Source organism: Cnephaeus nilssonii (genome assembly GCF_951640355.1).
Source record: "Cnephaeus nilssonii genome assembly, chromosome: 12".
Lineage (NCBI taxonomy): Eukaryota > Metazoa > Chordata > Mammalia > Chiroptera > Vespertilionidae > Cnephaeus > Cnephaeus nilssonii.
In genome coordinates, this window is record NC_137083.1 from 80968509 (window position 1) to 81089340 (window position 120832).

Below are 120832 nucleotides of genomic sequence, written 5' to 3' on the forward strand. Positions count from 1 at the left end.
CACCCGGATCCAGGGGCCCGCAGCCTCACCCGGACCCGGGACCCAGGCTCACCCGGATCCAGGGGCCCGCGGCCCCACCCGGACCCGGGGTCAGGCCCACCCGGATCCAGGGGCCCACGGCCTCACCCGGACCCGGGACCCAGGCTCACCCGGATCCAGGGGCCCGCGGCCTCACCCGGACCCGGGGCCCAGGCTCACCCGGATCCAGGGGCCCGCGGCCTCACCCGGACCCGGGGCCCAGGCTCACCCGGATCCAGGGGCCCGCGGCCTCACCCGGACCCGGGGCCCAGGCTCACCCGGATCCAGGGGCCCGCGGCCCCACCTGGACCCGGGGCCAGGCCCACCCGGATCCAGGGGCCCACGGCCTCACCCGGACCCGGGACCCAGGCTCACCCGGATCCAGGGGCCCGCAGCCTCACCCGGACCCGGGACCCAGGCTCACCCGGATCCAGGGGCCCGCGGCCCCACCCGGACCCGGGGCCAGGCCCACCCGGATCCAGCAGCCTCACCCGGACCCGGGACCCAGGCTCACCCGGATCCAGGGGCCCGCGGCCTCACCCGGACCCGGGGCCAGGCTCACCCGGATCCAGGGGCCCGCGGCCTCACCCAGACCCGGGGCCAGGCTCACCCGGATCCAGGGGCCCACGGCCTCACCCGGACCCGGGACCCAGGCTCACCCGGATCCAGGGGCCCACGGCCTCACCCGGACCCGGGGCCAGCCTCACCCGGACCCGGGGCCCAGGCTCACCCGGAGCCAGGGGCCCACGGCCTCACCCGGACCCGGGACCCAGGCTCACCCGGATCCAGGGGCCCACGGCCTCACCCGGACCCGGGGCCAGCCTCATCCGGACCCGGGGCCCAGGCTCACCCGGAGCCAGGGGCCCGCGGCCTCACCCGGACCCGGGGCCCAGGCTCACCCGGATCCAGGGGCCCGCGGCCTCACCCGGACCCGGGGCCCAGGCTCACCCGGACCCGGGGCCCAGGCTCACCCGGATCTAGGGGCCTGCGGCCTCACCCGGACCCGGGGCCCAGGCTCACCCGGATCCAGGGGCCCGCGGCCTCACCCGGACCCGGGGCCCAGGCTCACCCGGACCCGGGGCCCAGGCTCACCCGGATCCATGGGCGCATGGCCTCGCCCGGACCCAGGGGCACGTGGCCTCACCCGGACCCGGGGCCCAGCCTCACCCTGACCCAGTTCCCAGCCTCACCCGGACCCAGGGGCACGCGGCTTCACCCGGATCCGGGACCCAGCGGAGTTTCGTCTTCTTGATCCCAATTCCTGTTGGTCAATTCCCTCTCAGCAATTCCTTCGGCCATTTTCTCAGAGTTCCAGGGCAGCCACCGCAGAACTCGTTGGGTGGCGGGCTCGGCAAAGCTCCGGTGTGCCCGGTGCGCGGCGGCGGGCTGGTCCGGGGTGGCTGCGTCGGCCCTTGGGTCTGCAGCGGTGGCCGGTCGCCGAGCGTGCGCACCTGGCCGCTTCCGGGGCGTTGAGATTCTTGAAGGACTCGGAGGTCAGCAAGCGCGTAGTCTCCCGCCCCATGTCTCCCAGTGGCTCATCTGTCCGTGCTCGGCAGCGAGTGAAGCCTTCCCCTCAGCCGGAGACCGCTGGGGGAACTGCGCCGAGCACGTTCCAGGCCGCCATTGTGTCGCCTGAGCCGTAGTTTTTAAAGTGTGGTCTTTGGGTCACCGGCATCAGCTTCATCCCGCGTACCCCTCTCTTTTATTCTAGTTGTATAGCATCCGCTCAGTTAGCCCTCCGGTGGTTCTGGATGGTGTCCGCTCCGCTCTCCCGTTGTAGTCTCAAAACCGTTGTGGTAGGCAGCAATCAGGCTTCTGCCCTATGCCTCCATCTTGGTCCTTGTTTGTATAGTTAAGTCTTGATTGTTGTTGGTGTCACTGGGAGGAATTGTCCTCCAGGCCTATTGGCCGTGCGGACCCTCTGTGTCTATAAAGGAAGAGTTGCTGTGCGGGAGACACGCCTATGTGCCGGGTCTTGGTGCAGCAAGGCTTCGGCGCTCACTGCGTCTGCCTCTTGAATGTGTCCCTTATGGGAGTGGTCGAAATCTGATGTCATCTCACACCGACCACTAGATGCCTTCGTTTCTGGGTCTCCAATGGAGTGTAGGTCAGCTACTGCCTGTGGCCCCTCAGCAGGAATTACAGCATCCCTTATATTCGTGACCTGTTTCGGTGTCTTCCCCTTTTGGCTGCCTCCCTATCGCTCAGCTTCCCCAATCTCCCTAGGTGGTCGCTCTTGATACCCCCCTTTGTGGGCTGAGTGCAAAGTCTTGGTGTTGTTAAGCCTTGATTGCTGTTGGTACACTGGGAGGATGTGACCTCCAGTCCAATTGGCTGTGAGGATCAGCTGTGTCTATGCCAGGAGACAGCCCCATTCAACTAGACTTGCAAAATTGTAAAAGCCTCTGTGTTCAGCTTGGATGGGGCGGAGTTACAGGGCGGAGCCTACCGCCTTGGCTTCCCGTCAGCCCCGCCCTATGAGGTTCCTGTGTCTCAGTGTCCCTCTGTACTCCCAGCAAACACCTCTGAGAGAAAAGCGCCCTGGAGTTTCGCGTGCTGCCAAACAGTCTAGTTTCTCCCCCAATGAATCTGGATTCCCAGATTCTCTCCCGGAACTGTGTTTCCGTGTAGTCAGAATTGGGGCTCACCTCAGTCTGGCGCTTTTGTCTCCTTCCCTCCAGGGTGACTCAGCGGCACAGTCAACAGCCCATCCTCCGCGCAAAATCCCCTGCGCGCCTCCGGTGCTCTGCTCTTCGCCGCCTCTCTGCATCTCTGCCTTACAGCCCAGCTTTCCCCAGTATGAGCATGGCTTCTCCGGGTCTTTCCCGGAACTGGGGTTCAGTGCAGTTGGAACTGGGGGTTCAGCACAGTCCGGAGCTTTTGTCTCCTTCCCGCTAGGGCAATCCAGCGGCACAGGCAACAGACCCTCCTCTGCGCACATTCCCGTGCGCGGCTCCGGTGCAGCTCCTCTGTGTCTCTGTCCCACAGCCCAGACTCCCCCAGCATGAGCCCGGCTTCCCAGGGTTTCGCCGGGCACTGGGGTTCAGTGCAGTCGGAGCTGGGGTTCAGCACAATCTGGCGCTTTTATCTCCTTCCCGCCAGAGAACGCCAGCCAGGCGGCCAGCCGCCCCTTCCTCTCCGGCTCCGGCTTCCCCGCACGCGCGCGGGCTCGTGTCTCCGCCCGTGTCTCCATACCTCAAGCTTTTACGGCTTCTCTGATTTTCCTTGTGGTTTTCTTTTTCCTTCTAATTGTGCGCATTTCAGTCAGCCAGCTTTCCTGTGGTTCTGGATGATGTCCGTTTTGACTTTTAGTTGTGTTTTTGATATTGTTGTGCCCGGCTGTAGGTTAGGTGTTTAACCTATGCCGCCATCTTGGTTTCTCCCCTCCAGTCCCTTTCTGACCCCACCCCCTAGCCCACCTGCCCCCCATCCCCAGGATGCCTCCACCCCACTTAAGCACACGTTTAAATTGCCATCTTAGGGGTTTCTTCTTAAGAACTCGCAGCACTTTTTCAAGCTCCGCAGCTGCGGAGTGAGCGGATGACTCAGACTGGCTGCCGGCAGCGGCGCCTAAAAGAAAAAGATGGGCAGCCGGACCGGAGGCGGAGGCAGAGCCGGGGACCGGGGGAGGTTGGGCCCAAGCTCTGACAAAGCACCTCTGGGTGCGCAGCCAGGTCCTGCGGAGACGCCGCCCACAGACCGGCTGCTGCGAGCCCAAGGCGGACAGACAGCACCTCCGGAGGCCCCGCGGCAGGAGGAGGGCAGGCCCCGCGGCGGACAGTGAGCGCCCTGCGCTGCTCTCCGTCCCTCCAGCTCCCTCCTTCGCGGGTTGTGATTCATCTCTCTTCTTCCGGGCATAGATCTAGTTTTCAATTCCCTTTCCTTACCCTATTTTGTTTTCTTCTTTCTCCTGCTTTCTCTTCGTTTTTTCTTTTCTTAATTTTTGTCTATCTGCTTTCTTCTCTATTTTCTTCTCATAATGATTTTCTTCCTCTTTTCTTTTATACCATTTCCTTCCCCTGTTCTTTATTCTTATTTTATTTTTTTCATTTCTGCCCTTTCATATTCCTTTTTCTTCCCCTTTTTCTCTCTCCTTATCTTCTTTTATTCTATTATTGTTCTCTTTTCTCCTTCCTAATTCTCTCTCCGTTTTGATTGCTTTTGTTGTTGTAGGGGTCTTGTGTATGTTTTTGTTTTGTTCCTTGTTTTGTTTTGTTCTGGCAGCACCTGCACAGTATCTCACATGATGTGGTCAGGGATGAGCCTCGCAGTCAGCCTGCCCAAGAGGAGATTCCACCCATGAACAACAACACGCAAGACCCAATTGCGACAGGAGAGCCCAAATAACTCACACAAGAGACATGACTAGAGCACCCAGCTCAGGAGACCTAAGAGACTGCACCCCTGGGTCTCAGAGAACACCCTACATAGGCCACCCCACGGAGACTGCAAGGCATAGCAGTTTGATCTAATACGTAGTAACAAAAACAAAGGGACAGCAAAAAAGGGGAGATAAAGAAACAATGCTGGCCTCAAGAGACCCACCTCAGAACAAAACATTCACACCGTGTGAGAGTGAAGGGGTGGAAAAATGTTCCCATGCAAATGGAAATGAAAAAAAGCAGGGATAGCAATACTGATATCTGATAAAATGAAAGAAAAGGAGGAAATGAAAGAAAAGGAGGAAACTCTAGAAAGAGAGCTAAATGAAATGGAGGCAAGCAATTTATCAACTATAGACTCAAAGTAATGGTTATAAAGATGCTCAAGGAATTTAATGAGAAGTTCAAGAAACTTAGTGGGAACTACAACAGCATGAAACAAGAAATAGAAACCATAAATAAGAGTCTATTGGAAATGAAGAATAACATCTGACATCAAGAATACACTGGAAAGAATAAAAAGTAGATTAAATAAGGCAGAAGATTGAATCAGTAACTTGGAAGACAAGATAGGCAAAAAACACCCAATTAGAGCAGCAAAAAGAAAAAAGAATTAAAAAGCAGGAGTATAGTTTAAGGAAACTTTAGGACAACATAAAACATAACAATATCCACATCATAGGAAAGCTAGGAGATGAAAGTGAGCAAGAAATAGAGAACCTGTTTAAAGAAATAATGGCAGAAAACTTCCCTACTTAGTGAAGGAAAAAGTCACACATGTTCAGGAAGCCCAAAGTTTCAATCAAGATGAACCCATTCCTCATCAACTTGTCTCAGTGGATAGAGCATCAGTCCTTGGACTGAAGGGTCCTGGGTTTGATTCCTGTCAAGGACACATACCTCAATTTCAGGCTCAATCCCTGGCCCTGATTGAGGTGCATGCAGGAGGTAGTCAATCAATGTGTCTCTCTCACATCAATGTTTCTCTCTCTGTCTCTTCCCCTCCTTCCCACGCTCTCTAAAAATCAATGGAAAAATATCCTCAGCTGAGGATTCACAACAACAAAAAAATAATAAAATAAAAGCTTATATTCTTTAAAAATAAGTAAATAAATAAAGTAAAATTGAAGGGGAGCCTGGCTGGTATGGTTCAGTTGTTGAGTATCAACCTATGAACCAGGAGGTCATGGTTCGATTCCCAGTCGGGGCACATGCTCAGGTTGTGGGCTGGATCCCCAGAGGCAGCCCATCAATGATTCTCATCATTGATGTTTCTGTCTTTCTCCCCCTCTCTTTTATTCTCTGAAATCAATAAAAATATATTTTAAAATAATAATAAAATAAAATTGAAGGGGAAAAAAGAGCTTCCCAGACAAAAAATAAAAAAGGCTAAAGGAATATAGTACCACCAAACCAGCATTGCAGGAAATGTTAAAGGGAGTGTTTTAGGAAGAAGAAGAAATATATAGAGAGAGGAACATAGGTAGGTATAAAGGGAAAGAATGGCAGTAAATAAGTACCTATCAATAATAACATCAAATGTAAATAGAATAAATGCTCTAATCAAAATACATAGGGTAGCCGAAACCGGTTTGGCTCAGTGGATAGAGCGTCGGCCTGCGGACTCAAGGGTCCCAGGTTCGATTCCGGTCAAGGGCATGTACCTTGGTTGTGGGCACATCCCCAGTGGGAGGTGTGCAGGAGGCGGCTGGTCGATGTTTCTCTCTCATCGATGTTTCTGGCTCTCTATCTCTCTCCCTTCCTCTCTGTAAAAACATCAATAAAATATATTTAAAAAAAAAATACATAGGGTAGCTGAATGGATAAGAAAACATGACCCATATAAATGCTGGCCTCAAGAGATCCACCTCAGAAAAAAGATTCACACAGTGTGAGAGTGAAGGGATGGAAAAATGTTCCCATGCAAATGGAAATGAAAAAAAGCAGGGATAGCAATACTGATATCTGACAAAATGGACTTCAAAGCAAAGGCCATAACAAGACACAAAGAAGGCCACTACATAATGTATATATACACTGAGTGGCCAGATTATTATGATCTCTGAGCGCATAATAATCTGGCCACTCAGTGTGTGTGTGTGTGTGTGTGTGTGTGTGTGTGTGCATTGGTGGGGTTCGGCCAGCCTGAGCAGGGGGAGGGGACATGGGCAGTTGGCCGGCCTGCCTGCTGGTCAAACTCCTGGTCAAGGGGACAATTTGCATATTAGCCTTTTATTATATAGGATATATACTGAGTGGCCAGTATATATTATTATGCATTCAGAGATCATAATAATCTGGCCACTCCGTGTATGTTTTTAATCCTCATTCAAGGATATTTTTCCATTGATTTTTTAGAGAGAGTGAAAGAGAGAGGGAAAGACAGAGAGAAATATCACTGTGAGAAAAACACATCAATTGATTGCCTCCTGCATGAGCCCTGGCGCAGGGCCAAGGCCAGGGAGGAGCCTGCAACCTAGCTATGTGCCCTTGACCAGAATCGAACTCAGGACCCTTGAGTCCGCAGGCTGACGCTCTATCCACCGAGCCAAACCGGTTTCGGCGCCACTACATAATTTTAAAGGGATCAATACAACAAGAGGATATGACCTTGATAAACATATATGCACCCAATATAGAAGCACCTAGGTATTAAAAACAAAAACAAAACAACAGCCCTGGCTGGTTTGGCTCAGTGGATAGAGCATTGGTCTGTGGACTGAAGGGTCCCAGGTTCGATTCCGGTCAAGGGCATGTACCTTGGTTGCGGGCACATCCCCAGTAGGGGGTATGCAGGAGGCAGCTGATAGATGTTTCTCTCTCATTGATGTTTCTAACTCTCTATCCCTCTCCCGTCTTCTCTGTAAAAAATCAATAAAATATATTTAAAAAACAACAACTTCTGGAGGACTTTAAGGGAGATATTGATAGCAATACAGTCATAGTAGGGGGCTTTAACACCTCACTGACATCACTAGATAGATATTCTAGGCAAAAGTCCACAAGGAAACAGGGACCTTAAATGACACACTAGATCAGCTGGATTTAATTGACATTTACAGAACATTCTACCTCAACGCTGCAGGATATACATTCTTCTCACGTGTACATGGGACATTCTCAAAGATTGACCACATGTTAGAACACAAAATAACTTTCTACAAGTTCAAGAAAATTGAAATAATATCAAGCCTCTTCTCAGATAACAATAGCATGAAATTAGAAATCAACTACAATACAAACACTCAAAAACATTCAAACACATAGAGGCTAAGTAGCATGTTATTAAACAATGAATGGGTTACCAATGAAATAAAGGTAAAAATAAAAAACTTCATGTAAACAAACAAAAATGAACACACAACAACCCAAAATCAATGGGGCACAGCAAAAGCAGTCCTAAGAGGAAAGTTCATAGCATTATAGGCCTACCTCAAGGAATAAGAAAAAGCTCTAAGAAATTATCTAATACTAAATCTAAAAGAATTAGAAAAAGAACAAGAAAAGCCCAGAGTAAGTAGAATGAATGAAATAATAATAAAGATCAGATTAAAAAACTCACAAATATCATAGAGACTAAAAACAATACAATGAATCCAAGAGCTGGTTCTTTGAAAAGATAAATAAGATTGATGAACTGTTAGCCAGACTGATCAAGAAACAAAGAGAGAAACCAAAAAAATAAAATCAGAAACTAAAGAGGTGAAGTAACCACTGACACCACAGAAACACAAAGGATTGTAAGGAAATACATTGAATAACTGTATGCCAACAAGCTGGACAACCTGGACTAAATGGACAAATTCCTAGAAAATAACAAACTCCCAAAACTGAATCAGGAAGAATCAGAAAACCTGATTAGGCCAATAACAACTGATGAAATTGAAACAGTGATCAAAAAACTCCCAGAAAACAAAGGCCCTGGTGCAGATGGCTTCACAGGGGAGTTTTATCAAACATTCAAAGAAGAACTAACACCTATCCTCAACCTATTCCAAAACATCCAAGAGGAAGGAACACTTCCAAGCTCTTTTTATAAGACCAGCATTATTCTAATCTCAAAACCAGATAAAGCCACTACAGCCCGGCTGGCATGGCTCAATGGTTGAGCGTGGACCTATGAATCAGGAGGTCATGATCCAATTCCCAGTCAGGGCACATGCCTGGGTATTGAGCTCCACAATCCCCAGTGTGAGGCATGCAGGAGGCAGCCAGTCAATGATTCTCTCTCATCATTGATGTTTCTATCTTTCTCCCTCTCCCTTCCTCTCTGAAATCAAGAAGAATACACACACACACACACACACACACACACACACACACTAGAGGCCCAGTGCATGAAATTTGTGCATGGGGCGGGGGGTGTCCCTCAGCCCAGCCTGCACCCTCTCCAATCTGGGATCTCTCTCACAATCCAGGACTGCTGGCTCCCAACCACTTACCTGCCTGCCTGCCTGAGTGCCTATAACTGCTTCTGCCTGCCAGCCTGATCACCCCCTAACCACTCCCCTGACAACCTGATCCATACCTAACTGCTCCCCTGCCAACCTGATTGCCCCTAACTGCCCTCTCCTGCCGGCCTGGTCGCCCCTAACTGTCCTTCCCTGCAGGCCTGGTTGCCCCCAACTGCCCTCCCCTGCAGGCCTGGTCCCCTGCAACTGCCCTCCCCTGCCGGCCATCTTGTGGTGGCCATCTTGTGTCTACATGGGGGCGGCCATGTTTGATCACATGGGGGCAGCCATCTTGTATGTTGGAGTGATGGTCAATTTGCATATTACCTCTTTATTATATAGGATTTTTAAAGACACTACAAAGAGAATTACAAGTCAATATCCCTGATGAACATAGATGCTAAAATCCTCAACAAAATGTTAGCAAATCAGATCTAGCAATATATCAAAAAGATCATACACCATGACCAAGTGAGATTTATTCCAGGGATGCAAGGCTGGTACAATATTCGCAAATCAAGAAATGTGATCCCTCACTAAACAAACTGAAAGATAAAAAGCATCCATGATAGCCTAACCAGTTTGGTTCAGTGGATAGAGCGTCGGCCTGTGGACTCAAGAGTCCCAGGTTCGATTCTGGTCAAGGGCATGTACCTTGGTTGTGGGCACATCCCCAGTAGGGGGTGTGCAGGAGGCAGCTGATTGATGTTTCTCTCTCATTGATGTTTCTAACTCTCTATTCCTCTCCCTTCCAAAAAAGGCATCCAAATTGGAAAGGAGAAAGTAAAACTTATTATTCATGAATGACATAATATTGTACAGATAAAACGCTATAGACTCCACCAAAAAAAATACTAGATTTGATAAATGAATTTGGCAATATAGCAGGATACAAAATTAACACCCAGAAATCTATGACATTTTTACACACTAACTACTGGCCCAGTGCATGAAATTCATGCATGGAGGGGGGGTGTCCCTCAGCCCGGCCTGCACCCTCTCCAATCTGGGACCCCTCAGGGGATGTCCAACTGCCGGATCAGGCCTAAACTGGCAGTCCAGACATCCCTTCCCTCTCATAATCTGGGACTGCTGGCTCCTAACCACTCATCTGCCTGCCAGCCTGATTGCCTCTAACCACTCTGCCTGCCAGCCTGTTCGCCCCCCTGCCGGCCTACTCGCCCCCAACTGCCCCCCCCCCCTGCTGGCCTGATCACCCCCAACTGACCTTCACTGATGACCTGCTCGCCCCCAACTGGCCCCCACAACCGGCCTGATCACCCCCAACAGCCTCCACACCGGCCTGATCACCCACTATTGCCGTCCCATCCTGGCCTGATCACCCACAACTGCCCTCCCCTCTTGGCCCCTAACTGCCTCTACATTGGACCCGCCACCATGGCTTTGTCCAGAAGAATGTCTGGAAGGTCTCCTGGAAGGTCTCCCAGTCTAATCAGCATATTACCTTTTTATTAATATAGAGGCCTGGTCCATGGGTGGGGGCTGGCTGGTTTGCCCTGAAGGGTGTCTCGGATCAGGGTGGGGGTTCCCTTGGGAGGCAGGACGGCCTGGACAAGGGACCTGTGGTGGTTTACAGGCCGGCAACTCCCCCATTGGGGTGGGGGTTTTCACTGGGGACGGTGCCAGCCTGGGCGAGGGGCTGGGACAGTTTGCAGGCCAGCCACACCCCCATGGGATTAGGGTCCCTGCTGGGGGTGCCTGGCCACCCTGGGTGAGGGGCTGAGGGCCCTTTTCAGGCTGGCCACGCCCCCCATCCAGACCCTCACCCCATGGGGGCATGGCCAACCTGGGTAAGGGGCCGAGGGCCGTTTTCAGGCTGGCCACAACCCCAGTGGGGACCCTCACCCCAATGGTGGTGTGGCCAGCCTGGGTGAGGGGCTGAGGGCCATTTGCAGGCTGGCTACACCCCCTTCAGGGTAGGAGTCCCTGCTTGAGTGCCTGGCCAGCCTGGGTGAGGAGCTGATGGCTATTTGAAGGCTGGCCACGGCCTCTAGTGGGGACCCTCATGCCAATGTTGGCATGGCCAGCCTGGGTGAGGGGCTGAGGGCCGTTTGCAGACCCCTCCCTCGGTGGCCGGCCCGGGCAACCCAAGCCTCCCGCTCGCTCCAGCCTGCTCCGTGGCTGCCACCCACAGGCCCCTCTGGCAGCTGGCCCAGGCGGGCAGGAAGCTTGGCTTCCTCCATTGCCGGGGGCAACCCAAGCCTCCCACCCACTTCAGCTGGCTCTGTGGCTGCTGCCAGCTTTATCCCATCAATTTGCATATCCCCTCCTGATTGGCCGTGAGCGTTGCAGAGTGACGGTCAATTACCATATTTCTCTCTTATTAGTATAGATAACAATCTCTATGAAAGATAAACTTTAAAAAAAAATCTCATTTACCATTGCAACAAAAAAATTAAGATACTTAGGAATAAACTTTACCAAGGAGATAAAAGACCTATACTCAGAAAACTATAAGACAGCCCTAGCTGGTTTGGCTCAGTGGATAGAGTGTCGGCCTTCGGACCAAAGGGTTCCTGGTTTGATTCCAGTTAAGGGTGCCTGCTTGGGTTGCAGGCTCGATCCCTAGTAGGGGGCGTGCAGGAGGTAGCCAATCAATGATTCTCTCTCATCATTGAAAAGAAAGAAGAAGAGTATGCACCCCGATGTTCAGAGCAGCACAATTTACAATAGCTAAGATCTGGAAACTGCCCACGTGTCCATCAGAAGATAAGAGGATAAAAAAGCCATGGTACATTTACACCATGGAACACTATGCAGCAGTTAAAAAAGAAGGATCTCTTATCCTTTGAGACAGCATGGAGGGACCTGGAGAGTATCATGCTAAGTGAAGTAAGTCAGTCAGAGAAAGACAAGTATCACATGATCTCACTCATATGTGGAATCCAAGTAACAAAATAAACTGATGAACAAAACAGATCCAGAGAGAAGGAAGCATGGAACACACGGATGCATTTCAGAAGGAAGAGGCCAGGGTGCGGAAAGTGATTAATAAAAGAACTTGTATGCGTATATGCATACCCCACGGACACAGACTATAGTGCGGGGAAGGCCAGGGTGGGGGCAGGAACGGGGTGGAGAGGTCAATTGGGGGGGACGTGACATCTGTAATACTTTCAACAATAAAGATAAATTAAAATAAATAAATGGTCACCTTACATAGCGGTTAGTTCCAGGTCGACTTCAGGACGACTTTGAAATAAGGCAGCAGCAAGGCACACTCAGGACAATGCGTGCAGTCACGGACACTGGCTTCAGTGGCTCGACCTGATGCCTTCCACTGCGCTGGCTCGGGAGGAGCCTGGTGGCCGTGGCTCAGCATCCGCAGGTGGCAGGTGGGGTCTCAACGTGACTGGGCTCTTCTGGATTGAGGGAGGCTGCTGGCTGCAGTGCTGCTGACCACCAGCCTGTGTCCCAGGGCCGGTCCTCAGCCCACCCACGGCCAGGCTGTCCTCCCTCCACCCGCCCCTCCCGCTGCACCGTGGCCCTGAGGCTGGTTTGGTGTCTCTGAACAGCCTCCTCTGGGCTCCAGGGGCTCCCTCCCTGCCTTGGCGGCCCCTCCTGCTGTCACTGCTCTGTCCCCTCTAAGAGGGCGGGGCGGGCTCAGGGAAGGAAAGCGGGTCCAGGCTGGTTGCACCTGCGCCTGGTGCATCCACGTGCCGAGGACACCGGGCTCCCGGTCCCCGTCCATCTCCAGATCCAACCATCTCGCCGCCCGCAGCCCTTCCACTGGCGTGGAAAGGCGCCCCGCTGGGCGAGTGGGCCCTGGGTGCCCGGCCGCAGTGGAGAAGGTTGTCTCTGGTCCCTCTGACCGCAGTGGCTCCTAGCCTCGCCGGCCCGGGGAGCAGCTCTTAGACCCACAGCTCCTCGTTTGGAGGGAGTCAACCGGGGAAATTAGGGGGCATCTGAGTTCCCGGTGCCTCACCCACCTGAGCAAGGGGCGTGTCTGTTCCCCGAAGGGCGGGCTCACCTGTGACTTCGCTCATTCTGATTGGATGCTTGTTCAGCAATCAAGATGATTTTTAAAAATATTTTTTATTGATCTCAGAGAGGAAGAGAGAGGGAGAAAAACATCAATGATGAGAGAGAATCATGAATGGGCTGCCTCCTGCACAGCCCCCACTGGGGATCGAACCCACAACCCGGGCATGTGCTGACCAGGAATTGAACCAGTGACCCCTTGGTTCATGGGTCAACGCTCTACCACTGAGCCACACTGGCCGGCTGAGCATCTTTTAAACAATTGCAAGCCAAGGTCCACCTGCTTCCTCCCATCACCCCCCTCCTCGAGTACGGCCTTTCCTCCCAGGAGGTGGCACAGCACAGGGGAGGGCAGGGCTGGCTGGCCCCAGGCTGCAGAATCACTCCGAGGTGAACTGGCAACGAGAGGACACAGACCGGAGCCAGCCCTAGAAGGGGCGGTCTGCGCGCTGTCTGTGGCCGCAGGCCCTCCCTCCGAGCCCACACCAGGGCGACTGGCACTGAGCAGGGTCCCGGGAGCCCCAACACTGCATTCCCCTGAGGGCCACCCTGGGACCCTCGGGGTCCCCCAGCTCTGCCCCCACAGTACCGGGCCCTTCACTCCCTCGCAGCAGGCTGCCCCCGCACACCGGAAGGCTCTTCCTGCTCCCTCTCCCTCCTGGTCTCCTGTCCTAAGCAGGGGCAGAACCCCATCCTCTGGGTTGCTCTCTTGGGCCTGCACTCGTGTCAGTCTTTCTCCCACTATCAGGAGCGCCCACCCTTGGCACTCACAGTCTCTGCCTCTCCAGCTGAGCTAAGCCACTGTCCGAGCATACAGTCACCCGGCCACTCACCGCTGAGTGCACCTGTGTGCAGAGCACCTACCACGTGTTCCCACCTGTGGGGCAGGCGAGTGGATGTGGTCTGGAGGAGCCAGGACACTGGAGGTTTGGGGACGCAGCACAGGGAGGCCGATGCCGTCATTCCCAGGAGAAAAGGCTCACTCCAGCCAGGAACCCAGAAGGTCCATGTTCAGAGCGACTGAAGACAGGCAGGTGCGCACAGACCAACAGGTGAGGCAGGTCCCGCCAGGCCTCCAGCCCGAGGAGACACAGGGCCCGGAGGGGACACAGGGCCCGGAGGGGACACAGGGCCCGGAGGGGACACAGGGCCCGGAGGACACAGGGCCCGGAGGAGACACAGGGCCCGGAGGACACAGGGCCCGGAGGGGACACAGGGCCCAGAGGACACAGGGCCCGGAGGAGACACAGGGCCCGGAGGACACAGGGCCCGGAGGGGACACAGGGCCCAGAGGACACAGGGCCCGGAGGAGACACAGGGCCCGGAGGACACAGGGCCCGGAGGACACAGGGCCCGGAGGGGACACAGGGCCCAGAGGACACAGGGCCCGGAGGAGACACAGGGCCCGGAGGACACAGGGCCCGGAGGGGACACAGGGCCCAGAGGACACAGGGCCCGGAGGACACAGGGCCCGGAGGGGACACAGGGCCCGGAGGAGACACAGGGCCCGGAGGACACAGGGCCCGGAGGGGACACAGGGCCCAGAGGACACAGGGCCCGGAGGGGACACAGGGCCCGGAGGACACAGGGCCCGGAGGAGACACAGGGCCCGGAGGACACAGGGCCCGGAGGGGACACAGGGCCCGGAGGACACAGGGCCCGGAGGGGACACAGGGCCCAGAGGACACAGGGCCCAGAGGGGACACAGGGCCCGGAGGACACAGGGCCCGGAGGGGACACAGGGCCCAGAGGACACAGGGCCCGGAGGGGACACAGGGCCCAGAGGACACAGGGCCCGGAGGGGACACAGGGCCCGGAGGACACAGGGCCCGGAGGGGACACAGGGCCCGGAGGACACAGGGCCCGGAGGAGACACAGGGCCCGGAGGACACAGGGCCCGGAGGGGACACAGGGCCCAGAGGACACAGGGCCCAGAGGGGACACAGGGCCCGGAGGACACAGGGCCCGGAGGACACAGGGCCCGGAGGGGAGGGGACACAGGGCCCGGAGGACACAGGGTCCGGAGGGGAGGGGACACAGGGCCCGGAGGACACAAGGCCCGGAGGACACAGGGCCTGGAGGACACAGGGCCCGGAGGACACAGGGCCCGGAGGACACAGGGCCCGGAGGACACAGGGCCTGGAGGACACAGGGCCCGGAGGACACAGGGCCTGGAGGACACAGGGCCTGGAGGACACAGGGCCCGGAGGACACAGGGCCCGGAGGGGACACAGGGCCCGGAGGACACAGGGCCTGGAGGACACAGGGCCCGGAGGACACAGGGCCCGGAGGACACAGGGCCCGGAGGGGAGGGGACACAGGGCCCGGAGGGGAGGGGACACAGGGCCCGGAGGGGACACAGGGCCCGGAGGGGACACAGGGCCCAGAGGGGACACAGGGCCCGGAGGACACAGGGCCCGGAGGACACAGGGCCCGGAGGACACAAGGCCCGGAGGACACAGGGCCTGGAGGACACAGGGCCCGGAGGACACAGGGCCCGGGGGACACAGGGCCCGGAGGGGACACAGGGCCCGGAGGGGACACAGGGCCCAGAGGGGAGGGGACACAGGGCCTGGAGGGGACACAGGGCCCGGAGGACACAGGGCCCGGAGGGGACACAGGCCCCGGAGGACACAGGGCCCAGAGGGGAGGGGACACAGGGCCCGGAGGACACAGGGCCCGGAGGGGACACAGGGCCCGGAGGACACAGGGCCCGGAGGAGACACAGGGCCCGGAGGGGACACAGGCCCCGGAGGACACAGGGCCCAGAGGGGAGGGGACACAGGGCCTGGAGGACACAGGGCCCGGAGGACACAGGGCCCGGAGGACACAGGGCCCGGAGGGGACACAGGGCCCGGAGGGGACACAGGCCCCGGAGGACACAGGGCCCAGAGGGGAGGGGACACAGGGCCCGGAGGACACAGGGCCCGGAGGGGAGGGGACACAGGGCCCGGAGGACACAGGGCCCGGAGGGGACACAGGGCCCGGAGGACACAAGGCCCGGAGGACACAGGGCCTGGAGGGGAGGGGACACAGGGCCCGGAGGGGACACAGGGCCCGGAGGACACAGGGCCCGGAGGGGAGGGGACACAGGGCCTGGAGGACACAGGGCCCAGAGGGGACACAGGGCCCGGAGGACACAGGGCCCGGAAGACAAAGGGCCCGGAGGACACAGGGCCCGGAGGAGACACAGGGCCCAGAGGGGACACAGGGCCCGGAGGACACAGGGCCCGGAGGAGACACAGGGCCCAGAGGGGACACAGGGCCCGGAGGGGACACAGGGCCCGGAGGGGACACAGGGCCCGGAGGACACAGGGCCCGGAGGAGACAGGGCCCGGAGGAGACACAGGGCCCGGAGGACACAGGGCCCGGAGGAGACAGGGCCCGGAGGACACAGGGCCCGGAGGGGACACAGGGCCCGGAGGACACAGGGCCCGGAGGGGACACAGGGCCCGGAGGACACAGGGCCCGGAGGAGACACAGGGCCCGGAGGACACAGGGCCCAGAGGGGACACAGGGCCCGGAGGACACAGGGCCCGGAGGACACAGGGCCCGGAGGACACAGGGCCCGGAGGACACAGGGCCCGGAGGGGACACAGGGCCCGGAGGACACAGGGCCCGGAGGACACAGGGCCCGGAGGACACAGGGCCCGGAGGAGACACAGGGCCCGGAGGGGACACAGGGCCCAGAGGGGACACAGGGCCCGGAGGACACAGGGCCCGGAGGACACAGGGCCCGGAGGACACAGGGCCCGGAGGGGACACAGGGCCCGGAGGGGACACAGGGCCCGGAGGACACAGGGCCCGGAGGAGACACAGGGCCCGGAGGACACAAGGCCCGGAGGACACAGGGCCCGGAGGACACAGGGCCCGGAGGACACAGGGCCCGGAGGGGACACAGGGCCCGGAGGGGACACAGGGCCCGGAGGAGACACAGGGCCCGGAGGACACAGGGCCCGGAGGAGACAGGGCCCGGAGGAGACACAGGGCCCGGAGGGGAGGGGACACAGGGCCCGGAGGAGACAGGGCCCGGAGGAGACACAGGGCCCGGAGGGGAGGGGACACAGGGCCCGGAGGGGAGGGGACACAGGGCCCGGAGGACACAGGGCCCGGAGGACACAGGGCCCGGAGGACACAGGGCCCGGAGGGGACACAGGGCCCGGAGGGGACACAGGGCCCGGAGGAGACACAGGGCCCGGAGGACACAGGGCCCGGAGGAGACAGGGCCCGGAGGAGACAGGGCCCGGAGGACACAGGGCCCGGAGGAGACACAGGGCCCGGAGGACACAGGGCCCGGAGGACACAGGGCCCGGAGGACACAGGGCCCGGAGGACACAGGGCCCGGAGGAGACACAGGGCCCGGAGGACACAGGGCCCGGAGGAGACAGGGCCCGGAGGAGACAGGGCCCGGAGGAGACACAGGGCCCGGAGGAGACAGGGCCCGGAGGGGACACAGGGCCCGGAGGGGAGGGGACACAGGGCCCGGAGGGGAGGGGACACAGGGCCCGGAGGGGAGGGGACACAGGGCCCGGAGGACACAGGGCCCGGAGGACACAGGGCCCGGAGGACACAGGCCCCGGAGGACACAGGGCCCGGAGGACACAGGGCCCGGAGGGGACACAGGGCCCGGAGGGGACACAGGGCCCGGAGGGGAGGGGACACAGGGCCCGGAGGACACAGGGCCCGGAGGACACAGGGCCCGGAGGACACAGGGCCCGGAGGACACAGGCCCCGGAGGACACAGGGCCCGGAGGACACAGGGCCCGGAGGACACAGGGCCCGGAGGGGAGGGGACACAGGGCCCGGAGGACACAGGGCCCGGAGGGGACAGGGCTCCGCCCACCGGACCCCTCTGCACCTGCTGAGGTCACTGTGGCTGCTGCAGGGGGCTGCCAGCGGCCTGGCGCAGTGAGCTGAATAGGAACCTGTGTGTTTTCATCACTGAAATGGCTCTAACCCCTGGTGGGCGCAGTCGCTGCGGGGCGCCTGGCCGCCAGGCAGGGACCTACAGGGCCTCCCCAGCCCCCCGGGTCTTTGGCTCTAGCGGTGGCTTGTGGTTTCTCTCTGTGGCGTTGACAGCCATGCCAAGCGGTGTGTGGGCTGGAGGAAGCCCTCCGAGCGGGTGGACCTCCCTGAAGTGGTCAGTCACCCCACTCAGGCCGCCTGTGCTCTGCCGGCCGCGGGCCCTGGAGCAGCCCCTTCCCCGGCTACGCACGGGTCCCCCTCTCGCGCTTTATTTTAAAATTAATTTGGAAACAGTTCCCATCAGTAACACTCACACAATTGAAAACTCTAATAGGGAAAAGTCTCATTTTTACCCCTGCCCCCCTCACCTCCCAGTTGAGCCCCCACCCCCCAGGGCCTGGGGTGGAATGTCAGAGTTCCATACACAAAGCTAAATGATGGTTGTTTTTCCCTTTACACAGACCCTGGCCTTGCCCCACTTAGCAGTGTGCCTGGAAGCTCATTGCGGTAAGAATGTGTGTTGGTGGGACGGGAACAGTGAACATTTCTGACTTATCAGAATGAAGCTGCTCGTTCTGATATCAACTCTGGGCAATTAGTTTGTTTTTAATTTTATGTGTTGATTTGAGAAAGAGAGAGAGAGAGGATGTGTTGTTCTGCTTATTGATGCAGACACTGGTTGATGCCTGCATGTGCCCTGGTCAGGGATCCAACCTGCTTCCTTGGTGTCTGGGGACCAACGGAGCTCCCGGCCAGAGCTGGGCCATTTGTTTTGAAGGCAGGAAGTCTAAAACATAAACTGCTCACCAAGGCAGCATTCTGTGAAAGCTTGGCACCCTCTGAGATGTATGATGGACACATGTTTCTCTGAGACCTGGGAGGCAGTGAGGCAGTGTTTTCATTAGAGAAACATCTTCAATATTTGGGGAATGAGTGAAATAGCCCATTTCTCATAGAAGATGTGCTTTCACACCTCTTATCTGGGGAGCTCAAAGAGCTGATTGTTCCCAATGACCATATGAGATGTAGTAGCATCACTGGTCCTGTTTTACAGACAGGGCCACCGAGGTTTGTGCGTGGGTAAAGTTGTGGCAGCAACACTGGCATTTATTTATTGATTTTAATATGTTTTATTGACTTTTTACAGAGAGGAAGGGGAGGGATAGTTAGAAACATCGACCAGCTGCCTCCTGCACACTCCCCACTGGGGATGTGCCCGCAACCAAGGTACATGCCCTTGACCGGAATCGAACCCGGGACCTTTCAGTCCACAGGCCGACGCTCTATCCACTGAGCCAAACCGGCTAGGGCATACCGGCATTTTATGGGGTGTTCGGGGCGCAGGCACAAAGGTGCGTTCTCGCCTCGTGCCGGTGCTCGCAGCAGGTGGCTCGCTCTCCCAGGAAGACGTTGCAGCTGCTCTTGGCTCACTGCCGTTCGCTCTTCGGAACGAGTCGGTCAGGATGTCCAGCCACGCCGTAGCCTCCGCCTTTAAAGAGACAAAGACACCGGTGGAGCCGGAGGTGGCGACTCACGGGACTCGAGTCGCTCTAACGGCCGCAGCGCCGCCTCTGGAGAAGGTGTGCGCTGGCCTGACCTGAGGCCCAAAGGCAGAGGCTCTGGAGGTGGAAGGACCAGTCCGAGCAAGAAAAGCACGCTGAGGGGAGGCGCTGAGACTCGGGTGGCTCCCCACGCGGGCCCACGCCACGCACTGGCTTGCACAGCCTCTGCCTCTGAGACCGTGGAGCAGATGACCTCCATCCGCATGGAGCAGGAGGTTGAAGTCACCATTGCAGACGCTTAAATCAACCTTTTTAATAAATTGACTATCAGTTGTTTAAAAAGCAGCTGGTTGCCAAAAACGGTTTGGCTCAGTGAATAGAGCATCGGCCTGTGGACTCAAGGGTCCCAGGTTCGATTCCGGTCAAGGGCATGTACCTTGGTTGCGGGCACATCCCCAGTAGGGGGTGTGCAGGAGGCAACTGATCGATGTTTCTCTCTCATCGATGTTTCTAACTCTCTATCCCTCTCTCTTCCTCTCTGTAAAAAATCAATAAAATATATTTTAAAAAATAAAATAAAACAACAAAAAAAACCTAAAAGGATATATTTTTAAAAATAATAATAAAATAAAAAATAAAAAGCAGCTGGTTTCCCTCAGTGGCCTCTGCCCCGCCCCGCTCTCCTGAAGAACAGGACAAGGTTCCCATCCAGCCCGCCCTGCCCCCCTGAGGAACGGTCGGAGGCAGCCTGTGGAGCCAGGATCAGTGCCTTCCTCTTGGCTCCTTTTTCTGTTGAGAAGGTTAGGGGCCTTCTCCACTGCGTGACCTTTAAGGCCGCCCCAAACATCCCCACAACGGTCCCAAACACCATGCTCCCCAGCCTCCTGCCTCCTTCTGTGCTGAAGGCTGGCCAGCAGACAGGAGCATCCCATTCAACCGGCTCATTCCCCACCCTCCTCCACCTCCTGTCTGCTCTGAAGGGAGATGTGTAAATCCCTCCTCTTCAGTCAGTTCCTCTGTCTTACTCTTGGTCCCGAAGCTCCAGACTTCCTCTGAGGCCGACTCCTGTGACGATCACGTTTCTCTCTGGCATCTCCAGTTCCTTTTCTGTCCACCTGCTATTTGATGAGAAATATGTGGGAGTGTCTTTGAGGTCACAGACAGAAACAACAGCAAAATAGAACCAGATAAACCCCAAGCCTGCACTTGATTTTTCTTCTCTAGAGATTGTATTTCTTCCCGTTTGTTAGTGTTTTTTTTTTTCATGATCACCTCTTCCTCCCCATGGCCAACATTGTTCACCTTACACAAACAGACAGCCAGATTATTTCTCCAGCGAATGAGTTTATTCAAGAACAATAAAGAGTTGCAGTTCTTGCTGGTATGGCTCAATTGGTTGGGCATAGTCGTGTACACCAAAAGGTCACCGGTTTGATTCCTGGTCAGGGCACATGCCTGGGTTGTAGGCTCAATCCCCAGTAGGAGGTGTGCAGGATACAGTCAATGTATGGTTCTCTCCCACATCTATGTTTCTCTCTCTCTCTCTCTCAAATCAATAAAGACATATTTTTTAAAAGGTAAAAAAAAAAGAAAAATGAATTGCAGTTCTAGATATGTGCTCTAATGACAAACCACACCCAAGTCCACAGGACAAAGTATTATCATCATAAGTAGCTAGTTTATTAATATTGACAATAGGAAGGGAGCAAATGGAAGGCCACACATTATAAGCATGATTACCTGGGCCGTCAGAGAAAGACAAGTATCACATGATCTCACTCCTATGTGGAATCTAAAGAACAAAATAAACTGATGAACAAAATAGATCCAGAGACATGGAGACATGGAACAGACTGTTGGCTCTCAGTGGGAAGGTGGGGGAGGGTGGCTGGGAAGAGATTAACCAAAGGACTTGTATGCATATATGCATAACCCATGGACACAGACAACAGGGCGGTGAAGGCCGGGGGTGGGTGCAGGCTGGAAGGGGTCAATGGGGGGAAAAAGGGAGACATCTGTAATACTTTCATCAATAAATATCTATAATAATAAAAGCCTAAGCAACCATTGCAACAGAACGGACGACTGAACAGGCTGCATGGGGCGACCAGGCCCACAGGGGGGGCAGTTGGGGGCGACCAGGCCGGCAGGGGCAGGCGTAGTAAGGGGCAACCAGGCTGGTGGGGGAGGGGGCAATTAGGGGCCATCAGGCAGGCAGGAAGGTGAGCAGTTAGGAGCCAGTGGTCCTGGATTGTGAGAGGGATGTCCAACTGCCAGTTTAGGCCTGATCTAAACCAGCAGTTGGACATCCCCCCGGGGGTCCCGGATTGGAGAGGATGCAGGCTGGGCTGAGGGGAACCCCCCCATGCATAAATTTCATGTACCAGGCCTCTAGTTTAATTTTTTAAAAAATTGCATTTCTAGATATGTGGTTTAATGGCAAACAACACCCGGTCCACAGGACAAAGTGTTACCATTGTAATTGAAGTGTGGTAGCCATCATCTCAGGTAGAAACTGCAGTTTAACTTTAACTTTAACCTGCTGTTTTGGCTTCTGTACTTATTTGCTTGCTAAAACAATAGAAAAGTTACTTTGATTTTCTGAACTTATGTCTGCTATCCCAATCGATTGAATACTCCATTGTTGGTGGTTTGAATATCCCATTGATTGTTATCTTACTGGTCATCGAAGCACATTCTTCTGTACCTGGAAACCAGGACAGCTCAATTATTCTAAATTGCCTCCGTGGCTCCAGATGTGTTTCTGTTGATTCAGTGATCTGAAGACCCAAAACTATAATTAATCTTTATAGATAACTAATTTGCTCAATTTCGATTCTGTAACTGCTTTGTGCAAACCAGGTTCCTCATTCCAAACCCAAAGATGTAATCGACACCTTTGTGATATTCTGCATATAAGCCTGATGTGGCCAGCATTTCGGGGTTGCGAGATCTGGAGTGCTTATGCCCCCTCGTAACAGCCGGCTTTTGAATAAATGACTCCATAATTTGGCTTTTTGATTGAGGCGTCCTTTGTGAGATTCAGGGTTACACTACAACATAATTAGCTCGTTATTAATACTGACAATAGGAAGAGAGCAAAGGGGAGGCCAGATATTATAAGCATGGTCAGCTGGCAGCGAGCTGCTGCTTCACTCTCCGCGGGAACCACCAGTGCATTCCCTGCAGATCACCGGAAGGCATGGAACAAAGGAGGAGATGGGCGCGTGCTCAGTGAATTCGGGTGAAATGTGGAAGGTGCTCGTCTGTCTGGGGAACAACCGATTGGCTAGAGGGTGGACCCCATCAGAACCATGCAAAATCTTGGAAAGTTAAAATCCCCCTCCCTTTTTCCCTCTTGCTCTCTTGCTCCATGACCACCCCACCCCCTTGCCTGTGTGCTCACCTCCACAGCCATGTTGTTTTAAGCAGCCGCATGGCCGTGGCTGTGCAGACCCCACACGCAATGGACTTAGCTGGGAACACAAGCTAAGCTGGCAGATGCAGGACTGGACTGTAATATGGGGCAGAAATTCTGGGCAGTGGCCTTTATTCTGGTCCTGCTGAAGACAAGATTGGATTTCTTCCATAGCAAGACAGACAGAGATGGGACCTTGGAGGGAAACACCCCTGAATTTTACATCATTAATAAAGCTTCCCATGAAACCCCATCCTCCAGAGGGGGCCTCAGGAAATTCTTTTCATCCCCATATTCCAAGAACTCCACTTCCACCAAAAGCAAAAGGGAAGGACTGTGTTTTTAGAGAGGAAAGGGGCTGTTGTAAACAAAGAGCTCATTGGAGGGAACTGGGAGTTGCAAGTGGCATGGCTTTCATTGGCTGAGCTGTGACAGTCTCTCATTGGTCAAGTGGTTGCTGAGCAAGGAGAAGATCCTCCTTCTTCCTGCTGGAGTAGCAGAGCGTCTTCCTGTCTGAGAAGGAGAGTAGTCCCTTCCAGTGTGGGGTTACTGCTGATGAATGACAGGAAGTGACACGCCCCCTGCAGGCCCTCCCGACACCCATTTAGATGAGGATTGTGTTTATCAATCTTCACATCTTAACTCTCCTCCCACCAGCCTGTCTCTTCCTCTGATGACCCCCTGTCTGCGGAGCAAACTCGCCCGCCAAAACCTCAACTTGGTGGAGCGGAGTCTCCCTCTTTTCCTTTTCTTCACCCATCAGAGCTAATGATGCAGATTCTCAATATTGTTTTTATAACCCTGAAATGTGTCCAAGGCTTTCAGAGCCACCGTTTCCTTTAGTTGTCTAATAAAATAATTTGTGTCTCCTAATAAAGTGATGACAAGAAGTCCAGATCCCTCCCGTCACTGTGTCCTTCTCCTGAGGACCCCAGGTGGTCACCCTTCCAGGCCTTACTGTCCTCACCTGCGCCAGCCTGCTACCCAAGTCCGGATCTTCTACCCTGTTATTTTTAATACTAGAAGCCTGGTGCACAAAATTCGTGCACGGCGGGGGGTTGTCCCTCAGCCCAGCCTGCACCCTCTCCAATCTGGGACTCCTGGAGGGATGTCTGACTGCCCGTTTAGGCCCGATCCTGGTGGGATCGGGCCTAAACGGGCAGTCAGACATCCCTCTCACAATTCAGGACTGCTGGCTCCCAACTGCTTGCCTGCCTGCCTTCCTGATTGCCCCTAACCGCTTCTGCCTGCCAGCCTGATCACCCCCTAACCACTCCGCTGCCAGCCTGGTTGATGCTTAACTGCTCCCCGGCCAGCCTATTTGCCCCCAACTTCCCTCCTCTGCCAGCCTGGTCACCCCTAACTGCCCTCTCCTGCAGGGTTGATCACCTCCAACTGCCCTCCCTTGCAAGCCTGGTCCCTCTCAACTGCCCTCCCTTGCAGGACGGTGCCTCCCAACTGCCCTCCCCTGCTGGCCATCTTGTGGTGGCCATCTTGTGTCCACATGGGGGCAGGATCTTTGACCACATGGGGGCAGACATATTGTGTGTTGCAGTGATGATCAATCTGTATATTACTCTTTTATTAGATAGGATAGAGGCCTGGTGCACGGGTGGGGGCCAGCTGGTTTGCCCTGAAGGGTGTCCCTGATCAGGGTGGGATTCCCTTGGGGCGTGGGGCGGCCTGAGCGAGGGGCCTGTGGTGGTTTGCAGGCTGGCCACACCCCCTGGCTACCCAAGCGGAGGCCCTGGTATCTGGAATTTATTTTCCTTCTACAATTGAAACTTTGTAGCCTGGAGCTGAGCCAAGCCTGCTGCCATTTCTGTGGCAGTTAATTCACCTTCTACAATTGAAACTTTGTAGCCTTAAGCGGAGGCTGGGCCTGAACAGGGTGTGCGGAAAGCTTTGCTTCCCCTGTTGCTGCCGGCAACCCTGGCCTGCTCTCTCAAGCTCCATTCTGCCGCCATTTGTTTGAATTTGTTTACCTTCTATAATTGAAACTTTGTAGCTTGAGTGGAGGCTTAGGCCTGCAACGGCTATGGAAAGCTTGGCTTGCTCTGTTACCTGGGAAACCTTGCTCTCTGTGGCGGTAGCCATCTTGGATTGGGGTTAATTTGCATACGTGCCCCGATTGGCTGGTGGGCGTGGCTTGGCTGGTGGGCGTGGCTTATGTAGCAGAGTGTTGGTCAATTTGCATATTACCATTTTATTAGAGAGGATATTTTTATTTATTTCAGAGAGAAAGGGAGAGGGAGAGAGAAACATCGATGAGAGAGAATCATTGATCGACTGCCTTCTGCACACCCTGTACTGGGGAATCGAGCCCGCAACCCAGGCATGTGCCCTGGACCGGAATCAAACCCAGGACCCTTCAGTCCACAGGCCGACGCTTTATCCACTGAGCCAAACCAGCTAGGGCAGATCCTCTATACCTCTCACACACCCAGATGTCACTAGGTTTAAAGGTTGATAAACATTCCTGAAGACTTGAGATGTCACAAAAGGAATGAAAATGTATGGAAACTGTTACCGTGAAGGGGACCTGGCTCTGAGTGGATCTGCCTAGGACCAGCTGGTAGTGTGTGAGCTCTTGACTTCATATTTTATTTTATTTATTTATGTTGAATATATTTTTATTGATTTCAGAGAGGAAGGGAGAGGGAGAGAGATAGAAACATCAATGATGAGAGAGAGTCATTGATTGGCTGCCTCCTGCAAGCCCCACACTGGGGACTGAGCCTGAAACCCAGGCATGTGCCCTGACTGTGAACTGAGTCGGGAGCTCCTGGTTCTTAGGTAGATGCTCAATCAGTGAGCCTGCAGGCCGGGCTTCTGTTTTGATTGTAATGTAGAGAACTGCTGTTCTGTGAGCATTGTCTCAATCTGTTGAGATCCTGCTTCCAGGCGTTTGTTGGCAGTTTTGCTCAAATAAACTCGCAATTCTTCCCAGTTTTGAATGTTTCTTATATTGACAGCAACTTCAACAACCTACTGAATCTGCTCCCAGTTTCCTGTGAGCATCAGTGAGGCGGCAGGGTGTGTCTTTGGCCTGAGGAGTATTGTGCCTCAGTTATTATTGTTGGGCGTCTGCAGGTGCGGGAAGCTCTGGAAACACCATAGAGACGTTCTCTGCGAGGAAGTCTGCTCTGCGTTCACGGGAAGATGGTCACACAAGGAAACTTCCATCTGTGCACAGTCTCCCCTCCTTCGGGAAGAGAATGTGATTCTAAATCCCAGGAAACCTCACGAGGGAGAAGGCAACCCCTGAAGCTGTTAGGTTTGATCAAGCAGGCCATTTCACTATGGACATTCTCTTTGCTGAGATCACATTTCACTTGAGGTGACCACATTCCATTCTCTCCCCTCGGGGCATGCATAAAGAGGTCTCCGCCCAGAAAAAGAGCCCACCAAAAGTCCTTTAAAAGCCTCCGTCACTGGGGGCTGGAATCCCTCACAACTCTGCCTCTTGTGTTCCTCCTTCGGTGACCTAACAGAAACCTGCCAAACAACCTCATTGCTTATGTCAAAGTAAGAAATGTCCAAACCTGGAAGAATTTTTATGAGTTTATTTGAGCCAAACTGATGACAATTGCCAGGAAGCAAAACCTCAATGGACTGAGGAAATGCACCTTATTTTATCCATTACAGTCAAAGGAGGAGGCATAAGGGGTTACATGAACTCCACTGGAGATAGATTGGGGAGGCAGGAGAAGGCAAAGTGGGGAAACCTCTGAGATTAAATAAAAAGTAAAACAAATAGACATACACATCTTTGTTTTGTTTTGAGTAAATCTTTATTGTTGAATGTATTACATATGCCCCTTTCCCCCCATTGCCCTCTCTCCCGTCTCCTCCCCTAGACATATACTTCTTTTACATAGGTGGGTGTAGGATAGTTAACAGTCACTAAGGGATAGCAATTACAATGACGGGATTTGTGGTCTCTGCTCTAGTGCATTGCTTGCACCCTGAAGGGGGGGGGGAGGGGGAGAGGAAATTACCCCGACATTCCAAAGGTCTGTTGTCCTAGATGCAAAAAGACGATAGACAGATTCAGTTAAGGTAAAGGTTGACCTTTGTCAGGGAAGATGCCCGCCTAGGACCTGACTACCTGCCATGACTGACTTTTATTTATTATTTATTTATAAAAATAATTCTTTATTATTGAAAGTATTACATATGTCCCCTCCCCGCCCCCCTCAGTGACCCCCTCCTCTGTGATCCATCTCCAGCATGGTCGGCTTCCGATGGAATTTTCTAAATTTCCTCAGGGCAAGCAGAATGTGGGAGGAGGGAAGGGGGTGTAGGAACAAAGAACTGCGCACATGGGCCAGCACGTGGTGGAAACCCCCAGGTGTCTGCTTCAGCTAGACAGGGGGAGGTGGAGACCGCTAGAAAGGCCTCAGCCCAATATTTTAAATGTCCCAATGGGAGACAGCAAGACCTAGGCGACCTATTAGGAAACAGGTGACCAAATAGTCCTCAGCCAATGAGGAGCCACAGGAGGGACTGAATCAATAGGCTGTGTTCCTGCCCTGTGTGTGATCCTGTACAATGGGCGCCTGCTCTCGAGAGTGTTATTCAGTCTCATGTTCACCATGCTTCTGTTTCCCAGTCTGCCATTTGACATTTGGACAGGTGAGCCCTTCCTCACATATACTAGTATAATATATTTTTATTGATCTCAGAGAGGAAGGGAGAGGGAGAGATGGAAACATCAATACTGAGAGAGAATCATTGATTAGCTGCCTCCTTCATGCCCCCCCCCCCCTTGGAATCAAGCCTGAAACCCAGGCAAGTGCCCTGACCGGGAATCGAACTATGACCTGGTTCATAGGTTGATGCTCAACCATTGAGTCCTACCAGCTGGGCTGTCACCCCTTTTTTGTCTAAAATCAGACCTCCCCCACCCAGCATCTTTCTTTTGTCTGTTGGATTTCTATCTATCTACCATTTAAGCTGTTTGCCCTCTGGCTAGGAGAAGTGCAAACCATTTACTCCAAGTTTCCCTGGGTTAGGGAAGATAGGATTTTCTAGATGTTGTTTTTTAAATGTGTGTGCGGTTTTTTTAAAAAAAATTATTTCAGAGAGATGAAGGGAGTGTGAGAATAAACAAGTCATCTTTTCTGTCAAAGAACAGTTTAGATGGCCACCATTTTGGATTGCGGGACTTGGCAGCCACCATGTTGGCCGCATGGCTTGCAGCTCCCCTGAGGCTGCCATCTTGAAACAGCAAAGGCCAACCCCTCCCTTTGAATTAGCCAATCTCGAAAGACTGTGGGCCTGAGCTCCAATCAAGAGCAAAGGACAGGTCACATGCGTAAGGGATTATAAACCCAAGCAGCCCATCTGCTTGGTGTGCACGCGCTTCCAGACCATGTGTGTACACCCTTCTACATAGAAGTAAAGATGTTTGCCTTGCTGCCTGGCTCCCGAGTGTGTTTTGTATTCTACCAGAACCCCTGACTTGGGGGGCTTGCCTTATTTCTAACAGGAGAGGGAGAGATAGAAACATTGATGAGAGAGAGCTGCTTCCTGCACTCTCCTTACTGGTGATTGAGCCCAAAACCCAGGTCTGTGCCCTGACCAAGGAACCAGCCACATCCTGGAGCTTGGGATGATGCTCAACCAGCTGAGCCAGCCATAGATGGCTACAAACTGCTGTTTAACTATCGTCTCAGTTTCCCTATTCCACTTGTTCTGGCTGACTACTATCCTGTCTCAGTCCAAAATGAAAAGTCTGTAGAGGGAGAAGGGAGCAAACGAAAAGAAAGCGTTATTTTTAGACCAGGACCTCATCTTTTGGAGAGAAAGGAATGGCCAGGGTTTTATCATGCAAGGCGTGGGGTGTTGGCCAGAAAATTTCGGACTGTCTAATTAAGGTTGTGTTTCTGGGAGAGGCTGAAACAGCACTCACAGGTCTGGCATTAGGTCTGAGTTTCGTGTCATGGGCTTTAGCGCAAGTAAGGCCATTTTGGGCCTGTGGCTTTTCTCTTTAACACTGCATTTACAATCTTGATAAAGATTGACAGCTGTCATTCAGGAAGGAGCTTCACCTGGAGGGAGGCAGTTAGAGGTGAGCAGAGCAAGCAGAGCAAGGATGATGGGCCAGGTACAGAAGGTCACCAGGGTGGAAAGCCCCCGGTGCCTAGCAACTGACAATGAATTGCAGGTGGGACGTCACCCCAGGGTGACCTTTCCTCCCCTAGCATATCGCTGGTTTTGCCGTTTGGACCCCCTAATGCAGTGATGGCGAACCTATGACACGCGTGTCAGCACTGACACGCGTAGCCATTTCTGATGACACGTGGCCGCTGAGGCGGCCGCATGCCTTGGATGAAACATTTGCTGCTCCTGAGGATGAAACATTTGTGAAATAATGTTTTTTCCTCAAAGTGACACACTACCCGAGTTATGCTCAGTTTTTTGGCGAAGTTTGACACACCAAGCTCAAAAGGTTGCCCATCACTGCCCTAATGTTTCCTCCCTAAATAACATCTAGGCCTCAGTTGTATTTCAGCTCCAGGTCCAGAAAAGCACCAAAACCAGACCAGAGACCCCATGGTTGCCCTCAGGGACAGCTGAATAGAATAATGAATGGCCCCTTGTCCTGGTGCAGTCCACCACTCAATCAATGGAGATCCCTGTAGGGAGCAGCTATAGGGCTAAGCCTTGGACTGACCTGTGGCAGGGCCACAAACAAGTTCCAGCTTGGAGGCAGAGCCCTCTTAGCATAATTAAGCTTGACCTTATAGTCCTCCCTAGTTCCTTCCCCGGTAGCTAATGGGCTGTGAGAGGTGCAGCAAGTGCTGCCAAAACAAGTGAAACTCACAAGAACATTGTAACCATGTTGACCACTTCCTTGTTTTGCTTTGACTATAAAATAAAGCCTCGGCTTGCAGGCTGGGTCTTTCTGTGTCCTCATCCAGGCACCGGAGATCCGCCAAGGCCCAGCTGTATTCTCTTGTCTGTCTTCTTTAATCCTTCACTGCCCCTCCCCAGGCTCACCCTTGGCCGTGCTGGTGCGGCACAGACCCCAACTCTGAAAGAATACACCTGGAAAACTACTGAATATTCTACTGAGATATTCCTCCTGGGACCTTCCTTAAAATCTCCACCCTTCAAACCCTTAGGATGGAGGACCTAGAGTGCTCTCTGTCTGGGTGCGGCCCATGGCTTTCCCTCCCCCTCCCTGCCCCGGCACTTTACCATTAGCTTCTTCACTCCCAAGCTCTAAGGGCTCTTCCTTTACCGCTATAACTTGTTTCCTAAGCCATTTCTTTTAGGAATTACTTTTTCCACCTCCATGATTTACCCAATAAATGTTCACTTATAGTTTGGGTCTTGGCTCTGAATTCTTTCCTAGCCAGAACCCAAGTACCCAGGTTGAGGAACCCAGGTCCAGTGTGACCCATGGGTCTAACACCAGTGCCATTCCAAACCCTCCAACAACCCGAGGTTCCTGGACTCCTGCATGGGCTTGGCAGGGTATGTGCGTGTGTGCCTACGGGCCCCCTCGTATCACTTGCACATTTTGCTGGAGAGAGGCCTGCTCCTTCTATCAGTTTCCAAAGGGGCGTGACATGAAGAGCTATTATTTACAGAGGCTGTGCCAGGCCCCTAGGGAAGCACCTGCCATCAGCCTTCACATCCAGCTCGTTCTCTGCATTTGGACGAAGCAGTCAGTCTCCCGGCTTCTCTGCTGTCCAGCCTCCCATGGATCTCAGATGTCACTGCTGGGCTTCCCTTGTTGGGCTCCACACAGGACCAACCACCTGGCCACCTTTTTTTTTTTTGTTAATCTTCATCCAAGGGTACTTTTTTCCATTGATTTTTTTAGAGTGGAAGGGAGGGAGGGAGGATGGGAGAGAGAGAAAGAGGACATGAGAGAGACACATCGATTGGTTGCCTTCCACAGTCGCCTGGACCAGGGTTGGGGGTTCAACCTGAGACCCTGCGGTGTTCAGGCTATGCTCTAACCACCGGGAACACCACCCAGGGCCCTCCTGTTCAAGTCCTGCTTTCCACTTGGAGTGATGGTCCTCTGAGCTAGAGCTTCCAGTAGCACCATCTGCAGACATGAATTTTGGAATAAATCCTTAATCTTATCTCGGAAGAGCTTGTGTGCCGTTCCCTAGAGAGCTCCTTAAATATCTCGGTTTTTCCAGGTGTCTACCCTCTGCTCCCCAGGATGCCACTGTGTCCATCAGTACTGGCGCCTTGTTTCGTACTAGCTGGTTTTTCCTGTGGTACAGTTCACCGCACTGACAGACGTTTCAATAAATCTTTTATTTTTTTTCAGGGAGGAAGAAGTTACTTGTGGCTACCTTACCACTTACTATTTAAAATTCATGCGTCTGTGCTGTCTGTATTTCAAGATTAGCTCACACTTGCTGTAGGGACTTATTTAAATGCAAAGTGTCACATGATAGTACTGTCAACACTGGAAGGGAAATAAAACTCCATCAACCTGCTGGCAGATATGGTGACATGTGAGGTGCCAAGCTGCATATATCTGAATGAAATTCCAGTCTCTGCTGAAATTATCTTCAGTTTTATCGTGAGATGTCCATGCTGAAACCAGATACTGTTATTCCTTCTTTTTGACCAGGCATTTACAAATCTAGAGAATTGATTAAAAAAAAAAATTTCTTGTGCTAAGTGGTCATCTGCTAAAACGACATAATACAAGAAGGGTTCAAACATGAGAAATATGCACGATATAAAGCAATCTTTTTTAAAAAGTTATTTTCCAGTTATAGTTGACATACAGTATATCAGTTTCGGGTGGACAACACAATGAGCGACCTTTTGTTTGGAAGTAGGTTAGACTAGTGTCCCTGACGCCGGAGCTGGGATCTGAAGGCCCTGGCCAGCCTGTCGAGTCAGTGGGGTGCCCGCTCAGAGGAGTGAGGATCGGCAGGTGGTTAGTTGAGAAGTGGCTGCGAGCCAGGGCCCGGGCCCAGCCAAGGCAGCACTCAGGGTGCAGAGGCAGGACGCAGCAGCCCTTCATTTCCTAAGGGGCCTGGTTAGGTGCGGAGGGTGCTGTGTCACGCGGGGGGCTGGGGGGAGGGGGGACAGCAGACACCTGGTCCCGGAGCCGAACTCAGACCCGGCCTCTGCACTGAGACCACCGCACTGACTTCCCGGGGCCTGGCGACAGCTTCCAGTCCCACCCCGCTTCCACGGGGTCAGGTCACGGCTTCCATTCCCACTCCGGCTCCCGAGGGTCAAGGTTCATTCTTTAGCTCGGCTCCACCGGCGCATGCTGCGCGCAAGGGTCCCCTGTGGGACCGGTGGTGACGCAGGAGGCGCAGAGGCGGCGGGACACGCGCGTGGCGCCACCCTAACGTCCAGGTGCAGGACCCCGAGACCACCGGCCCTACATCGCGTTTCCGGGCGCCGCCGTCAGGCCCCCGGGGGCGGGGCTCGGCCGGAAGCAGCCCTCCGCGGCCGCAGCGCGGCCCAGCCGCCGAGAACCTTCGGGAAGGCTGGGGCGGGCGGGGCGCATGCGCGGCGTCAGGCCGGGCGGAAGTGGACGCGGCACGCCGCCGCCGCGTGACGCACTTCCTGTTTGTTGTTGGAGAAAGGAGAAAGGAAAGCGCGAGGAGCCGCCGCCGTCACCAGCGCCGCCGCTCAGAAGCCGAAGAGACCGGGCTGCCGCCCCGCCGCCTCCCCGCCGCCGGCTCCGCGTGCTGGTGAGGCCGCGCTGGGGACGGCGGCCGGGGGCCGGGGGCCGGGGCTAGGGTCGGGGCCGGGCGGGCCGGGGGCGGAAGGCCGGCGGGGGCCGGTGTGGGGCCAGGGCCGGAGGGCCGGGCGGCCGGGCGGCCAGGCACGGTTCGGATTCCAGGCCGGTCTCGTCCCGTCTCGGGGTCCCGACCCGCGCCGGCGGTTAGGGGGGACTCGTGCGGGCGGTCGTCCGGGCCCCCGCCCCCGTCCGGCCGGCCGGCGCGGCCGCGTCCTCCCAGGAGCGGCCGAGGGCCTGCGGCGGGAGAGGCCGGCTTCTCGCCTTTTTCTGGCCCTAAAAGGTAGACTCTTGTAAAGCGGGGACGGGGTGCGTGTGACCGCGGCGCACCGAGGGCGGGCGGGGCGAGGGGACGCTTCCAGAATTCTCCGGCTTCTGAAAAGTTTGTCCCTGAGCACAACGCCGGTTTCACTTCTCGGTACCGCGGCTTATGTAACTGAAGCTTGTACCATTTTTGCCCAAGTATGGGAAGGACGCAGGGGGTACAAAGGGGACACTGTCGCCTCGGAAAAGGTTCTCGGAGCCCGTGCTGGTGCAGGTCAGACACGCCACCCTCGTTCTCCGCCCGCTGGCTTTACCGCCGGAAGGAAGCCGGGGGAAAGGTCACACCGCCCCCCCCCCGGGGGCTGCCCCGGGGCGAGGAGGCCGCCGCGCTCCCTGCGGTTCAATATTTGCATTTCAGCTGTGGATTCCTAGGGAGATTTTGTGACTAGGATCTTTTAAAGCAGCTGATTGAAAAGTTCAATGACCAAAAGAGGGTGTCATCGTAAGAAACGTTCAGACTTGTAGAGAATTTTTATGAGTTTACTTGAGCCAAACTGATGACAATTGCTGGAGCAAAAACCTCAACAGATTGAGAAAATGTTCCGGAGAATGGCAGTGTTGCACCTTATTTTTTTATACATTAAAATCAAAAGAGATATAATTGGGTTACTTGAAATCCATTGGTCATAGATTAGGAAGGTGGGAGAAAGCAAAGTGGGGAAACCATGGGTTGCATAAAAAATAAAATGATATACTTTTTACCTAGGTGGGTACGGGATAGTTAACAGCCAACAATTGACTGGTTAATAGTAACAACGAGGGGATTTGTGGCCTATGCTCTGGTCGGTGCGTGCGCTTGGAGGGGACCAGAGAAAAAAGAAATTAGGTATTGCAATGGCTTGTTGACCAAGTTTTTTATCCTAGATGCAAAAAGACAACACCGGCTGAGTTAAGGTGAAGATTATTAGTGCCCGGCCGGCGTTGTTCAGTGGTTGAGCATCGACCTATATGAACCAGGAAGTCACCATCCAATTCCGGTTGGGGCGGGTTGGGGGCTTGATCCCCTTGTCCAGGGGTGCAGGAGGCAGTCAATGATTCTCATCATTGATGTTTCTATCTCTCCTCCCTTTTTCTCTGAAATCAATAAAGAAATACTAAAAAAAAATTATTAGGGAAAAAGACTGCCCTAGGCCATGACTACCCACCAATAACTGCTTTTAGTTAAAAAGTTTTAATTTCTCTGAGTTTGTAAGGCCGCCACATAGGCCTCCCCTGAGATTGTCAGGTTTAGTATGTGGCCTCAGTCCACAAGGGAAAGATAAACCCGTAATTTGAAATATGTTTGGTGACTCTCCTTTAGGTGTGATCACAGTTCTTAAAAAAGAATTGTGAAGATAAAAAATGTTTAAGGAACTACATGCTGTTCTCCCCCATCTACCTAGTTCACCCACCCCCAGGTTCTCTGGGAAGTTTCATCCAACTTTTCTTGTTTCCAATGATATTTCGGCTGCTGTGGGGTTAGGGCTCTGTGCATTCTGATGAAAAGGTGAGTGCACCTTTATTTACAGCTGATGAGCTGGGGTTCTTTTGGATTATGCAGAACATGCATTTGGGGAGGTGTAGAAGACAGGAAGTGGGAGGGGAAGAAATGGGCTGAGTGTGGAGCTGAAGATGAGAAAGTGGGGGGATTCAGAGTCTTTAAAAATGTCAGAGTTCAGTGTTCTCTTCAAAATGTTCTTTTGGATTTGAAAACTGTATTTGGGAGGTATTTCTGGCTGCAGGACAGGGTGGGGAGTGTTGAGTAATACTCTGAACTGGGTGCTGGTGAGGGAACTTGTCTGATACCTGCAGCTAAGAGTCATAGAATAGCTTTTCCTGTTGAAGCCATCCATTTTTAAGTGGTAGAACCAAAAATATTTTCTTTTGGATAGTTTCAAATCTACAGTTGTAGTGGTCACCACTATCAACAGTTTTCTACCTAGCAAACTCAAAAACCAGGTTTGGTCTATGAGGGGTGTGTGTGTGTGTGTGTGTGTGTGTGTGTGTGTTTTACAACTTCAGAGGGCACTTTAAAACTTGGCAAATATTTTAAATTCATTTTTTTCCGGTCTGTGTAATCCTCACCATGTCACCTTAGTGGTGTGACTGGTTCCTTCCTTGGGGGTAAAGGTCAGCTGCTATGTTGGTTAATTCTTCTGGGTGATTGCACAGCACTTCTGGTGGCTGTGCTGAGCAGTAAGTGAGCAGGATCAGCCCTTGTACGTTGATATTTTAACAGGGTTTAAAAAACCCTTTATTTCTTTTTGCCTTTTCAGTTCCTAGGAAATGAGTCTAGAATTTAGGATGCTGGTGTGTTAAAAAATTGGTTGGATTTTAAATTTGTCCAGGACACCACCTCGTGGTGCAAGGCAGGTAACTGCAGGCTTATTAGTAAACTAGGATGGAGGGTTAGTGACAAGATTGAACAAATTCTGTAGTTTCTCTTTGAATAGAATTTGGGAGAACTTCAAACTTGAAAAAAAAGGGGCTAAATAAGAACAAGTTGGCGAAGATAAGAACAGTGCTAGAAATGGAAAGACAATTTTAAAGCCTAGTTGGAAAAATGACACTGCAAAAATTTGATGATTTTCTTAGGTTTTGATTATAAAGTGTTTTTCCAAACTTTGTATTTTTAAAAATATCTTTATTCTTGAAAGTATTACACATGTTCCCTTTTCCCCCACTGACCCCTTCTTGCCTGCCTGCCCCCCATAAGCTTTGTATTTTTAGGGGGACTTAAAATTACAGCTGACCCCTTTTGTTTTCATAGCCTACCTAAGAAGTAAATTTAAAGAACCTTTTTAAGGAGTGGAAATTAACTTCTGAAAAATACAAGTAGTTACATTTCTAAGGTTTACAGTATATGTCTAAGTAGAGAAGGTTCTGTCATGTCATTTACTGTTGGTACCTTATTTCAGAAGCTTTATCTTATCTAGGCATGACTTGGTTTTCTCACATTTTTTTACCTTATATAAAACTTGTAAGAAATTGTTGCCATTGTAAATGAAAAACAATGGCAACTGTTGCTTATGGCTGCGAGGCTGTAGAACTATTAGTATATCCAAATACTCCAGCTTTGTTAGGGTGCTGATAATCTTCGGTCCATTCTGTATGGGGCTGTTTCTGCTTAGTTTATTCATTTGTTTTGGTTTTTAGATTACACATATAAATGAAATCCTTTGGTGTTTGTCTGACTTATTCCCCCCTCCTTTTTAGTATTTTTTAAAAAATTGATTTCAGAGAGGAAGGGAGAGGGAGAGAGAGACAGAAACATCAATGATGAGAGAGAATCATTGATTGGCCGCCTCCTGCACCCCCTCCACTGGGAATCGAGCTTTCAATCTGGGCATGTGCCCCTAACCAGAATCGAACCTGGGGTCCCCTTAGTCCGACGCTCAGTCCACTGAGCCAAACCACTAGGGCACTTACTTCTTAGCACAATACACACTAACTAGGTCCTTACATATCACAAATGGCAACAATTTCATTATGGCTGAGCAATTTTTCATTGTATGTCTGCACTACTGGATCTATTCATCTCTGGGTGGAAACCTAGATTGTCCAGGCTCAGGCTCAGTTGCAAGTGTCAGTTGTCTTTGGAAGAGTGATTTCCTCAAGGAAGAATGTGGTTTTGTGCCCTTTAAAATTCTCACCCTACCTTTCCCCCAGAGGCATTTAGAGTTTGCCTTGTGTTTGTGTGCGGTGCTGGGCAACCCTGTGCATTCCTCAGGCTAGGCCTTGATGTTGTGTTCCCCGCGCCTGTAGCATTGTCCCAGCCAGAGTGCTCAGAAAGTGCTGGCTGAATTGGATCCTTCTACTTGCTTTGTTTGCATTCTGATTCCTGTTCTGCAGTTAGCAGTGGGATCCAGAGTTTAGGAAAGTTGGAAAAATATACACATAGCATACAATTTAAGTTCACAAGTACTAGAGACAGTGTTTGCCAGGTCTGTGTTCTATTTTATTTTAATGAAAGGAATCTAATAGGTGACGCTGGTGTCCATCTTGAGTCATAAAGGAAAAACTTACGCGTTTTAGGAAAGCTCTAAGGGGGTATTAGGTTAAGAACAAAATATTTAAGTGGATGGCCTGTTGGTTTCTGCCACCTGTGGACTTGTTCTAGGAAGTCATCAGAAATGAAGGACACCTGGGCAGCTGCTCCAGCTTGGCCAGTTTCTTTTAAACTTCTTGCCTGCTTCCATTCCAGTAGTATTGTAACCAGTTAGTTTGATGCCACAACATGAATTAAATACTTAAAAAAAATATTTTACTTAAAATTGCCTATTTTTTTGGGTTAATAGCAGTAATATGTATTTGATTAGCCATTTTTTAAGCTAAAGATAGGGACTGTGTCCAGTGGACATTACGACCTTTTGAATCATTACTTACAACAAGGTAGGTGTAGCCTGCAGGTGGTTAACAGAGAAAGGCTTTCTGGAAGAAGGATCCTTCCCCTGCTTCACTTCCAGTTTCAGAATGGAGTCCTACGGATTGGAAAGGAGTAAGGAGTTGGTGCTGTTTTTGCAAGCAGAGTAAGGTTTCTTTGATTCTAGAGGGAGAGATTGGAGAAAGGTCTTGAGGGTGGAAAGATACGGTCAGTTTTGTTCAGTAACACCTCATTATGTGAATGACCAAGACAGAGTAGCAGAACGCCTCAGGATGTGGAGGTGTCTGAGGAGTTCAGGGAACTCTGCCAGGCTGCCCAGACTGGTATATTAGTAACAATTGTGTTGGGCACATATTGTATTTTTTTGTTTCGTTAAGAACATGGAGGGGACGGACACGGACACGGACACGACCACCGACTGTTCGTCGTGGCTCAGTCATGAACCTGAAGGTCATGGTTCGATTCCTGGTCAGGGTACAAGTCCAGGTTTGGGGTTTGATCTCCAGTGTGGGGCATGCAGGAGGCAGCCCCCTGATGATTTCTTTCTCATCATTGTAGTTTCTACCTCTCCCTCCCTCTCCTTTCCTCTCTGAAATCAATAAAAATATATTAAAAAAAAATGAACACGGGAGGCATGAAGGTAACCAACAGGTTAGGGATTCTGTACAGTGCTTTTCTAGTACTTCAGTGATAACACAGGAATAGCACTTAGTGATGGCGGTTTTGTTGGGGGATTTAGGCACTTTTTTTCTCTCAGTGACTTAACCTTTTGCACTCGGATGTCGAGTGTGACTCGACATGGTTAGCATCGGTAGCAGCTCTTTTTATACTCTTTGAATGTATCAATTTGAAATTTAAAAAAATCCATATAAGTTTGTATGAAAAGAAACTCCAGGTTTTTTAAAATATATTTTATTGATTTTTTACAGAGAGGAAGAGAGAGGGATAGAGAGTTAGAAACATGGATGAGAGAGAAACATTGATCAGCTGCCTCTTGCACACCCCCTACTGGGGATGTGCCTGCAACCAAGGTACATGCCCTTGACCGGAATCGAACCTGGGACCCTTGAGTCCGCAGGCCGATGCTCTATCCACTGAGCCAAACTGGTTTCGGCAAGAAACTCCAGTTTTTTATTCTACTGCCGCGCTTTGTAAAATCTGGGGTATTTAAAAAATTAAATCCTGAGTAGAATAAAGGAATTGAGAAAAAAGCAAGCGAGTGCTGCCGAGACTGGTTTGGCTCAGTAGATAGAGCATTGGCCTGCGGACTGTAAGGTCCCAGGTTCGATTCCGGTCAAAGGCATGTACCTTGGTTGCGGGCACATCCCCAGTAGGGGGTGTGCAGGAGGCAGCTGATCGATGTTTCTCTCTCATCGATGTTTCTGACTCTCTGTCCCTCTCTCTTCCTCTCTGTAAAAAAATAAATAAAAAAATAAATAAATATATATATATATAAAAAGCAAGCGAGTGCAAAGGGCTAGACTTATTTTACACAGAATTCTACCTTCAGGAACTCTAATGATAAAGCATTTAAATGTGATAGCAATTTAATTCACCTGTAGAGGAGATATGCCAGCTGATAGAGCTCTGGGAGTCAGAACTTCTATGCCAGGCGTTGATGCGATGGTCCACACCTGCTACAGTGCAGGCACCAGGAGGGAAGTGGGTGTGTGCACTCCAGCCTTCCCCTGACTGAGCGTCTTGGGTACTGTGTGTGCACCCTGGCTCATCATCATATTTGTGACTAGAGGCCCCGTGCAGGAAATTTGTGCATGGGTAGGGTCCCTAGGCCTGTCCGGTGCTCAGGGGCCTTCCAGCTTCTGGCTGCCTGCCAGGGCCTTCCTCCATTCCGAGCTGCCCCCTTAGTGGTTAGCGCACATCTAGCGAGCAATCAAACTTTGTTCTCCCCAGGGACAATTTGCATATTAGCCTTTTATATATATAGATACCTGTTTGGAGAATGCGAGTGTTGAATGGGTAGCAGTGGACCCTAGGAGTTAGAGGGGTGGTTGTTGACTAGCAGATTGGGAAGAGAAGCGCTTCCTGCTTGGTGGGGTCAGCTCTGCTGTGAGGACAGACTTCTCTGCCCCAGCAGTCTGAGGCTGAAGTAGAACTCAAGGGAAAACCAGTCGTGCTCATTGTGGGGACGGTGAATGGCTGCGGGCATCTCCTTGAGGGGAGACTAGATTAGGGTTTGTAGAACCTAGCAGTTACTGGTGTGCAGTCACATTTTACTGCTTTGCTAATTGGGCTTGGTTACTGAAAATTCATCTTGTTTAGTGGACAAGAGGCTCTGTTTTGCTTTCCAGGTGACTGCAAGGTGCTTGTTTCAGATGCAGATGCATAGGCTAACATGCTATTGGGTGAAAGAGCCTTTTTTCAAATGGGCCTAGGAACCCTCCTTTACACAAGTTCATGCGCATTACTAATCAGTGTTTAGTTTGTGCTTGGTAGGTTGTGCTTGTACAGGCTCCTGTGTTCTTGGAGCCCAGGCCCACAGTACTCACCCTTGCAGATTGTGGGCCTGGTCTGTTCTGGCCCTGAGCCCTTTCAGAGCCCTGAGTTGCTCTCAGTAATGTCGGTAGAAGCAGTATATTGACTTAACACTCTTTTCCCGGCCCTAACAACATGTGACATCCAGTGGGCATCCCCATGTCAAAGGCTGATGAGTAGACACAGTTAATGCTTGGGTTCCACTGGTCCCAACAAAGCCTTTGTAAGGTTTGGTTAAAAAAATTTTTTTTCAGAAAGGCCAACAGCTAGATGGAAAATGGACACGACCAGCAAGCAGTTTGCAGGAAGCACTTGAACATGAGGAGGAATTGCAGGACAGTCAGATCAGGCCCAGGTCAGTAATGGTTTCTGAGGGCCAGGAATTTCAGGCTAACAGTACTGGCCAGAATGGGAATTAGTGCAATCTCTAGACCGCAGGTAGGCAGTCTTTTTAAAAAATTATGTGTACATTTTAAAAAGTTTATTTTTGGAGAGAGGAAGGGAGATGGGGGTGGGGTGGAGGAGGAGAGAAATATGAATGTGAGCAGATCATCCTGCATGCCCCTTACTAGGGATTGAACTCGTATGTGCCCTGACTGACCTGGGAATGGAACCCACAACCTTTGGGTGCATGAGATGATGCCCAACCAAGTGAGCCAGGGCTATGTTTACATTTTTTGATGCATACATTTCTACAGCTTACCTATAGTGTTGAGAGGGCAGCTTGCACTGGAGCGCCTAGGTCGGTCTGTCTGGGCTCCTTACTCCCCATTGCTGTAATCTAGACTGGATATCCCGCACCTGGGCTTCAGGGTTCCCGTTTCTCCAGGGAGAAAGGAGGACAGACATAAAAGCACATTTCAGATAGTGACCAAAGAATTGACCCCCAGGCCAGTAGGTGTAGTGATGGTTTCCGTAGAAGTCCTGAGAGAGAATTAATTGACTAATGGAGTGAAAAGGTTATGGTGATAGGCAGCAAGAACAGGTCAACCCGAATATTCATTAATTTGCTAAAGCCTTCCAAAGAGGAAAACCTTTGGAAGACTTAGGGCCTATAAACCCTTTGTGCACCACTGTTAAGGTCACCGAGTACAGCACATACTTAAATGGCCATTGATGCACAGATGGGCCTTTAACAAAATATATGTTTTTATTGATTTCAGAGAGGGAGGGAGAGAGAGTGAGAGAGAGAAAAACAATGAGAATCATTGATCGGCTGCCTCCTGCACACCCCCTACTGGAGATCGAGCCCACAACCCTGGCATGTGCCCTGACCTGGAATTGAACTGTGACCTTCTGGTTCATAGGTTGATGCTCAACCACTGAGCCACACCGGGTGGGCTAAAAACATTTAAAAAACTACAGTGTCATGTGTGATGAGTATGACTGTTATAATGGAGGCATGTATAAGATAGAGTCCACATAAGGAAAGGTACACGGTGCTTGGGGAGGCATTCCAGGCAGGAGGAGGATCAGAGCATTGCCTTGTCTGGAGTCCGCAGGTGGTGGAATCCTTTTACACCCAGGAAGGTGTGGGAGGAGTGGGGTGTTGATTCTCTGCAGAAGAGTCTGTCCCTGGAAGGTGCCATGTGTAGTAGTTTTGAGAGTACACTAAGGAAGTTTATTTTAATAATTTCACATTGTTGCAGTAAAAATAACTAGCATTTGTAATATGTGACTTTTGTGGGTCTTACAGTGTGTCCATCAACAAATAAATTTTTTTAAAATGTAAAGAATAGTAAGGGAGATAAGCATGTAGAGGAAGAATTAGACTAGAAATTGGTAAAACCTACTAAACTGTAGGGAATTGTTGGAGGGTTTGAATAACTGACTTGCCTAATGTGTGGTGTGAGTTGTTTGGCAGTGGTGTGCCTGACAGATGTGAGGGTCTAAACCAGGGCATGGGAAGCTGCTGATTAACAGGTAATTGGTTATGGAGGTTGTGGGGAAGGGTAGATCTTAGGCATGCCTCGGTTTCTGATGTGGTCAGCTGCATGAGTGGGGTGACGTGGATGTCACGCAGAGTATAGGAGATCCTGGTGGGGTGTGTCTAGCATAGGAGCTATGGTTAGGAGGCTTCAGACCATTGGCGTAGGAAGTGAAGATTGCGTAGTTGGGTTAATTGCTCCCATATTTGTTATTACCTGTTGCCCTTGTTCTTTGTTGCTGTTTTTGTCTTACACCTTTTTTCTGCCTTTTGGGCTTTAATCGAACATTTTATATGATTATACTAGAGGCCCGGTGCACGAAATTCGTGCACAGAGGGGGGGTTGTCCCTCAGCCCAGCCTGTACCCTCTCCAATCTGGGACCCCTCAAGGGATGTCTGACTGCCCGTTTAGGCCCAATGGATCGGGCCTAAACGGGCAGTCGGACATCCCTTTCACAATCCAGGACTGCTGGCTCCCAACTGCTTGCCTGCCTGCCTTCCTGCCTTCCTGATTACCCCTAATCGCTTCTGCCTGCCAGCCTGATCACCCCCTAACCACTCTGCTGCCAGCCTGTTTGCCCCCAACTTCCCTCCTCTGCCGGCCTGGTTACCCCTAACTGCTCTCTCCTGCAGGGTTGATCACCTCCAACTGCCCTCCCTTGAAGGCCTGGTCCTTCTCAACTGCCCTCCCTTGCAGGCCGGGTGCCTTCCAACTGCCCTCTCCTGCTGGCCATCTTGTGGTGGCCATCTTGTGTCCACATGGGGGCAGGATCTTTGACCACATGGGGGCAGCTATATTGTGTGTTGCAGTGATGATCAATCTGCATAGTACTCTTTTATTAGATAGGATAGAGGCCTGGTGCAGGGGTGGGGGCCAGCTGGTTTGCCCTGAAGGGCGTCCCGGATCAGGTGGGGGTTCCCTTGGGGTGTGGGGTGGCCTGAGCAAGGGGCCTGTGGTGGTTTGCAGGCCAGCCAACCCCCTGGCAACCCAAGCAGAGGCCCTGGTATCTGGAATTTATTTTCCTTCTACAACTGAAACTTTGTAGCCTGGAGCAGAGCCAAGCCTGGGCTCCCTCCGAGGCAGGCAGCCATTTGTGTTGGGGTTATAATTGAAACTTTGTTGCCTTAAGCGGGTGGGCCCGGCCAGGGTGTGCGGAAAGCTTTGCTTCCCCTGTTGCCGGCGGCAACCCTGGCCTGCTCTCTCAAGCTCCATTCTGCCGCCATTTGTTTGAATTTGTTTACCTTCTATAATTGAAACTTTGTAGCTTGAGTGGAAGCTTAGGCCTGCAACGGCTGGCAGAAAGCTTGGCTTCCTCTGTTACCTGGGAAACCTTGCTCTTTGTGGCTGTAGTCATCTTGGTTTGGGTTAATTTGCATACTCGCTCTGATGGGATGGTGGGTGTGGCTTGTGGGTGTGTCGGAGGTATGGCCAATTTGCATATTTGTCCATTACTAGATAGGATTTTTTGTCATTAGTATTTGTTACACAGGCAGACCCTGGAGATACCAGGGGTATCAGTAAGGTGACCACCACAGTAAAGGGAGCGTAATCTTTTTGCTGGTGGAGGGTCTTGCTTTTAGCTTACAAAAAACACATCTGTGAAGTGCAGTGACGTGAAACAGCATGATGAAATGGGCTTCTAAAACTTCTACGTGGTTATCAGTTTGCACCAATGGAGGGTACATGGACGGAACACTAGCTTCCTTCAAAGTATCTTCTAAAAGCAGATATTCCTAATTCCTCCCTCCCTGCCCATCATTGTCATTCATTTCACTTACAAGCATATGGACGCACACAAGCCTGTATAATCGAATAATTATTATTATGCTGGCCAATTAGGAATAAAAAAAGATTTTACTTTTTTGTTATCCTCAACTGAGGGTATTTTTTCCATTGCTTTTCAGAGAGAGTGGAAGGAAGGAGGGAAGGATGGAAGGAGGGAGGGTCAGACAGACAGACATCGATGTGAGAGACTGGTTGCTTCTCGCATAAGCCCTGACCAGGAGTGAGGAGGGAACCCGCAACCTAGGTATGTGCCCTTGACCCAGGAATCAAACCCGAGACCCTTCAATGCTCAGGCCAATGCTCCAACCACTAAGCAACACTATCCAGGGTGAAAGATATGTTATTTTCATGCACTTATTCTTTTTTTTTTTAATACCGTATTTTCCGGCGTCTAAGACGACTAGGCGTATAAGATTTTCCTGGGTTAAAAAGTAGTCTTATATGCCGGAAAATACGGTAGTCCAATATATCTAATCCATTATATCTAATCCCATCAATATAGTCCAATATACCGTATTTTCCAGCGTATAAAACAACTTTTTAACCCAGGAAAATCTTACACGCCCAGTCATCTTATACGCCGGAAAGTACGGTATATTTTTATTGATTTCAGAGAATAAGGGAGAGGGAGAGAGAGAAAGAAACGTCGGCTGCCTCCTGCATGCCCCACGCGGGACTGAGCCCACAACCTGGGCATGTGCCCTGACCGGGAATCAAACCGGGACCTCCTGGTTCATAGGTCGACACTCAACCACTGAGACACACCCTCAGGACTCATGTCCTTTTGACATGGCTGTACTGGTTTGTTTTGACTTATTTTTAATTTTTCATTTTGAAATATCTTAGATTTACAGAGGCATTGTAAGGATGGTACAAGGGTTTTCCTGTGTGCCTTTCACCCAGCTTTCCTTACACCAGCTTATGTGAGAAATTAGCATTGCTACTGGACTGTTGACTACAGACTGTTTACATCCCATCAAGTGTTAATGACCTTTTCCTGCTCCAGGAGCCAGATGGCATTTAGTGGTCTATTCTTAGTCACCTCCATGCTGGTACACGTCTCAGTCATTCCTTGTATCTCTTGACCAGGCCTGTAATTTTTGCAGCTTCTTTCCTTTCTTGCCTGACCCATGTCCTAGGCTCTTGTATCTCTTCTGCCCCAGACGTACATGAGCGGGACAGTTAATTTTATTTCATCTACCTTCTCCCCAGTCAAAGGGAGAGACGTTCAGGTGCACACGGTCTGAGACAGTGAGCACCGGAGTCCTGCACTCGCAGGACAGCTGGTTTGTCCAGTGCTGTGGGTGATGCATCTGCTTATCAGTGATCAGCTCACCTCCACTGAGAGGGGAGGGTGTGCTTGAGTCAGCCGGCACCTGCAGTGTGTGAAGGTGGCGATGCTGGTGCCATTGAAGATGGGGAAAAGGGAAGGTGTTTGAGATAGTTTGCTGGACACTAGACAAAGCTGGATTAATTCACTTTGTATATGGGGGTGTAGCGATGGTAATGCTGGTGATATTTCCAGTCATGCAGCTTGGAAGCTCAAGGTAGAATTTACTAGAGAATGACCAGGTGGGACCTGTTGGGTGGCGGTCGACAGTTAGATTTGGTCATGTTCTATTTGAGATGTCTGTCAGACGTCCAGATGGCTAAGGCAAGGAGCTGTCTGTCTGTTAATGTGATGTGCCTAAGAGAGACCTAGGATTGGACATACAATTGGAGAACCATTGCTAAATATATGCTATTTAAATAATGGGAGTGCCCGAGCTTTCCCAGCAGGTCTTTTTGAGGGAAGCGAGCTGGCAGGAAAGGCAGACCAGAGACTGCCTCGACCAGAAAGCCCAGTGTGCTCAGGGCTTTGGAAAGTCACACAGTACAAGCCCGGAAAATGTCTCTTGGGAAGCTAATGGGGGAGGCTGGCTCTTGATTTTAAATAAGAGGATGCTTCAGGTGTTGGGTGGGAGCTGGCCAGGGCTGGACAAGGGATTAGAGAAGGGTCAGCATTGGCAAAATGGGTAGCAGGGTGCGATCGGTCTCACTCAGTTCACTTGAATTTTCTTCATGGGGTGGTCTTCGTTTAGAAAGAATCAAAGCACCAGCATTGGAGGGCTGCCTGTGTCCAATTGACCATGCTCACAGGAGTGCCCGGGGGCAGGAATCTCCCAGGGGGATGGTAGGTGGTTGAGCAATCACGTACTCACCACCTGGTAGGCAAGGCTTTCTTCCACCCATCTTCCCATGGCTGTACCAACTGCCTTGAGGATCTGGCTGCCACAAAACCATAATCATTTGCACAAACGTCGTACTTATTGCAAATATAAGGCGAGCCATTGGGACTTAGAGAACCTGGGTCTGGGCTTTGAAATGGTAGCAAAAATACCTAAGCATGGCCTTGACACACCAGATGACCTCTGCAGTGGGAGCTTTGTGCAGAGGTGTCTCGCTCGTTGTGACAGTGGGCTGGCATCATTCCCTCTCTGTCACTGCTAAGACTGCCCGCAGACCTGCGGCAACAACAGCTCCAAGTGCATGTAGCCAAGTGTATCCTTAGTCTTTTGAGTAAAGCTGAAGGGATGCTGGTTTTCTGCTGCTTTCTGGCTGCTGCTGCACTATTGTGGCTGATGGCCATGTTTTTAATTCCTGAAGATTTCAGGTTGCTGGGCCTCTGGTCATAAGAATGGCTATCTCTTTTGTGGGGAGTCATTTCCAGGTTGGTCTTAACGTTCTCACTGCTGACCACTGTGCTTTGAATGATGTAACTACCAGTGAGAAAAACTTTTATAATAGTTGGCTCACTCCCATATCTTTTGATTGCATTTAAAACAGTTTCCCTAATATCTTATGTTGAACATATTTAAAAAATGGAAAAAACTACAGTGAACAACCTTGGACCCAGACATGCCTTCCACTAACTGTTGTGCCACATTTGGTGTGTGCCTCTCAGCTAGTTGGACTTGAATGCCAGGTTGGAGGAATTACAAGAAAATAGTAACCATATCATCTTCTCCCCCTAATTTGTAATTTAAAAAAATGTATATTTTATTGATTTTTTTACAGAGAGGAAGGGAGAGGGATAGAGAGTTAGAAACATCGATGAGAGAGACACATCGATCAGCTGCCTCTTGCACACCCCCTACTGGGGATGTACCCGCAACCACGGTACATGCCCTTGACCGGAATCGAACCTGGGACCCTTGAGTCCGCAGGCTGACGCTCTATCCACTGAGCCAAACCGGTTAGGGCTAATTTGTAATTTAAAAAAAAAAATATTTTTTTGATGTCAGAGAAAGGGAGAGGGAAAGACAGAAACATTAATGATGAGAGAGAATCATCGATCAGAGCCCGCAACCCAGGCATGTGTCCTGACTGGGAACTTAACTGTGACTTCCTGGTTCACAGGTCAATGCTCAAACCACTGAGTCATGTTGGCTGGGCTAATTGGTAATTTAAAAAACATTGTGGGACTCTACTTGGGAAATACATATTTTACTCTGTTTTTAAAAAATATATTTTTATTGATTTCAGAGAAGAAGGGAGAGGGAGAGGGAGAAACATCTGTGATGAGAGCGAACCATGGATTGGCTACCTCCAGCTCACCCCCTCTTGGGAATCGAACCCGCAACCGGGGCATGTGCCCTTGACCAGAATCAAACCTTGGACCCTTCGGTTCGCAGGCCGATGCTCTATCCACTGAGCCAGACCAGCGAGGGCCATATTTTAGTAATCTAAGTGGCAAATTTGTAGTCTGTTCTGTTACTGAGTTTCTTAAACATTTAATATTTGGAACTTCCATTGGTGTATTTGAGGTTATACATTTTTTTCTGAATTTCATGTTAGTTGTTCACACTGATGGCCCTTAATCAAAGATGGCCCCCCTTTCCCTCCCAGGATGTGGGGAGGCCAAGGTGTGTGGTTCCAAGCTGTGGATCCTCTGGGCGAGGCACTCTTTTTCCTGGTGGCCCCAGTGTGCTGCCCAGTGCCTGACACGGGACGCAAATAAGGGATGAGGCGACAAGCTTCTGAGCATGTTGAGGCGAGAAAGCAGGATGCTCTCCAGGGGCCTGTCAGTTGCTGCTGCTCAGGTGGGCACCATGTCTCTGGAGTTTTATTTCGTTTAGGTTGGCGATTTTCAACTGGTGTGCCGCGAAAACTTTTAGAAATGCAATACCAGCCTATGTAGTCAGGGGCACTGACCTCTTTCTGCTTAGATTGTCAAATAAAAACATGTCAGCAGCCAACACCATAGCCATCCAGTGTGAATGAATCAAAATTATACCTATTTTTTTTGTCAGGTTGGCAAAATATGTTTTGGTGTGCTGCAGAATTTTAGTAATTAGTTTATGTGCCATGAGGTAAAAAAGTTGGGAAATCCGCTGTTCCCTGCCCTGATGTCACTGACCCTGGATTTCTAATAGCAGGACTCGTTCCAACAGCCTGTGAAACATGGTGGATTACTATGAAGTTCTAGGCGTGCAGAGACATGCCTCCGCCGAGGACATTAAAAAGGCGTAAGTAATTGTCTTTCTGAAATCGTCTGTGCGGTTGGACAGTATAACTCTGTATTGCCTATAAAAATGGCATTCAGTGTCGTATAACAGTCATTGTTTGCATGCCCAGATTGGGGGCCGGGGTGGGAGGGAGAGATTAGGTCGCATGGTTTCCTGTGTTTCTTCCCTTGGGGCAGTGGATTCTGTTTCTGCTGGAAGTGTGTCAGAAACTTCCTGAGGATGTGAGATAATCCCAGAGAGCCTGGCATTGGACTTTGAAATGGAGTTGACTTGGCACTTGGGGAGTGTGGTACCACAAGCATCCTGTGGGATCTGAAAATCCCCATTGTTGGGAGACCGCAGCCTGCACCTCTGACTGTGACTTGGATCTAATTCATTCATTAAGATGTTTTGTTGTTGTTTTTGATAATTTTTGTGAGCTATTTTGAGCCAAACTGACGATAATTGTTGGGAAGCAAAATCTTAAGGGATTGAGAAAAATGCTAATTTTTTGAGGGGGGGCGGCGGTAAACATCAATTTGTTCTACTTATGCATTCATTGGTTACTACTTGAATGTTCCCTGAGGAACCCACAACCTTGGCGTATCAGGCTGATGCTCTAACCAACTGAGCCCTCGGCCAGGGCATCATTAGATGTTAACATAAAGGGTTCAGTGCCTGTGAGCATGGGATATCAGGGTCCCAGGGTGACTGAGATACGAATTTAGAAAATGCTAGTACTTTTAAAAGGAACAAGATGTTCCCATTTTGTGTTGTGCAGCTGAAAGAATAAATATTGACAGATTTGATTTAGCCTTATTTATTTTAATATATTTTTATTGATTTCAGAGAGAAAAGGAGAAGGAGAGAGAGAGAATCATTGGTCGGCTGCCTCCTGCACGCCCCCTACTGGAGATTGAGCCCACAACCTGACGTGTGCCCTTGACTGGAATCAACCCAGGACCCCTCAGTCCACAGGCTGACGCTCTATCCACTGAGCTAAACTGGCTAGGGCTAGCCTCATTTATTTTTAATGAAGAAAATTGCAGCCATGGGTGGTGTATGTTCTTAGAACAGTCCATTCTGTGGACTCATCCTTGTTCATGTGAGATGATTGGGAAAACTGTGAGGCTGTCCTCCCCCTGAGAAAACCCTCAGTACTGTGTGTGCTCACAGGCCCTCCTCGTGGTGGCCCCTGCCCCTGCTGCTCAAGCCCAGGACACTGTACACTCCGTAGGCCTTGACTCAACATGCAGTCGAACCTACCTGTGTGGGTGCATTTTCTCATCCTCGCATGGCTTGAATCGGCTCTTCTCTCCAGTTCTCCGAGTGCTCTGTCATTTTTTATGGAGGGCTGAAGCCCTTTAAAGGGTTGGGTCAGCTTCTCCATGATCAGATCCACGAGATGTGAGAATAAAGCGTCATGATAATAACTTGCCACATGTTAAGAGGATTACCAGGTTCTTGTTCTAGTCTTAGATTTTAAAGGGCACCCTCCCTCCCCATTTAATGTCCTCATACTAAGTATATGCTACTTACATTTAGCTAGTATTAGACAGGATTTGTTTGTTTTGTTAATCCTCACGAGAGGATATTTTCCCATTGATTTTTAGAGAGAGTGGAGAGGGAGGGGGAGAGGGAGAAAGAAAGGGGGAAGCATCCATGTGAGGGAGACACATCGATTGGTTGCCTCCCACACATGCCCTGACTGAGGCCAGGGATCAACCTGCAGTCCAGGTACATGCCCTTGATTGGAATTAAACCATTGACCTTTCCATCTGCAGGCTGATGTGCTCTAACCATGGGGAACACCTGCCATGGCAGGATATTTTAAAATTTAAAAAGCATGTGATTTTCATGTTACTTGACCCCTTGGAACTGTGTGACCTTGGCCATAGACTTGCCTCCAAAATGGGATGGCTTTGAGGAAGACATGGACTACATGACTGCTGTGGCTGAGACTGCCTCCCTGTGAGGAACGAGAATGTGAGGGCAGGAGGACAGTCGTACGGCAGCCTTTTAGTGCTCAGTGAGCAGGGCCGTCTCAGCCTCACATCTGAGCCCATGCTGTGCACACTTTGTCCTCGCAAGTTAACACTTTTCTACTGATAGAGATCGGTGTGTATTACGTTCTCTGGGTTTTAGAGCTACTTAATTTGGTTCTGAATGAAAATGGGAGTTTGTAGCTCTGAAGCCATTTTCTTGTCTCATTCTGTTTCAGAGACTATTGGATTTTTGGACTTTGGTTGTGATCAATACCTTTTTACTCTTTTGAAGGTATCGGAAACTGGCATTGAAGTGGCACCCAGATAAAAATCCTGAGAATAAAGAAGAAGCGGAGAGGAAATTCAAACAAGTAGCTGAGGCGTATGAGGTGCTCTCTGATGGTAAGTGACCCCAGGGCAAGACCTCACTGGGCAGTGGGTGCCCAAGAAGACGACTTTCGACTTTCCTCATAAGGTTGGACCCCGGTCGGTCGAGAGCATAGGTATTGAGTGCTAATGGAAGTCAGGTCCATTCGCCTAATTTCATGAGTTATGCTAAAGCTTAGCTGCTAACAAAATCCAGTCCACAGACAGTTCTTGGTGAAGAGGAGACGTGTCTGGGTTCTGGGGTAGTGGAACTCTATAAGGAATCCGGAAAACCACTGGTCAGCCTTGCCAGGAAGCAATACTAGATAACCTAATGTGAGTCAAGGTGGAGGCATTTGAAAGGGTAGAGGCTGATTCACTGACCACGGGGTGGATGCCTGCTCCACGTGGTCTGCATAGGTCAGGGTCACTAATTTTTTTTATTACTAACCTTTTGCACTCGGATGTCGAGTGTGACTCGACACGGTTAGCATCAGTAGCAGCTTGAGAAAAAAGCAAGCGAGTGCAAAGGGTTAAATACTAGAGGCCAGGTGCATGACAATTCAGTCCCTCAGCCCGGCCTGCCTCCTCTCACAGTCCGGGAGCCCTCAGGGGCGGGAGGCGACCCTGCGATCAGGGGAAGGCGATGCCCCATCGCACTTCTGCTTGCCTGGCCGGCTCTGGGTGGCAGGGCAGCCGACATCTGAGGCATGCCTGCGCTTGGGGTGTCAGCTGGGCAGCTGCCATCCAAGGCTTGCCTGTACCTCGGGCCGGCCCTGGGGGGCTGAGGGGACTGGGGGACTATGGAGGTAGGCACACGGAATGGCCGTGTCTGCCTGGGGGTGGGCCCGGCCTTGCAGCGCACCTGAGGGGACTGGGCTGAGGGGACTGGGTGCCACCATTTGTGGCTGTGGGCACTGCCATCTTTGAGGGCGTGACAGTCAATTTAGCATATTCCCTCCTTATTGACTGTGGGTGCCGCCATCTTTGAGGGCGGGACAGTAAATTAGCATATTGCCTCCTATTGGCTGTGGGTGCAGCCATATTTGTGATGGCGTGCAGGTCAATTAGCATATTCCCTCTTTATTAGATAGGATATTTCTTTATTGATTTCAGAGAGGAACGGAGAAGGAGCGAGAGAGAAAAACATCAATGATGAGAGAGAATCATTGATCGGCTGCCTCCTGCACACTCCCTACTGGGGAGTGAGCCCGCAACCCAAGCATGTGCCCTTGGCTGGAATCGAATCTGGGGCTCTTCAGTCTGCAGGCTGACACTATCCACTGAGCCAGGCCGTCTAGGGCTGGGGTCACAATCGAAAGTCATTTTTTATGTTGGGACAAACCCCATTTTACTATCAACCATGTCAGCAGTTACTGATATGGGAGCACCTTGTATCCATTAGTGCCTCCCTTCTTTATTTTAAAGGAAGGCCCAGGCATCTAATTTCACAAGTAACTTGGGTTACTTATGAAAGCACAAGAACACGGATGCCTGTCAGCCATCTACCTGTCAGCCATCTACGCTAATAAAGGGAAACATGCAAATTAACCCTCTCTCTCCTACGCCCACCAGCCAATCAGGAGCAAGTATGCAAATTAACCCAACAAAGATGGTGGTGGCCACGGAGCTGGAGTGAGCAGGAGGCTTGGGTTGCCCCCGGCGATGGAGGAAGCCAAGCTTCCCACCCAACCTGGCTTCCACTCAAGGATGAGCCGGGGGGCCTTTGTCACTGGGGACGTGGCCAGCCTGCAAACGGCCATCAGTCCCTCACCCAGGCTGGCCACGCCCCTCCAGTGGGGACCCTCACCCCATGGGGGTGTGGCCGGCCTGCAAACCACCACAGGCCCCTCGCCTGGGCCGTCCCATGCCCCAAGGGAACCCCCACCCTGATCTGGGACACCCTTCAGGGAAAACCAGCTGGCCCCCACCTGTGCACCAGGCCTCTATCTATACTAATAAAAGGGTAATACGCTAATTAGACTGGGAGACCTTCCAGGAGACCTTCCGGACGTTCTTCTGAACAAAGCCATGGTGGCAGGACCGAGGTAGAGGTGGTTAGAGGCCAAGAAGGGAGGGCAGTTGTAGGTGATCAGGCCAGGATGGGACGGCAGTTGTGGGTGATCAGGCCGGTGGGGGGGGCTGGTGGGGGTGACCAGGCATTTGGGGGGTGAGCAGACAAGCAGGGGGGCCAGTTGGGGGTGAGCAGGCCACAGGGGCGTAGTTGGGGGCGAGCACACTGGCACGGCGGGGGGGCAGTTGAGGGTGTCAGGCTGGCGGGGGGGGGGGGTCAGTTGGGGGTGAGCAGACAGGCAGGCAGGCAGGTGAGCAGTTAGGAGCCAGCAGTCCCGGATTGCGAGAGGGATGTCCAACTGCCGGTTTAAACCCGATCCCTGTAAACTGGCAGTAGGACATCCTTCGAGGGGTCCCAGATTGGAGAGGGTGCAGACCAGGCTAAGGGACATCCTCCCCCTCCCCCCGCATGAGTTTCGTGCACCAGGCCACTAGTCATTATATAATGCAGCATTAAGGTCTTAAACTGATGGTCCAGCTTTTGAGCTGAACTAACATGAACACAGGGGACCTGTGTCTCTTTTGTGGGTTTCTTAGGCCAGGAACATTAGACAGTGAGTATTGAGCTCAAACTCGAAATTCGCAGAAAGAGGATCTTTAAACCCCCGTTAAAACTTCATTGCCCTCTTTTTATTTTTCAGAGAGGAAGGGAGAGTGATAGGCAGAAACAGACTGACCCCACAACTCGGCATGTGCCCTGTCGTTTAACTACTGAGCCACACCGGCCAGGCCTCTTTTTTAAAAAAAAATTTTTTTTAAACAGTTGATTTTTAGCCCTAGTTGGTTTGGCTCAGTGGGTAGGGTGTCGGCCTGCAGACTGAAGGGTTCCAGGTTTGATTCTGGTCAGGGGCACATGCCCGCTTGCAGCATTGATTCCCCAGTAGGGGTCGTGCAAGAGGCAGCTGATCAATGATTCTCTTTCATCATTGATATTTCTCCCTTCCCCTCCCTGAAATCAATAAAAAAAATAATCCCCTCCTCTCCCCCCCCAGCAAATTGACTTTTAGAGACAGGAAGGGAGAGAGAGAAACACAGATGAGAGAGTTACATTGATTGGCTGCCTCCTACCAGGAACTGAGCATGCAACCTAGGTATGTGCCCTGACTGGGACTCGAATCGGCGACCTGTTGGTGCATGGGTCGAGGCTCAACCACTGAGCCACACCAGCCGAGCTTGTTGCTCCCTTTTTTTTTTTTTTTTTTATGGAGTGTGCAATTTTCATGGTCTCTTATGCAGCCTTGAACCCCAGCCAGGCTGCTGGGAGTCCCCTTCACAGGTACAGCTATTGTTCTTAGCAGGACTCTGGTTCCCAAACCTGGCTGGGAGTGGTTTGCTCCTGTGCCTGGCTTCCCCACAGCCCTGCATTTCACTGCACCGTTTTGGAGAACACGTGGTGGTGCATCAGAAGAACCTACAGGGTTGCTGTGTAAATAGGGCTACATTGTCATTCCTTTCATTCTAGAAGGTAATGAGGACAGGAAAGTTGCATGTCTGGAAAGGCTTGGCTAGGTTGTAGGTCAGGGCAGGTTCCTTTTCTTGCTTTCAGTTCCTACCATCACTTCTAGGAATCATTTTGTTACTTGGTGATATGATGTAATGTAGCACACGTGGTCTCTCTGGGTGGTAAAGTGAAATATTGAATGTTTATAATCACGTTATAAACTTCATAATTATTAGTTATCTGAGTATGGAGAGCTGTACTTAGATTTTCCCTGTACCCCCCTTGTCATTTAAAGTAAGCTGGTCCCAACTCCTTATCACTAATAGTGAACACAGAACTGTGTTTTTGACTTGCAACTTGGAAAACTTTATCTATTGGACTTGGATGGCACGGGAACTTGGTTTTATTGACTTTTCTTTTTAAATTTACAGCTAAAAAACGGGACATCTATGACAGATATGGCAAAGAAGGATTAAATGGTGGAGGTGGAGGTGGAGGTATGTAAATGTTGATTGGCAACAAAAGGTTTTGGAATTGGTTAGCTCGCTGGGACAGTCAGGTTTCAGTAAGTAAAGACGAAGCCCCCTGTGCTGAGTGGGAGTGGAAGGACATATTGACAGCGTTTATATAGCCTATTAGGAAGCTTTTGTTAGACTACACATGAAATATTATGTTGTGAGTTTGTACACCCACATCACCACCTGCTTTATGTCAAAATATCCTTGGGGATTAAAAATAGATCTACTGAAAAACTAAAATCACTAGCTCTTGTGGTAAGGCTAGACAGGTGTATTTTTATTTTTTTATTCTCACCTGAGAGAAAGAAGAACATCGATTGGTTGCCTCTTTTACACGCTACAACCAGGGATCGAACCCAGAACCTGGGCACGCGCCCTGACGGAATCAGCTTGTCATCTTTTGGTGTATGGGCGAATGCTCCGGCTGACAGCCACCTGGCCAGCGCTAGACAGGTGTATTTTTGATGAAAAGTTTCTGTAATCGTCTGTGGTGTACGTTTGGAATCGAGGCTCCAAACCAACCCTAGAAAGGTTGAGAGTAAATGTGGGCACACTTGGTTTACACGAAGTTCCCTAACAAAAAATAACCTGGTGAGAGAGGGTGTGCTAATGACACATTGAGAGATGGTGGGGAAGGAAGGGGAGCCACATTTCTGATGGGACCTTCTAGAACACAAGTCCAAACACATGTCACCTGAGTCAGGGCGGGGCTATGGTTTTGAATGTTAGAGCCTCAGGTTTATGGAATACTTTTTAAGGTCTTGAAATTTGATAACGTTCTCTGGACAAGTGATTGCCCTGAACAAGAACTGGTAAGTGAGTGTGCTGTGCTTGTGCAGGTGGAAGTCACTTCGACAACCCGTTCGAGTTCGGCTTCACATTCCGGAACCCAGATGATGTGTTCAGGGAATTTTTTGGTGGAAGGGACCCGTTTTCATTCGACTTCTTTGGTAAGTTCATTGTCAGGGTTGCTGTCTACTTGGTGTCACCATGACTCACAGGAGGACTGGTGGTGCCTTTTCTGTTTAACACTTGTATCTTGTCATCTGACTTGTCATTTAGGAATTCTAATGGTCTCTTTCCTCTTCTCGGGGACTTTTCTGAATTTTTACCTTGCACATTAACATAATGAAGGTTTTTATGCATTCCTTTATAATTAACTTTGTTTTGCCGCCTGAATTAGACAGGTGCCCAGGTGCCCGGGCTTGGAAATGCTCTCCTGTTCCGTGGGAGCTGAACTCTGAGCGTTGTTCTGATGGAAGCCCGAGTCACAGCGCGCAGTGTGGAGGACCGCGGATCTCTGCTGGCTTGTGTTCTCAGTGCGGGGGGTGGGGTGTGTTGTGGTGAGTCAGGGCTGCACAGCGACCTTGGTCCAGAGGATGGTGTTTCTAGCGGAGCTGAGCCGTTCCCGCTGTTTCAGAGCCGGAGGGTGGCTTGTCCCGTCACCTCCGTGTCCAGGAGTGTCTGAGACCCAGGCGGTGCTGGGACACTCGTTAGTGCGGTGGAGCGCCTGTGCTAGGTGACCGGGGAGGCAGGGCACAGTTCCTCCACTGTCATTTTCTTCTTTTGGCTCATTGAGGGGAAGCACATCCTGTGTGAACCCCGTTCTTCTGGAGCCTGGTTTTGATGGGACCAAACAGCCCCTGCCCTCTCTGCTCGAGGAGGAGCAACTCGCTTCTGAGGCCGGTAGGTGCTGGGCCTTCTCGGTGGTGTGGGCTTCCTTGTGCTCAGGGCTGATGGGGATTCAGAGACTTCCTTGTTCTGCTGTGATGTGGCCTGGCTGTAAGAAAGTAGCTTACGTGATATCTGTATAAATGTTTACTTAGGAGCCTTTTAATTGACAAATGGAACAGTGAAAGCAAAGCAGAGGAATGTTCGGAGGTGGGGCCCACTGTGTGATTCTTGTGAAGACTTGCTGTAGTTCCTGCTGCCTTAACTGTCAAATGTGGCTTGGACTGCCTCCCTGTGAGCCATGATTGGGGAACTTTGTTTCTGCCCAGGGCCATTAATGTTTATAACATCATTCTCAGGCCATACGTTACAAATAAATAGCCTGCTCTGTTTTGTCAAATATTTAATCAGCTCACCCCTAATGCCTTGGCCAGGGCCACACCAAATGATTTGGCGGGTTTCATGTGGCCTGTGGGCCCGATGTTCCCCACCCCTGCTGTAGGTGAACGTAATTCTCTGTCCCTTCTGAAATTTCCTGTGTGTCAGCACAAACCTTAGCGGGGTGCTTTGGGGAGCAGGGAGTGTCACCCCGTGTTAGGGCTGGGCCTGCCCTTTTGCCTCCTTGGGCTTGGGTGCACCAGGCACACCAGGTGGATACGGCAGAGAAGGAAGGACCCTGTAAGCCTGGGACTTCTTCAGCACGATTTGTGTCTTGTGATTTTATTTTGTTTTTTATGTCTCATGATTTTTTAAATAAAAGCGTGGAGGGAGGAGTCCCGAGGTAATGAAGTGTGAGCAGATTGGGTTCTCCTTGGGAAAACGTCTGACAGGCCAGTCTAAGCTTCCTCATGACGTGATTTTCCCTGAGCAGGTCTTTCTAGGGGAAAGGAGATACAGAGATGACAATTACATGTGAATGAATAACATGCCCTTTTACCTACCATAAGCTGTTTTAATCTCTTGACTTACATCTTCCAAACTATGAGACTTGTGTATATAAAGAAACCTTTATGTGCCTGTGTTTTTTTTTTTTTTTTTTTTTTCATTTAGACGGGTTATAGCTTGTGGACACAGGGCACATTTTGGTGGCAATTTCTTCTGTTGGCCTCAGAGCCCAGTTTAGGAGGTGGCCAGTCCCATTGCCATTCTGGACTCCATGTGCTAACGCCAGGACTGCCGGGTCCCCATGCGTGGGGTGGCAGTGACACCTCTTCAATCCATTTTTATAGGTGTCCTAGGGGACTTCCACTTTCAGGCCGTCAGGATTTACCCGCAGGAGGAGCTGCTGCACGGCTGCTGCATGTTTGGAGTGACACTGCGGCCTGCTGGCGGTACGTGCGGCGGGCAGCGCGGCCAGGGATGGTTATCAGCACCCGCCTCCCGGGACTCAGCCCTGTTGTAATGCCCATTTATAGCAGCACGTTATCTTTTTGTTTCAATTTTCACATGACTGTTTTTCTCTCCTGTTCTGGCTTCCAAAATAGTAGTTCAAGATCTATCACAAGGCATTCTGAGCTGAAGTTATTTGTCAGTTATCAGACCTCACGTGCGACTTAGACTTCCCAGGTAGAATGGAGGGTGAAGAGTGTTGGACAGGCTGTAAACAGTTTTGTGCCTGAGAACCAAGCTGCAAGGATGTTCACTGACGGGGAGGGCTTGGGCCTGGTCCTGCTGACATTGAACCCTCCTGGAGGGCGGGCGTCCTCCCGAGGAGAAGAGGTGGAGGTGGACTCAAACCAGCACAGACGCACGGTGCAGCCCGACTTCTGAGGCGCCGACTTGCAGCCCTCCCCAGGCACGGCCAGAGACAGCCTACCAGAGCTGGACTGGGAGACCTGTCTAATGGGCCGAGGAGGAGCACTTGGTCGGGGACCATCTTCATTCATTTTCACAGGGCACTCGGTAAACTGGTGCTCTCAGAGAAGCCACAGCAGGACTCGCTGTCTGGGAGACCTGTCTGGGTGTAGCCTGGCATTCATTTGCTTGCATTCTCATGTCGGAAGGCCAAGGCCAAACTTGAAAATCCAAAACTGTTTCCAGAGCTTATTCATGTCAGCATATTTTCCCTTCATCCTGGCATCTGTCTTTGTGATGAGCCCTAGTGAGTGAAAAGGCTAGTGGAGGGTAATACGGCCTGTAGGCCTGGGAACTTAGCCTTTGGAGGAAGCTAATTGTGTCTCTGAGCCCGGTGCCCGGGTGGTGCAGTGAGCGTGACTTTGCTCTCCAGGGTTCGAGGAGGTGGACAGTGAGGAGCTGGAGCCCAGGGAGGAGCTGGAGCAGCCTGGCGGGGACCAGCCAGCGGAGCACGCCCCGAGCCAGGGGGACAGTGACACACTGGAGGTGATCTCCAGTGAGGAGCTCGAGGGCGTCAGTGAAGATGAGCTGAGCGAGGGCTGTAGTTGGGGCCAGGCCGAGCTCCCGAGTGAGGAGCTGGAGTTCCTATCCAGCGAGGAGGATGAGGCCAGCCCCAGGGACGAGGAGGAGCTCAGCGAGGACTGCGAGGAGCTGTTGAGCGAGGACAGCGGTCCCGAGCTTGAGGTGCTGCTGGCGACCCCGGGATGGGACGGCCGGCTCACAGAGGGCCGGCCCTGGAAAGTGTACCTGGAATAAAGAGTTTCTGCTACTGCTGTGTGGTTGAAGCGCATCCTTGGGTCCTTGGTCAGACACCACGGCGCCGATGTGGTGACAGCCGAGACGTGGGGGCCAGTGGGGGTCTGGGAGCAGCTGTTGTACGGGGGTCTTTTCTGGTGCCAGGGCCCCAGGGCCAGAACCACAGTGCTGGGGGGCTGGGAACCCAAGGTTGGCCCGAGGGGTGGCTGTGAGGAAGAGTCCCCGCCAGGCCTCTGTAGTGTCTGGTGGCCTCAGGGTCCTCGGCATGTAGGTGCCTGCACATCATGTTTCCTCGCTGCAGGTTCGTCTCTGCAGATGGCTCCTTTGAATAAGGCTGCTAGTGACAAGGGTTAGGGCCCACCCTGATGACCTTTCCAAGTGAGGTGACCTTACCGGTTCTGGGGTCAGGAGTTCAGCTTAGAATTTGTCTTCCTGACAGTGTTCAACTCAGAAGCAGCAGATTGGAAAGGAGACGGAGGGGAATGCTTCAAGTTAGACCTGCTGAGAGAAATCGGGAGCCAAGGCAGTGCCACATGGGCACAGTGAGGGGAAGGAAGCCCAGGAGTGACCTATACCTGCGTGGTCCCGCCTGAGACACGTGTGGAGGAAGCAGTGCGACACAGGCCACGGAGAAGCGTTAAAATGAAATAACTTCTTGCGAAGCCCATGGTCATGAGTGAGGAGCCCTGAGGGGGAGCAGCTGCCCTCACCTGTTTCTCACCTGTGGGGTGGGGTAGGCCTAGGAACAGAAACAGGGTTGCACATGTAAGGATGTGGAGCTGCGTTTGAAATAGTTAATTTTCATTTAAGATTATGCTGGCAAATGAGGGTGGATGCTGTGCGGATGATGTTCAGTTGCTTGTCAGTTATTGCCAGTATGTACTAATGTTTCCCAGTCATTTGCTCCCCTGACACTACCCCTCTCCCCCAAATAGGGAGAGGGATTTTTTCTGGGGGGGAAGGTCATTCATCCAGAGAATAGGCTGGTTCCTCCTGGACCGCGGGACCAGCAGTGGCAGCCACCCCAGAGCGTAGCAGGCATGTCTGAGTCCCTGGCCAGCCCAGCCCTCTGCCTTCTGCTGTTTGGTTTCCCCGGGGGGAGCCAGCCCTTGTCTAGGGCTGGTCCTCATTCTTCTCTGTAGTTTGCAGGTGACCCTAGGGTCACAATTTTCCTGAGTCCCTTGTAGGCTTTGCGCATGTCTCATGGAGTTTTGGTCCCTCTGGTCAAGGGAGCGACTTCCTTCTGTAAGGTGGTGCAGGTGTCCTAGGCTCAGGTACAGGGTGAAGGTGGACATGAGGGTAGGAGGAGGGGACAGAAAGGGTACCCACAAGATGAGATACATGGTTTTCCTTCTGTGAGGAGGTCATTTCTGTGGGAGTCAAGTTCATGGAGCTCATTGGGTCCAGCACCTGCATCTTGGTTCCTTATATAGATTTTTGCAAATCTTGGAAAATACAGTGCTGCAGCCAGATCTAGGGTATAACCAGAATCTCTACTTCGTAACAGAGGAGCTATGGGGAGTGGAAATGGGTTTACTACTAGTTTGGCCGATACTGAGCCTGCTGGTGAGCGCTAGGCAGCCACCTCACCTGGGGCTCCAATTTAATGGCTGCATTCTGGATTTGTTCCCATTTCTGTTTGTTTTACATTTCTTCCAGATAGGTTCTCTGCTTCTGAATGTGTAAGAAATGACACTTTAAAAATGAGTTGTACTTTTAGCTGGTGTTACTGGGATTAGTGGGTGTTGCTGGGATTAGCTGGGAGATCTCGTGGAAGCCTAGAATTTCAGGCGTTTGCCTTTTCTGAGGGTTGCTGTGTAGCTTAGCTTTGAGACTGGAGAATAGACGAATGCTTTCCTGTTCGATTTTGTTTTGTTGTCCTTTGTGCCAGTGTTCCTGTGCTGGGCGTTACTGGTGTGGGCCACATGGCCTGAAGCCACACCTGCAGGCTTGTCTGCTGAGGGCGGTGGGGCTTGGACTTGGTGTGGGTTAGAGTACTCCATAGGAGTTGGTTTCTCTTCCGTGCTCTCCAATACTGAATTGTGGTAAAACTTCAGAAAATGTATCTATGGGTTGAAACATCTTTCACTCATAGGTTGTTCTTTTTAAGAATTTTTTGCGTGTATGTGTTTATGTACACATTTGTCTTTTATGCCTAGTTTTTTCATACCATTCAGCTCAGTCTAGTTGTTTTCAGAAGTTTGCCTTAGGCTGTCAGTTAGTTTAGTGCAGCCATCCTCCTTTTATTTGCAGGGGATGCGTTCCAAACCCCCCCCCCCCCCCCATACCTGAACACAGACAGCGCCAAACCCCGTATGGACCATGCTTTTGTTTTATACATGCACATCCTGTCTCTCTGTAAGGCTTCATTTATAAATTAGGCACAGTAAGAAGATAATAACGAAGAACAGTTGTAATGATACACTGTACTACACGTATTGTGAACGGTCTCTCTTAGAATGTCCAGTGTACATGCTGGCCAGAGGGGTGATCCGTATCCCGAGTGGGACAGAGTGGCATTTCATTATGTTTCTCTGAATGGTGTGTGATTTAAAACTTAATAATTGTTTATTTCGGGAATTTCTCTGTAGGAAACTGAAACCATGGAGAGCGAAACCTCAGATAAAGGGGGGGAATTACCACACTTTGCTAATATCGTGGACCCCAGAATAATATCATTACTCAGGAAACTTGTAAAATGACCAAGAATACTTTCTCCCCCCTAGACTCTGTATCAGGGTTCTCCAGAGAGAACAAAGGGTCTGTGTCTATTTCTCCATTTCGGTCTCTGTCTCTGAAGACATTTAGTGTAAGCAGTTGACTCACATGATTCTGGAGACAAGGTTGGGTCCTGCAGAGCTGAGGTTCCAGCTCAGTCCAGAGACCACCAGGCTGGAGGGCCAGGTTGCAGTTAGGAAGCCTGCGGGCAGGAGACTCGGGGTCAGCCTTTGGCTCTAATCAGCCCTTCAGCTGATGGGGTGAGCCCACCCACATTAAGGAGGGCAGTCTGCTCTGATCAGTCTACTGACCTAAATGCTAATTTCATCCCCAACACCCTCCACTTGCTGTGAAGTTCCCAGTACAAGTCCACCTGTCGGTTTGGCATCCATGCTCACCATCACCTTAAACTACACTCACCGCCATGTAAAGACACTGGCCAGGCCATCTGTCCCGCAGACACCCCAAGTGCACTGACCTTCCCCCAGGAGGAGGTGGGGCCTTGGTGCCCCGTCAGTGGCAGCATTATGATACCAGGTCTGTGTTGTGCCTGACACCATATGGGGATAGGCAGGGAACAAAGGTGCTTGCTGCTTACTTACTGATAAGTTCGCACAAACTACATTCCTGACAAACTCAGGAGGGGGTGCTCATGGCACTGACTCCTCGTTTCTGTGTTGGTCCCATGGGTGCAGCTACCCTTGCCCTGGTGGGCGGGGCGGGGCGTCTTGTACCCAGTGGGGAGGAAAGGACGTGGCAGCACATTTGGTCATTTTCATGTGTCTGTCCAAATTCATTTTTGAAATATCAATGTATGATATCCTTTTTAACCTTAAAAATAACATACGATGTGTACTCCATGTAAGAGTTAGGAACATAGGAATGAGTAGAAAGGAGACAGGAAGGAATGGCCTTTGTCTTACTCCCAGTTGAAAGGACTGCTAACATTTTTCAGATACTAAAACTGTGATGTGTCCATTTATGTTCTCGTCTGCCTTTTACTAAAGCTTAAATGCTATGCCCATATAAAAATCTGTGTTTAACATACCCCATTTCTTTATCTCCTTTCTTATTTGAAAATTAGGTTTTCAACTTTCACTATAAATAATGTTTTGAACTCTTAGTGCAGTAAGTTATCTCTGTGTTTGAGATGAGCTGTGTGTTTGTGTTTTTAATGATTTTAGAGAGGGAGAGGGGGAGAGAGAGAGAAACATCAGTGATGAGAGAGAAACATGGATCCACTGAGTCCTGCACAAGAAAATGTCACTGAAAATCTTTATTGTTCAGATTATGACAGTTGTTCCTCTCCCCCCCCCCCATAGTTCCCCTCCACCCGGTTCCCACCCAACCCTCTGCCCTTACTCCCTCCACCCCACTGTTCTCATCCATAGGTGTACGATTTTTGTCCAGTCTCTCCCTGCGCCCCCACACCCCTTTCCCCCTGAGAATTGCCAGTCCACTCCCTTTCTATGCCCCTGATTCTATTATATTCACCAGTTTATTCTGTTCATCAGATTTTTTATTCACTTGATTTTTAGATTCATTTGTTGATATGTATTTGTTGTTCATAATTTTTATCTTTACCTTTTTCTTCTTCTTCCTCTTCTTAAAGAATACCTTTCGGCATTTCATATAATACTGGTTTGGCGGTGATGAACTCCTTTAGCTTTTTCTTGTCTGTGAAGCTCTTTATCTGACCTTCAATTCTAAATGATAGCTTTGCTGGGTAGAGTAATCTTGGTTGTAGGTTCTTGCTATTCATCACTTTGAATATTTCTTGCCACTCCCTTCTGGCCTGCATGGTTCTGTTGAGAAATAGCTGACAATCCTATGGGTACTCCCTTGTAGGTAACTGTTTTTCTCTTGCTGCTTTTAATATTCTCTCTTTGTCTTTTGCCCTTGACATTTTAATTATGATGTGTCTTGGTGTGGTCCTCTTTGGATTCCTCTTGTTTGGGGTTGTCTGCGCTTCCAGGACTTGAAATCTATTTCTTTCACCATTTAGGGGAAGTTTTCTGTCATTATTTCTTCAAATAGGTTTTCAGTATCTTGCTCGCTCTCTTCTGGCACCCCCATAATTCGGATGTTGGTACGTTTGAAGTTGTCCCAGAGGTTCCTTAGACTATCTTCATATTTTTGGATTCTTTTTTTCTTTTTGCTTTTTCAGATGGGTGTTTTTTGTTTCTTCGTATTTCAAATCTTTGACTTGATTCTTGTGATCCTCTAATCTGCTGTTGGATCTCTGTATATTATTCTTTATTTCAGTCAATGTATGCTTAATTTCTAGTTGGTCCTTTTTCATATCCTCAAGGGTCTCACTAAATTTATCGGTTTCTAGAAGATTCTTGAAAAACCTTATAACTGTGGTTTTGAACTCTATATCCAGTAGTTTGCTTTCCTCCATTTCTGTCATTTGTGACCTGTTTCTTTGTCTCTGCATTTTGGCTGCTTCCCTGAGTTGATAGAGTGGCTTTGTGAGCTAGGTGTCCTAGAGGGCCCAGTGGCTCGGCCTCCCCAATTACCTGAGGTGGACACTCTTGGTGCACCCCTTTGTGGGCTGTGTGCACATTTTTGTTATAGTTGAGCCCTGATTGCTGTTGGTATCACTGGGAGGAATTGACCTCCAGGCCAATTGGCTGTGAGGATCAGCTGTGTCTACGATGGGAGAACTTCTGTGTTGGAGACACCCTTATGGGGCAAGACTTGCTTCAGTGGGGCTTTGGTGCTCACTGTGTCTGCCCCCTGAGTGTGTCCCTTATGGATCTGAGGAGTTGTAATCTAGATGGTCCCACTCTGACCCCTGTGTACACTGGCTCTTGGATCTCCAAAGAGGTGCAAATTTAGCTCTGCCTGTGGCCACCCAGCAGGAGCTATGGAGAGATCTGCAGATTCCTCTTCTTTGTTTGGGGTTTGGAGGTGCCCAGATGAGGCCCAGCTGTGAAGCAATGCAAGCTGCTGTGGGGCCTTGGCCCTTCTTTTGGAAGTTCTTGGGCTCTCTGACCCAGCTGCAGTTTGTTAGGTAAGTTTAGATTGCAAAGGGCTAGGCCATTCATATGCAAAAGCCTCTACACACAGCTTGGGTGGGGCGGGGTCTCAGGGAATTAATAGGGCGGGGCAAACAGCTATGGCTGATCCTCAGCCCTGCCTTAAGAGGCCCCCGGGTCTCAGTGTCCCTCGGTGCACCTCTAAGAGAAAGCCGCCCTCGAGTTCCGCCCATCCAGTTTCTCCCCGTATGAGTCTGGCTCCCCAGATTCTTGCCGGGAACTGGAGTTCAGAGCAGTAGGGAGCTTGTGTTTCCCTCCTGATTGAGAAAGACAACAGCGTACTCAGTTGCCTGCCTTTTCCGCCTCGGTACCTCTGCACTTTACTTCCGCCCCTCCTCTGAGTCTCAGTGAGCTTTTCTCTTTCCTTCTAGTTATAGAATTTCCACTCAGCCAGCCTTCCTGTGGTTCTGGATGATGTCCGTTTTGTCTTTTAGTTGTAGTTTTGAAGTGGTTGTGTGTAACCCAACTTTTGAAGTAGTTTCTCAATAATGTGATTTTATAGTGACAGAAGTCTTCATTTAGCTCAAGCATGTCAAACTCGCAGCCCACAATGAATTTTTTTGCGGCCCAGCCAATATAACAGTATGTAAGAAACGTTTTAATAAAAATCTTGTAACTTAACTTTTACAATATCCTGTTATACGTAATTATTAATAACGAACTACAACATTCGCTAATACTAATTACTATACTCGTGTTGCATTCATTTCCCTTACATGCCTTACGCACAGGTGCGCCATTTCTCTCCACTAATACTAGCAGCGAATATTTTAGCAGCTGATCGATTGCCATGTCATTAGTCTTGGACTGACTTGTTTGGTGTGCGCAACAGGAAAGATTTCACTTTCGGAGAACAAGAAAAATAGGTTTATTTGCGTTACGCTTATTAATTTGTGCAGTTATTCAGTGTTTGGTAAGTTAATGTTCAAGAAGAAATATTAATTTTTGTTAAAATATTCTATTTTATGTTAACGATAACTCATTTCAGCCTTTAGTATTCAGCATGTGTCTATTGGAATAAACCAACATTTCTATGAAAATTGAAGCTTTTGTTTTTTTTGTGTGGCCCACATAAACTTAAATCTTGTTTATTTGGCCCGTGTTAGCCTTTGAGTTTGACATGCTTGATTTAGCTGGAGTATCATGTCCCATGGGCAGACAGCATATGAGGATTTAGTTGCTTTGTTAACCTAAAGACATAACCAATTTTTCTAGCAGTGACCACTGAGCCATTTCAGGACAAGACAGTGTGCTGCTTGGTGTGTACAGGACAGTGCAGCCCCAGGGCTCATGCTGGTGGGGGGGGGGTGTCACTATTTCCTGTCACTCTTCCCCACTTTGGTCACCGCTGCCATGCTCCAGGTGTGCCAGACTAATTCTGTAGTCTCTGTAATGGGTTGCTTTTCTCTTTCCCTGCAAGCTTTTGTAGGATTCCTGATATCATTTGTTTATTTTCTTTTTGTTTCTCACAGAATTCCCACTTACCTGAAAAAAATATATTGCTGATTAATTTCATAGAATTTCAGCAAAAATTTTTAAAAGGTTTTTATGATTTGTGTTTTTTAGCAACTCATTGATAATCAGAGAGTTAAACTCATGTGGTCGGCCTTTTATTTTCAGGAGCATTTTGATATCTCCACTAGTAAGATGATGCCTATTAGTCCAGTAGTTTCCTATTGGAGCACAAATGTCATGTCTGCAATTCACATTTATTTAGATTTTGCCTTGACTAACCCTTTAAAAAATATTTTTGAGATGTCAAGTTTACAGGAAATTTAAAAAGGAGTTCTTACATCTGAGGCCCAGAATTACCCCTTCTCCCTTTGTGTTAAAATGAATGCTTGAATAGCCCACGTTTGTTTTTATTTCTGAATAACGGAGACAACCCAGACCTTACGGAGTTCGAGTTCCTAAGGACCTGAGTGAATGGACCCTTGCTGACCTTTCACAGAAGGCTGCGTGGTGGGCAGGCTGGGTCTGTCCCCGATGCCTCTGGCTCTGCTTGCATTACAGGAGCTCCGGGTGAGCTGTGGCTGTGACTTTGCCAAGGCTTCCTGTTCCCTTATTATAGCTTTCCCATGAAACACGGACATGGAACAAAATTTTACAAAATGCATGTGTTTGTTTCCAGAAGACCCATTTGACGACTTCTTTGGGACTCGGCGGGGTCCGCGTGGGAGCAGGAACCGGGGAACCACCTCGTTCTTCTCTGCCTTCACGGGGTTCCCGGCTTTCGGCGGAGGGTTTCCATCTTTTGATGCAGGTATCAAATCCCAAGATTTCACCTCTGGTAACTGGTAAATAGTTTGAAACGTGTGTTCCTTTTGATAGAACAGTCTTGTAGATTCCCTAGTCGTTTTTACTAGTGGAAATCTCTGCCTCCTGACCCAAGAACGTTACACCTGAAAATCCATCTCTACTCTGACCAGTAAAGAATGAAGTTCCTGGTCAAGGGAGTAATGTGTTTTGGGGTAATTGTGAAATAACCCACTTAGTTTTACTTAGTCCTTGCTTATCTAACCTTCTGGGCAGTTTAGTCCAAGGAGGCCCTGAGTCCACGGATGGAGGCCGAGGCGGGGCAGTAATAACACCCATGGTTGCTGTGGGTGCCCAGCCACATGCACAGTGTTGGCGTTAGCGCTTGGTAAAGCAGGTCAGCAGCTCGAGGGGTGGGGTGGCGGCCTAACAGATTGTTTTACCTCAAGAAGGAGAACCTTGCCGTGGACGCTCACCTAGTTCCTGCTGTCTTTGGATCTTGTTTTTGTCTTAAACGCTCTGGTAAGAACCTGCAGCGCTTTGGTACACAGGCTGCCAGCATGGTACCGCTCAGAAGGTCCCTCCTGCAAGGGTCATGCTGCTAGCAGCTAGGAGAGGCTCCTTTGATTGGAGAGCTCTCTCCCACAGAGCACTGCCAGGGCTTTTCTCCGACAGATCCTTGGGTCCTGTGCATTGTGCTTATGGTAGTGCTCAAGTCTTGGGGAGAGGGAAACAGCTGGTACAAACCATCAGAGAAGTGCAGTCTTTACCGGTCGGGGCCTTGCGAAGTGTCCTGTGGCTCCAGCCTCTAGACCTGTGCGTCCTGGTTGGTGGCCACAGCCACGCGAAGCTGCTGAGCCTCGTGTGTGGCCCGTCCACACCAACGCGTGTTACAAGTGGGACACACACTCATTTCAGAGATGGAATATTTAAGTCAGTGCAAACCATTTCAGCTTTTTTATATCGCATAAGATAATATTTTGGATATTCTGGATTAAATAAAATAGTGCTAAAGTCAATTTTGCCATTTTCCTTGTATTTTTTAGTGGGGCCATTATAAAAATTAAAATGACATATTTGGCTCACATTCTGTTTGTGTGGGACATCGCTGGTTTAGACAGGATAGAGCTGGAGGGCCGAGTCCTGTGTAGGGAGTGCAGGTGTTTGTCACAATGAAAGAGGAGGCTAGCCTCAGGGTGATCGGTGGCCGTCATCGGGGTGTCATGTCCACGTGGTTGAGAAGGTTGTACATGAACTACAGAGCCATACTTTTAAGGTAATTATTTTAGAATTTGTTTCTAATAATTCAGGCTTTTGTCCCTTTTGGTCACATTGCAAGGGGAAGGTGAGCGGATTGGGTCTGCCGTTCTGTCTGCAGTGGTCACTTTGTTCCTGTGAGATGCAGAGTGTATGCCATCCTAGTCCCTCCAGGAGGCTCAATGCTTAGTGGATCCCCCATAAATAGGGGAAATGCAACAAGGCCCAGCCCAGCAGGAGTAGGGGATGGCAGGGGAGGTGAAAGGAGCCTGCTATCTTGCCCCTGGATTCAGAGGAGTCCCTGGACCCCAGCATTGCCCCTGCCAGTACCCTGCTTATGGGAGAGGTCGGCTATGGGATTTTGACACTTGGGGGGTTTTCCACTAAATGCCGGACATTCTAGTCTCTGATCTTGTTTTTTTCCTTTATTTCTTATAGGATTTACTTCCTTTGGGTCAATAGGCCATGGGGGTCTCACTTCATTCTCTTCCACGTCATTTGGTGGTAGTGGGATGGGCAACTTCAAGTCCGTATCGACTTCTACCAAAATTGTTAACGGAAGAAAAATCACTACAAAGAGGTACAGTTGTCTCGCATATTTCATGTTTTTAATAAGTAGATATAATGATTTATGGGTGCCACCCTTCTGCCCCTGAGTGTGAAGTACAGGGTGTATGTTAAATTGGGTACCTGAGAATCTTAATATCCGAATTTAGGGCATTTCCTTTTAAATTTTGTTCAATGTTACCTATTAACAGCTCTCTTCATTTAGAGCCTTTTTTTTTTTAAAACAATCTTTTTATTTTTAAATATATTTCTTTATTGATTTCATAGAGGAAGAGAGAGGGAGAGATAGAAAGAAAATAGAAACATCAATGATGAGAGAGAATCATTGATTGGTTGCTTCCTGCACACCCCCTACTGGGGATTGAGCCTGCAAGCCATGCATGTGCCTTTGGCTGGAATCGAACCTGGGACCCTTCAGTCCGCAGGCCGACGCTCTATCCATTGAGCCAAACCGGCTAGGGCTAGAGCCATTTTTAATGGGCAGTGCTGTAATAATAGTGTAATCGGTTTGCTGGCATTGTTAGGATAACAAAATGGAAAGCACCATTAGTAGTAAAAGCTGGGTTTTTTTTTAGCCAATCTGACAACATATGCCCGGGAGTAAGATCTCAGATGCTCCCTGAAACCGTGACCTTTGATTCCTGGTGTCCCCATGTAGGTCATGGTCAGCGGTACAGTGTTGTCTGTCGGAATCGGTCTGTTTTCACAGAGATGGCCCTGGGTGCCTTCAGCTGGTTCTCAGCCCCAGAGTCTGTGGTTTCATGCGCGCCTGTGGCAGACCTGGTTTCCAAATGCATATATACAAACACATACGTTTTCTGCAAGAAATAAAGTTTAAAAATGCATTTTATCCTCCAGAATTGTCGAGAATGGTCAAGAAAGAGTAGAAGTTGAAGAAGACGGCCAGTTAAAGTCCTTGACGATAAATGGTAAGGAGCAGCTGCTACGCTTGGATAACAAGTAATTCAACGCACGCATGTAACAGAGATGTTAACTGTAACAAGCACCATTTGAGGACTAACAGGAACATTTTTTTGAAGATTTCAGACGAACTCGACTTTCAGTATAACTGTCCCTAATCTAAAGTATTTATACACAGCTCATCGGAGCCTGTTTGTCAGACTGTTGAGTTATTGTTGGGACCACATGATAGGACCTTTTCTTTTTGGTCTTTGCAATTGTTGTAAATCTCTGTATGCACTTTGCTTTTTATTAAACGTGATCCAGGGCGGCCGTGACTTCATACACTAACACCAGCACGGACCTGCTTTCCATTGTGTTTAAGCGGGAGCCAAGCAGTGGTGGCCTGCTGTGAAGCTCACATTGCCAGGACGCGCCTCCCAGAGTAGTTTCAGTCTTTCAGTGTTGAGTAGTGAAAGGTACTAATGCATCAATGGTAATACATTTCTGGTTTAGTATAAATTGAGGATGTTTTCTAGTTGTGCATGAATGCTGGCAACTTAGTAAGTTTTGACAATTGTTTAAATGTGTAATGTTAAGCTTAGGTTTAAAAAGTAAAGCTGGTAAAATGGGTCTTTGTTATTTGCTTAAAAAAAAAAAAGAAAATAAATGCGATGTGTTTGGTGCATTCTTTCCCAGTGGGGCTGCAGCCTCCTGTGTCTGTGTGATTCTGTGCCTGGGGCTCTGTCGCTTCCTGACTGTCCGTCCTGTGCACTGAGGTGGGTGCCACCTTCACCAAACCTGTGCTCGTTTCCTTCAGGCTATTTGGACAGTGTGTGCAGATTTCCTGTTTATGTTAAATAATGATTAGCAACTTACTGAACATTTTAATATGGTGACATGCCTACTGGGTTAGGTCTGACGCCAGCTCCATCAAGACTGCACGGAAACGACACGGAGTGATGCAGTGTGGCAAAAGGTGCCATGTGGCAGAAGTATGGCGAAAACGAGACCTGGAATAGGTTCTCAGGAGCGTGTGTCCGTCTGGTTGTACAGGCTCACCCGGGGCGGCGATCACAGCCCATTTATCCCTAGGGTGCAAGTGTCCCTCCTCCGGGTCCTCATTGGCTGAGTGCTCTGGTTAACAGTCGTTACCTAGGTCAACGACCTGGGCCATTTATTTATTTTTAAATATATTTTTATTGATTTCAGAGAGGAAGGGAGAGGGATACAGAGAAACATCAATGATGACAGAGAATCATTGATCGGCTGCCTCCTGCACACCCCCTACTGGGGATCGAGGTCGCAACCCAGGTATGTGCCCTTGGCCGGAATCGAACCTGGGACCCTTCAGTCTGCAAGCCGACGCTCTATCCACTGAGCCAAACTGGCTAGGGCCCATTGGGCCATTTAAAAAAAAGAGGGCTGAGGCCTTTCTAGGTGCCTCCACCTACCCCTGTCTAGTTGTGGTGGAGGGGAGGGGGGCGTCCCCACCATGACGCCGGCTCATGGCCACAGTTCTTTGTTCTTACACCCTCTTCCCTCCTACATTCTGTGTGCCCGAAGAAATGCAGCAGTTAAAAGTGGGCTCTGCGGTGCCGGATGGATCACAGAGGCCCACTTCCTACGCTAGGGCCCCAGCCAGAGGGGTGTTAAGTGAGACTTGGGTCGGATGGAAGCCACCCCACTTGGCTGTGTTTTGGAAATAAGCAGGAAGAAAGCTGTTAGGATAGGAGTTAGTAGGGTTTCCCCCTTAGACAGGCTTCGTGGGAAAGCCCATGGAAGTTGCTCTGGTTCCATCCCCTCGGTAAGAACATGAGTGTCTTGTTATGGAAGACAAGGGGAAGTACTTTAGAATAGACACTGGAAGTACAGCATCGCAAAGTTCAGTGTGAGTCCTCCGAGGCACCCGAGCTCAAGGAACAATGAAGACGCTTGTGTGCATGGTCAGCCTGAGCACCTTGGACATGGGAGGTGTGTCTGCTCGTCCTGCTTCGTTCGGAAAGGGTTGCAGTGCCTGGTGTCACTAACTGAAATACATCACCAGAATGCCTGCTTCTCACTTATGCTGGTACGATAGATGGTTCCTCTGGTGAGAAACTCGAGGAAATGCTTGAACCTCAGGGTTTTGTGTTTCAGGGTGGGGGTTGCAGGGATGAGCCATTTGATGGAGCGGCTGCACGGTCCTGAGGGACTTAAGGAGACGTGAAGAAGTGCTCTGTGATGGTTGGTGCCCCATTTGGGAACATGCTGTGTTTAATGCAGCTCCGGCTGGAAACAGTCTACGCGCCGATGTCACCAGGGAGAGGTTTTATAGCTGGAAAGGTGCACATCCCCCGTGTTTTCACCTGGTCAGTACCAGCGCTAGGCACCTTCTCCCTTGCTCCCCAGGAGGCTGATGGCAGTAGTTGCCATTGGGGGGCATGCTCTTGGCCTCCTGTTTGGAAAAGGAACCTCCGATGCCCTGCTTGCTTCTCGCTGGAGTTCACTCAGGACCTACCTTGTGTCAGGAGGGCCGGGCCGGGTGGTAAGCATGCCTCGGAAGCCTCGGGTGTCCTGTCCCCAAGTCACCTGGTCGACCTACTGATGTCTTTAAAAATGGCCTGTTAGGACAGGTTTGTGCAGGTTTTCTCTGTCATCAGTTTAGTAAGCTCTGTTTCAACCTGGCATGCGTGTTGCTGGGGACCCGGGAGGTTCTGTCAATCTGGTTGGATTTCTGGGTGCTTTACACTTGTCCTCTGTGGAGGGTTTCAAGTGCTCGTCTTGTGTTTTCTGTGGTCCCTCTCCAAGCAGTATTTTTGCATTTTTCAAGCCTCTTTATTAACCAGTATCTAATTTTAACCCTTTTTCTTCCTTCTCTTTGTTAGTTGCACTTATGCAGATTATCTGCAGCCTTTTGCTCACAAATGTGAATTTTAAAAATTGCTTTTGAGTTTGACTTACAAAAGAGTCTCCATTTTGTTGATTTCTAAGTTAGTTGTATTTTTTATTTTCATTCCAAACTGGGCCCATGGAAAAGTGTTGTTTGGAATGAAGGGCTCAGGAACCGTAAGTTTTTGCCGCGTCAGTTTCGTGAACTTGCTTCTGCTGGTGTCTCTGCCTTGTTAGACGTGGCTGCTGCTCTGGGGAGCACGAACCCGCTAGAGCTCCCGCGTGAGGCATGGGGTCTACCGTCTGTCCTACCATTTGGGCAGTTACTGTGCCCTTGCCCCCTGACATGTGAGTGATGTCTTAGTAATTGGCCTGTCTCTGGATTTTTACTTTCTTTTGGAGGCAGCTTATCAGGTTCCCCCTTAGTGAATAAATGGGTTAAGGACTGGTTTTTAAAGCCCGGGAAAGAATACCCTAGCCCTTAACATGTCAAAGGAAGATGTGTACCTTGTTCACCTGCAGGTGTAACTACCAGCACAGGTGTGAGTGAGCTGTGTGTTCCCACTAGTTACACGTGGAGTTCTATGAGCAGCACTCGGGGTGGTGTCCTGGGTCGTCTTTGGGCTTGAAGGAAGCCCTCAGCCTCCTGTGTGGCATGTAGCAATGCCAAGTGTAAAACCTGTAGGGAACAATCATGATTTTCTTATTGGATTGTAATTTTTGAAGAGGATTTCATAGGAATGTTGTGAGGTGAGTAGTGGTCACTCTGGTTATGAACACAATGTTGGGCTCCCCAGTGTCCAGTAGTGACCATGTGTGACGACTAGGGTGACGATGAGGACAGTCTGTTCCTAGTGGGTCACTTTTTAAAAAAAATTTATTTTTGACAGTATTACAGATGGTCCCCAATTCCCTCCCCCCCTTTAGTCCCCCTCCTCCTACCCCTGCCCCATCCTATGCCTTCACCACACTGTTGTCTGTGTTCTTTGGTTATGCATATATATATGTATGTATATATGTGTGTATATATATGTTCTTTTTTGTTCATCAGTTTATCTTGTTCATTAGATTCCACATATGAGTGAGATCATGAGATACTTGTCTTTCTCTGACTGGCTTATTTCACTTAGCATGATACTCTCCAGGTCCCTCCATGCTGTCCCAAAGGGCAAGAGATCCTTTTTTTTTTTTTTTTTTACTGCTGTGTAGTATTCCATGGTGTAGATGTTCCACAGCTTTTTATCTACTCATTTACTGATGGGCACTTGGGCTGAATCCAGATCTTAGCTATTGTAAATTGTGCTGCTGTGAACATAGGGGTGCATACATTCTTTCTGATTGGTGCTTAGGGCTTCTTAGGATATATTACCAGAAGTGGGGTCACTGTGTCACATGGCAGTTCCATCTTTAATTTTGTGACGAAACCACAGTGTTTTTCACAGTGCCTGCGCCAGCCTCATTCCTACCAGCATGCACTAGGGTTTCCCCTCTGCTGGGTCACTTGCATTGAAACAGCTACAAGAATTCCTTGGCACGTGTCTAGTCTATAGAGGTTTTAAAAAAAATGTTTAACAGGCTAATATTTCAAAGAAGCCTGAAGAACTTTAGAAGAAACACTTGTCATTAAAATTTTATGTGGATTTAGCTGTGTCTTAGAAAAACCAGATTTTATGGGTATGCGACCCTGTTCTTTCAAGATGTATTTCAATTACACGACAGCCTCGGGCCATCTTGAGGAGGTCCTGCTTCACACACAGTCCTGGTCCCCTTGCTGTGGGTGGCCCGGACACCCCCAGGGAAGCAGCTGGCAGCCGGGCCAGCAGGTGTCCTGAAACTGTGAACTGGAGTTTTTCTTCCCTTGGTCTGCAGTGATCCACCCCCTTCCTCTAAAGCAGTGATGGGCAACCTTTTGAGCTTGGTGTGTCAAACTTCGCCAAAAAACTGAGCATAACTCGGGTAGTGTGTCACTTTGAGGGAAAAACTAACTCCAAGACTCTAGTCGCAAATGTTTCATCCTCAGGAGCAGCAAATGTTTCATGAGGCGGCCGCGTGTCATCAGAAATGGCTACGCGTGTCAGTGCTGACACGCGTGTCATAGGTTCGCCATCACTGCTCTAAAGGAACCCTGATTCTCCTGGCGCCCCAAGTTTTCCTAAGTAGGGATGAGTGGCCCTGAGGCCGCAGGAAGGTCCCTGTGGGAAGAGGGTTGAGATCCAGCCCCAGCGTGGTCTCAGGGCCTTACTGCTGCCTCTGGGTTTGCTGGGGGGTCGAGACAGAGCAAGGCCCAAAGCGGAGGGGCCTCAGATGCGTCCAGTGCCCGCCTCTGCAGGCAGGTGGAGAAAGTGGACGCCGGCGTGCCTCTGCGCGCTCCTCAAACCACCCCTGCTCCCAGCATGTGGAGGCGAGATGCTGGCTGGTGGCCTGTGCTCTAGGCACTGGTACCTTGGTTAGCACGACGGCCCTCAGGTGGAGATGTAACAGCAGAGTTTTGGACGAGGCAGCAGGCACAGAACTGGGACCCAGCCCTGTCAGCCTGCCCGCTCCTCATCCCAGGAGGCTGTTGGTGGATGTCCCCACCCAGGCCTGTTTCTGGAACACTCTGAGTAGTACCTGTCTGTGCGGGAGGAAGTTGCCCTGCTGGGTCGCTCTCACAACCAGGATCTGTCTGCCGTCCCACCAATAAGCGTTGGCTGTGTGCGTGCCCATGGCGTACAGGCAGACCATGGCTGTCCTCTGCTCAGACGTGGACAAGGAGTCACAGCCTGCGTGCCAGTGCCCACGACGGGGCTTAAGCGTTTTGTCCGGTGCCTAACCAAAGGGACACTGCCTTAACCACGGCACTGGTGGGGAGCCTGCGCCTGCCTCCTGGGGCCCTGGCAGGGTTTGACTGCTTCGTTGCAGGTGCAGAGGGCCAGGGCAGGAAGAGTTCAGCTGCTGCTTTTGTTAATCCTCATTCGAGGATATTTTTCCGTTGACTTTTTTAGAGCGAGTGGAAGGGAGAGGAGAGAGAAACACTGATGTGAGAGAGACAAGAATTAGTTGCCTCCCACACATGCCCCAACCAGGGCCAGGAATTGAGCCTGCAACCGAGGTATGTGCCCTTGATAGAAATTGAACCTGGGACCCTCAGTCCACGGACTGGAGCTCTACCTACTGAGCCAACCTGGCCAGGGCTCATCTGTGTTCTTTGCCTACATCCTCCATGTCCCTCCTGATGTGCCCCTAGCACCACCACCCATCTCCAGGACCTAGCGCCGCTTTGACCTGGTCTCCCTTCCTGTAACCCTCATGGTGATCATTCTCCAGTTGTTTCGAGAACTGGTGTGTCCATCCCTTTGTCAGTAGCTGTTGGCGATAGTCGTGGTGGCCGTGGCATCTGCCTTCACTTTCGACCATTCTGCTTTGACTTCTCTGTCATATCACCACGTCGTGTGTCTACAGTCTGGTCGCCCTCCTGTTAAAATGGCTCCGTCTCCCCTGGCTTGAGAGACATGTCAGAATTGGTCTCATGCCTATGTCTTCATATCACTGTGTCCAAGTCACATCACGGTCTGTGCTGTGTTCGTCCCTGGCAGCGCGTGCTGACCACCTGCCCGGCTTCATTTCCTCTGTGTCCTCTGGCCACCAGCCTGTGCAGAGCCCGCAGTCGGTGCCACTGGGTTCTGTGTGCGTGGACACCACAGGCCCATGAGAAAGCGTCCCTCCCGGGACCCCGGGGGCGGCGCTCGGCCGGCCCTCGTATGTGAACGCATTCGATGGGCCCGGGACGCGTTTTTGGACACTGAGTAATCTCAGTGTGGGTGGTAGTCGGAGTCTGACCCTCCTTCCCCCAAAGTACAGAGAACCATCCACAACCAAGGATTGCACATATTTGGGAAAAGTGACTTTATTTTTGGAAGTTTGTTTTCACTTGCATGTTATCAGCTGGGCTCCACACTGCGCTGAGATCCATTTGGGGGAAGAACGAGCCCAGTGCAGTGGCCGAGCACGTGTGACAGCTGCGGGAACATTCCTTTCGTGTTTTCTTGGTGACTTCAGTGCTCTGGCCTGGCCACGGCAGATCGCGTGTTTATTTTTAAATTTAGCTGGGTGCTAGGGGGCAGGATGTTTTGCGGTATATTTAGTTTTCTGATGAAAAGGATGCTGGGACAATCGTAACCATCGGCACGGTCACAGGTTTTGATTGTGGTTCTGCCCAGGAAAAGGCTCAGAAATGATGCCAAGCACGTTCCATATGGGATGTAGAATTAGGCGTGGCTCTTTTCTAACGTGTTGCCTTGATGTAGTACAGCCTGCTAACCTCACACTTAAATTAGTGGAAAGTTGTCACAGATTCGGTAACCAGTGGGACAGTGTGGACAGTTGGGAAGAGGCTGTCAGAGAAGCCCGAGCTGGTTGGCTTGCGGTCAGTGTGGTGGCAGCTGTGGCAGCGATCGGGCTATTGCGAGAGGCACCGTGTGCACTGAGTCGATTTCTTGGCAGGTCCTTGTCAGCTGAAGAGCCCGCCCAGCCTCTCCCCTGGGGTGGGGCCTGGAGGGAGGGGGCAGTTTTTTGCAAGAACATTGGAATATGGTGCATTTATAACATAGTTTTCAAAGTCCTTGTGCTTTTTGTTATTGTTAGTCCTCACTCAAGGATATTTTCCCCTTTACTTTTTTTGGGACTGAGGGAGGGCGGGAGATGTGAGAGAGAGAACATCTATTGGTTGCCTCTTGAATGCGCTCTGACTGGGGCCAGGATTGAATTGAACCTGCCACCCAGGTATGTGCCCTTGTCCAGGAATCGAACCCATGATCCTTTGGTGTAGGGGCATGCTCTGAACACCGGGCCACACTGCCAGGCCAAGTCCTTGTGCAGTACTTTTGAACTGACACCAAAGCCCGGTTCAGCAGAGACAAGGCTGTCATCCATGAGCCTTTATTCCAATACTGCCCCAGTCTGGGGAGCAGCAGGTCCCCCGTACATTCTGCGCTCCCTCCTACTAACCAGCTGGTCATACAGGCACTGGCTCAGCACCCCCCAACCCCCCTCCCGTCCCTGTGAATGGACCCCCAGGGTACACTGGCTCCCCCCCTCCCTGTGAGCTGCCCCCCTCCCCCCAGCGTGTACTGACTGGTTCAGGCACCCTGAGGGCCCTCGGGGTGGGGGTGGGGGGCACCATGTAGCCACAGACCTGGCTTACATCCTCCTGGGTGATTTTTGGGGTTGGGTGCCCACTGCTGGGCAAACCCCCCCCCCCCCCCCCCCGGATGTCTGCTTTGCTGCCTGCACCATGCCGTCACTGTCCACTGCATTTCACTTGGAAGATGGGTTGTAAGGTGGATAGCAAGGAGCTTCTCATGAGAAAATGTCTTTGGATGTTCTGGGTTCCCCGGGCCAGTGTGCCTGGTGGTTAGAGCTGCCTGTGCACTGAAGGAGGGCTTGGTTCCCTGTCTAGGGCAGGTACCTGGGTTGCAGGTTGGATCTCAGGCCCTCATCCAGGCCCTCATTGGAGTGCCTGCAGGAGACAACCAACTGTCTCCTATTGATGCTTTCCTCTCCTCCCCACCCCCCTTCAACTCTCATAAAAAAATCCGTGAGAACAGCTATCCTCAGGGGAGGATTAACAACAACAGTGCTTTCAGAAAAGCAAAGGGTGACTGGGCCTAAAGTGGGCGTGGCAGGTGGGCTGCTGGTGAACCTGCCTTCTTAGAGGTTTCTCTTCGGGCAGGTGTGTCGGGTTCAGAGCTGTTCCCCTCCTGTCTCCTGCAGTGCCCACAGCCGTGGTGCGGGTAGCATGTTTGTGTGTAGGTGCCTATGTCATACGTGGTGTGAGCGCTCACAGCTCGGAGTCGGCTCCTGCCCCTGGTGCAGGCCTGGTCCTCACTGTGTGCTCTGAAGTCAGGACCTCCGTGTCTTTGAGGGACCCTGTGTCCTGAAAGGGATGTGTGCCCCCCCCCCCCCCGCCCCCCCGTGGCCTGCGCTTCTGTCACTCACTTACCCTAGGGGTTCAGCATGCAGTTGAAAAGTAGGTTGCATCCTCAGTTTATGGGGGCTTTGCTGCATGCCGGGTTGGAGGGGGCAAAGGAATACAAGCAAAGGGAGGTTCCAGCCCAGACCCTGTTCTTGAAGCTCTCGTCATACCACCCGAGCCTGCAGGGCTGGGAAAACCGCATGGTTACCTGTCAAATAGCAGCTCCTGGGGCCCCTTGTGGTTTTGGGGCGTCCCCCACCACAAGAAGACAGGCTGTGTCCTCGGAACCGAAGCGGAAACCTGCCTCCACGTGGAGCAGATTCCTTTGACCCTACAAGCCTGTGGGGTGAGGAGCACACAGGCGGGGGCCATGTGGGCGGGGGCCACGAGGGTTGTGCTTGGAGGGTGGCGGGTGGGGATTCCGCAAAAGACACGACAGAGCTCGGAATGTGCAGTCCGAGGAGGATGTTGGAGAGTCCAGGGCGTCTTGGACTCCCCTCCCCACTCGCCCCCCACCCCCCCCTCCCGCGTGCGCACACGCGCGCGCGCGCGCACACACACACACACACACACACACTGCCACTGAGGCGTGGCCATGGGAGGCTTGTGGTCCTTGCTGTGCACAACTATCTCCCCCCCGCACCCCCCCCCCAACCCAGTGTAGTGTCCAGCAGCCCAGCACCTCCTCACGGGGCGGGAGTGGGCAGGACTCCGCCTTGTGCTGACACCCGTCACTGGGGGCCCGGAAGGGGGAGCAGCCCTGCTCTGGAAAGGCCCGAGGGGCGTCTCTGGTCAGCAGTGGGGGAGTCCCCGGGGACCTTTACAAACTCGGTGCCGGGCTGGGACCGGGGTGAGAACACAGCACCGGGAGGATGGAGACAGTGTCCTCTCCCCAGGCGCCCTTGGACGTTGTCAGGATTATCCTTATTAAAAATTTTTTTTATTGATTTCAGAGAGGAAGGAAGAGAGAGACACAAATACCAATGATGAGAGAGTCATTGATCGCTGCCCCCTGCATGCCCTCCACTGGGGACCAGCCCACAACCCGAGCATGTGCCCTGACTGAATTGAACCGTGACTTCTGGGATCGTAGGCGGGAGTGGGCAGTGGGCAGTGGATGTACAACCTCTAAGCCATGCGGCCGAGGCAGATTATCCCTTTTAAGACCCCTTTCCTCAAACTCACAGCTCAGGATCGCTCTGAGGGGTGGCCTGGTGATGTGCACACAGGGATGAAGGGGTTTGGGGGTCCTCTGTGGCCTCGAGCAGGGGCCCAGTGAGAACTTCTGGGTGAGCGGAGGAATGATTAGTCTTCGATTCTCTCCACCGTTACTTCCTGTCCTCAAGTGGTTTTTCCTGGTCCTTGAGACATTAGCATTTCATAGGGACCTTTGGGGCCCTGCTCCAGACCCTGGACCCCATAGCAGGGCTGGGAGGGCGGGCGCCGAGAGGTCACGTGTCCTCCAGGTTGACCATGCAGGTAAGTCGGTCAGGGACTCGCACGCGACGGGGCTCCGTGGTGTGCCCCACCCATTTCTGTGGCTCACGTGGAGGCCGGGCCCCCAGGCCCAGCTCAGCCCGGCTGCAGGCTCCACCTGACCATAGGACATGCAGTAGGGCTGCGAGGAGGCGGGGCCCAGGTGCAGGGGCAAGGGACTCCGCAAGTACGATCTGAAGGCTGCTGGGAAGGGCGGTGTGCACATCCCCCTACCACCCCCCCCCCCCCGCAGTGTCCCACCCCTGCCCCAGGCTGTGCTCCTGGGAACGTGGAGAGAGAGGTCTGGTGTTTCTCTGCATTTGGGGTGTCCTCAGAACATCACGCTGAACATCTTAGTGACTTTTCCAAACAGCAGACACATACCAAGTGGCCCTGGAAGCGTCCTGGCCCACGTGGGCGCTGAGCAAGGGGATAGGTGGTGTCACCACTGACCCAGTGGGTGTGTCTCATCCAGACAGTGTGGGGGCCTGGCTGATGCACAGCTGCCCCGTGGCTCCCGCCCGGGCGCTGGATCCGAGGGGGCCGGGGGCACGCGTCTTGGCCTTACCAAGTCCCGCCCACGTGCTGCCCCGAGCCAGGCCCAGTGCAGCTGCTGTGCTGCTTGTGCGGGACACGGTGATGAGTGCTCGTGGACGTGGGTTTCCGCCGTGGGTGTGCGCCAGTGCCACCGCTTCCTTCCTTCCCGTGACAGGGCTGCAGGGTGGACTGGGTCCTGAGTCCCCCTGCGGAGCGGGACCCTGCTGGCGAGGTAAGTGGGACTGTGGACACGCTCCGGGGTCCGCCACTCCCCCCCCCCCCGCCCCCCCCGCACCCGTGCAGCTCAGGCTCAGCCTCACGGGGCAGACTCAGACCTGACAGGATGGCACCCTCTGGTGGGCAGTGATACTTGTGACGGGGTGGGTGACCCGGCGTGAGGGCCTCAGGCAGGCAGGGGGTCCTGACCCTCTGCTGCCACATGTGGGGCGCCCGCTGTCTGTCCCCAGGATGTGACCTGGGTCAGGGTTCGTGTAAGCTTCTCCTGGTGTCTGCCCGCCTTGGACGCCACAGTGATGGGCCCTGAGCACAGGACCCAGCCATCAGCGCCTCCGTCTTCCACTCGGGCGAGGCCGGGGAAGCCGCCACATGCTCATTTCTCCACCGCTCCCAGGGGTTGGTCCACCTGCTCCCGTGCGATTGCCAGGAGCTCGGCGCCCGCGGAGAGGCCCACAGTGCGCGTGGGTCTCAGCCTGAGCGCGAGGCCTGGGCAGTTGGTGCTGCTTGCTTGCCTAGTGAGCAGCCTGTGTTGAGGGCGGGGGTCTTGACACCCTCTTGGGGGGCAGGCGGGTCCTCGAGGGGAGTGCCGTCCGACACCAGCCAACTGCCCAGTTCACCCGCAGGGGGATCTGACAGGAGCCGGCGGGGGGCTGTGAGCAGCTGCAGGAGCTGCTTGGGGAAGTGGGTGGGGATGTGATGGGTGCAGGGGTGAGGCCGGGCCCCGAGGGCATGTCCCGCGAGCTGGACCCCAGCTGTAAAGCCCACATGCATGTTTGTGGGTCGCAGCCGTGCCCAGGGCTGTGCAGGTCGGAGGTTTAATAAAACAGAACTGGACACAGTTTGGAAATCCTCTAAAATGCAAACCCAGAAGGCAGGCCACCAAGAGCCCAGCATTTCCCAGAAAGCTGCCTGGTGTGTGAGGGCGCGGCCTCTCGGACGGCACCCGGGCCCCTCGGCCAGCCCTGCCGTGGAGGACGTGCTGGGCCCCGCGGCCAGGCTCCTGCGAGGATCGAGCCGTCCTCCCAGCTCAGACCCCGAGGACTGGTCACCAGCCTCCCAGCACTGCCGAGCTCAGGTGCTCAGCCACCAGCACGAGGTCAGCTCTAACTGCCCAGGCCTCAGGCCTCAGGCCTCAGCTCTGTCCTAACACCTTGCACCGCAGGACCTTCTGGAGCCAGCAGTTCTTACCGGCATGGCGTGGGGGCAGGACAGCCGGCGGAGGCGTCTCCCGCCCCACGTGTGCGTCCTGCCTCGGGCACTGGAAGGGAAGCATGACTTCGTCAAAAACTGCCGGAGGGTGAACTTGCAGTCTGACTGCTGCCGCGGCCTCCTGGCTCCCTGGCGGTGCAGCGCTCCTAGGCTCGAAAGGCCAAAGGAACACGCTCTGGGCGGGGGGCTGTCCCGAGTGGGGCGTGCGTCCAGCGTGGCTGACGCCAGTGCCGTGGGTGGGACAGGGACGGGCCTCCGGTGCCTCCATTGTGGCCAGTGTTGGGGGGCGGACAGGGCCTGGGTGCAGGTTCTAGAGTCAGTGTGCGGAGAGCGAGTCTGAGCACGGATTCCAGCAGGTGCCCTCGAGTCCCCTGGGCCTCGGGTCGGGCGGGCGTTCCCATGGCCGTTCCCTCAGCGACGTGCGGCCCCCGCTGGGCACCTGAGGAGGCGGGCAGCTTTCCTGCTCCAGAGCGAGGGTGGCACCCGCTCACACGACCCTGTCTGTCCTTGCAGGTGTGGCCGACGAGGACGCCTTCCGGGAGGCCTGCCGGCTCCGAGGCCAGCACGCGCTGCCTGAGCAGCCCGCCAGCACCAGCGCCCGCCCTCTGAGGCCCCACAGGCCCACCCCACCGCCCAAGCACGAGGACGAGGACGAGCCGGGCCGCCATCGGGCCGCCAGCCACTGGGACCCCTCCACCTTCTCAGCAGGTGTGCGGAGGGAAACTGAGGCAGAGCGCCCCCCCAGGGACGTGCCCCGTCCTGCCCAAGGCCAGCGAGGACAGAAATCACTGCTGTGCTGTGTCCTCACCTGATGGGCAGGGTGGGCAGGTGCGGCTGGTCAGCTGACCTTGCAGGTAGGGGAGGCGCCTTCCGGAGACCCCACAATTAAACGGGGTGCCACCTTCTGTATGAAGTGTGTTGTCTTGGCCCGGATGCAGGTGCCACAGTCACCAGGTGCAGCTCTCACCCTCAGTGCTCCTTTGGTAACTCGGGTCTCGTGACTTGGACGGACCGGCCCCCAGGCAGCCTCCGCGCTGCCGCCTCGGCATCTTCCTCCGCCGCCTGCCTTCCCCCGTGTTTGGTTCAATGCAGAGTGACACCGGCCGCCCGGGCTCTGTCAGGCTGGGTGGGTGAGCCCGCTGCTTCCTGTGGGCCTGGTGGCCTTGACGGCCTCCCCCTGGTGCTGTCCCGTCCTGCTCCCGGGCCTGTGGTCTGTCGCAGGTTCTTGGGGGTCTGTCTCATTCCGGGGGGGTCTGGCTCAGGTTCCAGGGGGGGACTGTCCCAGACATATGATCTGTCTCAGGTTCGGGGGGGGGGGGGGGGTCATCTGTTCCAGGTTCGGCGCGGGGGGGGGGGGGGGGGGGGGGGCTGTCCCAGGTCTCAGGGGTCTGTCCCAGGCATAGGATCTGTCTCAGGTTCCAGGAGGTCTGTCCCAGGTCCCGGGAGGTCTGTTCCAGGTTCTGGTGGGGCTATCCCAGGTCCCAGGGGAGCGGGGAGCTGTCCCAGGTCCCGGGGGAGCGGGGAGCTGTCCCAGGCTCTGGGGGGGGGGGGGCTGTCCCAGGCTCTGGGGGGCCTGTTTCAAATCCGGGGGGGGCGGTCTGAGGGTGCACCTATCCTGCAGGCTGTGTGGGAGGAAAAGGCTCACCCTTGGTCTTCCGTGTCCCGCGACGGCGAGAGGTTAACTCGGTGGACTTAGGGCAGAAATAAGTTCATCTCCCAGAGCTTTCTTATCGAAATCTCTCTGGAGTCCTTCTGGGTGTCTGTCCAGGCAGAAGGAAGTGTCCCACCCCCTGCACGGAGCCCCGCCCCTGGGGCCGGCCCTGCCAACAACGCCGCCCGGCCGCTGGGGAGGAGCCTCTGTGGGTGACAGAGTAAAAGGGGCAGCTGAAGTCCGAGCGACTCAGGAAGGACCCATTGGCCTTGAATGGATGTTCGCCAGGACTCCCTGTCCCTCCTGGAGCTCGGGGGCTGGGGCGGGACCAGGGCGGGGCTGCAGGCTGCATTTCCCTGGACGAGCGCTGCGTGACATGATGTAATGGGTGCGGCGTCTGGCTGGAGGGACGCCTCAGCCCCTGGTCAGGATGTCCCAGTCCCCGGGAGGGGGGCGTGTGGTCCAGCCCGTCTCCCAGGGCAGGGCCACCGCCCGCCGGCCGGGCCGAAGCCGCATCCAAGCTCAGCGCCAGGCCGTGTCCCAGATGTGCCTGCGGAGTGGAAGGCACTTGGTCACTTGCCAGAGAACCCCGGGAACGCCAGCTTAGCAGAGGACATGGAGTCATTCTCTCTGAAACCACGTGCCTTTGTCAGTGTCTACACTGGGTCCCTGTCGGTCCCGCAGGGAGTGGGGGCATCTCACTGAGCGCCGGCATGAGTCCGCGTCCGTGGCTGCGGGGTGGCCTGCCTTGGCCGGAGCCCCCGGCTCTGGGGACCCAGCTACCCTGGGAGCATTTCTGAATGTTGGAGTCAAACATTTTTTGTTGTTTCCTTTTTTAAAATCAACTTGTGAGACGTTGAGAAGACTGAGCGCGTCACACGGAATTAAAGGCGTGACTCTCGCACAAACATGCAGCGCGCGGTCAGACGGCAGAAGCGCCCTGAAGGAGGGTGCGAGAAAGGGGGCAGCGAGGCGATCTGAGCCGCTGCTGCCTGCGGGGCGCTGAGACCTGGTCTCTGGTGACCTCGTCCCACAAGCAGCTCCCTCCGCAGCGTCCACGGCTGGGCCCCTCCTGTGGCCGCGGGGCCCGCTTCATGCTGGCCCCTCACTCAGCTGGCCTGGTCATCGTCTGCCATATTCCAAGACCTGAGTAACGTTCCTGTAAAAGAAGCACAGGGGAGGGACCTGGCTCCCGGGACACAGTGCCCTGAGGCCGGGGCAGTGCTGCCTGGAGGCAGCGGCAGCTTCAGCAAGTGGCTCGTTTACACTAAACTAGTGAGACCTCCTCACGCGCGGAAGTGAGAGTCCCACACTCGGCTCACGTATGGCGGCAGGATGCACGGAAGGGGCCTGGCCGTCGGGGGTGGGGGGTGACTTTAGCCCTGGCCCTGGCTCTGGGCCACCAGGCCCGGCACTGGCAGCAGGGCCAAGGGAAGCAGCTTCAGTTGCTGGCATTTGGCTTTTTAAAAAAAATATTTTTATTGATTTCAGAGAGGAAGGGGAGGGAGTGGAGAGAGAGAGAGAGAGAGAGAGAGAGAGAGAGAGAGAGAAACATCCATGATAAGAGAGAATCCTCAATCGGCTGCATCCTGCACGCCCCACACTGGGGTTCGAGCCCACAACCCGGGTATGTGCCCTCGACCAGAATCAAACCTGGGACCCTTCAGTCCGCAGGCCGACGCTCTATCCACTGAGCCAAACCAGCGAGGGCGCATTTGGCTTCTTAACGTGCGTTGCCTTCCACTCTAATCCATAAAGCTCGCCAGCTCATTTCTGACGTCACGCCCGTGTGCCCTTGCACAGCCCAGGAACCAGCAAGTGGCCAGGAAGACAGGAGGTCGGCTTCTGCGTGAGTCATGCTCCCGCAGGTGCGACTGCTGGGAAGGACTAAAATTCCTGCGCAGGGAAAACGCAGGAATGAGGGCCTCCATCCTTAACTCTTGTTAAACACTTTTAAATTTATGTTTAGAGAGAGGAAGGGAGAGAGCAAGTGAGAGAAACATTGACTGGTTGCCCCCTACACGCACCCCAACTGGGGATCGAACCCACAACCTGGGACGATGCTCCAACAGCCTGAGCCACCGGTCAGGATGCCCGTACCTCTGTGCTCGGACCTGCCGCCGCGCCCTCGCTGCGGGCTGCCGGCTTGGAGCTGGGCGGGCAGGTCTGTGGGCGGCGGGGCTTGTCTGCGGTGAACTGACTGGCTTGCCTGCGCTTCTCCAGGAGGCTCGCAGCTGCTCTTTCCCAGGCGCCCCCACGTGTCCCCTGAAATCCCTGGCAGGGCGGCCCACCTCTTATTGCTTTGTTGGGTTTTAAATTAATGTGAACATTGAGCATTTTAAGGAAATAGCAGAGGAGTTGTTTTACAAGGAGCCCGGGTGCCCGCCCTGTCACTCACCTGCACCGTGTGCGGGGTCTGCGTGCGGGGTCTGCGTGCGGGGTCTGCGTGCGGGGTCTGCCGGTGTGCCTTCCAGTCGTGACTCCGCCTCAGGAAGGACTTTCCCACAGGCGGCTGTGGGTGGAGCTGCAGGGCCAGGGCGGGTGAGGTGCGAGGCTGAGCGGGCGTGGGAGGGTTGGCGGGATCTGAGTGTCTGCTCGCCCTGGAGCACCCTCCTCGGTCCCCCCCACCCCCCATCCCCGTTGTGGCGGAGCTGGTGCTCAGTGGCATGCACCCACCACCAGCTTGTTTGCTGTGCTCCCCTGGGTTTGAAACCTTTGACCCAAATGTGGCTGCGGGTCCGGCCTGTTGGAATCAGACGAGGACCGTTCCCATCACACGTCCATTTTCTTACACAATTAAAAACATTTTTTTATTAATCCTCACCCGAGGAAATTTCTTCCATTGATTTTTAGAGAGAGGGAAGCAAGGGAGAGAGAGAGAGAGAGAGAGAGAGAGAAACATTGATTGGCTGCCTCCCGACCAGGGCCGGGAATGGAACCTGCAACCCAGGTACATGCCCTTGACCAGGAGTTGAACCCAGGACCTTCAGTCTGCTGCCAGTGCTCTCTCTACTGAGCCAGACCTGCAGGGCACTTGACACGATTTTGAAGAAATCTCCCAACCAGATGGCGGGGCTGTGTCTGCATCTGCCCACCTCCTGGGCTGAGGGGCTCTGATGGGCCCCAGATGCAGGGCGGGCACCTCCCCGGGAGGCGTGCCGGGGTACGTGGGGGTGTGTGGCTGCGCCAGTCAAACACGCACCAGCTCTGTTTTCTCGTTAAATCCCTTGTCAGTCCGAGGTGATTGTCCTGTGCTCTTTATTCTTTTAAATACATTTTTTATTGACTTCAGAGAGGAAGGGAGAGGGAGAGAGAGATGGAAACATCAATGAGAGAGAATCATTGATCGGCTGCCTCCTGCACGCCCCCCACTGGGGACCAAGCCCACAACCCAGGCCTGTGCCCTGACTGGAATCGAACCGTGACCTCCTGGTTCATAGGTCGACGCTCAACCACTGAGCCACGCCGGCCGGGCTTCCTGTGCTCTTAAACTTAGGAATTCATGTTTAATAGAATGGGAGTGAGGAGGCCTTCCCCTTTTCCTCACGTTGGTGGGGTGCCCGGCCCCCCACGAGCCGCGGGCCACCCCTGCCCCTCTCACCGTGACCCGCCTGCCTCCGGGTTTCCCCTCTAGGAAGGACCCAGGTGGGCCCGCCGCGGCCGCCGCCCCCACCTCGTCCCGTCACACTCCTTGCAGTCACGTCGGGACACACCGCAGGCTCCGCGGCTCTGGTCCCACGTTTCTCCTCGAAGGCCGCTGTCTCCCTCTGTCAGGTCCTCAGGGCCCAGGCCCGTGTCCCCACAGCCGGCCCCGCCAGCCGGGCGCCGCCCTCACCTCGGGTGCCGCGGCTCTGCAAACGTCGCGGACCTCCTGCTGGATGGCGAGGGCGGAGGCTGGCGGAGGCTGGCGGCGGCCCCGATGCCACGCTGGGAACCCGGGCGCCGGAGCCTTGTTTGTGCGCCGTCCAGTGAGAGCCCCGGCTTCTACCCGGGAGCAGGCACGGCTGCCTCAGGGGTTGTCTGGGCACCCACCACGGGGTTGTGACACCTGTGATGGTCACTGTGAGCTGCGTCCTCAGAGTGGGCGGCCGAGGTCAGGACTGGAGACTGCTGTGAAATGTCGCCCCGTAACTTAGGCTCTTCAGGGCGCGCCCCGTGCCCGTTTCCACAGCCTCGGCCCCGTGTCCGCAGAGCGGCTCCGGGCAGAGGGCCTCGCGTGGCTCGGACGGGGGCCCAGGGGGGCCTTGCCTCTGTCCCTCGGGCGCCACCACCGGCCAGAAGCCGTGCTGGTCCCCGCGGTGCAGACCCGGGTGGGGGACGCGGGGACGCCAGGGATGGGCTGTGCCCTGCCGGTGGGGCCCAGGCGGTGAAGCCAAGCCTTTGGCTGAGCTTTAGGTGTGGACCGTGCCATGTGAGGAGGCGTGGCTTTCCTGCCGTGTGCTGTTCGTGCGGGACAGTTGGCCGGGGGGCAGCTGCCGCGCAGTGTTTCACACGCCGTGTCTCCCTAGGACTCAAGGACGGCGGCAAGAGGAAGAAGCAGAAGCACCGAGACGAGTCCAAGAAGAAGAAGTCGACCAAGGGGCAGCACTAGAGCGCCGGCCGGCCGCCGCGGCGTCGCTGTGTGGTGTGTGCGATAGGTAGGCGCCCGCTCCCCGCCCTGTCACCTCCTCGGCCTCGGGACGCGGACGGGCGGCCAGTCAGGCGGCGGGCGACGAGCGTGGGGCGGTGGCGTGAGCGCCCGCCCTGGCCTCGGCCCAGCTCTAAGATAGCGATTCCTGGGCAGCGGTCGGGGCTCTCGCTTGTTCTTCTCGACGGTGCGGCCGCCGTGCAAACCCTGACGCAGCGCTAGCTTTAGGGGCTGACGGGTAGACAGGCACCGGGGCTCTTCCTGGGCTGGTGGGAATCGGAGGTAGTGAGTGTAGTGACTCCAGGCAACACACATCACCCCTGAGCGGGGCTGCAGGGGTCAGACCTCAGCCCCGTCGTGGCCCCATCCCTGTCTGCCACGCCACTGAGCTTTTAACCTGACCCTCGGATAGAACCCCGGTGCCAAGTGTGCTGTGATGAGTGCTAGGCCCTCCTTTCCTCCCGCCCGTCACTGGTCCCGTGGCACGAGCCCGGGCTCTGCAGAGCTTTGCTCCGTGAACAGCCGGGCTCCGAGTTCAGGGTGCCGGGACGCAGGCGGCTGCCCGCATGTGGGCGCCAGCAGGCACGAACTCGAGTTTCATCTGTGGACACGGCCCTCCTGTCTGCCGGCCTCGCCTCTGCTTTCTCTGCACCACCCGCTGCCTAACGCTGTGCCTTCCGCCGCAGGCGGGCGCCCAGCTCCTCCCTCCCTGTGGCAACGACTCCTCCGCTAACACGAGAGCCTGCTGTCCACCGCCTTCCCTCGCCCCCGCGCAAACAAAGGCATTGTGAAAAGTGTGGATGTGACGTAAAAATGCCAGCAACTCGGACCCGCAGCGCTGAGCCGGCGGCTCGGGCTCGGCCCGTGCCGCGCCTGGTGTGGCGTGTGGTCCCGATGTGGCGGCCGCGGGCGCTGCTCTTGTGTGGATGGGGGCGCGCTGCGGGCTGGGCCGGGCAGTGCTTGTTGTGGGAACGGCCAGCACGGTGGCCTGACCGGGCGCCACCATGGAATAAAGTGTGAGCACCACCGGCTGCGGCCTCCTTCACCGACCGCCTCAGCCGGGCGCCGTCGCAGTTCCGGGGGTGGATGTTTTGGGGCAAAAGGCTGGATTCTAGGTGACACCCCCGCTGAACAGCGTGAGGCCCGCGCTTCCGGGACACGGGCCGGGTGCAGGGACGTGCTCCCGAATGTCCTGCCCGTGCCCGTCGGCTGCACCCTGAGGCCCGGGCCTCGCTGTGCGGGGCGGCACGTGCAGGTCCAGGCGGGTCTGTCCTGAGTGCGACTCATCCTGTCACTCTGGAGCCTCTGGCGGACCGCGGGGGGCGGGCAGCGGGAGGGACGGTTTCATGGCACTTGCCCCTCACTGTCCCTGGAGGCCAGTCGCCCTGGAGCAGCGTCGGGGGTGCTGTCAGGCCCTGAGAGTTTCAAGCCCTGGCATGACGTGTCCGTGCCGCTGTGGGGCCTCACTGCCCACCGCGGGGCCGGCCCAGTGAGCTGGAGAGGCCCAGGGCCACGCGGTGGGTCCGCTCTGGGGTGAGGAGCAGGGCGCAACCGCGCCTGCCGGGCTGCCTCCCGCCTCCCGCCTCCCGCCTCCCGCTTGGGCGTCACCTCTGGGGGCAGAGCTTTTGGCCGGTGTTGGGAGGATTAAAGCTGCAAAACCCTCCAACCATACTTGTGAAGTACTCACACGTTCACAGGAAATTGCACCAACAGTCCCTAGAGATCCCCGTTCCCTCCCCCAGAGCCCCTCAAAACCAGCACACGGGACACCCTCGAACATTGTTCACAGCCTGGAGACGGGGGCTGTGACAGGGGCGAGCGGTCACACCTGGTCTTCTTTTTGCCAGAATAGGTTTTAGTGGGTGGGATCTAAGTTCATGTGTCAGACCTTCCCACACCGCCGCCGCCTGGCTCCGCCCACAGGCGCACACAGCGGCTCAGCGGGCACTGCCGCCACGCTGGCCCGAATCCGTCGGCAACGGTCACCGCGGAGCGGACACGACTGCCTTCCGGGCATCTGCCCCTGCTCTGGGCTGTGAGGACAGTCAGCGCGGTTGTGTCAGCCCCGCCTCCGTGCTGGCCCTGGTGTGGGAAAGTCTCACGTGTACCGTGTGCCCACGGAGTGGGATGCGCAGCGGCCCGGGCCCGCAGGTGACCCTGGCCCGGCGGGGCCCTGTCCAGGCTCCGTTGTGCCGGCTGGCTGGTGGAGCCCAGACCCGAAGGCTCGGATTCTACCTCGGATTCTACAGCACACGGCAGGAAACAGGACGCAGCAGTTACGTCAGGCTGCCAGCTCCTGCCCCGAGGGCTCGCCGAGCGGGCTTTCCCGGAACCTGCCACCGTCCATGGGCAGCCTGGTCCCTGGCGGACTCCTCCCAGATCAGAGCGCCCCTGAGAGCCAGATGACAGGCCGGCACGGCCACCTGTTGGCTGAAAGGGCCGTGGCTGAGCCCGATAGTGGGCGCCCCACAGTGCGCTGGCCCCCCAACCCCACATGTGGCCGCTCAGGTCGTTTGTTCTGAAGAAAAGAGTGGCAGGAATCGCATGACTGGCCTCGTGTGGGGAAAGGCTGTGGGCAGCATGGGCTCGCCACGCGTTGAGCTGTGCCCGGGGGCGGGTGGGGGGTAAACACACCAGACAGACCCAGTGTGTGCTTCAGGGGCATGAAGCACGTCCGGCACCGCCGCCCCCAGGGCATTCCTGTCTCCCAAACTGGACTCTGCCCCCGCCTGCCTGTCCCCGTGGACGTGACGATGCCCTCGCAGACGCATCGCTGGTGTCCTGGCGCCTGCCGGTTCCCTCCGTGCAGTCGTCCGTGGGGAGGGCCCACCTTGCTGTCCACTCGGCCCATGGCCCGGCACCTCCCCGGAGCGGCATCACCTGTGGGCGCAGCGCCACCCTGCTCGGCGAGCTGGCGCCGTGCTTCTGCTGCCCTGCGGTGGCCGAGGCGTCGGGGACAAGAGCAGGAATGGATGTGGGGGGCCGGGTGCCCAGCCTCCGTGGTCAGTCCTCATCCTCCCTGGCCCTCCAGCCCTCACAGGTCCCCCTGCAGCTGGTCATTCACAGAGGGTCCCCTGGGCATGGCCTGTCCCGGCCCCTGGTGCCTCGGCGGGCATGGTGACCTCACGCTGTGGCATCGGTGACGGCCTCTGTCCCTGGGCTCACAGGCTTTCGCTTGAGTGCGTTCATTCTCAGTGAACAAACGAAATCCAGTTTTATGCCATAAAAGTTGTTTCTCTGAAGAGCCATCGCTCAGCGAGGGGCGCAGGCGGCCCGACGATGGGCCCATAGCCCTGCCCGCCCGAGCGTGGCCTGGTGCGCCGGCTGGGCTCGCGGAAGTCCGGGCCTGGGCGCCAGGGCAGGCTGCATCCCAAGTCCACCGCCCCCACCTTGGAAACGCTGCCTGTCCCGGGGGCACACGCTGGGCCCTTTGCCCAGGGACACCCCTGCCCCTCATATTCCCCGTCAGCCCAGGGGGCGGGCGGAGAGGGGGGGCCTGGGCTTCTGTGGGCACGTGGGGCTTGGGCGGTGCTGTGACCGTGGCCCGGCCGTGTCACTGTCCTTCCACAGTTGAGAACGTGGGCCCTGGGCCACATGTACGTCCAAGCCTCAGTGTGACGTGGGGTGCAAGCTCCGCTCCCACCCACCGGGCCCTGCAGTCACATAGGCCCCAGACCTGGTGTCCACACGAGGCTGGTGGGCCCTACACACCGCCCACTTCAGGCCGCCCCCCCCCCAGTCCCGGGCGGCCTGGAGTCCTGCCCGCCCACCCTCCTCCGCAGCGGCTCCTGCTGGTTTTCTTTGTTAATCTTCACCCGAGGATATTTTTTCCTTTTCCTTTTATTTTTCTTATTTTTAAAAAGATATATTTGTGTTGATTTCAGAGAGGAAGGGAGAGGGAGAGAGAGAAACATCAATGATGAGAGAACCACTGATCAGCTGCCTCCTGCACACCCCCTTCTGGGGATCCAGCCCGCAACCCAGGCATGTGCCCTGACTGGAATTGAACCCAGGACCCTTCAGTCCGCAGGCTCTATCCACTGAGCCAAACCAGCGAGGGCTCCATTGGTTTTTAGAGAAAATGGAAGGGAGGGAGAGGGGGAGGGCGAGAGAAACATTGATGTGAGAGACACACCTATTGGTTGCCTCCCACATGTGCCCCGACCAGGGCCAGGGATTGAGCATACAACCCAGGTACGTGCTCTTGGCCGGGCATTGAACCCGAGACCCTTTGGTGCACAGGCCACACTGAACTACTGGCCAGGGCGGCTGCTGCTGGTTTTGGGTTTGTCTCATTTCAGTGTTTACCAGCATGTTATACATGTGAATAAATGCACTAAGCCAGTGGTCGGCAAACTCATTAGTCAACAGAGCCAAATACCAACAGGACAACGATTGAAATTTCTTTTGAGAGACTCGCCCAGGCCGTGGTATTTTGTGGAAGAGCCACACTCAAGGGGCCCAAGAGCTGCATGTGGCTCGCGAGCCGCAGTTTGCCGGGCATGGCTCTAAGCAGTTACAGACATTATAGTTATGACTGGTACATTTAAATGGCCCTGGGCCGCCCCCACGCTGAGTCTCCCACGCGGACTGGGTGCAGGAGAAGGTGCGCAGCCTGGAATGTCCGGCGTGCCGTCGCCCGCTCTGTGTCTAGGAACACGGCCTTTCACACCATCGTGCGTCCCCATGTCCCCATGTCTGTTGCAAGATTTGTCTTGTCAGTGTCCACACCCAGTGTCCATGGCCTCCTAATGCCACAGGCAACGTGTCAGGTGATAGACGACCCATTAGGTGACAGTGACCCTACAGGCGACAGGTGACCCTACAGATGGCGGTGACCCATCAGGCAACGGTGACACTACAGGTGGCAGGTGACTCTGTAGGTGATGGGTGACCCATCAGGTGGTGGTGACCTCACAGGTGGCAGGTGACCCGATAGGTGACGGGTGACCCCACAGGCGACGGTGACCCTACCAGCTGTGGGAAGACATAGTGGCCACCGGTCCTGAGGCAGCAGCGCCTCCTGCAGGGTGTGGGCACGGGGACGTCACCTCACTGTCCCGCTCCCATTGCCCATGCTTCAGGGGTCGCCGTGTCAGTCCCTGTGGTCTCTAGCCTGCCCCTCGCCACGTCCTCCCCTGCTCACCCACACGGAGCACATGCCGACCTTGTCTGACCCAGTACCAAGCCCAGTTCCCCTGCTGGGCTCCCCTCCTCCCGCTCTACCCCAACCCCCTTCCCAGCTGAAGTGGCTCAGTGGTTGAGCATTGACCTAGGAACCAAGAGGTCATAGGTTCCCGGTCAGGGCACATGCCAGGTTGTGGGCTTGATCCCCAGTGGGGGCATGCAGGAGACAGCCAATCAATGATTCTCATTCTTGATGTTTCTATCTCTCCCTCTCCCTCTCTGAAATCAATAAAAATATTAAAAATAAATAAAAATAAAATACTGCACCCTGGCCCCCGGGCACAGCTGGTCCCTGTGGGGACCCGTGGCCCGTGGGGACGCTCGCTCCCCGCGGTGGCTGCTGCGGAGGCTGCAGACGCCCACAGGCCAGTGTGATGACCACTCTCCACCTGCTTCCTCCGGGGAGGAGCGCCCCGCCCCGCCCGCCGGGTGTTTGAGTGTGAAGAAGGGGTTTGCAGCCCCTGCCACATCAGAGGCAGAGGTTAACCTGGAGCTGGAGCCGCTGGTCACTGGCTGGGCCGTGGCCCTGTGTCCAGGGTGGACGCAGGTCGTCGGCAGAGGGATGGTCAGTGTGGAGACACACCCGTGGGCTGCCCATCACCTGATGGGCCACTCATCACCTGCCAGGTCGCCCTTGGTGTCAGGAGACCATGGACACCAGGTGCGGGCGGGTCCTGCCATCGTGCCCTTGGCCCCCACCCCCGGCCAGGCCTTGGGAGCACCGCAGGAGCCCATGCTGAGCCTGCCCCCCGCACAGACAGACAGTCCGTCCTCAGTGCTGCCTGGCAGGACTCTGCCGAGAAGGGGCCCCCAAGAGCAGGGTAGACGGGGGTGGGGGGTGGGGGGACAAAAGCAGGCCGGCACCTTGGTCTCTGCCCTCAACTCCCGACTCCGTGTTGCACCATCTTCGCACAGGGACCCTGCTCTCAGGAATCAGCTAGAGTGGGGTTTCTGTGCCTTAATATTTTGGCGTCCCAACTTTTCAAACCCCAAATAAAATATTTTCTGAAAAATTTCCGTAACATGAACATGGGTAAGTCCTCAGGCAAGGTGGCATTTCATGGTGCAATCCTTCCTGTGGCCACAAGAGGGCGCCTCCACTAAAGAAACTAGGACTGTGGTCAGGAAACGCCTCCACCTGGCCCCACACAGGCATGGGCACAGACGTGATGCACACCACACGCACGCACACACGGGCACATGCATACATACGCAGTTAATCAAGGCTGAAATGAGTTGGAGGGGAGGGGATCAGCGCCTACATTGCCCCCTCGGCAAAATAAAATAAAATGGGGAGGAAAGATCAGGGGGTTTAAAAGGAATGGCCAGCAATACGCAAGGCGGGAGGTTACCCTGGGGCGAGGTTCTTGTTTTCCGGTGTTGCCCCTCCCTGGCGAGTCTCTGCACCTGGCCCTCATCCTTGCTCTGGAGGCTAACAGCACCCTTGAGAAGCAGTCTCATCTTCGGTCCCTGCCTGCCGGCGAGGGGCACCGGGCTGCATCCAGGGCCTGGGCTGCCCCATCCAGTGCGGATTGGCGACGTTCGATGTTTCTAGAAGGTAAGAGCAGAGGAACCCCACAAGGTTCCCCAGCAGCCAGCGTGTCTGTGTGTGTAAAGCAATGTGCAGACCCCTTGTTTTTTTTAATCCTCACCGGAGGATATTTTTCCCATTGATTTTTAGAGTGAAAGGGAGGAAGAGGGAGAGAAACATTGATGCGAGAGAGACGTGGATTGGCTGCCTCCCACTTGTGCCCGGATTAGGGCCATTAGGTACATGCCTGCCCTTGCCTGGGCATCTAACCCGTGACCTTTGACCTTTTGGTGCGGGGCGGGTGGCGGGTGTCATGCTCTAACCACTAAGCACACAGGCTCCCATGTAAGTCCATCAGGGTGCTGGCGGCCCCGCGCTGCTGGGAGGCCCTTGTGTGAGACCTCCCCTCCAAGGGCCAAGTGGTGCCGTCGGTGGCGGGGAAGCTCAGAGCCACCGGCCGGATGCCACTCCCCGCGCCTGCGAACCTGGCGTGCCCCGCCCCACAGGCCTTTCCTTCTGGAGAACCGCGTGGACGGCGGGCGTCGGGGTAGCCATCACCCCACCGGGAGGGGCTGCAGCCAAGTCTTCCTGAGAGCCCAGCGCCCCAGTGTTTCGCGAGCAGGAGCCCCCCCCCCCCCCCCCGAATGTCAGTGGCTTTCCGTGGGTGCGCGTCCTGGCCCCACAGCCGCGCAGGTGCCAAGGGGCGAGTGGTTCTGGTTTCCGGGGCTGCCACGGAGGGAGGCCTGGCGGGGACACTTCTCGGGGGTTCGCCGAGCTGCTCCCCACGGCGTCCCGAGTGCGCCCGGCGGCCTTGGTCCGAGGCGCACAGTTCTGTAAAGGACACTTGGGAGTGGGGGTTACATGTGGGGCCCGGCGCCCCGCCTCGCTGCTCACGTTTTCCGTGGCTCAGACTCGCCGCCCCCCGCCCCCCCGGGACCCGCAGAGGGAGCCGTGCAGCGCGGGGCGCCCGATTGGCTGCACGGTTGCCAGGACTCGGTTGCTAGGAGGCGCTGGCCCCGCCCCTGCCCGCCCAGACGGGCCGTGAATCGTGGAGGCCCCCTTTTCTCCGGGAGGCGCCTGTGATGCCGATGAGCGCCGCGTCCCCTTTTCTTCTGGCTTCTGAAGAAGAAGCCCGAGTTTCCTTTCAATCCGAAGCCGCGTTTCCGAGTCCCAGGCGCCCCAGCGGAGGCCCAGCCGCCCCGTCCGTTCTCCTGCAAAACGCGGCCGGAGGTCGGGGCCCGCTGTTGGTTCTGGAAAAGCTAGTGAGGCTCTCGGCGACCTCGGTGACCTCGGGCGTTCCTTGTGTGTGACCGACCGGGGACAATGGGTGCGGTGCGGCCTCCCCCAGCTCCCACCCACCGAGGCTGGGGGCACCCGTCGGGAACGGCCCGGCCAGGGGGGGCCCCAGGCAGAGGGGGCTCCCCTCCGCCCTCCCCCGGGGCCTTCCCTCCAGCACCCACGGGCGCCTGTCCCTCCCGGGCGGGCTGTGAGCGACGGGCAGGCCCTCCCCGTGGCTCCCGGACGCCAGGGCTTCGGTCCCGAGAAAGCCGCCGGCGGCCCCGCTTGCCCTCTGTCGGCCTCCGAGAGCACCTGCCCGGGGCACCTCCCGGCGGACCAACACCTGTCCCCCCCCCCCGCCCCCGTCCTGTCCCCCCCGTCCTGTCCCCCCGTCCTGTCCCCCCGTCCTGTGTCCCCGTCCTGTCCCCCCGTCCTGTGTCCCCGTCCTGTCCCCCCCGTCCTGTCCCCCCGTCCTGTCCCCCCGTCCTGTGTCCCCGTCCTGTCCCCCCGTCCTGTGTCCCCGTCCTGTCCCCCCCCGTCCTGTCCCCCCCGTCCTGTCCCCCCGTCCTGTGTCCCCGTCCTGTCCCCCCGTCCTGTGTCCCCGTCCTGTCCCCCCGTCCTGTCCCCCCGTCCTGTGTCCCCGTCCTGTCCCCCCGTCCTGTCCCCCCGTCCTGTCCCCCCGTCCTGTGTCCCCGTCCTGTCCCCCCGTCCTGTCCCCCCGTCCTGTCCCCCCGTCCTGTCCCCCCGTCCTGTGTCCCCGTCCCGTCCCCCCGTCCTGTGTCCCCGTCCTGTCCCCCCGTCCTGTCCCCCCGTCCTGTGTCCCCGTCCTGTCCCCCCGTCCTGTCCCCCCGTCCTGTCCCCCCGTCCTGTGTCCCCGTCCTGTCCCCCCGTCCTGTCCCCCCGTCCTGTGTCCCCGTCCTGTCCCCCCGTCCTGTCCCCCCGTCCTGTGTCCCCGTCCTGTCCCCCCGTCCTGTGTCCCCGTCCTGTCCCCCCCCGTCCTGTCCCCCCCGTCCTGTCCCCCCGTCCTGTGTCCCCGTCCTGTCCCCCCGTCCTGTCCCCCCGTCCTGTCCCCCCCGTCCTGTCCCCCCCGTCCTGTCCCCCCGTCCTGTGTCCCCGTCCTGTCCCCCCGTCCTGTCCCCCCGTCCTGTCCCCCCCGTCCTGTGTCCCCGTCCTGTCCCCCCCGTCCTGTCCCCCCCCGTCCTGTGTCCCCGTCCTGTCCCCCCGTCCTGTCCCCCCGTCCTGTCCCCCCGTCCTGTGTCCCCGTCCTGTCCCCCCGTCCTGTCCCCCCGTCCTGTGTCCCCGTCCTGTCCCCCCCGTCCTGTCCCCCCGTCCTGTGTCCCCGTCCTGTCCCCCCGTCCTGTGTCCCCGTCCTGTCCCCCCCCGTCCTGTCCCCCCCGTCCTGTCCCCCCGTCCTGTGTCCCCGTCCTGTCCCCCCGTCCTGTCCCCCCGTCCTGTCCCCCCCGTCCTGTCCCCCCCGTCCTGTCCCCCCGTCCTGTGTCCCCGTCCTGTCCCCCCGTCCTGTCCCCCCGTCCTGTCCCCCCCGTCCTGTGTCCCCGTCCTGTCCCCCCCGTCCTGTCCCCCCCCGTCCTGTGTCCCCGTCCTGTCCCCCCGTCCTGTCCCCCCGTCCTGTCCCCCCGTCCTGTGTCCCCGTCCTGTCCCCCCGTCCTGTCCCCCCGTCCTGTCCCCCCGTCCTGTCCCCCCCGTCCTGTCCCCCCGTCCTGTCCCCCCCGTCCTGTCCCCCCCCGTCCTGTCCCCCCGTCCTGTGTCCCCGTCCTGTCCCCCCCCGTCCTGTCCCCCCGTCCTGTCCCCCCCGTCCTGTCCCCCCCGTCCTGTCCCCCCCCGTCCTGTCCCCCCGTCCTGTGTCCCCGTCCTGTCCCCCCCCGTCCTGTCCCCCAGTCCTGTCCCCCCGTCCTGTCCCCCCGTCCTGTGTCCCCGTCCTGTCCCCCCCCGTCCTGTCCCCCCCGTCCTGTCCCCCAGTCCTGTCCCCCCGTCCTGTCCCCCCGTCCTGTCCCCCCGTCCTGTGTCCCCGTCCTGTCCCCCCAGTCCTGTCCCCCCAGTCCTGTCCCCCCCGTCCTGTCCCCCCGTCCTGTGTCCCCGTCCTGTCCCCCCGTCCTGTCCCCCCCGTCCTGTCCCCCCCGTCCTGTCCCCCCCCCGTCCTGTCCCCCCGTCCTGTGTCCCCGTCCTGTCCCCCCGTCCTGTCCCCCCGTCCTGTGTCCCCGTCCTGTGCCCCCGTCCTGTCCCCCCGTCCTGTGTCCCCGTCCTGTCCCCCCCCGTCCTGTCCCCCCGTCCTGTGTCCCCGTCCTGTCCCCCAGTCCTGTCCCCCCCGTCCTGTCCCCCCGTCCTGTCCCCCCCGTCCTGTCCCCCCCGTCCTGTCCCCCCTGTCCTGTCCCCCCGTCCTGTCCCCCCGTCCTGTGTCCCCGTCCTGTCCCCCCCCGTCCTGTCCCCCCCGTCCTGTCCCCCCAGTCCTGTCCCCCCCGTCCTGTCCCCCCGTCCTGTCCCCCCCGTCCTGTCCCCCGTTGTCTCCGTTCTTCCCCAGACGGACCCACGGAGAACTCCCGGCAGGAGTGGCCGTGGCCAGCGGCCCTCCGCCCCGCGAGAGACCCGACTGGGACCGGAAAGAAGGGAGAGAAAGAACCTTCTTTCAAAGGCGCCCCGACTTCTTTCCGGGGCGATGGGAAGCCGGGAGAGAGCGGCCGCCGGGGCAGGAGGAAGGGTTCGAATAATGTAAAACCCCCAGACCAGGCGTCATTGTCTGACGTTGGGACCTTTCTTTCTCTTTAACAAAAATACGTTTTTATTGATTTCAGAGAGAGGAAGGGAGAGGGACAGCGAGATAGAAACATCTGCCTCCTGGACGCCCCTCCTGGGGATCAAACCCCGAACGCGGGCCTGTGGTGCTGGATGGGACGTGCCCACCCATGGAGCCAGGTTGGCCGGCGCCTGCCTTTTTATTGAGGGAGTCACATGGATGCTTTGTCTTCAGAGTCCTGGGTTCTTTATTTGTTGTTCATCCTCACCTGGGGATATATGTATTTTTTTTAAACAGGGAACGTTAGTATAAATAAGAGGTGCGGGGGACAGAGGGCCCCAAGGGGCTTCCATAACTGAGCACTTTTCAAAAGCACAAACACCAGCAGGAGAAACGGGTGTGGGGTAGGAGGGGTAGGCCATCCTGCCCGCAGACGGAGGGGCACGGGTCCCTCCCCCACCCCATGACCAGTCACATGCTGGGGACAGGGGGAGGCTGACACCATGGTTCAGCGGAAGGGGTCATTGTATTTGGCAGTGGGTGGGGACAGGCTGAGGCCACAGGAGCCTCTACATCCCCCCAGGGTCTAGGCCAGTCTGGGGGGACTCTCTGCCCCCCAAATTTGTGGAGGGCGGGGCCGGAGCAGTCCATCCGTCATGGTTAGTCTTGTTAATAGGTTGATCCGTGAGGGCAGCGGAAGGTTTATAGCTAGGAGGCGAGGCAGGGCAGGGAGCCCATCATCCAGGGCTTCACACCTCTGTGCCGCTTGGGAGTTGCCTGGTTGGGAGGAGATGCCCGCCTTGTCGGCCTGGCCCAGGTGCACTGGGATATTTTTTCCATTGATTTTTACAGAGAGTGGAAGTGGGGGCGGGGGGCAGAGAGAGAGAAAGGAACAGTGATTGGCTGCCTCCCGCATGCACCTGACTGGCTCTAAACACTGAGCCACACCGGCTAGGGCCACGGGTTACCTATTCTGCTCAGGGCCATGTCGATCATCTTGGAATTTAAAATATAGAAAAATAAAAAGCCCAGAGGACTTGATGCCACCTTTGTCTACCTGTCAGGTGATGTGGAAACGGAGGCCAGAAGCAGGAAAGTCTCCATAACTGAGGCAAAGGTGCCAGGGACCTTCTCCTTCTGAGACCTCAGCCACGCCCCCGAGCCCACAGCCACGCCCCTGAGCCCACAGCCACGCCCCTGAGCCATCAGCCACGCCCTGAGCCATCAGCTACGCCCCTGAGCCACCAGCCACGCCCCGAGCTGAAAGCCACACCCCGAGCCATCAGCCACACCCCTGAGCCATCAGCCACGCCCCCGAGCCCACAGCCACGCCCCTGAGCCATCAGCCACGCCCCCGAGCCCTCAGCCACGCCCCCGAGCCCACAGCCACGCCCCCGAGCCCACAGCCACGCCCCCGAGCCCTCAGCCACGCCCCCGAGCCCACAGCCACGCCCCCGAGCCCACAGCCACGCCCCCGAGCCCACAGCCACGCCCCCGAGCCATCAGCCACACCCCTGAGCCATCAGCCACGCCCCCGAGCCCACAGCCACGCCCCTGAGCCATCAGCCACGCCCCCGAGCCCACAGCCACGCCCCTGAGCCATCAGCCACGCCCCCGAGCCCACAGCCACGCCCCCGAGCCATCAGCCACACCCCTGAGCCATCAGCCACGCCCCTGAGCCGAAAGCCACAGAGTCATCAGCCACGCCCCTGAGCCCACAGCCACGCCCCTGAGCCCACAGCCACGCCCCCTGAGCAGCAGTGCAGACACCGCCTAGAACCCAGCACCCAGCTCCTGGCTTGCGCGATGGCCATGACCACACAGAAGCCCGGGCTCCGCAGCGCTCAGGGCACTGGTGACAGGAGACGGCCGCGTGTTGGAGGGAGGTGGAGGGCTCTATTTTGGGCCATGCAATACAGATGCAGCTTGTAGGAGAAGGATGTGCTTTTTAAAAACAGACTTTTATTGATGTCAGAGAGGGAGGGAGAGGGAGAGAGAGATGAGAGAGATCATCGATCCGCTGCCTACTGCACGCCCCACACTGGGGACTGAGCCCACAACCCAGCATGTGCTCTTGATCAGAATGGAACTGCCACCTCCTGGTTCCTAGATTGACATTCAGCCACAGAGCCACACCAGCCAGATGGAAAATGATGCTTTTTAAAGCATGTTTTCTGCCAAACAGTTTCTTCTTATGAAAACAATGAGACCAAAAACCCCTCCGAAGCCCAGGAAACTTCACCCAGAACACTGACCTATCTGGTGACAGTTCCGGCTGAGCTAGATACTGGCCAGCGCAGGCTCCGAGGCACTCGCAGCGAACACAGCGTTTCAGGGGTGTGGGTCCTGTCCCTCACACAGCTCGTGTCTACACAGCATGGTCACAGATCAGTGGTCAAGTCTGTGGGCCGTGGTGACACACTGTTAGCAGGGGGTGGCGGCTGAGTGGGTGGGGTCCCCAGTGTGACTGCACAGCGCAGCTGATGCCGGAACGTGCCCTCGGGAACCACCCAGGATGGGACGGCCAGCTCTCCGCTCAGCAGAGCTGACGAGGCCATGAATGGACGAGGAGGATTCTGACGGGGTTTCGGGCAGCAGCCGGTAGGGCCCTTCTGGGTGGATTGATGAAGCTCAGCCCCCGGGGAAGACTGGACGGTGCCCATCTCCTGGGCACTGGCGGCTTTTTTAGGGTCAAGGAGATGTTGAATGGACCAGGATTTGGGGACCGAAGGGAACGGACGCGAGGGCCAGTGGCTGCTGTGTAGCCAGGGACAGACAACAGCCCCGGGACAGACCACAGCCTCAGGACAGACCACAGCCTTAGGACAGACAACAGCCTTAGGACAGACAACAGCCCCGGGACAGACCACAGCATCAGGGCAGACCACAGCCCTGGACAGACCACAGCCTTAGGACAGACCACAGCCTTAGGACAGACCACAGCCCCGGGACAGACTCAGGACAGACCGCAGCCTTAGGACAGACCACAGCCCGGGACAGACCACAGCCTTAGGACAGACCACAGCCCCGGGACAGACCACAGCCTTAGGACAGACCACAGCCCCGGGACAGACCACAGCCCCGGGACAGACCACAGCCCGGGACAGACAACAGCCCCGGGACAGACCACCGCCCGGGACAGACCACAGCCTTAGAACAGACCACAGCCTTAGGACAGACCACAGCCCCGGGACAGACCACAGCCTCAGGACAGACCACAGCCTTAGGACAGACCACAGCCCCGGGACAGACCGCAGCCTTAGGACAGACCACAGCCTTAGGACAGACCACAGCCTTAGGACAGACCACAGCCCCGGGACAGACCGCAGCCTTAGGACAGACCGCAGCCTTAGGACAGACCACAGCCTTAGGACAGACCACAGCCCCGGGACAGACCACAGCCTTAGGACAGACCACAGCCCCGGGACAGACCGCAGCCTTAGGACAGACCGCAGCCTTAGGACAGACCACAGCCTTAGGACAGACCACAGCCCCGGGACAGACCACAGCCTTAGGACAGACCACAGCCCCGGGACAGACCGCAGCCTTAGGACAGACCGCAGCCTTAGGACAGACCACAGCCTTAGGACAGACCACAGCCTTAGGACAGACCACAGCCCCGGGACAGACCGCAGCCTTAGGACAGACCACAGCCTTAGGACAGACCACAGCCTCAGGACAGACCACAGCCTTAGGATAGACCACAGCCCCGGGACAGACCACAGCCTTAGGACAGACCACAGCCTTAGGACAGACCACAGCCTTAGGACAGACCACAGCCTTAGGACAGACCGCAGCCTTAGGACAGACCACAGCCTTAGGACAGACCGCAGCCTTAGGACAGACCGCAGCCTTAGGACAGACCACAGCCTTAGGACAGACCGCAGCCTTAGGACAGACCACAGCCTTAGGACAGACCGCAGCCTTAGGACAGACCACAGCCCCGGGACAGACGGCAGCAGACGAGGTCCCACTCGCTGTCTCCTGTGGACGGGTTGTCAGCTGCCCCCGTCATAATTTATTATGCAGAACTGAATTCTTGAAGCATGAAGAATGAAGTAATTTCACATGCAAACAGTTAGTACTCCCCTGAGTGTTCCATTACATACGTGTTGATAAATTCACTTATGATGAGTGACAGCGTGAGGTTTGGGGTCAGGTTGGTTGACCCGGGGAAGACAATGATGAAAACGACGAGCTAAATGCCAGAAGCGTCCCCTGGTGTCTGGGGATGAAGCGGCCAAACGTCAGTCTCCACCGCTGCTGCTGGGCCCGGCGCTCACACCCAGCTGCTGGGCCCCGGCGCTCACACAGCCGCAGCCACAGCAGCAGTAGGAGAGGCCACTTCCAGGGAAGCGCCAAGGCCAAGTGTGGCCCGTGGGCCGATCCCTGAGACTCGGAAGATGCCTGACGGTGCTGGGACAGGGCCCCTCGGACGTGTGGGGGCAGCATGTGGCCACACTGGGTGAGGGGTGACCGGCGTCCGTAAGGAGAGGGGACGCGGGGACGCAGGGAGCCTCAGGTGACGATGGAGGTGGGCCCGAGGGGTGGCGGCCGGAGGCACAGCAGGACGCCCGAGCCTGCGCCCCTCCCACCTGCTCCTGGACCGTGACCCGTGAGACCCCTTCGCTGGGCTCTGTCTCCCCTGCTGTGTGTTTGCTTTTCGACCCCCTGCCTTAGTTCTTTAAAAGTAGGCTTTTATTGATTTTAGAGAGAGAGGAAGGGAGAGGGAGAGAGAAATGCCGGCCAGCGGCTCTGCCGTAGGATCTTCCCCAAGGGAAACACCGGGTTATCTTTTACGCTCTAAGGCAGGGGTCCTCACACTTTTTACACAGGGCCCAGTTCACCGTCCCTCAGACCGCTGGAGGGCCGGGCTATAGTTTAAAAAAAACTATGAATAAATTCCTATGCACACTGCACATATCTTATTTTGAAGTAAAAAAAACAAAACGGCAAAAACACCAGCATGTGGCCTGCGGGCCGTCGTTTGAGGACGCCTGGGCTAAGACGAAGGTCCTTGTGGCCTGGAAGGTGCCTGTGTCTGCCCTCCGCAGGAACGCTCCGAGGGAGTCTCCCCGTCCCCGGCTGGACGCCTTGCTCCCAGAAGGTGGCCGAACCTAGGAGACCCTCCGTTGTTGGAAACCTTTCCTCCCAGATGGAGATCTGTTGTCTCAAAGAGGACTGGTCTGGGGCAGCTCGGGCCGGCTGTGCGCTGAGGTTTGCGGGTTGCGGCGTGTGGCAGGAGGGGCAGCCCTCGCCAGGCCCTGCCCCAGTGGGCGCTTTCCATCAGGAGATCAGGGACAGGAAGAAAATAGGCGGGGTGGGGGTGGGGTGGGGGACAGGCCGGCTCAGGGCCAGCCTCCTCGCGGTGGTGGGGGGGACAGAAGGGCTTTGCGCCAGTGGCAGGGGCAGGACGCTCCGGCTCAGGCTTATGAACAGCAGCCGTCATCCCTCCGTCACGTCCCGGGGCCCATCCTCACAGGTCTGCTCCCCTCCTCCTGTCGCGCCCAGAAGCTGTGGCAGGGACGGGGCTGCTGAGCCTGGCGGGGCTCTGGCCGGCGCGGTGGCCACCGGGTCCCACGGGGCGGGCGCTTCTGCTGCTGTGTCGAGCGCACCCGGTCCGCCAGCACCCTCCCTAAGCCGCGCCCCCACCCCCTCGCCGTGTTGGAAAATCCCAGGACCTGGCAGGGGCGCGGCCCGCACCACACGGTCTCCATACTGACCCCCACCACTGACCCTGGGGACTGCTTCCGTGACCCCACAGGCCCAGGCGTGGCTGAGGCACGTCTACCCACCGGAGCGCTGGCTCGTGCACAAGGCCACCCGCGGCCCCTGATGGGCACTCAGCCCGCGGCCGCCCCCAGTCCCACCCAAAGCCGCACCGGGCGCCCAGCAGAGCAGAGTCTCTCGCACTCTCCTTTATTTCTGAGAGCCCGGGGCTCAGCAGCTGCATGGACGGTGGCCTAGGCAGTCACCCTGTGAACATCGACTTCTGTCTTAAAGCCTCACATTCTCGCTTGGCCTGTGGCTCAGTGGTTGCGCGCCGACCTATGAACCAGGAAGTTACGGTTGATTCCCGGTCAGAGCACAGGCCCGGTTGCCCGCTCCATCCCCAGTGGGGGGTGTGGAGGAGGCAGCCCATCCATGATTCTCTCTCATTGATGTTTCTCTCTCTGGCTCTCCCGTCCTCTCTGAAATCAATAAAGAAATGTTTTTAAAAATCCAACATTCTCTGTGGGGCTTTTCCTTCCTGTTCTCTGTTGGTGTGGGGGCTGTCTGTCAGTGTGGGGACTGTCAGTGTGGGGGCTGTCAGTGTGGGGGCTGTCAGTGTGGGGGCTGTCGGTGTGCGGGCTGTCGGTGTGGGGGCTGTCAGTGTGGGGGCTGTCAGTGTGGGGGCTGTCGGTGTGGGGGCTGTCTGTCGGTGTGGGGGCTGTCGGTGTGGGGGCTGTCAGTGTGGGGGCTGTCGGTGTGGGGGCTGTCAGTGTGGGGGCTGTCAGTGTGGGGGCTGTCGGTGTGGGGGCTGTCTGTCGGTGTGGGGGCTGTCGGTGTGGGGGCTGTCAGTGTGGGGGCTGTCGGTGTGGGGGCTGTCAGTGTGGGGGCTGTCGGTGTGGGGGCTGTCGGTGTGGGGGCTGTCGGTGTGCGGGCTTTCGGTGTGGGGGCTGTCAGTGTGGGGGCTGTCAGTGTGGGGGCTGTCGGTGTGGGGGCTGTCTGTCGGTGTGGGGGCTGTCGGTGTGGGGGCTGTCAGTGTGGGGGCTGTCGGTGTGGGGGCTGTTAGTGTGGGGGCTGTCAGTGTGGGGGCTGTCAGTGTGGGGGCTGTCGGTGTGGGGGCTGTCTGTCTGTGTGGGGGCTGTCAGTGTGGGGGCTGTCAGTGTGCGGGCTGTCGGTGTGGGGGCTGTCTGTCGGTGTGGGGGCTGTCGGTGTGGGGGCTGTTAGTGTGGGGGCTGTCGGTGTGGGGGCTGTCAGTGTGGGGGCTGTCAGTGTGGGGGCTGTCAGTGTGGGGGCTGTCTGTCGGTGTGGGGGCTGTCGGTGTGGGGGCTGTCAGTGTGGGGGCTGTCGGTGTGGGGGCTGTCAGTGTGGGGGCTGTCAGTGTGGGGGCTGTCGGTGTGGGGGCTGTCTGTCGGTGTGGGGGCTGTCGGTGTGGGGGCTGTCAGTGTGGGGGCTGTCGGTGTGGGGGCTGTCAGTGTGGGGGCTGTCGGTGTGGGGGCTGTCGGTGTGGGGGCTGTCGGTGTGCGGGCTGTCGGTGTGGGGGCTGTCAGTGTGGGGGCTGTCGGTGTGGGGGCTGTCGGTGTGGGGGCTGTCTGTCGGTGTGGGGGCTGTCGGTGTGGGGGCTGTCAGTGTGGGGGCTGTCGGTGTGGGGGCTGTTAGTGTGGGGGCTGTCAGTGTGGGGGCTGTCAGTGTGGGGGCTGTCAGTGTGGGGGCTGTCTGTCTGTGTGGGGGCTGTCAGTGTGGGGGCTGTCAGTGTGGGGGCTGTCGGTGTGGGGGCTGTCAGTGTGGGGGCTGTCTGTGTGGGGGCTGTTAGTGTGGGGGCTGTCAGTGTGGGGGCTGTCAGTGTGGGGGCTGTCGGTGTGGGGGCTGTCGGTGTGGGGGCTGTCGGTGTGGGGGCTGTCGGTGTGGGGGCTGTCAGTGTGGGGGCTGTCGGTGTGGGGGCTGTCGGTGTGGGGGCTGTCTGTCGGTGTGGGGGCTGTCGGTGTGGGGGCTGTCGGTGTGGGGGCTGTCAGTGTGGGGGCTGTCGGTGTGGGGACTGTCAGTGTGGGGGCTGTCAGTGTGGGGGCTGTCAGTGTGGGGGCTGTCGGTGTGGGGGCTGTCGGTGTGGGGGCTGTCTGTCAGTGTGGGGGCTGTCTGTCAGTGTGGGGGCTGTCAGTGTGGGGGCTGTCAGTGTGGGGGCTGTCTGTCAGTGTGGGGGCTGTCTGTCAGTGTGGGGGCTGTCAGTGTGGGGGCTGTCAGTGTGGGGGCTGTCTGTCAGTGTGGTAGCTGTCGGTGTGGGGGCTGTCAGTGTGAGGGCTGTCGGTGTGGGGACTGTCAGTGTGGGGGCTGTCAGTGTGGGGGCTGTCACTGTGGGGGCTGTCTGTGTGGGGGCTGTCACTGTGGGGGCTGTCACTGTGGGGGCTGTCAGTGTGGGGGCTGTCTGTCAGTGTGGGGGCTGTCGGTGTGGGTGCTGTTGGTGTGGGGGCTGTCTGTCAGTGTGGGGGCTGTCGGTGTGGGGGCTGTCAGTGTGGGGGCTGTCAGTGTGGGGGCTGTCGGTGTGGGGGCTGTCTGTCGGTGTGGGGGCTGTTGGTGTGGGGGCTGTCAGTGTGGGGGCTGTCTGTCAGTGTGGGGGCTGTCAGTGTGGGGGCTGTCAGTGTGGGGGCTGTCGGTGTGGGGGCTGTCGGTGTGGGGGCTGTCAGTGTGGGGGCTGTCAGTGTGGGGGCTGTCGGTGTGGGGGCTGTCTGTCGGTGTGGGGGCTGTCGGTGTGGGGGCTGTCGGTGTGGGGCCTGTCAGTGTGGGGGCTGTTGGTGTGGGGGCTGTCAGTGTGGGGGCTGTCTGTCAGTGTGGGGGCTGTCGGTGTGGGGGCTGTCGGTGTGGGGGCTGTCAGTGTGGGGGCTGTCGGTGTGGGGGCTGTCAGTGTGGGGGCTGTCGGTGTGGGGGCTGTCGGTGTGGGGGCTGTCGGTGTGGGGGCTGTCAGTGTGGGGGCTGTCAGTGTGGGGGCTGTCGGTGTGGGGGCTGTCTGTCAGTGTGGGGGCTGTCGGTGTGGGGGCTGTCACTGTGGGGGCTGTCAGTGTGGGGGCTGTCAGTGTGGGGGCTGTCGGTGTGGGGGCTGTGGGTGTGGGGGCTGTCAGTGTGGGGGCTGTCGGTGTGGGGCCTGTCAGTGTGGGGGCTGTTGGTGTGGGGGCTGTCAGTGTGGGGGCTGTCTGTCAGTGTGGGGGCTGTCGGTGTGGGGGCTGTCAGTGTGGGGGCTGTCAGTGTGGGGGCTGTCGGTGTGGGGGCTGTCTGTCAGTGTGGGGGCTGTCGGTGTGGGGGCTGTCAGTGTGGGGGCTGTCGGTGTGGGGGCTGTCGGTGTGGGGGCTGTCTGTGTGGGGGTTGTCTGTCAGTGTGGGGGCTGTCAGTGTGGGGGCTGTCAGTGTGGGGGCTGTCGGTGTGGGGGCTGTCTGTCAGTGTGGGGGCTGTCGGTGTGGGGGCTGTCAGTGTGGGGGCTGTCTGTCAGTGTGGGGGCTGTCAGTGTGGGGGCTGTCAGTGTGGGGGCTGTCAGTGTGGGGGCTGTCTGTGTGGGGGCTGTCAGTGTGGGGGCTGTTAGTGTGGGGGCTGTCTGTGTGGGGGCTGTTAGTGTGGGAGCTGTCAGTGTGGGGGCTGTGGGTGTGGGGGCTGTCTGTCAGTGTGGGGGCTGTCAGTGTGGGGGCTGTCAGTGTGGGGGCTGTCTGTCAGTGTGGGGGCTGTCTGTCAGTGGGGCTGTCAGTGTGGGGGCTGTCAGTGTGGGGGCTGTCTGTGTGGGGGCTGTCAGTGTGGGGTCTGTCAGTGTGGGGGCTGTCAGTGTGGGGGTTGTCAGTGTGGGGGCTGTCGGTGTGGGGGCTGTCTGTCAGTGTGGGGGCTGTCGGTGTGGGGGCTGTCAGTGTGGGGGCTGTCTGTCAGTGTGGGGGCTGTCAGTGTGGGGGCTGTCAGTGTGGGGGCTGTCAGTGTGGGGGCTGTCTGTGTGGGGGCTGTTAGTGTGGGGGCTGTCTGTGTGGGGGCTGTTAGTGTGGGAGCTGTCAGTGTGGGGGCTGTGGGTGTGGGGGCTGTCTGTCAGTGTGGGGGCTGTCGGTGTGGGGGCTGTCAGTGTGGGGGCTGTCTGTCAGTGTGGGGGCTGTCAGTGTGGGGGCTGTCAGTGTGGGGGCTGTCAGTGTGGGGGCTGTCAGTGTGGGGGCTGTTAGTGTGGGGGCTGTCTGTGTGGGGGCTGTTAGTGTGGGAGCTGTCAGTGTGGGGGCTGTGGGTGTGGGGGCTGTCTGTCAGTGTGGGGGCTGTCAGTGTGGGGGCTGTGGGTGTGGGGGCTGTCTGTCAGTGTGGGGGCTGTCTGTGTGGGGGCTGTCAGTAGGGGTCTGTCAGTGTGGGGGCTGTCGGTGTGGGGGCTGTCTGTCAGTGTGGGGGCTGTCAGTGTGGGGGCTGTCAGTGTGGGGGCTGTCGGTGTGGGGGCTGTCGGTGTGGGGGCTGTCTGTGTGGGGGCTGTCTGTCAGTGTGGGGGCTGTCTGTCAGTGTGGGGGCTGTCAGTGTGGGGGCTGTCAGTGTGGGGGCTGTCGGTGTGGGGGCTGTCGGTGTGGGGGCTGTCAGTGTGGGGGTTGTCAGTGTGGGGGCTGTCAGTGTGGGGGCTGTCGGTGTGGGGGCTGTCTGTCAGTGTGGGGGCTGTCGGTGTGGGGGCTGTTAGTGTGGGGGCTGTCTGTGTGGGGGCTGTTAGTGTGGGAGCTGTCAGTGTGGGGGCTGTGGGTGTGGGGGCTGTCTGTCAGTGTGGGGGCTGTCAGTGTGGGGGCTGTCAGTGTGGGAGCTGTCAGTGTGGGGGCTGTCAGTGTGGGGGCTGTCAGTGTGGGGGCTGTCAGTGTGGGGGCTGTTAGTGTGGGAGCTGTCAGTGTGGGGGCTGTGGGTGTGGGGGCTGTCTGTCAGTGTGGGGGCTGTCAGTGTGGGGGCTGTCAGTGTGGGGTCTGTCAGTGTGGGGGCTGTCAGTGTGGGGGCTGTGGGTGTGGGGGCTGTCGGTGTGGGGGCTGTCAGTGTGGGGGCTGTCGGTGTGGGGGCTGTCGGTGTGGGGGCTGTCGGTGTGGGGGCTGTCGGTGTGGGGGCTGTGGGTGTGGGGGCTGTCAGTGTGGGGGCTGTCAGTGTGGGGGCTGTCAGTGTGGGGGCTGTCTGTGTGGGGGCTGTCTGTGTGGGGGCTGTCGGTGTGGGGGCTGTCGGTGTGGGGGCTGTTGGTGTGGGGGCTGTCGGTGTGGGGGCTGTCGGTGTGGGGGCTGTCAGTGTGGGGTCTGTCAGTGTGGGGGCTGTCGGTGTGGGGGCTGTGGGTGTGGGGGCTGTCGGTGTGGGGGCTGTCAGTGTGGGGGCTGTCAGTGTGGGGTCTGTCAGTGTGGGGGCTGTCAGTGTGGGGGCTGTCGGTGTGGGGGCTGTCAGTGTGGGGTCTGTCGGTGTGGGGGCTGTCGGTGTGGGGGCTGTCAGTGTGGGGGCTGTCAGTGTGGGGGCTGTCAGTGTGGGGGCTGTCTGTGTGGGGGCTGTCAGTGTGGGGGCTGTCAGTGTGGGGGCTGTCAGTGTGGGGGCTGTCAGTGTGGGGGCTGTCAGTGTGGGGGCTGTCAGTGTGGGGGCTGACAGTGTGGGGGCTGTCAGTGTGGGGGCTGTCAGTGTGGGGGCTGTCAGTGTGGGGGCTGTCTGTCAGTGTGGGGGCTGTCTGTGTGGGGGCTGTCAGTGTGGGGGCTGTCAGTGTGGGGGCTGTCAGTGTGGGGGCTGTCGGTGTGGGGGCTGTCAGTGTGGGGGCTGTCAGTGTGGGGGCTGTCAGTGTGGGGGCTGTCAGTGTGGGGGCTGACAGTGTGGGGGCTGTCAGTGTGGGGGCTGTCAGTGTGGGGGCTGACAGTGTGGGGGCTGTCAGTGTGGGGGCTGTCAGTGTGGGGGCTGACGGTGTGGGGGCTGTCAGTGTGGGGGCTGTCGGTGTGGGGGCTGTCGGTGTGGGGGCTGTCAGTGTGGGGGCTGTCAGTATGGGGGCTGTCATTTTGGTGGCTGTCGGTGTGGGATGCCACAGACAGTGCGGGAGCCCAAGGAAGCTGAGTCCTGCTGTGACGGCCTGAGGGGCAGGCCCAGATCTTGGGAGGGTCGGGCTCAACAGGTGTTTTGTGTGTGTATGTGCATGTGTGCGTGCGTGTGTGTTGTGGCCTGTGCCTCTCTCAGGCTCTGGGCCCAGTGCCTTGGAGGACATGCCCGCCTGCCCCAGTGGGGCCCCCAGCACCGGGCAGTCTCCGGCCCAGGGACCCGACCGTGGAGCCAGGAGCCGTGTGCAGCGTGAGGGCTTCATCACAAGGGCCACGCGTGCTCCCGCTCGGAACCCCGGCCCGTGCAGGCTCTGCCTGCGGAGCTGCTGGGCTGTTTCTGAAGGACACTGTCCGGTGTCCTACATACGTGTGGCCGAGGGGCCTCTTCCGATGCGAACCTCAGGGGGAGACATGCCCGTGTGGCCTGCGCAGGGACGCAACGACCCGCACGGTGGCCGCTCGGCAGGGGCTGCGAGGGGCGGGAGGGTCTCAGGACTGAGCCCACGAGCGTGACTGAGGTCGGGAGCAGATTCTTAAGGAGTGACCACCCACATCTTGATGGACACCCGGCCCTCAGTCCGTGGGCGCTGCTCAGGAGTCACTGAATCCCCGGTCAGCCTGCTCTGCGGCCCTCCCCGCCTCTGGTCGGGGTGCTCGTGCCCCCAGCACATTCGCCTGGGAGCTAGAGGCACGTCGCTGTGGCCCGTCCTGGGCTCGCTGGGCCAGCGGTTCTGGTGGGACCCCCTCGCCCAGGACTGAGGGGGCAGGGAGCACCTGCCTGGGCCCCACATGCGAGACATGCGTGAGCCCATGCCAGGAACGGACGGGTAAGAAAACCGCTCTCCTCCCCAAATAGAGACCATAGTGTGTGGAATCGGCCTTTAATCTGGCTCAATCAGATGTCACACCCCACACCGCAGGGCACCCTTTGAACCTAAGGAGTTGGAAGTTACAAGCCGGTATATGCTTCCTCATATTCAGATAAATCAGTCTCTGTTAATGATGTGGATTTGCAGGTGAAGAGAAGCAGCTGTGGGGAGAGTTACAGTGATTTTACAGCACACACGACAACTTGAGAGACACAACAGTATTGTGGCATCTCCCTCCCGTTCGCGGCACTTCCTCTCGTCTGTGGCATCCGCTGAGGCTGGAGCCGGCGTGTGCAGGAGGGGACGGGGCCACGCGGCCTGGTGCCCACCCCAGGAGGAAACGTGCGGTACAGCCGCCATCCCCAGCCCTGGCTGTTCTGAGTCAATGACTCGGATTCTTCTCTCTCCGGCATGGGGTGGTCAGGCTGGCACTCATGGCCATTCTGGCAAACCCGAGCCTTGTCGGTGACGGCAGACAGCGGCCGACCGAAGCGGCCGGGTCCGACCTGCAGGGAGCGCTGGCGGTCTCCGCGCGCCCACCTGCTCGCGCTGCTCTGCGGTCACGTGGAGATGTGGGTGTCCTGCGGCCCCCTTTCTAGACGTGGGGGGCAGCGCGGGCTCTGGACGCCAGCAGCTCCAGGCGCCCGTGAGAGGGGCCACGGGCACTGATGGGACGTGGCTCTTTGGGAACCCGGCGAGGGCCCCACGCCCGGATCGGTTCCCCTGATTTAGGCTTTCCCACAGGAAGTGCTCGTCTGTGTCTGCAGTGTGTAAACCCGTTTCTGCAGCTGAAACGGTCCCGAGGTTGGGGCTCACCTTCGACCTCGCCAAGGCGACCTGTCCTCCCCTGCAGGGCTGGGGAGTGCTCGCCCTGGGGCCCTGCCGACCGCAGGGGTGGAGGTGCTGGCGGTGAGCCGTGCTCAGGCAGGGCAGCCACCCGAGCAGGAGGGAGATGCTGGGACAATTTTGTTATTATTGGTCCCAAAGCTCCAGGAGGTCAACAGTTCTGTCCATCTCGCTCCTGACAAGCCCTGGTCTCTCCCCGGAGGAGCCTCCTGATGACAAGCGGCAGCCACTCTGTGCCTGGGGCCTCCCCAGCCGCCCCCCCCGCCCCTCCCCGCCCCAAGGCCGATGACCCGGGAAGTTACAGGTCACAGGCCTAACCCAGGACCACACAGATTCGAGAGCCACGCAGCAGAAACAATAGTGTTTGCGATGGAGAGTGAGAACTGAGCTTTCAGGAAAACGGAGTTCTTTTCAAGACGGCGAGGGTAGATGGACAGGTTGCCCCCAAACTGGACGATCCCACAAACCTCTCTTCATTATTATTTAATTGAACAAAAATACACGTTTTTAACGGCTAAGCTGTAGTGACTATGGGATGGGGGACCTTACTACTGGGCAGTTACACTGGAGACACATCATCGACGCCGTGGCTCCCGCAGGCTGCGGCCGGGCTGCGGGCGCTCACTGGGGAAGGGCCTTGAGGATGGCGTTGACCTCCTCGGCCACCGCTGTCAGAGCGAACTCGAACTGCGCCTGCGGGACGAGAGGGCGCGTGAGTCCAGGCAGGTCCTCTGAGGGGGACACGGATGCCACGCTGGGGCGGACCGTGAGGGCAGGCGGGGCACGGACAGTCACAGTGGCGACCATCGGGGCAGACCCTCAGCCACAGAAAAGGCAGAGTTACCCCAGCCTCAGGAGCCAGCCAACTACCCACCCCAACCTTGACCCCTGCCCTCGGATGACCTGAGCTGTGACATGGGGATGTATCGTTTCTGCAGTGTTTTCCCAGGTGTAAAGTTGATAACTTTAAATAAAAAATGTCTTGAGAGACATCAAGTGTGTGTGAACTACGGCATACTTCCCTACTGGTCGCGTAAGACCCGGGCCGCTCTGCCTGTCCCGGGCGGCGGCGGCGGTGACTTCCCAGGTGGGACTCCATCGTCCTCGCTCCCGCCCAGCGCAGACACCGCGGGCCCGGTCTGATCTCTGACCGGCAGAGAGGACCACGGGGCCGCTCACACTCCGTGGGGGAACGCACGGCCCGGAGGCGATGGCGCCCGGTCCCAGGACGGGGCCTCGGGCTGCAGGCACCCCCTGCCCACGCCACGGCAGCCGATGGCACAGCAGCCGGTTTGCCACCGGGTCCTGAGGGGGCAGGCAGCTTGGCAGGGCTTCTCGCGGCGAGCCTCCTGTGTGGGCGCCAGGAGCGCCGAGCGGCGGACACGCCAGCAGGAGAGACCGCTTTGGGGCGCGGGCAGTGGCTTGGAGTGGGCGTGGGGCTGTGGTTGGAGAGGGTTATTTCTGGAATGTATTTCACCCTCGTTCTAGTCCTGGTTCCCCCGAGGCAACATGGTCTTGTCTGCACCCCCGATGTTGCCAACTCGCCTGTTCAGTGAGTGTGCACACGAGCTATTTAGGGGTGCCTGGGGACCCCAGTGTGCCCTGGGACACTCCGTGGCCCCGTCCCAGGGCTGTGGTGTGGGAGCGGGGAATGGGACTGGGCAGAATCTGACGGCTCCCTGCCAGGGTGTGGGGCTAGCTGACCTCTTTCTATAGAAACGTGGTGTCTCCCCCAACTCCCCAACGTCTGGGGCCCAGACATCCCGGCGGCGGGTGGGACTGCGCTGTGCCGCCTCCTCCCTCCTCGGGGGCCCAGGCCCTGCGCCCGCAGCCCGGGGCGTACCTGGGTCTGGACCATGCCCGGCCTCTGGTCCCGCAGGTGCTCCAGGGTGGCTGCGATGTCGATCTCTTTAGCGCCTGCAAGAAACCCGTGGGCCGAGTTCAGACGGGACAGTCCCGGAGACAGACATCGCGTGGCCGCCTCGCGCCCACGGCCCCGGGCTGGGCGCGGTCTCCGGGGACCCGCTCCCTCAGCAGGCGGGCGCTGCGCCCGGTTCCCAGGACCCAGCCGGCAGCGTCCGGCCCCGGAACTGAGGGGCCTGGGCTGAAGAATGCTGCCCACGCCAGCCATCGCCACAGACACGGGCTGCATCTTAGCGCGCATCCCCAGCCGCAGGAGGTACACGCGGCTTCATTGCTTGGTGCGCAGGTTTCTTCCGCAGAGAAATGGAAAGTCCGACCGGCCACGTCCATCTCACTCTGGGCCTCCCGTGCCGAGCGCCGCGTGGAGAAGGCGCCGTGCCGGCACGGGAGGCCGGGGTCCCTGGGAGCCCCCTCCCGCAGCGCCCGCCACGGCCACGGCGGCCTTTGTGGCGACCACGCTGGCGTGTAGCCTCAGCGTGTCACCGCGCAGCACCCGGTGCGGCTGTGCGCGGTCCTGCAGCTCCGGGCGCGGAAGCCTGTGGGCCACGTCGGTCACGCACAGCGTGGCGGGATCGGGAGCAGGAGGCGCCGCATCCACCGGCAGCATTTCTACTCCCCGCCCTACAGCACCCGCGGTCCCCGCCCGTCCCTCCGGGCCTAACGGCCTGTCCGCGGGGCAGGGGGCCGCCCATCAGGACTGGGCACACCGGCGGAGGGCCCGTCCCCGTGGACGTGGAGGAGAGGCCCCGAGTGGGCAGCCCACTCACCCTCAGACACGGACTCAGTGGACGGAGCTTCGCCGTCTCCATGGCCCGCTCCGTTCTCCCTGAGTCCCAGGTTCAAGGGCTTATTTGGGGGGAAGTGAGCAGCCGGAGCCCTTGTCCGAGCTGCAGCAGCGAGAAAGAAGGTGGGGGAGGGGCGCGAGGGTCCGGGAGGGTACATTCCGCCCCGGGAGGGCAGACCAGGAGGCCAGGATCCTCGGGGAACCCGCCGGCAGCCTGCCCAGACCCGTGTCCCGGTCCCCGAGTGGGGCCAGCGGGGCGCAGGCCTCCGGTGTGGGGACAGTGTGGGCGTGGCAGGAGCTCTCGGTGACAAGGGCCGTGGGTGAGGGGACATGTGCGTCCCGCCCACTCGGACGCCAGGGCCTTCAGAGGAGGAGGAGGAGGCCCTCGGGACAGCGGGGGCCCGGGGACTCGGCAGGAACTCTTCCAGCAAAACAGCGCGGGCTCCCCGCCCCGCAGCTGGTAAACGCCTGGGAGGCGCCGGCCGTGGCGGATTCTAAAACCGCCGGGATCGGACGGATGAGCTACAACCACACGGGGAAACGGCCCAGAGAGAAGCCGTCCGGGCATCACCGAGAGCAGTCTGCCTCCACGTCTCCCCACGGCCACCCCCTCATGGCTACCCTAGCCACAGCCCCCCTCGCCCCCCGCCCCCCCCAGCCACGGCCACCCCTGCCACAGCCACCCCCACGGCCACCCCCCCACAGCCACCCCCACAGCCACCCTCCAGCCACCCCCCCACAGCCACCCCCAGCCACTCCCCCCCACAGCCACCCCCACGGCCACCCCCCCACCACCACCCCCCAGCCACCCCCCCAGCCACCCTCCAGCCACCCCCCCACAGCCACCCCCACGGCCACCCCCCCACAGCCACCCCCAGCCACTCCCCCCCACAGCCACCCCCATGGCCACCCCCCCAGCCACCCCCCCAGCCACCCTCCAGCCACCCCCCCACAGCCACCCCCCAGCCACTCCCCCCCCCAGCCACCCCCAGCCACTCCCCCCACAGCCACCCCCATGGCCACCCCCCCAGCCACCCTCCAGCCACCCCCCCACAGCCACCCCCAGCCACTCCCCCCCACAGCCACCCCCATGGCCACCCCCCCAGCCACCCCCCCAGCCACCCTCCAGCCACCCCCCCACAGCCACCCCCCAGCCACACCCCCCCCAGCCACCCCCCAGCCACTCCCCCCACAGCCACCCTCCAGCCACCCCCCCACAGCCACCCCCAGCCACTCACCCAGCCACCCTCCAGCCACCCTCCAGCCACCCCCCCACAGCCACCCCCAGCCACTCCCCCCCACAGCCACCCCCATGGCCACCCCCCCAGCCACCCCTCCAGCCACCCTCCAGCCACCCCCCCACAGCCACCCCCAGCCACTCCCCCCCACAGCCACCCCCACAGCCACCCTCCAGCCACCCTCCAGCCACCCCCCCACAGCCACCCTCCAGCCACCCCCCCACAGCCACCCCCAGCCACTCCCCCCCACAGCCACCCCCACGGCCACCCCCCCAGCCACCCTCCAGCCACCCCCCCAGCCACCCCCCAGCCACCCTCCAGCCACCCCCCACAGCCACCCCCAGCCACTCCCCCCACAGCCACCCCCATGGCCACCCCCCCAGCCACCCTCCAGCCACCCCCCCACAGCCACCCCCAGCCACTCCCCCCCACAGCCACCCTCCAGCCACCCCCCCACAGCCACCCCCAGCCACTCCCCCCCACAGCCACCCCCACAGCCACCCCCCAGCCACCCCCAGCCACACCCCCCCACAGCCATCCCCCCAGCCACACCCCCCCACAGCCACCCTCCAGCCACCCCCCCACAGCCACCCCCAGCCACTCCCCCCCACAGCCACCCTCCAGCCACCCCCCCACAGCCACCCCCAGCCACTCCCCCCCACAGCCACCCCCACAGCCACCCCCCAGCCACCCCCAGCCACACCCCCCCACAGCCACCCCCAGCCACTCCCCCCCCCAGCCACCTCCCAGCCACCCTCCAGCCACACCCCAGCCACCCTCCAGCCACCCCCAGCCACTCCCCCCCACAGCCACCCCCACAGCCACCCCCACAGCCACCCCCACAGCCACCCCCCCACAGCCACCCCCTCATGGCCACCCCACCACAGCCACCCCAGCCTATAATCATAGGAACAATGATGCACAGAAACCCGTTGCTCTGAGAACAAGTTTCCTCAGAGTCGGAGCTGGTATGTGAGCGAGGGGGCCAGAGCTGTGTGCGTTCTGTCCCTCACCCAAGGGCAGAAATACAGTTTAATGTATTTTTATTGATGTCAGAGAGGAAGGGAGAGGGAGAGAATCACGGATTAGCTGCCTCCTGCGCCCCCCCCCCCCCACCCCGCCGCCCCCGGGGATCGAGACTCAATTCGGGCCTGTGCTCCGGCCGGAACCGATCCCTGACCTGGTTCCTAGGCTGATGCTCAACCACTGGGCGCACTGCCCGCCCCAAGAGTATTTTTTCTATTGATTTTTAGAGAGAGTGCAAGGGAGAGGGAGGGAGGGAGGAGGGACTTCGATGTGAGAGAGACGCAGCAATTGGTTGCTTCCCAAACCTGCCCCAACCGGAACCAGGATTGAACCTGCAACCCAGGTCCCTGGCCTTGACTGGGAATCGCACCCGAGACCCTTCAGTGTGCAGGCCGAGCCACTGGCCAGGGACGGCCACGCGGGTGAGCTCGCGGACACCGGCAGCGCCAGCACTGGAACCACTTCTTACGGGAGGGGGTTCCGATTCCTCTTGGAGCTCCCGCGGGCTGAGTGCCAGGCGATCCCCCAATTCCGTCCGCCCACAGCCTCGTCCCGGGCGCGCGGGGCCTGGCTCGCTGTGCAGAGGGTCCCCCTCACTCGTGCTCGCGGCACCTCAAAACGCAGCACCTAGTGAGCTCTCGGCCCCCCCTCCAGCCTGCGGCCCGGCCGGTGCGGGAGGGTGGGGCCGCGGGGCAGGCCGCTCTCCGGCGGGGAAGCTCTGCGCCCATCGCACCCTCCGGAGGGCCAGGCGGCCTGGGAGGCACGCGTGGGGGAGCTCACGCCCCGAGGCGGCGGCCCCACCAGCGAGGGCCTGAGCTTCGTTCCCGTTGCTGCGTGTGGAGTCCGGCGGCGGCAGCAGGCTCCACCCGCTCCGCTCTGCTGCCGAGGCGGCTCCCAAGCCCCGCCCATCTGCGGCCTGGACCTGCTATTGAAGTCCACAGTCATGCCCGGCCGGTGTGGCTCAGTGGATAGCACGTCAGCCTGCGGACTGGAGGGTCCTAGTTTCCATTCCGATCAAGGGCAACATACCTCGGTTGCAGGCTCCTCCCCGGGCCGAGGTACTGGTTGGGGCGCGTGCAGGAGGCAACCAATGGCTGTGTTTCTGTCTTTCCCTCTCCCTCCCACTCTCTCTAAAATCAATGGAAAAATATCCTCGGGTGAGGATTAACAAAACCAAACCAAAGTTAACATCTAGCCCGGCTGGCTGCCTTAATGGTCAGAGCGTCGGCCCAATCACCAAAGGGTCATGGCTTCCCTTCCCAGCCAAGGGCACGGACCTGGGTTGCAGGAAGCCGCCCATTGTCTTCAGTAGCACAGAGGTGTGGACAGGAGCCCGGAATGCTGGTGACCCTTGAGCCCTGGCAAAGGTCAGAGCTATGCACCCACTGTTTAGTCAAGACAACGGTAGCTGAAGCAACTTCCCCACCAGACAGACATGTAAACCCTTACATGTTGAGTCGCAGGCGTTCTTTATCTCTTCTGCACACTCATCCCTCGTCGGACTAAACCCTTACAGATAAGATAGTCTGCCTGTTACTGGAAATTGCCTGCCTAAGGGCTATAGGTGCATCCCAAACTGAATAAAAGGATGGCCAGGCCCGAGCCCAAGCGGAGTCCTTATTGCGTTGGGCTCCCGCCTGGTCCCCCAATATTTCCAAATGATTGTTTCTTGTCTCGTCTCTTTCATTTGCGTGCGGCCTCTCTTCCAGAGCCCGAACCCTGAACCACGCGGGCCGTGGGTCTTCACACTGGGCGGCAGGTTTGATCCCCAGCCCAAGTCTGGGTGTCTGTGGAGGCGACCAGTCCACGTGTCTCTCTCCCGTGGGTTTCTCCCTCCCATCTCCCATTCCACTCTAAAGGCAAAGGGAAAAACACCTCCCGCGGGGATTAGCAACAAGCTCACATCTAAGAAGGCCTGGGACCCTCACAGCTTCTTGGACACCATACGGACACACAGGCCGCGGAAGGCAGAGTGGGCGGCTGTCCGAGCTCAATGCTCCCGTGCGGCCAAGGACACCAGCAAGAGAGCGAGGAGGCTCCCATGGGAGGGAGAAAGCGCCATCTCGCGTCCGACGAGGGATGAGTGTGCGGAAGAGATAAAGAACGCCTGCGACTCAACAACAGCGGCCGGCGGGGCTCCGTGGCTGAGCATTGACCTATGGACCAGGAGGTCACTGTTCGATTCCTGGTGAGGCCACATGCCTGGGTTGTGGGCTCGGTCCCCAGTGGGGGCATGCAGGAGGCATCTGGTCAATGATTCTCTCTCATCATTGATGTTTTTCTCTCTCTCTTCTCGCCCTTCCTCTCTGAAATCAATAAAAATGTATTAAAAAAATTTAGCCCAATTAAAAAAATGACCAAAGGCCCTGGGCAGTGTTCTAAGTGGTTAGAGCGTCGGCCCAATCACCAGGGTCATGGCTTCCCTTCCCAGCCAAGGGCACATGACTGGGTTGCATGCTCGATCCCTGGTCCCGGTTGGGGCGCAGACAAGAGGCAACCAATCACTGTGTCCCTCCCTCCCTCCCTCCCTCCCTCCCTCCCTCCCTCCCTCCCTCCCTCCCTCCCTGTCGCTCTCTCTAAAACTCAATGGAAACATATCCTTGGTTGAGGATTAACAACAACAAATGAGCAAGGAGTTGAACAGACGTCTCTCCACAGAAGACACCCAGATGGCCAACAAGAGCCGGAAAGCGCCCAGCGCACCGTCCGCAGGAAGTGCAAGTCGGAGCACAGCGAGCTCCGAGCTCCGCTCCCGGGAGAGGGACGGGAAAGCCCGGAGCAGTGCACGTGGGAGGGGATGGGAGAAGCTGACCTGCGTGCACGGTGGATGGGAACATAAAACGGTGAGACAGCACGGAGCTTCCTCACAGTCACACGCAGGATTTGTACGTGACGGGATTCCACTTTGGGGGACGCCACAGGAGGAAGCAGACGGCTGCAGAGGTGTTTGCCCGGCCTCGTTCCCAGCAGCCAGGAGCCCGAGGCCGCCAGGGGGCCATGGCAGGGGGGTCCATCCACACAGCGGGGTACGGGGACCTCACTCTGAATGATGTCAGCCCCCGGCGGACAAGCACTGTGCAGTCCCACTCACACGAGGGAGCGGAGGCGTCAGACCCACAGGGACGGCAAGTGGGAGGGGACAGCCGTCTCCCACCGGGAGGCGCAGCGGGGGCAGAGAGGAGAAGGGGAGCTGGACGGAGGCCTGGGCCCGCAGGCCCGCTCACCTCCACGGGGCAGCACCCCCCAGCAGCCCAGGCTTAAAAGGCAGCTCTGGCTCATTCACACCCTGAAGGGAAGCCCGGTCCCTGGGCCCTGCCAGCAAAAGGAACGGCCTCCCCGAGAGCGGCTGGGGGTGGGGGTGTCCCTGGGTGCACGGAGGACAGTGCCCCTGAGGGACCCACAAGCGTGATCTTTGGGAAGCTCCACTCCTGTACACACACACACACACACACACACACACACACCAGCCCTGATGACATAGAACAAAGCAAACCCGTGTGTAACGAGGTGCCCGGCGACATGAGAGCGAGCCTTGGCCCGCGCGGCCGGGAGGCACTGCTGCCCGTGGCCGAGTCTCCCGGGAGAGGAACGCGCCCCCTGAACCCGGTCCGATGCCAACACGAGTGAAGAGTTAGAAACGCGTTCGCAGCCAAGAAACAAAGGTGCCGCAGGCTCTCGGGCTGGTGCGATCCTCCTGCCACAACCTGGGCGAGCCTGAGCTGTTTCCTGCGGTTCCAGCTGCTAATGAGGAGACGGCTATTCCTGGCTTATTTCTCAAAGGTCCCTAAAGGAGCCCTAGTCCCCGGTGCAGGAGGCTTTGCAAAGGCATTCTCCGGTCCTCGTGCAA

The 120832-nt window shown here is 55.8% G+C and overlaps 2 protein-coding genes across 5 annotated transcripts in view; one reads left to right on the plus strand and one right to left on the minus strand.

The window, feature by feature from the left end:
• Positions 1–32295: 32295 nt before the first annotated feature.
• Positions 32296–91579, plus strand: DNAJB6 (DnaJ heat shock protein family (Hsp40) member B6). 4 transcript variants are annotated; one of them, XM_079786112.1, is made up of 10 exons: positions 32296–32436; positions 47793–47885; positions 50142–50251; positions 54161–54226; positions 55087–55197; positions 66425–66553; positions 68242–68383; positions 69229–69299; positions 82067–82261; positions 87713–91579. In XM_079786112.1, exons 2-10 carry the CDS (start codon positions 47821–47823, stop codon positions 87793–87795), a joined length of 972 nt encoding a protein of 323 aa, XP_079642238.1. In that variant the 5' UTR covers positions 32296–32436; positions 47793–47820; the 3' UTR covers positions 87796–91579. The 4 variants fall into 4 exon arrangements, with proteins under 4 accessions (XP_079642238.1, XP_079642236.1, XP_079642239.1 ...); XM_079786110.1 differs by having other exon boundaries at positions 66422–66553; positions 87713–91570; XM_079786111.1 differs by having other exon boundaries at positions 32306–32436; positions 47796–47885; positions 66422–66553; positions 87713–91570.
• A 21056-nt stretch (positions 91580–112635) lies between these two features.
• PTPRN2 (protein tyrosine phosphatase receptor type N2) overlaps positions 112636–120832 on the minus strand; it is a gene marked incomplete at both ends in the record, with an annotated part of 459743 nt that continues 451546 nt past the window's right edge. Inside the window, 2 exons of the mRNA XM_079785821.1 lie at positions 112636–112707; positions 113858–113931. Coding sequence (XP_079641947.1) covers positions 112636–112707; positions 113858–113931 — 146 coding nt within the window. The remainder of the gene's footprint in view (positions 112708–113857; positions 113932–120832) is intronic.

Coding starts and splice junctions, on each gene's coding strand:
- DNAJB6 (XM_079786110.1), top strand. CDS start 47,821: ATGGTGGATTACTATGAAGTTCTAGGCGTGCAGAGACATGCCTCCGCC. Junction 66,554..68,241: donor GTTTCCATCTTTTGATGCAG/GTATCAAATCCC, acceptor TATTTCTTATAG/GATTTACTTCCTTTGGGTCA. Junction 82,262..87,712: donor CCCCTCCACCTTCTCAGCAG/GTGTGCGGAGGG, acceptor GTGTCTCCCTAG/GACTCAAGGACGGCGGCAAG.